The sequence below is a fragment of the Microtus oregoni genome, unplaced genomic scaffold, assembly GCF_018167655.1.
Source record: "Microtus oregoni isolate MIOR12 unplaced genomic scaffold, Mior012 000137F_ref0000512, whole genome shotgun sequence".
Taxonomy (NCBI): domain Eukaryota; kingdom Metazoa; phylum Chordata; class Mammalia; order Rodentia; family Cricetidae; genus Microtus; species Microtus oregoni.
Window position 1 is genome coordinate 597332 of NW_024544787.1, and position 144179 is coordinate 741510.

Here is a 144179-nt window from a genome sequence, read left to right on the forward strand (position 1 = left end):
ATGCTGAAGATTTCTTTTCAATTTCTACTGATAGTACTAAAACTACAGTTTACAGGGCCTTCCATTTAAATGTACCAGAACATACCTACCAGAATTGACCTCTTCCTTTTTACTCTTACTTTAATACCATTCTACTATTAGCATGTTGCTGAAAAGGAAGAGAGGAAGATTAGGGAGATAGGCCTTTGAGTCATTCCACATGCTTGAAGATATCAGAAATAAGATGCTTTAGAAGAAATCTAAGACCTTACAAATCAAGATGTCAAAATATGGATTTCATATCTACATCAAAATTTTCTATTGTCAATTACCTGGTACTGGTTTATAAACTTTAGAGATGTAGTCTATGTAGCTGAGAAGTCAAAGATGAAGACACCATTAATTTCAGTGTCTCTGAAGACTCATTCTCTTGAGATCACACCGTGCTACATGTTCATATGGTGGACGGGGCTAGTGATACCTTCATGTTTCTTTTCTAAGGATCTTAATCCTGTTCATGAGGATAGAGATAGACTAGAACATCATATGATTTTATGAAAATACCAATATTCAAACCATACCGTAGCACAAGTTAAGCAGTAGTACATATGAATCAGTAGTGCAAATGAACACATTGCAGAATACATGTTCCAAGGTGACAACAAAATATTCTGCAAAAGAAGCTACAACCAAAAGTTTATATATACTTTGATACCATTTTTGTAAGGAACATAAACACTTAAAAATCATTTACAATAAAAAGGAACCAGGCCAGTGGTTATGAGTACCTGAAAGTACTTTCCTCATACCTACTCCAAGAGGTGCCCTTGCTACTACAAAAAACAGTGCTGTCATCACTCCCAGAGTGTCTAGAAAGTGCCCTGTCACTTTTATTGGGGGGGGGACTTAAGGTCCAATGTATCTTTCCTCCATAATTGTTTTTCTTTAATATCTACCACTACTTCCCATAATTTAAAGTATTATATATTTTTTCTTATTTAAATAAATATATAGAAATAATTTTGGGCCATAAGGAATTGAGAAGAACGAAATTTACTTGTATAGTAGAGAAATATTTGGATTTAAACCTGTAGTAGTATTTCAGATTGTGGTAAAATAGCTTTTTAGGTATTTTGAGATATTTAAATTTGTGAAATTGAAGAGATAGGACAAGATTGAATATTAACATTTGTATTTTGTTGGATGTAAGTGTTAGTTGAAGTATTACTGTGACTAAAGTAACTTTCTCTTAGGAAATATAGTTGATATCATTAAGTGATTCATGGGCATCTAGACTGTTTGATATAGTATGCAAAGATTTCTTCTTCTTAACTAATATGTTTCAACTTGATTTAGTTAGATGGTTATGTCATTATTTTTAATATTTTATCATAAACTTGAAACTTAGGAACCACTGTCATGTAAAATTATCTCTCACTTAAAAGATATTGGAGAATTTTTAACTTGTTATTGATGTTTCTGTATCTTTATGTTCTAATAATACTTACATTGAGTAACCTTATACTTCTTTGGACTTGTTTTTGAATTTTCTGAATTAACCAGAGCTTAGCAAATAACAGCCTAGTGCCTAATTCTGTATAGTTAGGAGCTAGGATTTTAAATGATTAAAGAATATTTAAAAATTTGTGACACTTAACAATTATTCAAAATTCAAGTTTTAATGTCCTTGCATTATAAAATGCAAACTTTTTGAATTTTTATTTATCTGTCTGTATGTGGGTGTTGGGGAGGATACATACTGAAGCGCATATGTGGATGTCGGAGGACAACTTGCAGGGATAAGTTCTCTTCTTTAACTATATGGGTCCCAGGGAGTGTGGACTTGAGTTTTCAGGCTTGGTGACAAGTTTCTTAACCCACTGAACATTTTTACTGGCCCCATTAAACTATAACTACATACAAATCACTTCTGTGCCTGCTTTGTGGCTATAACAGAAGAATTATTCATTAACTGAGACCTTTGAAATGTAAATATTTACTCTTGGATGTGCTATAGAAAAAGTCTACTGACCACTGGCATATGGTGTATACCAACTGCTAAGCTGTAAGGCAACTAGTAAAAAACAAGTACCAGCAGATCAGAAGTGGGTCTGGCATGATGGTATACTTCTGTAATTCTCGTACTTGGAAGTTGAGGCAAGAGGATCATGAGTTCTATATCAGCCTTGGCTTTATAGTAAGACCCTGTCTCAAACGAACAAAAAAACATACAAATAAAACAATAAAAGTGTTGTAATAAGGAGCGATGGGGCTGCGTCCCCAGCTCCCCGTCCGCCTGCTAGCTTATGCCCCAAAATAATAACACACAAACTATATTCATTTAAACACTGCTTGTCCCATTAGCTCTACCCCTTACTGGCCAATTCTCGCACCTGGAGTAGCCCATTTCTCATAATGTGTAGCACCGAGGTGCGCTTACCGGGAAGATTCTAGCCTACGTCCATCCTGGGTCGGAGCTTCATCGCTGAGCTATGGCGTCTCTCTGAGGCGTCTGCCCCCGAGAGGAGAGCTGTCGAGTCTGAGCTTACTTCCTCTTCCTCCCAGCATTCTGTTCTGTTTACTCCTCCCACCTATGTTTTAACCTATGAGGGCCAAGCAGTTTCTTTATTCCTTAACCAATGAAATCAACAGATTGATATATGACACTCCCACATCATAACAGAAATGCTTATCTTACACAAGTACTATTTTAATAGTTCTGTTCTTCCCTCCATAATTGTTTTTCTTTAATATCTACCACTATTTCTCATAATTTAAAGTATTATATATTTTACTTATTTAAATAATCTGTCATAGAAATAATTTTGTTTTCCCCTCTAGGTTGTAACTTTCATAAGGTTATGAAAGATTTTTGTCTGTATTGTGTACTGTTTTACTCCCAGGGACCTAGGCCTGATAAAAGACACAGGATATATATATATATATATATATCTGAGTAGACTGTTGAATTGAAAAGGCAACTGTGCTGATTTTGCTGCACATTACTCTACCCTAATCTGAGGGAAAATGGAAAACAAGAGAAAGTACTCTTTGTTAAATTGCCTAACTTAGCTAGTATTGTGCTACAGATTCTACAGGGCATCTCAAAATTCAGCAGTATTTGATAAGATTTTGGTTCTTCTTTCTAGTGAGTAATTGCATACATTTATATATATGAATTATTTACTATGTATTAAATATAAAGTATCTATAGTGTTATGGTATTCTAATGTTATAGTTTATGATTTTTTAAAGTTGATAATACATAGTTTCACTAAAGACATAGTATTCATTTATGTATATATCTGAATCTCAATCTTTTATATCAGTTATTGCTTTTATGCATTATAAACAATAAAGCTGGTGAAATGAATAGGAAGCAGCTAAGGTTAGTTAGTGGAACTTACAAGAATTTATTAATCTCTCTGGGAGTAGGTTGTTTAATGGATGCAAAGAAATTGCTTAATGGTTTTCTCTGCAGTTAGAATAGATATCCCAATGCTGTACTAACTCAACTCATAAAGTGTTGTATAATTTGATCACTTATTTTTATCTTTAACCTTCTCTCATTTACCATGCTAAATCTGTAATAGACTTTGAGATTTTTCTTTAATTAAGTTCCTTTATTTACGCCTTAAAATATAATGAACAGAAAAAAGCAAATAAATGTAATGAACACACACACACACACATTTCCATAAAGTCTAAGCTTTACTCCTCAGTGAACATATCTGTTTTATTTACCACTAACTCTCTAATGTTCAGGAAAATTGCTGACTTATGATATTAAGTAAACATTTGGTTTTCGTTTTTCAGACAGGATCTCATGCAATCCAGATTGGTCTTGAATTTGCTATGTAAACAAGGATGACCCTGACCATCTGATTCTTTTGCCTGCACAGGCTAGTGCTGAAATTATAGGTATACACCACCATGACAAATTTTCCATGGAACTGGGAATCACACCCAGGGCCATGTCATGTTGGCAGGCACTCTACCAGGTAAGCAACAGCTCTAGCCTTAAAGTAAATAGCTTTTTAATGATTAAATATTTGACTGAAAGAATACCAGATTTGGTCTCAGAAATTCTATGTCAAGATCTTGAAATGTATTCTAAATCTTGATCTATATGTTAGTTCACGCTAGTGTTACATAAGTCAGCTTTCCTTCTGTGTGATGAAAACAGAAGACAATCACCAAATGGGGATGGATTTGTTTCGGTTTTAGTAGTATCAGTCCATGGCCACTTGATTCTCTTGTTTCTCTCCCTTTTGGAAAGGCAGTTCATTACAGCAGAAGGATGTGATGAAAGAATACTGCACTCTTATGGCTGCCAGGATGCAGAAAATAATAAAGGGAATAGGAACAAAATATGTTCTTTTGGAACATGCCTCCAGGGACCTATTTCTTTCCATATGGTTCCATGTCCTAAAGTTTTTGTAACCTTTTAGTAGTACCATTAGCTGCCGATGAAGCCTTTAACACATGGCCTTTGTGGTTCGTTTCCAGATCCAGACCATCACAAGTGTCTTTGTGAAGACTAACAATTATAATATTAGCATTTTAATACAAATGTTTTGAGATATTAACCAAATCCTGGAATGTTCTTACCTACCAGCTATGTGAACGTGAGGAATTTGATTGCTTCAAAATTTATCAATAGGTATTACTGTTTCTACCTCTTAGGATTCTTTTGGGCCCTAATAAGATGACCCAAGAGTAGTTGCCTTGTCACAGTGAACATACATGCAACAAATACTAGTTGAATATTTATTATTTGAAGTATGTGGTACCAAAAAGAATATGGAAATGAAGCTTCCAGAGGCCTAATAGAATAAACATTTCCAGGTGTTGTGGTACATGTCACACCACTAGGGGTGCAGGAGGATCTGTGTGGGTTCCAGGCTAACCAAGGCTATGCTGTATGACCCTGTGTCAAGACAAAGCAAAGAAGACAGGACAAGACATAGCTCTTATAGAAGAGCCTTCTGACAGCTGAAGGAGTCTAAAGCTTTAGGAGATACAATAAAACAGGAAAGGGTCCCCAGGGTCTACCTCATCTCTACAGTGCATTGTAATGCCTTTTAGCTTTTAAACCTTAAAATTAGAAAGGCCTTGAAATGTGGCAAAGAAACTAAACATTAGGACTAGCAAAGCTATAAGCATGGTGGCCAGAGGTTATTGTATATATTGTGTATCAACATGCAGGGAAGGGCTGAGAAACAGCTTCTCTAACTTGATATCCTTGTGGCTGAACAGTAAAGGCACTGTGGATCTCCGCAAATTAAAATGTAGCCTGCAATATTTTGAAGCTAAAAGCTAATTGTAATTGAATCTCACGGGAATTTTAGAGTAATAACTACAAAGAATAGGAGGCTGGGGAAAAGAAGGCAAGTATTTGTAGAAACGACAAAGGACGTGCTTAAAGAATTGCCATCTCAAGGTTTAATAGTATAGCTGTAGCAGAATCTTAAAAATTAAAGTTTAGTTTTCAAAATTCTGCTAATTAAATAAATATTACACTACCTTTCTGTCTTAAGTTGTAATTATTAATTTTTAATGCTTTGAACCAGATTGACCAACTGAGAAGAAAATTAGAAAAATCATATGGAACCAAGCCATTTGGTTGGGAGGTACCAAAACTTTGTTAACCCTTCATGATTTTACTTACTGATTCTAAGAACTACTATAGCTGTTTTCATTTAAACTTTCCTTAAGGCCCATAAAGTTAGAGATGCTATGGATAATACCAGTGTGTTGAAAGGCTTATAAGGTTAAATGAGTTGCCTAAGATCAGATAGTAATTGGCAGGCTAGGCCTAAATTCCAAAGTCTGTACTGTGTTTTTACTTTTTGTTAGAACTTTTATCAAATTCACTTATTTTTCTCTTTTGTAACTTAGAGCAGTTGGTTGAGGACCAGTGCACAGACATTTCATTTCATATACAATTCTTAACACATATACCAAAAATCTGAAGAGCCATGCATTGTGTTTCAATTTATTTTAGTTTTAGATATACAAATGTATTAATGTTATTTATATATTCATATATATATATATTACATTCATATACTAAATGTAATATATGATATTCATTTTACTTTATATATTTGGGTATTTTGCCTGCATGTATATATTTGTACCACATGCATTTATGGTTCCTATGAAAGTTAAAAAGAGGTCTTCAGATCCCTTGGGATTGAAGTCCCCGTGTAAATGTTGAGAATTCAATCCAGGTACGCTCTTTTTTTTTTTTTTTTGGTTTTTCGAGACAGGGTTTCTCTGTGGCTTTGGAGCCTGTCCTGGAACTAGCTCTGTAGACCAGGCTGGTCTCGAACTCACAGAGATCCGCCTACCTCTGCCTCCCTAGTGCTGGGATTAAAGGCGTGCACCACGATCGCCCAGCAAGAACAAGTGCTCTTAACTACTAAGCCAACTCTTCACCTTTTGTGTTTATTTTAAATAGTTTTTACATTAATGTTCCGGTTTCAAATTTGTCCACAAATTTTTCTTAAAGAAGATCTCACATAACTGGCATGCACATAATCTTTTCTATCCGTTGATTCATAGTTTTATATCACAGACAACATATCATCAATTTTTTTTTCTTCTATAACATTATCAAAATTGTTAGGAAAACTGACCACCATAACCAGAATAGAGGACATAAAGTTCTGACAGAGCAAGAACTTGTAAGTGTTTTTGTTTGCTTGTTTGTTTGTTTTTAAGTGGTTCTATTAAAAACATGAGACTAGAAGTAATGCAAAATAATCTAGACACAAATACATGATTAGACTCTGAATTGTTGTTTAGCATGTTTTGTATTGAAGAATATAAAACTAGTCCACTCTGTACTCACAGACAATGATAGTCTCCCTTGATTCAGTATCCTGCTATTGTCTGGTTATACCAAAAAAATAAACAACCAATGAATGATTTTACCTCTTAAAAATATTTACATTTGCCCGCTGTATGCTAGGACCAGTGCTCAACTACAGTCTTAAGCTCCTAAACTAAGGCGACCCACCCAGAGCGGTGAGTGCCTGCCAGCTGGGCAGGCCACAGGGTCCCCTGTAAGGGAGCCAGGCACCTTCCGCTCCGGCGCCAGGCTTCCTGCGCGCTCCTGGATACCACCCCCCCACCCCCCCCCACCCCCCACCCCCGCTCCATTCATCCTGTTGGCCCTGGATCATTGGGCTAACAGCGGCCCTGTTTAGTTGCTGAGGAATCCCATCAGGATGGTTGCAGAGGAATCCCATCTGGACGGGAACGGTTCCTGCTTCTACACTGAAGAGATATACCCTGAGAGTCAATCACAGCAAAGTCTGGACCAAGAGACCAGGCCTCTCCTGGCTCCATTTGAAGGAAGAGATGGGAAGGCGCCAATACAAGAATTCCTCCAACAATCTGAAAGGCAACATGACACCACCAGAAACCAGGGATCCCGAAATAAGAAGAATTGTACACCCTACTCCTGAAGAAATAGAAGTAATCGACTCAAAAGTGAACTATATGAAAATAATAGAGGACCTTAAACAGGAGGTGAAAAACTGCCATAAACAATTAGAGATTACAAACAAAAAGTTAGAGGAAATGAATGAATCGCTCAAAGACACGCAAGAAAACCAAGAGAAACAAGAAAAAGCAATCAAACAGGTTAGGGAAGCGGTTCAAGACATGAAGAATGAAATGGAAGCAATGAAGAAAGCACAAACCGAGGGAAGAATGGAGATGGAAAATCTGGGTAAACGAACAGGAATGACAGAAACAAGTACAAACAACAGATTACAAGAGATAGAAGAGAGAATATCAGACACTGAAGATACCATAGAAAAAATAAACACACTGATCAAAGAAAACAGCAAAACCAACAAATTATCATCACAAAACATTCAGGAAATTTGGGCCACAATAAAAAGACCAAACCTAAGAATAATAGGAGTAGAAGAAGGAGAAGAAGTGCAGGTCAACGGTACAGAAAATATACTTAATAAAATTATAGAAGAAAACTTTCCCAACCTGAAGAAAGAGGTACCTATGAAGGTTCAAGAAGCATACAGAACACCAAACAGGCTGGATCAAAAAAAAAAAAACATCCCCTCGCCATATAATAATCAAAACACAAAATACACAGAATAAAGAAAGGATATTAAGAGCCGCAAAGGAAAAGGCCAAGTTACTTAAAAGGTAAACCTATCAGACTTACACCTGACTTCTCTATGGAAACCATGAAAGCCAGAAGGTACTGGATAGATGTACTGCAAAAACTAAGAGATCATGGATGCAAGCCCAGACTACTATATCCAGCCAAGCTTTCGTTCACTATAAATGGAGAAAAAAAATTTTCCAGGATAAAAACAAATTCAAACAATACGTAGCCACAAATCCAGCCTTACAGAAAATTATAGAAGGAAAATCACTAACCAAGGAGTCCAACAATGCCCACAATAACGCAGTCATCTAGAGACCTTTCACCAGCGCAACTCAAAGAAGGGAAACACACAAACCCTACGACTAAAAAAGTGACCGTAGTTAACAACCACTGGTCATTAATATCACTTAATGTCAATGGGCTCAACTCACCTATAAAAAGGCACAGGCTAAGGGACTGGATACGAAAACAGGATCCAACGTTCTGCTGTCTACAAGAAACACACCTCAACCACAAAGACAGGCACCTACTCAGAGTAAAGGGCTGGGAAAAGGCTTATCAAGCAAATGGTCCTAAGAAACAAGCAGGTGTGGCCATACTAATTTCTAACAAAGTTTACTTCAAACTTAAATCAATCAGAAGAGATGGAGAGGGACATTTTATACTCATAACAGGAACAATTCATCAGGATGAAGTCTCAATCCTGAATATCTATGCCCCTAATATAAAAGCGCCCACGTATGTAAAAGAAACATTACTAAAACTCAAGGCAGCCATCAAACCACACACACTAATAGTAGGAGACTTCAACACTCCTCTCTCACCAATGGACAGGTCAATCAAACAGAAACCTAACAGAGAAATTAGAGAATTAATGGAGGTAATGAAGCAAATGGACTTAACAGACATCTATAGATTATTCCACCCAAATAGGAAAGAATATACCTTCTTCTCTGCAGCTCATGGAACCTTCTCAAAAATTGACCACATACTCGGTAACAAAGCTAACTTACACAGTTACAAAAAAAATATTAGTAACCACCTGTGTCTTATCAGATCACCATGGATTAAAGTTAGAATTCAACAACAATGCTACCCCCAGAAAGCCTACAAACTCATGGAAACTGAACAGTCAACTTCTGAACCATACCTGGATTAAGGAAGAAATAAAGAAAGAAATTAAAGTCTTCCTTGAATTCAATGAAAATAAAGAAACAACATACTCGAACTTATGGGACACTATGAAAGCAGTGCTAAGAGGAAAGTTCATCGCACTAAGTGCCCTCTTAAAGAAAACAGAGAAACCACATATTGAAGACTTAACCGCCCACCTGAAAGCTCTAGAAAAAAAAGAAGCAGACTCACCTAGGAGTAGTAGAAGATTGGAAATAATCAAACTGAGGGCTGAAATCAAAAAAATAGAAACACAGAAAACAATCCAAAGAATCAATGAAACAAAAAGCTGGTTCCTGGAGAAAATCAACAAGATTGATAAACCCCTATCGAAACTAATCAAACGGCAGAGAGAGAATACGCAAATTAATAAGATCAGAAATGAAAAGGGGGACATAACCACAGACACAGAGGAAATTCAGAGAATCATCAGATCATATTACAAAAGTCTGTATAACACAAAACTGGAAAATGTAAAAGAAATGGACACTTTTTTAGATAAATACCATATACCAAAGTTACACCAGGACCAGGTGAACAATCTAAACAGACCTGTTGATCGCGAAGAATTAGAAGCTGTTATCAAAAACCTCCCTACCAAAAAAAGCCCAGGACCAGATGGTTTCAATGCGGAATTCTACCAGAACTTCCAAGAAGAGCTAATACCCATACTCCTTAATGTATTCCACAATATAGAAACAGAAGGGTCATTACCTAATTCCTTTTATGAAGGTACAGTTACTCTGATACCAAAACCACACAACGACTCAACCAGGAAAGAGAATTACAGGCCAATCTCACTCATGAACATCGACGCAAAAATCCTCAACAAAATACTGGCAAACCGAATCCAAGAACACATTAGGAAAATTATCCATTATGATCAAATAGGCTTCATTCCTGAGATGCAGGGCTGGTTCAACATACGAAAATCTATCAATGTAATCCAGCATATAAATAAACTGAAGGAAAATAACCATATGATAATCTCATTAGATGCTGAAAAAGCATTCGACAAAATTCAGCATCCATTTATGTTAAAAGTCTTGGAGAGATTAGGGTTACAAGGGTCATACCTAAATATAATAAAAGCTATATACAGCAAGCCGACAGCTAACATCAAATTAAACAAAGAGAAACTCAAAGCCATCCCGCTTAACTCAGGAACACGACAAGGATGTCCACTCTCTCCATACCTCTTCAATATAGTACTTGAAGTTCTAGCAATAGCAATAAGACAACATAATGGGATCAAGGGGATTCGAATTGGAAAGGAAGAAGTTAAACTTTCGTTATTCGCAGATGATATGATAGTGTACTTAAGCGACCCCAAAAACTCCTCCAAAGAACTTTTACAGCTGATAAACAGCTTTAGTAATGTGGCAGGATACAAGATCAACTCCAAAAAATCAGTCGCCCTCTTATACACAAAGGATAGGGAAGCAGAGAGGGAAATCAGAGAAGCTTCACCATTCACGATAGCCACAAACAGCATTAAATATCTTGGGGTAAATCTAACCAAGGAAGTGAAAGATCTATTTGACAAGAACTTTAAGGCATTGAAGAAAGAAATTGAAGAGGATACCAAAAAATGGATGGATCTACCTTGCTCTTGGATTGGGAGGATCAACATAGTAAAAATGGCAATTCTACCTAAGGCAATTTATAGATTCAATGCAATCCCCATCAAGATCCCAATAAAATTCTTCACAGATCTGGAGAGGACAATAATCAACTTTATATGGAAAAACAAAAAACCCAGGATAGCCAAAACAATCCTATACAATAAAGGATCTTCTGGAGGCATTACCATCCCTGACTTCAAACTCTATTACAGAGCTACAGTAATGAAAACAGTGTGGTACTGGCATAAAAACAGAGAAGTCGACCAATGGAATCGTATAGAAGACCCCGATTTTAACCCACAAACCTATGAACACGTCATTTTTGATCAAGGAGCTAAAAGTATACAATGGAAGAAAGAAAGCATCTTCAACAAATGGTGCTGGCACAACTGGATGTCAACCTGTAGAAGAATGAAAATAGACCCACATCTTTCACCGTGCACAAAACTCAAGTCCAAATGGATTAAAGACCTCAATATCAGCCCGAACACACTGAAAAGGATAGAAGAGAAAGTGGGAAATACCCTACAACAGATGGGCACAGGAGATCGCTTCCTATGTATAACCCCAGAAGCACAGACATTAAGGGCAACATTGAATAAATGGGACCTACTAAAACTGAGAAGCTTCTGCAAAGCAAAGGACACTTTCACTAAGACAGAAAGGCAACCTACTGACTGGGAGAAGATCTTCACCAACCCCGCAACAGACAAAGGTCTGATCTCCAAAATATATAGAGAACTCAAGAAACTAGACTTTAAAATGCTAATTAACCCAATTAAAAAATGGGGCACTGATCTGAACAGAGAATTCTCAACAGAAGAAGTTCAAATGGCCAAAAGACACTTAAGGTCATGCTCAACTTCCTTAGGAATCAGGGAAATGCAAATCAAAACAACTTTGAGATATCATCTTACACCTGTGAGAATGGCTAAAGTCAAAAACACCAACGATAACCTTTGCTGGAGAGGCTGTGGAGGAACGGGTACCCTCATCCATTGCTGGTGGGAATGCAATCTTGTGCAACCACTATGGAAGTCAGTGTTTCGGTTTCTCAGGAAATTCGGGATCAACCTACCCCTGGACCCAGCAATACCACTCTTGGGAATATACCCAAGAAATGCCCTATCATATGACAAAAGCATTTGTTCAACTATGTTCATAGCAGTATTATTTGTAATAGTCAGAACCTGGAAACAACCTAGATGCCCTTCAATGGAAGAATGGATGAAGAAAGTATGGAATATCTACACATTAGAGTACTACTCAGCAGTAAAAAACAATGACTTCTCGAATTTTGCATGCAAATGGATGGAAATAGAAAACACTATCCTGAGTGAGGTATCCCAGACCCAAAAAGATGAACATGGGATATACTCACTCATAATTGGTTTCTAGCCATATATAAGGGTCACAGAGTCTACAATAGGTGAATCTAAAGAAGCTAAGTAAGAAGGGGAACCCAAGGAAAAACATATAGTTGTCCTCTTGGCTAAGGGAAGTAGACAAAATTGCCGGGGAGAAAATTGGGATCTTGGGGTGGGGTGGGTTGGGGGTAAGGGGAGATGGGGAGAGAAAAGTTAGAAGGGAAGGAGGTCGGGCCTTGGGAAAGCAGGAGGATTGGGATAAAGGAAGGTTGGACAGGGGAGCACGGAACCACAATTCTTAGTTAAGGGAACCACTTTAGGGTTGGCAAGAGACCTGACCCTAGATGGGCTCCCAGGTGCCCAAGCTGAGGTCCCCAGTTAGTTCCTTGGGCAGTTGAGAATAGGGAACCTGAAATGTCCCTATCCTTGAGCAATACTGACGAATATCTTGCATATCATTATAGAACCTTCATCTGGTGATGGATGGAGATAGAGACAGAGACCCACACTGGAGCACTGGACTGAGCTCCCAAAGTCCCAATGAGGAGCAGAAGGAGGGAGAACATGAGCAAAGAATTCGGGACCACGAGGGATGCACCGATGCACCCACCCACTGAGACAGTGGAGCTGATCTATTGAGAGCTCACCAAGACCAGCTGGACTGTGACTGAAAAAGCATGGGATAAAACTGGACTCTCTGAACATGGCGAACAATGAGGGCTGATGAGACGCAAAGGACAATGGCACGAGGGTTTGATCCTACGTAATGTGATGGCTTTGTGGGAGCCCAGCCAGTTTGGATGTTCACCTTCCTAGATATGGACGGAGGTGGGAGGTCCTAGGTCTTACCACAGGGCAGAAAACCCTGACTGCTCTTTGGGCTGGAGAGGGAGGGGGAAAGGAGTGGGGGGAGGGGAGAAGGGTGGGAGGAGGGTTCATAGGGGGGGAGGAGGGGGAGGGATTGGGAGGCTGGGAGGAGGTGGAAACTTGTTTTTTTTTCTTTTTTTTCTCCTTTTCTCAATAAAAAATATTTACATTTAAAAATTTGGATAAATTGGAATTTCTGCTTTTTAAAAAATATTTCTAGAGCTCCTAAGAAACTCACATCTACAAAATAGTTTATAAGAACATTTCTCTGGCTTTCAGAAAAGGGAAGACAGGGTATACTGAGACATGACACATGATCAGTTGGACTTGGCTTCTTTCTCTTCTGCTTGAGAGTCAGGGCTCTAGTTTTTAGTGTCTCCCTTTTATGCAGGTAAATCTTTTTTTTCTTGGTTAGTCAACCCAACCTGTTTACATTTTGCTTTCCTTTCCTCTTTTGTTTCCACTTTTTTTGTCTGATTATTTATTTTGAGAAACATACTCTGCTATAAGAACATGTTGACTATCCTGCTACAATTAATCCCTTGATTAATGTACAATGAATAGCTAAAGTTATCAATTTTGAGCATATCCTTTCATTTAGATGTTTGCAGAATATTTCCGATGCTACCTTGGCAGGAGTGACTTTGTCTTGACAGCCTTGCAGGGGGACCCTTAGGCTCTTCCTTGGCCCTTCCAAGCTGACCTTTCTCTTGGTCATCATGTGGATGGGAAGGCCACCTGTGCAGCTGGAGAACTATATGGAACTAGATTAGAGTCATATCCATGACCCTTAGTTTTCCTACCACACTGGCCAGATACCCCAGCCTTTGGCGAAAGTGGCCCTGAAGTTATTTAAAATGTCATGCTTTCCTTTAGTCATTACTTTATGCATGTACCTATCAAGAAATATATTATAACATTATGCTCTATATAGTTTAAAAACTATAATAAAAATTCAGAGATTGAAAAGTAAGCAGAAAATATAAAATAGTTATATATGATAGTTAAATATATATAACTATCTTCTGCTTACTTTTCATATATATGGAACATAATTATATATATATATATATATATATGTACATATAAAGCTAAAATTAGAGAAAATATGAGATAAGCTATGTAGACTACACTGGCCTCAAACTCAGAAAGATCTACCTGCCTCTGCCTCCTGAGTGCTGGGATTAAAGGTGTACACTGCCAATAATGGTTGATATATTAGTTTTCAGGAAGCTAGGATCTAGTTATAGAGCAGTGGTTCTCAACCTTCCTAATGCTGTGACCCTTTACTATAGTTCTTCGTGTTGTGGTGACCCCCAGACATATAATTATTTTTATTGTTACTTCATAACTGTAATTATGCAACTTTTATGAATTGTAATATAAGTTTGCCAAAGGGGTTGCAACTCACAGGTTACAGCCATTGTTATAGAGCTTAGTTAGTGCTATGCTAGGTAAATAAATGGAAAAGTTAGAAGTGCTACTTAGTTTAAGATAGGGACCTGACTAAGAAACAAGATTAAGGAGAACTCATTTTTAGAGAAGTATAAACCTTCTCTAAAGGTTTCCCACAACACAGACACACAAACATACACTACATACACTTATGTGTGCGTGCGTAAACACACACACACACACACACACACACACACACACACACCTCAGAATAAAGGAGACTAGAGAAGCAAGGATCCAAGTTAAGGAGACACACTGAATGTTGGTAGCAGAAGCAGCAGTAAGAGACAACATGAAATAGAAAACTTAGTTTGGGGTGATGTGTATAGTAGGCCATTTAGCCTGTATCTTTAAGGAAATCATTTTGCTTAAAATAAGATTCTGATCTTCAGATCGGTGACTATCCTAATTGTTATCAGAGAACTCTATCCAGTAACTGATGGAATCAGGTTCAGAGATCCATGGCCAGTCACTGGGCTGAGCTCAGAAAGTCTTGCTGAAGAAAGGGATGAGGGATTATATGAACCTGGGGGTCATGACATGGGGACCCAAAGATAGATGACCAAAGCTCATGGGAATTCATGGTCTCTAAATCAACAGTTAGGGAGCCTCCATGGGACCAACCTAGGCACCCTGCCTGTGTGTGACAGTTGTATAGCTTGGTTTCTTTGTAAGACTCCTTGCAATAGAATCAGGACCTGTCTCTGGCACTTAGCTGACTTCCCCATACTGCATTACCTTTCCCAGCCTTGATGCAAGAAAAGGGGTTTGGCCCTGCCTCCATTTTATAGGCCATGACATTGTTCAAGCCAGTGGGAGGCTTGCTTCTTTTTGAATGACAACAAAGGAGGAGTAAGTCAGGAGGGGAATCTGGAGAAGAGGAGGGAAGGTAAAGTGTGGTTGATATATAAAATAAAAGAAAAATAATATTATTTAAAAAAGATTCTGAGCCAGGAAGTAGTGGCTCACACCTTTAATCGCAGCACTCGGGGATGTAGGGACAGGCGGATCTCTGAGTTCGAGGACAACTTGGTCTACAAGAGCTAGTTCCAGGATAGGCTTCAAAGCTACAGAGAAGTCCTGTCTCGAAAAACCAAAATAAATAAATAAATAAATAAATAAATAAATGAATAAATAAATATTCTGATCTTTAGAGTTTTGCCCCTAGATGTCTAGGTGAAGTAGTTATTGACTAGGGTAAAATTAACCTTTGTTTCCTTGGTTTCATCTTTTCCAAGGAGAAGGCAATCCCAGATCCAGATGACATTTTTGACCTCTGGAGAGGCAGCTGCTGTTTGAAAATCCTAGCCCATGCCTCACAGTCCTTTCCTTTGTGGTTCTCACTAACAACAGAAATAGGCTTAATTCTTTCTAAAAAGATTGATTAAATATTAAAGAAGAACATGCAAGAAATTAAAAAAAAATGAAATCAAGAAGTCTTGCCAGATTTCTTTAGCATCTTTGATATCACTGTCTCTGCAGTCAAATTATCTTCACCCCTTAATTCTCCTTTCCTCATAGATGCCACTGATTTCCTCTTCAAATCAAAATTGAGTCATACCAGCACCATTCCACTTAACTCTTGCAAGTCATTATTTGTACATAAATGGATTACCCTTTGCTGTATTGCCTTTTTCCTAATGCCTTCCCAGAATAAGTTCACTGGAAAGGTGACTGCGACTTCAAATTCTTAGTTTCTGATAACAGCATATACTGATGACTTCAAGGAGAAATCCCAGTTAGACTAGGGTAGTTCTGTACCCTAATTTAGCTTGGAGAGTTAACCTATTTATTAACAAGGGTTTTTCATAAAAATATAACTTAAATTTTTATTGGCATATACTAATTATATAATAGTGGTTTATTATGAAATTTTCATATATGTATATAATACATTTTGATCATATTTATCCTCCATTACTCTATTTTGTTTCCCTCCCATTTTTCCAACCCCTTTGTCCTTCCCAACTATTCATTACTTATTCATTCACTCATTAATTGATTTATTTCTTGATCTGTTTTTGTTTGTGTGGTGTTTCTGTGAGGAGCTCACAAGAGCTGACCTTTCCCTGTCTAAGATTATTTTGAGGAACTCAGCTGATTTCAAAAGAAGATCAAACAATAAATATTCTAAAGAATCCAATCCTGAGAAATGTTGTTCATAATAAAATACTAAATAAGTTGATAAAGTTTTGCTACATTTTCTTTACCTGTTTTTAAAATTTTTATTATTTTATCTTATTGCATGAACGTGTGTGTGTATCATGTGCTTGTGAAAGTCAGAAGAGGGAGCCTGATCTCCAGAAACTAGAGTTGAGGATAGTTGTTAACTACTGTGTAGCTTCTGAGTACTGTTAGAGCAACAAAGTGCTTTGAAACATTATGCTGTCTCCCCAGTCCATCATTATCATTTTTAAGTATCTGAAATGTTTGGTGACAAGGAAACTTGTATAGGCTTATGCCAGCATTTTCTAGATTTAACAAAGAACATTTGCTTTTGAAGCACATAACTTTAACATCCTACAAGGTACACAGAGTGTGTTTTTTTAAAAAATTAAAATAGAAAGTGGTTTATCTGATGCCATACAACTAGTTATCAAGTTTCAGTTTGGTATTTATTCTTGATTTCCCCTACTGAACTTCTAGTAAGTTTCTTAATGGATTTATAGATCATATCTTTTCACTACACACACCCACAGTCACCGATACACACCTGAACTCAACTGCTTACCTACACATCAAGAGCTTGACAAGTGACTGGTAAATAGTAGCTTCATGCTTTATACCTGTAAGAAATTGAAGCATTAATTATATACATTGGTTTCTGCATATGTTGTGTTCATTCATGCTTTTTCCATTTATAAAACAGAATTTTTGTTTTTTGTATAACTTCCATTGCCATTGCAATTTATGGATTTCCTTTTGGTTCTCTTATGCTTTTGCTTTCAGGAATCCATGGTCCTTGATTCATGATGTTTATAGGAAATAATTGTGGGCTGCTTTGCCTCAAGGATAATTTGATTAGGGGCACTGCCGTTTGACACCATTCAGAAAAATGTTACAGGATAAAGGGAATTGTACTTGTCATAGAATGACATTGAAGGGAAAGAAGAGACAGGCAAGCTAATAATGTGCTAGCCCGGTTATTAACATCAAGTCTTTGGCATTTTTGCCTGTCATCTTTTGTTGATAAGGCTGTCCTCCAAAAAGATAAGCGTGTGGCCAATTTAATGAGTTTTATTTGGCAAGGGCAAAAACTAATACCAGAAAAAGAAGGTCATAGTTAAGTTGGTATAGACAGCCCATGCTTTCCAAAATTGTACTTCTGTCCTCTGAGGTTAGGTATCTGTGATCCATAAAACAGTTTTGTCAGGGAGTGAGATTAGAGTGCATTGAAATGAAATGCTCACACTGACTACATCAGCTATAATGGAGCTTATCTGATATAGTGACTCAGCCTTTGTGAATCTGACTCCATATATGCTCTGTTTTGTACAGAGAATCATCATCCAGGACCTGCCAGAAGCCACAAGAAAAAAATGGGGAGGGGTAAGTTTCTCTTCCCTTTTGAAATGATTTTTATTCGTAATAGTAATCTAGCATTCCAGGGAAATTGAGACTAGAAATATGTTTGTAGGTACTTAAGTTGTATTTTTTCTTGGTGATAGAAAATTTGGTCTGATTGAACACTGTGAATAAAAAGACCAACATACTATGTGTTACTCACTGGTTCTTTTATTTTTTTTTCTGATATTTGGTTTTCTTTTTTTTTAAGATTTATTTATTTATTATGTATACAACATTCTGCCTCTGCCTGCATGCCAGAGGAGGGCACCAGATGTCAGTATAGATGGTTGTGAGCCACTATGTGGTTGCTAGGAATTGAACTCAGGACCTCTGGAAGAGCAGCCAGTGCTCTTAACCTCTGAGCCATCTCTCCAGCCCGATATTTGGTTTTCTTGTTGCTAGTGGTGGTGGTGTGTGTATGTGTTTGTGCACGTACACATGGATATACATCTCCCAGGACAGAGAGAAATAGTTCAAGTTTGATATTATATAAATGTTCCAAATTCCAACTTCTTTATAACTCTTTCCAACGTTACCCACAGGCCTTGATGCTATGAGTTTTGCTAATAGTAACAGAAATTGACTCACTCAGTAATTAAAAACTCTTAATTTACTTGCTGCTCATTCAGGGACCTGGTTTTGTTCCCTGTACCAACACTTACAACTGACTATAACTCTGGTTTCAGGAGTTCCAATACCTGTTGCTTCTGTGGGCATTTATGTGCACATTGAACACAAACTAATTCAGGCACATGTATATACACATACATAAAAATAAATTAATAAATATTTTTATTTTTTTTCTTGAGAGAGGGTTTCTCTGTAGCTTTGGAACCTGTCATGGAACTAGCTCTTATAGACCAGGCTGACCTTGAACTCACAGAGATTTGCCTGCCTCAGCTTCTCCAGTGCTGGGATTAAAGACGTAAGCAAGCCCAGCTATATTTTTAAATTTTTTCTAAAATAAATTAGCACAAATAAAAAAGCTCTTTTTATGTAGCAGTGTTTTTTGTTTCTTTTAAAATGAAAATGTCAACAATAAAAACCATTACATGAATTCTTTGTGCTTGTTTTTGCTTTTACATGAAGTTATTAGAGTCAGACAATAGAGAAATTTAGGGTCATTTAATTTCTAATATGGACTATGCATATTAATGACTTTATAATAATTCTAGTACATTCATATCATTAAAGCAACATGCTAAGCTGTGTGGCGGTGGCACATGCCTTTAATCCCAGCACATGGGAGGCAGAGGCAGGCAGGCAGACAGATCTCCGAGTTTGAGGCCAACCTGGTCTACAAAATCAATTCCAGGACAGCCAGGGAAACTCTGTCTTGAATCCCTCTCCAAAAAAAAGCAACATGCTATAAAGGGTGTTAAGGAAATATGCTTTATAGAGTACTATACTAAGATACATAAGAACCCAGAGATTAAAAACCTGAAATCAAGTTCCATAGCCATTACTTTAGTTAAATCTTAAAGTTTCCTGATATGGGATTTTTTTTTCATCTCTGAGGTAGAATTAATGCATCCTGTATTTCCAGCCTCAAGAAGATGTGGTTAGCATACTGTGATAATATGTGCAAGTATATAAAACTGTAAAGTCTAATAACATAGGACAGTGGTATCAACTTATTGCAATGTTTATTGAATAAATATATCTTTATTGGTACTTTTAACAGTCAAACTGAAATTATTGGATCAGATGCTTTTGAAAGCAACAGATATTAGAGTGTGGTTGTGCAATTTACCTAGAGTTCTGCCTTAAGTTGCTTGCCCCATCATAATTTGTGTCTATATGCAGCTGCCACATCACAGATCACTCATAGGAATTCTTTCTGCACCTTGTTGCTTCTGCGTGCTCCAGAGCTTCCTTTGGAAGCTGTTTTGTTTTAGACATACTGGTTCTTTCTAAACCTTTAGATACCGATCTCCAACCATTTACATTTTTTTTAAAATAAGTAAACATTGTAAATAAATACATTAAGACGTATTCCTAGGATTAATCCATGTTTGTAGTATCCTAAATTCTGCTGTCAGTGGAAGCTTCCAGAGTATTTCATATTGCTTAGTCCTCGCCCCAACTACCAAGCTACAAGCAGGTTTAGAGAATGCCCTAGCTGTTGTCTTCCATTGTCACCATATGAAAGAGAGCTACACTGTCAAGGAACCTATTATTTCTTGTTTCTTCTTTTACTTTCAAACTGATCATCAGTCACTAACAAAGAGATTGTTAGGGGCCTCCTTTAAAAGATGCTGGAAAAATAGTGATTCAGTGCCCAGGCACTTAATAGAACAGGACTTAGTAATGCAGTCTGCAAAGATGGGCATATTTCCAACCTGGAGACTGAAAAAAGGAAGTGCATCACATAATGTTGTTTTTACAAATCCAGGAAGCTTGTGATAGCTGTTTTTTGACTTCTGGTGGCTACCACTTTGAAAACATTTATGTAAATGTAAACGAGACACCATCCTTTATTCTTTAAACTTTGCTGTGGTTTACTTGATTGTATTATATTTGCTTGATTAATTGCTGATTCTTTTAGTGGAAAGAAGAGAATGGTACGATATGTGCTTATGTTTTTCTTTTTTGAGTGTTGTATATTGAAATTTTTACTGCATTTGATAAACATTCTCACAAACAAAACTCAGTATGTCATACAAAAGGACACAATTGCAAAGATGGCATCATACTTGTATGAGAAATTTACATTGAAGTTAATTTATTTTGCTATTCTTTAATAAAGACAAATAAATATTTTACAAATATATGAAACTTTTATTAATGAACATGAAAGTTCACAAACTTTAAATCTTTAAAAGGAGGAACAGGCACTATGTGTAGTTCAGTTGCTAGAGCGCTTACCTAGCATGTACAAATCCTTGGATTTATTTGTTCCCTGGCATTACATGAGCCGTTGCTACATGTCCATATTCCTAGTACTTGGGAAAAGAAGGCTATGAACCAGGTATTCAGGATTAACCTTGAACATATAGCACGTATGAAGCCAGTCTGTACTTCATGAGACAGCAACACAATAAAATGGGAGAGCAGGTAAAGAAAAGGCATGCATATTTAATTTTTTATTTGATTATAATCAGTATTTACAGTGTTTATTTGTGTAGTACTGAAATTGCTTTTACTCTTTATGATGTCTTTAATCGAGACTTACTATTTAATATTCAAGAATTTGTAGTTATTTTTATATTAATAAATATTTACAGTACTTTGTAACTCACAGATGTTTCCTCTGACATTCCTTTTTATTTATCTTGTGCTATAAGAAAAACTCATGTTATAAAATAAGGATAACCGTTTCCATTAATATATTTATCTGTAAACTGAAACTGATTTAGAAAATATATATAATGAATAGCCTATAAACAGTTTATATATTAGAGTGCCAAGATGCAGAACTAGGTCTTATATTATCATAAGTTTTCATTTCTTCTGATAAACTCTGAATATCCTTTATTATTAATTATTAGTAATATGTGAAGTTGATTACATATAAGCCCTCTGTTGCTGAGAAAATTATTGATTAATTATTTTTTTCAGATCTATAGTGATGCTTTAATATCATGGAGAAATAGACGAATAGTCAAAGTGAAATAGCTAAGTGTCCTAATATTTTTGGTGACAGCAAAAATCACACAGGTGTTTCAGATAGCAAAGTATCACAAATATAAAGATACTATAATCAACAATGGCCTGAGCTTGCAGTAATTCACAGACCAGCAGCACAGCTTATCAAAGATCACAGCAGACATCAAGACATTTCACTTTGTAAACTTTGCTCTAAACATTCCACAAGGGAAGGGCCATAAAAGAAAAGACTCAGTCAGCACTATTTACCTATCCTATGTGAAAGTGATCCTTTTGACTAAAGACCTTTTACTCTTGTATCTTTTCTTGAAACAGACTATAATGTGTCATTTAACCTAAAATTTTATGACATGAAATGATGAGATGCTAGTTCAAAAAATGTGTGATTACATGTAAACTTCTGGTAGAAAATTAGCATTTTTACAAAGAAGAGAATGAGAAGACTTTACTTTTTCAAGTGAAACTTAAAGTTTTATTTTTATGATTCTTCCCCTAAGCAATTAGTACATTTCTAACAAAATTTTAGAAAACACAATCCTCTTAATAATGTCTTTATCCATAAAACAAATTCATTTTTTACTGTGATTTTTATGACAATCTGCATTCTATTTGTTAGATACATCTATTGATATGATTTTTTTTTCTGTGCTAGAACTTATTGCATCTATAAGTGCTTTTGCAGTAATTTGTTGTATCTATTTGTTACTCATGGCTAATTTCCATGTTTTCACCTTAAGAACAGAGGTGCTCTCCTACTAGGGCAGCACAATAGAGCCAACCTTGTTAGCACAGGTGTGGGGGAGCCATCCTCATTATCAATCTGCTTTATGCCAGCATGTGTGGGGTAGAGTTGACCACACCTCCCTACCCTGTTGCCATGAGGGCAGTTCATGACCCATTCCAGCTGGAGCACTCAGACCAGCCAGCCCTGCACCTTGCCAGAGCAGCACAATAGAGCCAATCCTGCTGGTGCAGGTGTGGTTGAGTCAGCTCCAAAATTGTGAGCATGGCAGAGCTGTCCCCATTACCCACCTGTCTTGTAGAAGCATGGCCGGGAGAGAGATAACCCCCTTACCCATCAATGACTGAGACTGATAGTAGAGGTGACCCTGTGGTTATAAATGTGGGAGAGCTGTTCCTAACCACCTCCTGCTACAGCACTCTGGAGAGCAGGCCTTTACTCCTCATCAGGGCAGCACAAGAGAGCCAACCCTGTCAGTGGAGGTGTAGGTGAACCAGCCCCAAAGTAGTGAATAAGAGAGAGTTATCTCCATTACTCATCTATCTTGAGGTGGCATGAATGTGAGAGGAGTTGCCACACCCATCAACACCTGTGGCAGATGGCAGAGCTGGCCCTCTGGTCATAGGAACAGGAGAGCTGTCCCTGACCCCCACCAGTTATACTAAGGAGAGCAAGCCCTTCACCTTGCCTTAGCAACACAATGACACGATTTCTGTTGGCACAAGTGTGGGTGAACCAGTCCCGAAGTAGTGAGCAAGGGAGAGCTGCCTCCATCACCCATTTGCCCTGTGGCAACATGGGCAGCAGAGAGTAGCCCTCCTTGCCACACCTATCAAAGCCTGAGGCAGGCTTGAGAACTGGCCCTTAGGTCACAAAGCTCAGGAAAGCTGTCCCTGCCCCCTACCAGCTGCAACACATGGGAAAGCAGGCCCTGCACCTCTCCTGCATGACACAATAGAGGCAACCTTGTTGGCTGAGGTGTGGGTGAGCCAGCCTGGAAGTTTTAAGTGTTGGGAAAGTTGTCTCCACTACTCATTTGTTATATGGCGTGTGTGAAGGATGAGAGATGACCCTCTCCCTTACCAATTGCAACACTCAGGGAATGGCCCCTGCCTCTCACCTAGGCTGCACAACAGAGTGCCTAGTGGTTGGAGGTGAGGGTGACCTAGCTCCAATGTGAGGAGCAGAGAACTGCCCTCATTACTCACCTGACTTGTATCATGGGCCAAAGAGAGAAGTCTTCCCCCCACCCCATGCCTGTCAATCCCTGAGATAGGTAGAGGAGCTGGCCCTAAGGCCATAAGAGCAAGAGGGCTGTCCCTTCCCCAAACCAGCTGCCCGAATACCTTGCCTGACAACATAATAGATCTGGTGTAGAAGAGCCAACCCTGAGGGCTTGAAAGCACTAGAACTGGGCCCACCCCTCACTTATTGCTACAAGATTTGAAATAACCAAGGCAATTTGGAGAGCTCACCATGGGAGTAAGAACACAGGAAAACTGGCTGGCAGACAACCCTAAGCCCAGATCCAGGGTTTTGAATTGGCCAACCCCAACATCCACCCAATATATCATCTGCTAGAGCATATGAAAGGACCTGACTCACATGCTCAAAACTACAGGATCTCCACAACACAGGACAACAACAGGATATCCAGGAAGAGTCCTAATGAGGGCCCAGCATCAATAGTGAAGTAGAAACTAGAGGCCTCAAACCAGACAAACACTGCATGACTTTGCAGTGAACACTTGCAAGTAATGATATATGGACAAAGGGGTTTATGGCATGACTCACTGTGTCTCACTGTAGCTTTCATGATGAAATTTTAAGTTCTTTTTAAAATTTTTCTCCTTTTTTGTAAATTTTGCTTTATTTGGGGGTGTGTGTAGGAGTGGAGGGTAGACGCCGAAGGGACTGGAAAATAGGATCAAGTTACATAGTATAAAAGACAAACAGAATAAATAAAAAGAAAAAAGAACAGAGATATTGAGGAGTCTCCTCATGTTGTTTCAATAATAGTAAGACACAGATGCCCTTGCCCATCCTTTACAAAAAAAAGGAAGTATGGCCAAGAAGCATTAAACACATTGAATTTTTGCTTTTGTTTATAAAAACTAACTTACATGGAAAGCAAGCAGGTATTATTTGGGAAGACAATGAGAAAAAAATGTGAAGGTAGTTTAACTTTTTCTCTTCCTTTTCCAGTATTGAGATTTTGAAACTCATTTAAATGCTGAGGCAAGAAGCAGAGTTCTAAGCTTAGAAGAGTGTTTTAGATCTATAAAATCTGGAGGTGAAAAGTCACTTTCTATCTTCATGTTGCATACGTAATGGTAAGATGCCCTTGTTGTTCTGCTATGATTGAATATAGAGTAGTTCTGTCAATTCTTAGGGCCAAGCATGTTGGCACAAACCTATAAACCAGGCCCTCAGAAGATGAACAGAGAACTGTTCAGATGTCAAGGTCATCTGAAGAGCTGAAGGCCAGATTGCCAAAGCAAACAACAAAAACAAACAGAAATCCTCCCATGATGATAATGTGATTAAAAACTCGTGAAAAAGATTTTAAAAAGAAAACTTTATAAAAATCTCTAAGGATTTTAATTAAAAGAAGAAATGATTTGGAAAATGAGCCTCAGAATTCAGCACAAGTTCAGAGCTCATAGTCTCTTTGTGACCTCTGATGTCATTTAAGACTTATTATTCCCAACTTTAGAAGGAAGAGTTAGATAAAAATGAAACACACAAAACAGTTAATGAATTCTGTTCCCCTTTTGATTGTGAGCTTTTAATGACTGAGTCATGTCTCCTACAAGTATTCTGATCTCTTGAGGGATATAGTGTAAAATTCTTAAACTCAGAAAAAATATGTAAAGCAACAAAAACAAAAGCAATCACTGGTTGTCCTGCATAGACTAAGACTCTGTCCTCATACTAAGTCTTGATAAGCTGGGGACATGGATGAGTTCTTTGGGGAAAGGACAAACATATGCAGTAAGCCAAGAATTATGCAGCAAGAAAGTATGAGGAAAGATGAATACATTCCATCTCAATTCTTTGCAATTCTTATCTTCAACTTTGGCATAAAGCTCCATATTTTCAAACAAGGAATGAGTCTTCAAATTGACAAGTTGTAAAATCTCATAGCACATGGCCTAATTTTATTTGGACGCTCCCTGCTCTGTGTAGTTCAAGTAGTGGCATTTATTTAATGGCAATTAATTATTTCATTTTCTTTCCTTTATTAGATCTTAGAACATCTTATTATGGTGACATTTGTGCTGCTACAGTTTAAATGATGTCACTAGTTTATTGTAAGCACTTATCGTCTTAATTTTATAACAGTAATACAAATCTGCTTGGGACTAACAGCTACCATTATTTATTCCTGGCAAATGTTTTCCATTAGAAAAACTGGGCTATTTAATGGAATGCTACTTCAATCCCACTAAAGAGAGCTTTTTTTCATTGATATAGTCTTTTTTGCCTTTTGTATAGATTTGAGAATATAATACTTGGTGTATAGTTGGGTTTTTAGTTTTTTTATTATTTAAATTTGTTTTTAGACAATTTTGCACTTGTACAAAATGCATAGTGATCATTCTAACTTTTCACCTCCTTGCCACCTCTGTTAACTCCCATCCTCCCTACAAATCTCTCTCATGCTTTTATCTATTCATTTTGCTTTTAGGGTTTCTACTGCTATGACAAGACACCATGACCATGACAACTCTTATAAAGGGAAACATTTAATTGTGGTGACATGCTTACAGTTCATATTTTCAGTTCATTGTCATCAAAGTGGGAAGCAAGCCAGCATGCAGGCAGACATGGTCCTGGAACTGAGAGTCCTTGACATCTTTATCTAAATGCAACAGAATGTGAACTGAGACAGTAGGTGTGACTTGAGCGTACAGGAGACCTCCAAGCCCACTTTCACAGTGAAACACTTCCTCCAACAATGCATACCTACTCCAACAAAACCAAACATCCTAACAGTGTCACTCCCTTTTAGGGGGGATCATTTTCTTTCAAACTATAGTAACCCACTGAGATTAACCAGGGCATCTGTCTGAAGAGGGGGTTGGAGGTAATGGCTGGAGCTTGGAGGATTCAGCAATAGGTATACACCTAAAGATGGTACTTTCATTTCCTAGAACTTGTCAAACCAATAGTTCAGAGGTAAAGTGAAGGGCCTCATGGTTCTTTCTCCCTTTACCTCCACGGACTCTTTATAGCACTGATCTTTTGAGGACCTAGGTCAAGTACTTATAGTTGTTATAAGTTACTGATTGCAGTGGTTGTGTCAAGTTCAGAGAATATTTCACAGCTCTGTATCATATTCTGGTTTTTACATATTTCTAATTCCCTCTGGCATAGTATTTTCTTAGCCTTAGAAGGTGTTGTATAATACTGAGCCCACAGCCATTGTTCATTCTCTACAATTTGGGCAAGACATGAGGCTCTGCATTCACCACCTTTTATTATCAGAGAAGGCTGCTCTGATTAAGGCTAGGAGTAGCTTTTGTCTGTGGGTATAAGCATTTCTATTTGTCAAGATATGTGTTTTTAAAGGTTTCTTAATCTCAAAATTAATTAACCTTTTAAAATTGAATCAAAAGTGACATAAGTTTGGCCATTTTAAAGTATGTAGGTTGGCCAACAATTTCCAAACCACTTTCATCAGTCACAAAGAAGACCCCATACCCAGTAATCTGTAACTTTATATTTCTTCTACCTTGAAACCCCTGGAAGTTTCTATTCTGCTTTCTATCTCTACAGATTCAATTTGTCTAGACACTGCATATAAGTGGAATCGTGTGGTATGTTACTTGAGTTTCCTAATGATTTATACAATAGAGCAGTCATTCTCAACTTATATCATGATTCCCTTAGGCTCAAAATCCCTTTTACAGGGGTCATATGTCAGATATCCTACATATCAGATATTTATATTACGATTAATAACAGTAACAAAATTACAGTTATGAAGTAGCACTAAAAATAATTTTAGACTAGGGCTTCACCACAGCATGAACTGTATTAAAATGCCACAGCATTAGGAAGATAGAGAACCACTGCTATAGAATATTTTTTGTAGATTCATTTGATATCTGTCTACTTTTCTTGGTGAGGTATTTGTTTAGGTCTTTGGTACATTTCTTAATCCATCTGATTGCTATTTTATTTTTAAGTTTTAACAGTTGTTTATCCATTTAGTGAAATTATTTTTTTTTCTTTTGGAAATTTTAACTCAAGGTCTGAGTACGTAGCCAGATTTAACCTTGAACTTGTAGTCCTCCTGCTTTTGCTTTGTGTAACAGTCTTTTATCACATATAATTTGTAAAAAATTTTTACCCTGCCTGTGGTTTGTCTTCCATCCTCATGGTATGATTATGTTTCTTATGAGTCAAAGAGAAAGCATCAGATGGTTCTAGAGACTGAGGCAAGTTCTAACCCTATAATCAAATATCTGTGATTTTGGTTTAGTCACTTAGCCTGTACTTTTCCATTTTCTTAGTCAGTTAAATAAAAGGATTGAAATGGATCAGTGGTTTCTATTACACTCAGTGAAGCATTTAGTTTTCTAAAGGAGTCCCAGAGGGAAGGGAGAAAAAGAAGAGCTTTAGACAGAATAACTCCAGTTTGGATTTTTTTCTGTCTTTTTTTCTTTCTATAGCTTTGATTTGAAGAGGATTTTTTTGGCTAGTTAACTTTAGCATGCCACCAGTTGATTAAATAAATCTCAAAAAGTGCTCTTCACATTTGAGATCCTGCGATTCATAAGCATTAATTTACACTCATTGAAGTTGTTTCAGTATGCAAAGAGGGAAAAATGCATCCACAATTCCATTATCAATTTGGTTTTAATGATTATTAGGTTGTTTATTAATAAATATTTGTAGTATCCTTTTGCTAATAATGGCTTATAAGACATAGGCCTCCTCACTATATACTAACCAGATCACAACTAAGGTCTTAAACCATATTTTGCTACACATACACTTTTAAAGTAAAAAGGCATATATCTAGACTTGAGAGGTGGCTTAGCAGTTGAGAGCACCACTTCATCTTCCAAAGGACCTGGGTTTGATTCTCAAAGTCTGTGTAGTTACTTATAAGCAGTAATTCTAGTACCAGGGGATCTGGCATCCTCTTCTGGCATCTTTGGCCACCATGCATATATGTAGCAAGAATGCCTGTACACATATAATAAAAATTAATCTTTTGACATATACTTTTTTATGTTCTACTCTATACACCCCTAAAATCTCATTTTTTTTACCCTTTTAGATAGCATCACAATGTGTTAGATAAAAAATTCTTCTAAGACATATGATAGAATTCTAGCAATGGTATTCCAACAAACCCTCTAGCTAGTTGAAAGTGATAACCTAGATTCAAGACAGCAGCTACACACAGGGACTTGTAAGCTTAATACGGACCAGCCTTCTTAAGAATACTGTGTTAAAATAACGAGGCTAGCTAAGGATAAAATAATCAAATTTTATTGATTATAAGGGAAAAACTCATGAAACAGGAAAAGAGAAATCCAAGCATAGCAATGTCTCAAGGGAAAAAGCACAGAGAGAGCACACATGGAGGTGCACACCTTTTTACCTGGGACTCAGCGAAGCCACACCTTAACTAAGACTCACCTCTTAAGGATTATTGATTAATTAGGCTTTCCATATCATATCCCCATTTTGTCTAAACAAGAGCAATCCAAACCCATACAAAATTATATACAATAGGAACAAGATATCAAGTATAAAATTACAAACAACATGAATAATGTTAAACAGACAGGAAGTACAATCAAGCACAGATTCTCTGTGTATTTTCCATCTTTGTGCAGCTTTGTTTTAACCTATATTTCTTTTATTTTTACTTTTCCTTTTTGAGACAGGTTCTCTGTATATCTTTGTCCTGGAATAACTCTGTAGACCAGGCTGTCCTTGAACTCTCAGAGATCCATCTGTCTCTGCTTCCCTGGCATTGGGATTAAAGGTGTGTTCTACCACACCTTGAAGTCACAGAGGTCAATCTATCTCTGCCCCTTGAAGTCTCAGAGGTCAATCTACCTCTGCCTCCCAAGTGTTGGGATTAAAGGTGTGTACCACCACACCCAACTACTGTCTTTCTTTCTTTACTTTAAGAACTTTAGCTTTTTTTTCAAGCCTGCACATATTTTAAACACACTGTAAACCATTTACAGTTTTTATTTTTTGCCATGGTTCATTGTCTTCCCATAACCTTTTAATTTTATCGGTAGTGAAAGGCACTATAATCTCTGCTGGGTCTATACCTGATAATTGACAAAGTCTCAATTTACCTTTTATAATTAATTCAGAGACTTTTTCCATATAAGTGTTTAGTTTTTTACTTGGTTTATGTGGTAAACCATCCATTCTAAGATAATATTTTCCCTCTGCATTAATATACCTGTAGGAGAAATTCTGGAAGGCAATATGACTAGAATACAATTAAGATTTGGATTCGTCCTATCCATGTGTGCCTCCTGTAATTTCTCCTCAACAATTGTCAATTCCTTTTCTGCTTCAGCTGTTAATTCTCTGGGACTATTCAAGTCTCTATCACCATCTAAGGTTTTGTTTAAATGAATCATTAAGTTGGGTGTTATCCCAACAGCCAGTTGTAGACTGGGAATGTTTCCTAATAATGTTTGAAAGTTATTAAGAGTCTGTAACTGTTCTCTCCTAATTTGTGCTTTTTGTGTCCTAATTTTCTGTATACCTATTCTGTATCCTAGGTAATTAACAAAATCTTCCCTTTGAATCTTTTCAGGAGCAATTTGTCATCCCCATTTAGGCAAAACTTTCTTTACTTCTTTAAACATCCTTTCTAAATTATCTACATTTGAATCAGATAACAAAATGTCATCCATGTAATGATAGATTATAGACTTAGGAAATTGCTTACGAAATATTTCCAATGGCTGACTTACAAAATATTGGCACAATGTGGGACTGTTGAGCATCCCCTGTGGGAGGATAGGCCATTGGTATCTCCTAGTAGTCTGAGAATTATTATAAGTAGGCATGGTGAAGGGGAATTTTTCTCTATCCTTTTCTTGTAAAGGTGTAGTGAAGAAACAATCCTTTAAATCAATAACTATGAGAGGCCATCCATTTGGTAACAAGAGAAGGCAGAGGAATTCCAGATTGTAGCAGGCACATGGGTTGAATAACCTTGTTGATAGCTCTAAGATCTGTCACCATTTTCCATTTTCCAGATTTCTTTTTAACAACAAATACAGGAGAATTCCAAGGGCTGGTAGATTCTTCAATATGTCAAGCATCTAGTTGCTCTTGTACAAGCTGTTTCAAAGCTTGCTGCTTTTCTTTAGCTAGAGGCCACTGTTTAACCCATATTGGTTTTTCAGTTAACTATTTTTAAGGCAGGACCATTAGTACCTCTGAACTTTTATCAATTGCTTTATGTTCTTGTACAACCTGAATCACTGGTGACCATCATCTTTGATATCTTTTAATATTTTCCCCAGAAACATAAGTTTTAAGGGCTACAGGAATGTTAATCTGGGTAGTTCTTTGCTGTAATAGGTCACAATCCCACAAATTTACTTCAGTCTTAGCCACATGCAGCCTCAGTCTTGCTTTCTGTCCTTCTGGCCCTAGGCATTCAACACATAACATGTTTTGTTTTACCTGAGATAGGGTTCCAATTTCTAGGAACTGAACATCTACCTCTTGAAGAGGCCAATTCAGATGCCAAGATTCTGGAGTAATGATACATACATACACACCATGTCTAGTAAGTCTTCAATAAAAATGCCATTTATACACACTTTTAGCTTTGGTCTTTGGTCATTTAAAGAAGTCTAACAGAATATATGTTTCCTATGTCCTGCTGGAGTTTTTCACTCATCCTCCACATTTATTCCATCATTCAGACCAGTATTGCCTTTTACATTAGGCAATGAATTTCTTTAATTTTCCTGGTGAGACACGTTCTCCACAGTAAATGGGAATGACTGACCAGCAAGAGGCCCCCCACGGCATTTCCCAATGGTATTGGGTGCCTTGACTGTCTTTTTTTGACCTACATTCATTGGTCCAATGTCGGCCTTTGCCACACCTACAACATATACCTGAAGGTTGAGTCCTCCTATTCTTGCTATTCCCAGAGGAGACATTATTTGAAAAATGTATATAATCCTTGTCCATAATCCCTTCTCAGATGTCCCATTCTACCACAATTAAAATATTAGAAATTTCTTCTCCAACCCAAGCTTCAGTACCATAATCAAACGTCTTGACATTCATTGTATGCAAGACCCATACATCCATGGGTGCTGAGCTGATCTTTCAAGGCCCAAAAATTCTTTTGCATTCTAATTTGGCATTCTTATAAACCAAGGATTTAATTATTATATGTCTAGTTTCTGGGTCAGTTACCCCTATATGTACAGTCTTCGTGAATCTTTTAAAAAGTCACTAAAAGGTTCTCACTGACCCTGTTTAACACAAGATATAACTGTATTTCCTGGTTCCTGACTTCTGTCCCGAGCATTTAAAGCTGCTGTGCTACATAGCGCCAAGGTGTGTTCATCATAATGAGCTTGACCCTGAGGATCACAGTAAAATCCTTCACCTAAAATTTGTTCTAGGGAAATCTCAAGTCCTTTCACTTTTTTCCCATGTTGCTCTAAAATTTTTACTTCTTCCTTAAACTACCACCTCCAAAGCAACTGTCGTCCACTTTCTATGACTGCTGAAATTAACTGATTCCTGTCTTGTGGCATGGCTTTGTTACTGGAAGCCCATGTTTTGACTATTTTCCTAATAAAATTTGAATGTAGTCCATAAGCTAAAATTGCTTGTTTAATTTCCTTTATATTAATCATATGTACAGGTTCCCATGTATATTCTTTGATAACCTCAGGGTATTTTGTGCCAGATGCTTTTTCTGATGCTATCACCAGAAAGGCAGTCAGAACTCTGGGTAAGCTTTCCTGGAGGTTTTTACGTACTGTTGAGGCTAAATATTGTCTTTGTACCTTTTGTCCCAGGTCATCAAATTTGATAAACTCCTCAATCTTTTCAAATCTTTTCACCATTGCCTTTTATAAAGTCTAAAATTCCTGTCCAGTATTCAGTTCTAATGCCTTCATTGAGGATTCCAAGTTGTGAAATCTGTCCAGTAGAGAAAATGTCTAATCCTTGGACATAAGTTTTATAACCTATATGTTACCTTGCTGGAGAGACATTCCATCAGTCAGTCTATCATAACCCTTCGAGAGAGTCCAATTAATATATTCAATAGTACAAATTCTCTGACAATGTCTCAACATTATCCTTCTGCATAGTAGTGAATTTGTCTTTTAAAAGAGTGGTATCAGTCTGTAAGTACTTTATTATTTCTAAGAGTGCCTCATTCTTGGCCCTATTATCAAATCATGTTTTTAAGGAAAGAATATAGTGGATGAAACTAATCCCTAGAATCAGATACAGTGGTATAGGAGGGAAATCATATGTGTCTTGCTAAACCTCATGCATGGTATAAGAAAAAAAAAGCCTATTGAAACCCTGTACAGTCAAATTTTCCATCATTTTGCCTTTTTAAATTATAAATTTTTAATTTATATTAAATTATGAGTCTTACCTGTGGTTGATTTTGAACTTGAGTAGGTGTCATAACCGTTACCTGCCAGTAGGTGTTGCAGTGCACTTGGAGCCACATGGCTTAACTGAACCTGATTTTAGAGTTAATTTCTAAAAGATTTGCTCAGATTAAAAACAGTTATTTAATATAAATCACAGACTGTGTGCTCTGCAGATGTCCCTGACTGGTCAGTGGTTACCCAAGCAGTACAATCTGAATTAGACTGACCTAAAGTTGAACCCATTCTGTGTGGTGGCAACTGCAGGGTGCAGCAGGTGGGTATGCGTAGCTGGTCATGCTCAGGGGCCCTAGGGAAAGCCTGTGTCCCATCTGAATTTCAGTGGTGTGCGATTGGGGGAGTAGAGGCTACCGTTCTTGCAGCATCAGTCACTCACACACTCCTGCATGCTACCTGTATCTTCACACAGGGGGATGCTCTCCTGGCACCCACACACCAAATGCTGGGATTCGATATCCAATACATTGGGTGCCACCTGTGGAAATAACCAGGCTAACTAAGGATAAAACAATTATATTGTATTTATTATAAGGGAAAATCTCACGAAACGGGAAATGAGAAATCCAAGCACAGCAATGTCCCATGGGAAAAGGCACAGAGAGAGTACACATGGAGATACACACTTTTTTACCTGGGTCCCAGTGAAGCCATGCCTTAACTAAGACCCACCTCTTAAATATTATTGGTTAACAAGACTTTCCCCATCAAATACTATGTTCAAGCTGAACTTCTATGCCCTCATTTCTATAAAAAATTAACATTTAAAAACTAATTTCACAACTGACATCATCCCTGAAATCATATTCTCAAAAAAATAAATAAATAAAAAGAACACATTCATTACTTGTTGCGGGAGCTCCTTCTGCTCCTTCAGTCAATAGCCACTGAGATACCAGCCCATTGGGGTGTGGTCTCTCTCCCTTTAAAAAAGCAGCCACTTCCCTCTGCTCTCTCTCTGGCTTCCGGCACCGATTCCAGCGACTAGGCTACTTTCCTGATTGTGCAGAGGGCTGTTGTCTGGGACAGTGATCTGTAAGTATTTCCCTTGAAATAAATAACCATTCTATTAATCATAATTCCAAACTGCTGTGGGATTGTTTGTGACTTATGCCTTCAGTTACTGAAACTTAACTTCCCTGATTTGTTTGGGCTCTATTTGTAGGCTAGAGAGAAGTATAGCTGAATATTTTTGTCATAGCTATGATATGTGACATTTTGATTAAATGTATAAGGTGTCTTACTAGGACAGTTATACACCCTTAGAGTCTATACTGCAGCTGTCAAATAGAATACATATTATACTGTCTATGAGATGGAATGCAATAACTGTTGCTTAAATCTATGTGTTAAGAACTGTAGCTCACATTTATTGAGTTATACGGCTGCCTTTTGCTCACTTAAGTAAAGATAAAAAGTTCTTCCATTAAGGACAGAAAAAACTATCAGTACAGACAAAACCCATAAATACAAAAAGAAGGATTTTTTTATCATAGTGTGTATAAGCACTAAGACTACTTTTATACCTTGTTGATATAATTGATACATTAGTTACAAGAGAAATAGTCATAATAGCATAGTCTTGTTTTGATGACTCCACTCCATTGTGTATTTAATTATGCCAAATTAGACCATTGAATTATTACATTTGATTTCTTTAGACAAGCCATTCTCCCTAGTATAGAAATATCATGTGTTAGCAATTTCTCTGTATTTGTATTTCATTTTTTCTTTATGCAGCATAAAATTAATTAGACAAGAGACATCTGAATATCTGATCTAAAATTTAGCTTTTGTGAAAACCGTATTGAAGTAGTTTGTGTCAATGTCAATGAACCATGTTTATTTACATTTAAAGAATATTGACCTTATAGATATCCATTGCTTCATTTGCCTTCTTTGTTACACAATCCATTCCTGGCATGTTCTCTAGACTTATTCCAGGAAATTTGCATGTTATCTGGAATTTTATTGTATGCCTTCTACATAATAATTTTTGAAGTCTTAGGTGGTCATCATTTCCAGTATATCCTTAGGAACCAGGTTTGGGACATTAAAATTTTTTATAACAATTATTTTTCTCTCGAGTATTTTTAAACTTTCTGAGCCTATGAACTCTGGTCTTTAACTTCAAGTTTGTTTTTAAATCTGTGAATTCTTGAATAAGTTTATGACAACATGATTGGTTATAAGAAATTTTGAATTATAAGTATACCAGTCATATAAGTAAACATCTGTAGTTTCCATAAACAGGTCATTGATTTAAAATAATATTGAAAAATATTGTTTTCCTACAATTCTAAGTCAAACACCACTGCTGGCTGCTTTATAGATTCAAAACAAATGTAAACACAAACATAGATAGGGGTGATACTTGTTGATTATTCTTCTGTGTACATGTTTTCTTTGGGGGATGGTGAAGCCTAGGCTGAAAAATAGTATGTAGATATCCTCAAAGAATTGGATATGATGTAGTATCCCAATCTTTCAATGTCCTTCCTGCTGTGAGCCATATGGCATTATACAGTAAAAGGAGCCCTGAGCAGGTGGCACTGGACAGGAGAGAAAGTAGGTCTGCTCTTGCTTATAAACAGGTCTAAGTGGCCCTGAATTCTCAAACACCAGACTCAAGAAGGTGTAATTCACTGGCCTTTGCTCTACCCTAATGAGCTATTAATACTATGCACTTATCTTCACTTTTCATTTGACACAAGTTCTTAGTCTAGGCAATTAACTATACCTTTACCCCTAAAATATATAGGAAAAAAAAAGCTTGGGTCGCTAAATCAGCCCCAGAGAAAGAAATATCTTCTCACTTGGGTGCCAGCAGATATAGCACCCTGATGCTTAGCCTGGGGTCCATGATCCATCGTAATTTTCCCCATACTTGCTGGGAAGCTTCACGGCCATGCTTCTTCTGAGCCATAAGGCACCTGCCTTGTCAGTCTTTTATTCATCTTATTAGCATTAAGAAATGCACACTTGGTAGCATTGTTAACTATGTCTGTGAGGGTATATTAACTGGAAACTTTGTGGAATGGAAAGAACAATGAGGAACATCAAAAGAGGAACATTGAAAGGGGAAAATCAAGAGAGCATTAGAGAGAGCATAGGAAGAATAAATGGGACATGATAAAAAGATTTATGTCAGTTAATTTGTTTCATATTAGGATTTTGCCTGCTATAGTGGTCCTTTTGAATTGGAAATGTTTAGGGGGTTTACCTTGAGACTCTCCAGTGGTGGACCTCTCTACTGTCACGCTTTACGAAATCATAACCAACACTTTCACTTCAATAAATAAGAAAACTGTGATTAGTTAAGAAACAGACATTAGAATCACGCAGTCAGATTAGTACCAAAGCAGGAAGAGGAATGCATGTCTTTTTTTTTATTATTACATTATTAATACTAGGAATCAAACTTTCCACTTCCTCCCCCACCTCTCACTTCCTTCCCGCTCCACCACTCAACCTTCCCCTCTCCCCCTCCAGTCCAAAGAGGGCAGGGTACTCTGCCCTGTGGGAAGTCCAAGGCCCTCCCCCCTCCATCCAGGCTTAGGAAGGTATGCATCAAAATAGACTAGGATCCCAAAAAGCCAGTACATGCCTTAGAGACAAATCCTAGTGCTGTTATCATTGGCTTCTCAGTCTGCCCCAATTGTCAGCCACATTCAGAGAGTCCAGTTTGATATTGTGCTCATTCAGTCCCAGCTGGCCTTGGTGAGCTCCCATTAAATCAGTCCCACTGTCTCCGTGAGTGGACGCGACCCTCGTGGTCCTGACTTTTTTGCTCATGTTCTCCCTCCTTCTGCTCTTAATCTGGGCCTTGGGAGCTCAGTCCAGTGCTCCGATGTGGGTCTCTGTCTCTATCTCCATCTGTTACCGGATGAAGGTTCTATACCATCTTACACCTGTCAGAATGGCTAAAATCAAAAACACCAATGATAACCTATGCTGGAGAGGATGTGGAGTAAGGGGAACACTCATCCTTTGCTGGTGGGAATGCAAACTTGTACAACCACTTTGGAGATCAGTGTTATGGTTTCTCAGGAAGTTGAGAATCAACCTACCTCAGGATCCAGGAATACCACTGTTGGGAATATACCCAAGAGATGCCCAATCATACTACAAAACCATTTGTTCAACTATGTTAATAGCAGCATTATTTCTAATATCTAGAACCTGGAAACAACTTAGATGCCCCTCAATGGAAGAATGGATAAAGAAAATGTGGCACATCTACACATTAGAGTACTACTCAGTGGTAAAAAACAATGACATCATGAATTTTGCATGCAAATGGATGTAAATAGGAAACACTAGCCTGAGTGAGATAATCCAGACCCAAAAATATGAATATGGTATGTACTCACTCATTAGTGGATTCTAGCCATAAACAAAGAACTTTGAGCCTATGGTTCGTGATCCTAGAGAACCTAAGTAATAAGTTGAACCCGAACAAAAACATACATAGATCCTTCTGGAAATTGGATGCAGACAAGATTTCCAGGCAAAAGTTGGGAGTATGGTGGTAGGGGAAGGGGAAGGTGGGGGAGAGAGAAGGGAGAAGAGGAGGATTGGGGAGAGCTTTTGGGAGTGGGATGGTTGAGATGGAGGAATGACAGATATGGGAGCAGGGAAGAAGGTATCTTAATTAAGGGGGGCATTGTGGGGTTGACAAGAGGCTTGACTCTAGAGTGGGTCCCAGATGTTCACAGGGATGTCCCCAGCTAGGACCCTGAGCAGTGGAGGAGAGGGTGCCTTGTCCCGTAGTCAGACTGATTAATTATCTTGAGACATGCATATCTTACTTACAAATGCAGAACCTTTCTACCATAGCACTGTTCTCATTCCTTGCTTTCACTTGCCTTAAAATGTTGGTTAAGATGGAGTTCTTAAATTCTAACCATGCCATCACTAAATGCATCTCTCATGTGACAATCAGAAAACTTGAATAAGCAGATACCTTTGCATGTTGTGCAGTCTTCCATGAGAAATTCACAACTAAATCAGACATCAGAGATTTATTTGAGAAAAAATAATTAACTTTTTAAATATTTTGTGAACTGTTTATAGATTTGCTTTCTGGTATACCAACATTTACACATTATGTGGGAACAGATTTTTCATTTGAATGGCTGGTATAGATTGAGGATTGCTTGAAAACCTGGCCTGAAAGTAAAGCTCAGTAGTAGAGAGCTTTCCTAGCATGTAGTATAGAACAAAGTTTAAGGCCTAGTAGTACAACAAAAATGTTTAAAAAGTGAATTAAAATTTCAAAAACAGTACTTTTAAGCTGGGTTCAGAGCTCAGAGGCAGGACACTGTCCTACCATGCACAAAACACTGCACTTAATTTTTTGTGCCAACAGTTTATAAACACTATCCTGAACATGATATGGATCTTTTTATTGGTAACTCATACTCACCATGCAAAAAATAGTGATGGCTACTTCTTTGGGACATGACAGTGTGAGAGAAGTTAGATGCTTCTCTATGTAACCCCTGAAGGGCTTTCTTTTATTCTCCTTTTCCCCTGCATTAAGATTAATTGATTTTGTCTTCTTTTTCCTATCATCATATTGATCTATTTCAGTTTACTTCTTCCTGCTGTACTTTTCAGTGTTAATGTCCAATGCATCTTTCAAGTCTCATAGTCTGCCTTGAGGTTATGGGTAGAATAAAGTAACTCTTTATTTGTCTAAAGGAATGGGGCTTCACTGTAAGATAAGCACAAAATATAGCACAGTTGTGTATGACCTCTCATTTAACTTCTTGAGATTAGATTTATTTGACAACTACTAAATAAATGAAATATTACTATTAATGCCCTCTATTAGTACATAAAATATTTGAATACACATGTGCATTACTCATCTAAATTCAATGAAACATAATTAATCCAAAGTTATTTTTCTTGTAACTATGCATGATTTTCAAAACCTATATAACTGCTGCATATTTTTTCCTTTTATAGCAGCTACTTTGTGTGGCCTGTTGTTAAAATTCCAAAGATGAGTCTATCAACAAACAGCTAAAAAAATTAAATTGAAAATAAGCACATAATTATTTTAAAGGATATTTCTTCATGACTTTGTTACAAACACATAGCATTTATAAAACTAGTCCTCAATTACATTCAGAATAATTTCTGAAACTTTTTATCCTGATTATGTCACCACAAATATTTATGACTCATCACAGCATATGGTAGCATGCATGCAACAATGGATTTTTGAATGGAAATAAGACAGACTTATTGTGAGTGAACCCTATCTGTGTTTATTCCATATTTTCACAGTAAATTTTATTATCAGTTGAGTAAATGTTGTTTTATTTACAAGAAATAACTGTTATAAGTCATATTACTACTTACTGCCCATCTAGTTTTTGCTAAGCCTTGAATTTAGCAAAACTTTATCTATGCATACTATCTCATTAATAGTTGTGAGATTGATAATATAATTCCAAATTTACTGAAGAACCAATGGTTAGGATTTTGCTTTTTTTCCAAACAGAGTTGCAATTTTTCAACAAACAGGATTGTTTGCTTAGACACTTTGTCTTATTCTCTACCTTGTTCAACACTTAACAACTCTGAGATATTGTTTAAGTCATATTTGTTATCCAAACAACTATAAGCTTTCCATAATGAAAAAAATGAATTCTTTTTCTCTTTCCATTTCAACAGTAGCCCCATTAAGTCTAGATTACACATTAGGTATATAGGAGAAGACCTTCTGCTTTTCAATAGTTCATTTTTAGAAAGTTCCCTTTCTCGGTTAATCTGTATGTATTTTCCTGTTGACAGTGTAGGTAAGAGTCTTACAGCAAAGCATTTGATGCAGATGTGGAGGCACATGCCTGTAATGTGGGCACTTGGGGGGTTGAGCCCGGAAGAGCCTAGCCTGAGCTATATCGAACAAGTCCATTTTTTCTTTAAATAAAATATGATAGCAGAAAGAAAAGTAACAGAGCATGCAAACCAATCTTTCTGGTACTCAGAATAATTCCAGTGTCACTAAAAGAGCAGTACAATTTCTGAATCATAGGTTGTTCCCCTTGAATGATAGTAATTTACAGTGATGCTAGGATGACACCATTCTACTTAAAATTTTATGTCCTATGCTTACCTATAGCACAATAGTAATGATCCTTACCTTTCAATTTCCATACCCCTGACTAGTGCCTGTTTTGTAGTACTGTAATGAAATGACTGAGGTATAATAACTTTATAAAGAAAATTGGTTTTGTTAATTCACAGTTTAAAACTTCTATTAGCTGAGTCACTTCAGGGTGAACTGCTCTAATAGAAACAAATCATATTTTCAAATTGGAAGCTATAAAGGGATAATGGGTTTCCACAAGCCCTTCTGAGAATACTCTACCAGAGACCTAAGGATTTCTTGCTTTTCTTCACCACTTGAAGGACTACTACCTCCTTCTATCCTACTGAGACCCAAGCCTTCAACACATAAATCTTTGGACAGACAAGCAGCATACAAACCATAATGCCTAGCTTATTCTCCAGGCAAGGCTGTGAACTAAAGTAGCTGAGGAAATTCTGGGTGAAAATACTCTATAACTGAGTGATAGGAGTGGAATATACAGCTAACTAAACTTCATTCTTCTGCTGCTGGTTACAACTCTTATCAAAGCCACAATAATGGGGTGGGAGAGGTAGTTCAACAGTTACATGAACCTGCAACTATTCCAGAATCCTGGAGATTCCCAGTTCCTATTTGAAGAGGCTTGAGTGTATCTCAAGGAACAGCAAGATACTTTAGAATTTGACAAGAAGTAGTATCCTGGTTCCCAAAGTGTGTGGCAAAGGACACTGCTTCATGTGCTGTAGCATACTCTGAGGTTGTGTAGGGTGTTTTATGATTTTTATTGAGTTCAGTGATTTGTGAAGGAAAGCAGTAGTACCTGATATGTTTCAGACACCACACATGCCACCACTAGAGATGCTTTTAAATTTTATTAGATTATTTGACATTCCTCTTCTTTGCAAAGCTGTATTTTCAGCTGGTGGCAAGATTATAGAGAAGTTGAGTTGGGTCCTACAGACACACAGCTTTGGTGTGATTGCTTGTTTTTTAAGGTTGTTGCTTGTTTTCAAATTATGCATATTGTTTTTTAAATAGATAATATATATTGCCAAGAAATAAATACCTTAAAGTTCTGTAGGCCAAATTACTTAATAAACTACACCATCTGATACTTCTTTTGACATGTAAGTGCTGTTAAAAAACTGACACAAACTGATAAACGTTTTGGAGCCTCTAACCAAGAGGCTCTAAAGCACAGGTTCTCAACCTGGGATTCAAACAGTCTTGTCACAGGGGTTGCATATCAGATATTTATGTTTCAATTCATAATAGTAGTACAATTACAGTTGTGAAGTAGCAACAAAATAATTTTATGATTAGGGTCATCTCAACATGAGGGAATGAATATATTAAAGGCTTGCAGTATTTGGAAGGTTGAGAACTACTGCACTAGAGGTAATCAGATCATTCTTCCAAACAAGAAAATGCATTCTCTCAGGAATGAATGAAGAGAAACATTCAATAAACTTGGAAGAGTGATTTTCTTTGGCTGAAAACCAGAAAGACATATGGAAGAAATTTGAGTGCAGATGTGTTATATAGCATGTAGACATAAAAATTGAGGAACATCATAATTAGAATCATGGTACATAACCTATGCATTTATTTTTATTTGATCTCCAATTTCTCCCATTCTTCCTACCATTTTATCTTCATTTACTGCATCAGGTTCTGTTCTGAGTTATTTAGTAGATGTTACAAGAGACAAATATTAGATGAAAATAGTAATAATGCATGGTTCTTATAATCTCTTAAGGCTTAAACAGTGTCATGCCAAAACTTTTAAGTATCATTGCTTTTTCCAGTCAAAATGAATATATACTTAGATTCCATAGTAAATCTGTCTAATAAGTTATAGTGGAGTAAGACCTTAGAAAATGTTACATTGCAGTAGTAATTCACCAACCAAGGAAGTATCAGGTGAAGAAAAAATGTGGAGAACAAAAAGAACCAATTTGTAGAAAGATGATATTTTGGAATTTCATTGTTGTTTTGTTTCATTGTTTTTGAGACAGGGTCTCACCATATAGCTTTGACTGCCCTGAATTCACAGAGATCCTCCTGCTTCTGCCTTTGGAGTGCTGGGATCAAAAGTGTACTCTATTAACCATGCTGATGAGATTTAGTTTGATTGGTAAAAGTTCCCTGGCAGAATTCTGGGGCCTTTATGTGTACTATCATATCATCTACAAAGCAAAACGATGATTTCTTCCTTTCCAATTTGTATGTGGTTGATCTCCTTTTGTTATCTTATTGCTCTAGCTAGAACTTTGAGTACTATATTGAATAGATATGTAGCTAGTGGACAGCCTTGTCTTGTTCCTGATTTAAATGGAATTGCTTTTAGTTCCTCTCCATTTGATGTTGCCTGTTGGTTTGCTGTATATTGCCTGTAATATGTTTAGGTATGTCCCTTGTAACCCTTATCTCTCCAACACTTTTATTATGAAGGAGTGCTGATTTTTTGTTAAAAAATTTCAACATCTAATGAGAAGGTCATGTGTTTTTTTTTTCTTTCAATATTTTTATATAGTGGATTACATTAACAGATCTTTGCATGTTGGACCGTAACTGCATCTCTAGGATAAAACCTACTTGATCGTGGCAAATGATATTTTTTATTGTTCTTATTATTATATTTTTTCTCTTTGCTCCTCTCCCTTCCTCCCCTATCCCTTTTTACCCTCTTCCACAATCCCCACTCTCCCAATTTACTCAGTAGATCTTGTCTTTTTCTACTTCTCATATAGATTAGATCCATTTATGTCTCTCTTAGGGTCCTCATTGTTGTTTAGGTTCTCTGGGATTGTGATTTGTAGGCTGATTTTTTTTTCTTTGCTTTACGTTTAAAAGCCACATATGAGTGAGTACATATGATAATTGTCTTTCTGTGTCTGGGTTATCTCACTCAATATGATGTTTTCTAGATCCATACATTTGCCTGCAAATTTCAAGATGTCATAACTTTTGTTTTCCACTGTGTTAAGTACTACATTGTGTAAATGTACCAATTTTCTTTATCCATTCTTCTGCTGAGGGGATTTTAGGTTCTTTCCAGGTTGTGGCTATGACAAATAATGCTGCTATGAACATCTTTGAGCACATGTCCTTGTGGCATGATTGAGCATCCTTTGGGTATATACCCAAAAGTGATATTGCTGAGTCTTGAGGTAGGTTGTTTCCTAATTTTCTGATAAAGCATCATACTGATTTTCAAAGCACCTGTACCAGTTTGTACTCCCACCATCAATGCAGGAGTGTTACTCTACATCCTCTCAAGCATAAGTTGTCATCAGTGTTTTTGATCTTGGTCATTCTTACAGGTGTAAGATGAAATCTCGGTGTTGTTTTGATTTTCATTTCTCTCATGGCTAAGGATGTTAAGCATTTCCTTAAGTGTCTTGTAGCCATTTTAAATTCTTCTGTTGAGAGTTCTGTGTTTAGGTCTGTACCCCATTTTCAATTGGATATGTGTTCTTTTGATGACCAATTTCTTAAGTTCTTTGTATATTTTGGAGATCAGCCCTTGGTCTGATATAGGGTTGGTGAACATCTTTTCTTATTCTTTAGGCAGCTGTTTTTTTCTTTATGACAATGTTCTTTGCTTTACAGAATCTTTTCACTTTTAGGAGGTTCCATTTATTAATTGTTGCTCCCAATGTCTGTGCTGTTAGTGTTATATTTAGGAAGTGGTCTCCTGCGCCAATGCTTTAAAGTGAACTTCCTACTTTTCTTCTATCAGGTTTAGTGTGGTTGGTTTTATGTTGAAGTCTTTGATCCGTTTGGACTTGTGTTTTACGCATAATGATAAATATGGATCCATTTTCAATTTTGTACATGTTGATATCCAGTTATGCCAGCACCATTTGTTGAATATGCTTTCTTTTTTCATTTTATATTTCTGCTTCTTTGATTTTTCTGATGTGTTTTTGAATGTGATTTTCATGTATTTTTGAGTATATTTGCATTAATGTCCATGAGGTAATTTGGTCTGTAATTTTGTGGGGTTTTTTTTTTTTGAGTCTTTGTGTGGTTTGGGTATGAGAGTAACTCAAGAAAAGTATTTGACAATGTTCCTTTTATCCTATTTTGCGAAATAACTTGATGAATATTGATATTGGCTCTTCTTTGAATGTCTGGTATAACTCTATTCTAAAATTTTCTGGTCCTGGGCTTACTTTTGATGACTGCTGCTTCTATTTCTTAGAGTTTATGGGTCTATTTAAATTATTAATCTCATCCTGATTTAACTTTTGTAAGTGTTATCTGTTAAGAAATTTGTCCATTTCTTTTATATATTTTAGTTTTGGGAATTCTTTTGATTCTTTGGATTTCCTCAATTTTTCTTTTTTTTATATTGATTTTTTTTTATTAAGAAAAGAAGAAAAAAAAAACATAAACAAAAAACAAGTTTCCACTTCCTCCCAGCCTCCCATTTCCCTCCCCCTCCTCCCACCCACTCCCCCTCCTCCCACCCTTCTCCCCCTGCTCCCACCCTTCTCCCCCTCCCCCCACTCCTCTCCCCCTCCCTCTCCAGTCCACAGAGCAGTCCGGGTTCCCTGCCCTGTGGTAAGTCCTAGGTCCTCCCCCCTCCGTCCATATCTAGGAAGGTGAACATCCAAACTGGCTAGGCTTCCACAAAGCCAGCTCATTAAGTAGGATCAAAACCCCATGCCATTGTCCTTGGCGTCTCATCAGCCCTCATTGTTCGCCATGTTCAGAGAGTCCGGTTTTATCCCATGCTTTTTCGGTCACAGTCCAGCTGGCCTTGGTGAGCTCCCAGTAGATCAGCTCCACTGTCTCAGTGGGTGGGTGCACGCCTCGTGGTCCCCACTTCTTTGCTCATGTTCTCCCTCCTTCTGCTCCTCATTGGGACCTTGGGAGTTCAGTCCAGTGCTCCAGTGTGGGTCTCTGTCTCTATCTCCATCCATCACCAGATGAAGGTTCTATGATGATATGCAAGATATTCGTCAGTATTGCTCTAGGATAGGGTCATTTCAGGTTCCCAATCCTCAGCTGCCCAAGGAACTAACTGGGAACCTCATCTTGGGCACTTGGGAGCCCCTCTAGGGTCAAATCTCTTGCCCACCCTAAAGTGGCTCTCTTAACTAAGAATTGTGGTTCCGTGCTCCCCTATCCACCTTTCCTTTATCCCAATTCTCCTGATTCCCCAAGTCCCCCCTCCTTCCCTTCTACCTTTTCTCTCCCCATCTCCCCTTACCCCCATCCCACCCCACCCCCAAGATCCCAATTTTCTCCCCGGCAATTTTGTCTACTTCCCATAGGCAAGAGGATAACTATATGTTTTTCCTTGGGTTCACCTTCTTACTTAGCTTCTTTAGGTTCACCTATTGTTGACTCCGTGGCCCTTATTTATGGCTAGAAACCAATTATGAGCAAGTACATCCCATGTTCATCTTTTTGGGTCTGGGACACCTCACTCAGGATAGTGTTTTCTGTTTCCATCCATTTGCATGCAAAATTCGAGAAGTCATTGTTTTTTACCGCAGCATAGTACTCTCACGTGTATATATTCCGTACTTTCTTCATCCATTCTTCCATTGAAGGGCATCTAGGTTGTTTCCAGGTTCTGGCTATTACAAATAATACTGCTATGAACATAGTTGAACAAATGCTTTTGTCATTTGATAGAGCATCTCTTGGGTATATTCCCAGGAGTGGTATTGCTGGGTCCAGGGGTAAGTTGATCCCGAATTTCCTGAGAAACCGAAACACTGACTTCCACAGTGGTTGCACAAGATTGCATTCCCACCAGCAATGGATGAGGGTACCCGTTCCTCCACAGCCTCTCCAGCAAAGGTTATCCTTGGTGTTTTTGACTTTAGCCATTCTCACAGGTGTAAGATGATATCTCAAAGTTGTTTTGATTTGCATTTCCCTGATTGGAAGGAAGTTGAGCACGACTTTAAGTGTCTTTTGGCCATTTGAACTTCCTCTGCTGAGAATTCTCTGTTCAGTCCAGTGCCCCATTTTTTAATTGGGTTAATTAGCATTTTAAAGTCTAGTTTCTTGAGTTCTCTATATATTTTGGAGATCAGACCTTTGCCTGTTGTGGGGTTGGTGAAGATCTTCTCCCAGTCAGTAGGTTGCCTTTGTGTCTTAGTGACTATGTCCTTTGCTTTACAGAAGCTTCTCAGTTTAAGTAGGTCCCATTTATTCAATGTTGCCCTTAATGTCTGTGCTTCTGGGGTTATACATAGGAAGCGATCTTCTGTGCCCATCTGTTGTAGGGTAATTCCCACTTTCTCTTCTATCCTTTTCAGTGTGTTCGGGCTGATATTGAGGTCTTTAATCCATTTGGACTTGAGTTTTGTGCACGGTGAAAGATGTGGGTCTATTTTCATTCTTCTACAGGTTGACATCCAGTTGTGCCAGCACCATTTGTTGAAGATGCTTTCTTTCTTCCATTGTATACTTTTAGCTCCTTGATCAAAAATGAGGTGTTCATAGGTTTGTGTGTTAAAATCCGGGTCTTCTATACGATTCTATTGGTCGACTTCTCTGTTTTTATGCCAGTACCACACTGTTTTCATTACTGTAGCTCTGTAATAGAGTTTGAAGTCAGGGATGGTAATGCCTCCAGAAGATCCTTTATTGTATAGGATTGTTTTGGCTATCCTGGGTTTTTTGTTTTTCCATATAAAGTTGATTATTGTCCTCTCCAGATCTGTGAAGAATTTTGATGGGATCTTGATGGGGATTGCATTGAATCTATAAATTGCCTTAGGTAGAATTGCCATTTTTACTATGTTGATCCTCCCAATCCAAGAGCAAGGTAGATCCATCCATTTTTTGGTATCCTCTTCAATTTCTTTCTTCAATGCCTTAAAGTTCTTGTCAAATAGATCTTTCACTTCCTTGGTTAGATTTACCCCAAGATATTTTATGCTGTTTTTGGCTATTGTGAATGGTGGAGCTTCTCTGATTTCCCTCTCTGCTTCCATATCCTTTGTGTATAAGAGGGCGACTGATTTTTTTGGAGTTGATCTTGAATCCTGCCACATTACTAAAGCTGTTTATCAGCTGTAAAAGTTCTTTGGTAGAGTTTTTGGGGTCGCTTATGTACACTATCATATCATCTGCAAATAACGAAAATTTAACTTCTTCCTTTCCAATTCGAATCCCCTTGATTCCATTATGTTGTCTTATTGCTATTGCTAGAACTTCAAGCACTATATTGAAGAGGTATGGCGATAGTGGACATCCTTGTCGTGTTCCTGAGTTAAGCGGGATGGCTTTGAGTTTCTCTCCGTTTAATTTGATGTTAGCTGTCGGCTTGCTGTATATAGCTTTTATTATATTTAGGTATGACCCTTGTATCCCTAATCTCTCCAAGACTTTTAACATAAATGGATGTTGAATGTTGTCAAATGCTTTTTCAGCATCTAATGAAATGATCATATGGTTTTTTTCTCTCAGTTTATTTATATGCTGGATTACATTGATAGATTTTTGTATGTTAAACCAGCCCTGGATCTCAGGAATGAAGCCTACTTGATCATAATTGATAATTTTTCGGATGTGTTCTTGGATTCGATTTGTCAGTATTTTGTTGAGGATTTTTGCGTCGATATTCATGAGTGAGATTGGCCTGTAGTTCTCTTTCCTGGTTGAGTCTTTGAGTGGTTTTTGTATCAGAGTAATTGTGGCTTCATAAAAGGAGTTTGGTAATGACCCTTCTGTTTCTATATTGTGGAATACATTAAGGAGTATAGGTATTAGATCTTCTTGGAAGTTCTGGTAGAATTCCGCATTGAAACCATCTGGTCCTGGCCTTTTTTTGGTAGGGAGGTTTTTGATAACCTCTTCTAATTCTTCGCGACTAACAGGTCTATTTAGATTGTTCACCACGTCCTGATTTAACTTTGGTATATGATATTTATCTAAAAAAGTATCCATTTCCTTTACATTTTCCAATTTTGTGGCATATAGGCTTTTGTAGTAAGATCTAATGATTCTCTGAATTTCCTCTGTGTCTGTGGTTATGTCCCCCTTTTCATTTCTGATTTTATTAATTTGCAAATTCTCTCTCTGCCGTTTGATTAGCTTGGATAGTGTTTTGTCAATCCTGTTGATTTTCTCCAGGAACCAGCTTTTTGTTTCATTGATTCTTTGTATTGTTTTCTGTGTTTCTATTTTGTTGATTTCAGCCCTCAGTTTGATTATTTTCAGTCTTCTACTCCTCCTAGGTGAGTCTGCTTCTTTTTTTCTAGAGCTTTCAGGTGGGCTGTTAAGTCTCCAATGTGAGCTTTCTCTGTTTTCTTTAAGTGGGCACTTAGTGCTCTGAACTTTCCTCTTAGGACTGCTTTCATAGTGTCCCATAAGTTTGAGTATGTTGTTTCTTTATTTTCATTGAATTCCAGGAAGACTTTAATTTCTTTCTTAATTTCTTCCTTAATCCAGGTATGGTTCAGTAGTTGACTGTTCAGTTTCCATGACTTTGTATGCTTTCTGTGGGTAGCATTATTGTTGAATTCTAACTTTAATCCATGGTGATCTGATAAGACACAGGTGGTTACTAATATTTTTTTGTAACTGTGGATGTTTGCTTTGTTACCGACTATGTGGTCGATTTTCGAGAAGGTTCCATGAGCTGCAGAGAAGAAGGTATATTCTTTCCTATTTGGATGGAATGTTCTATAGATGTCTGTTAAGTCCATTTGATTCATTACCTCCATTAATTCTCTTTTTTCTCTGTTAGGTTTCTGTCTGATTGACCTGTCCATTGGTGAGAGAGGAGTGTTGAAGTCTCCTACTATTAGTGTGTGCGGTTTGATGGCTGCCTTGAATTTTAGCAATGTTTCTTTTATGTACGTGGGTGCTTTTATATTAGGGGCATAGATGTTCATGATTGAGACTTCATCCTGATGAACTGTTCCTGTTATGAGTATAAAATGCCCCGCTCCATCTCTTCTGATTGATTTAAGTTTGAAGTCAACTTTGTTAGAGATTAGTATGGCCACACCTGCCTGTTTCTTAGGTCCATTTGCTTGATAGGCCTTTTCCCAGCCCTTTACTCTGAGTAGGTGCCTGTCTTTGTGGTTGAGGTGTGTTTCTTGTAAACAGCAGAATGTTGGATCCTGTTTTCTTATCCAATCTCTTAGCCTGTGCCTTTTTATAGGTGAGTTGAGTCCATTGACATTAAGTGATATTAATGACCAGTGGTTGTTAACTCCGGTCATTTTTTTTTAGTCGTAGAGTTTGTGTGTTTCCCTTCTTTGTTTTGTGTTGGTGAAGGGTCTCTAGATGTCTGAGTTATTGTGGTCATTGTTGGACTCCTTGGTTAGTGATTTTCCTTCAGTTACTTTCTGTAAGGCTGGATTTGTGGCTGCGTATTGTTTAATTTTTTTTTTATCCTGGAAAATTTTATTTTCTCCATTTATAGTGAATGAAAGCTTGGCTGGGTATGGTAATCTGGGCTTGCACCCATGGTCTCTCAGTTTCTGCAGTACATCTATCCAGGACCTTCTGGCTTTCATGGTTTCCATGGAGAAGTCAGGTGTAAGTCTGATAGGTTTACCTTTTTAAGTAACTTGGCCTTTTTCCTTTGCAGCTCTTAATATTCTTTCCTTATTCTGTATGCTTTGTGTTTTGATAATTATATGGCGAGGGGATGTTTTTTTTTTTTTTTGATCCAGCCTATTCGGTGTTCTGTATGCTTCTTGCACCTTCATAGGTATATCTTTCTTTAGGTTGGGAAAGTTTTCTTCTATAATTTTATTAAATATATTTTCTGGACCATTGAGCTGCCCTTCTTCTCCTTCTTCTACTCCTATTATTCTTAGGTTTGGTCTTTTTATTGTGTCCCTTATTACCTGAATGTTTTGTGATGAGAGTTTGTTGGACTTGCTGTTTTCTTTGATCAGTGTGTTTATTTTCTCTATGGTATCTTCAGAATCCGAGAATCTTTCTTCTATCTCTTGTATTCTGCTGGTTATGCTTGTTTCTGTAGTCTCTATTCGTTTACCTAGATTTTCCATGTCCAGCCGGCCCTCTGTTTGTGTTTTCTTCTTTGCCTCCATTTCAGTTTTCAGGTCTTGAACTGTTTCCATTATCTGTTTGATTGTTTTTCCTTGGTTTTCTAGGGTATCATTCACTGATTTATTCAATTCTTCAAACTTTCTGTTATATTTCTCATCCATTTCTATAAGGGCGTTTTTTACATGCTGTTTAAGGGTGTCAATCACTTTCATGAAGTCAATCTTTTCTCCTTCTTCTTGATTAAGGGGTTCTTGTCCTCCCGTTGTGAGGTCGCTTGTTTCTGGTGGCTTCATGTTGCATTTCAGCTTGTTGGGCGAATTCTTGCCTTGATGTCGGCCCATCTCTTCTTCCAAATGCTCCCTATGGGTCTTCTTTTACCGGATCAGGTCTCCTTGCCTACCAAACGCTGGCTCTCCCCAATGTTGGCTCTCCTGGCGCCGAGAGATCATGCCTCTGTGCTGGTTGGGCAGCTCGCAAACAAAGCACCTACCCCGCTTGGTGCAGGCAGGCCACAGAAACAAAGGAACTGCTGCCCGCCCGGGAGCCCTGAGTACTCGGACCCAGCGCCCAGATAGCCTGGGCTGGGCGATGCCACGCGCGCCAAAAGAGGGTGGTGGGGCCGAAGTTGGGAGGGCTCTGGATGGAAGCTGGGTTGGCCAGGAAGAAAGAGGCAGCACCCAGGGAGTAGAGGCCCTGCAGAGAGCCCAAGAAGGACAGGGGGCCAAGGAACCCCCCGAGCTCCCCGTCCCAGGCTGGCGCCGTGGGCGCGAAACTCACCCCAATTCTGGGTCTCCTGGCGCCGAGAGATCAGGCCTCCGTGCTGGTTGGGCAGCTCGCAAACAAAGCACCTACCCCGCTTGGTGCAGGCAGGCCACAGAAACAAAGGAACTGCTGCCCGCCTGGGAGCCCCGAGTACTCGCACCCAGCCTCCTCAATTTTTCTTATGTACCCTTTTTCATTTCTGACTTTCTTAATTTTAGTTTTCTCTCTCTTCAAGTCCCTCCAACCTCATTGCCAGACACAAGGACATGCCCTGTCCTGCCCTGCCCTTAGGGACTCTCGCTACTCAAGTGGAGACCACACTAGTCAGAAGAACATGTGCAGGCTATACTAGTCAGAAGAACAGTGACCCCTACTGCACCAAAGGTCAAGTTAACCTCCAGAAGGCAAACTCCCAACTTGGACAGAAGTTGGAGGGGCAGATGGAGGAATGGGTCTTGGGGAACAAAATCTGGTGAGTGTGACAGTTCAGCTGGCAGGCGTATCACTCACATGTTCTTCTGACTGGTGTGGCCTGCACCTTAGCAATGGAAGTCTAGCAGCATTTCAGGAAAGGCCCAGGAGTGGTGTGGGTTATCTTGATTTATTTTTAAACTGAAGATTGATCACCGAGCCTTACATATACTTAGCATTAACACCATGCTATATCTTTAGCTTCTAAGTTTGAATTTTAAATTCCTAATTCAAGTATATCCAGTCAGGAAAAGTCCTGAGGTAAGCCTTGTTGCCTCAATATTGTGCAGTGTTTGACCTGTACAGGTTCAAGCCAGACAGAGTCCCAGCATTGAGAACAGAAAATGTACATTCCCTAACCAAGAAGATATCTAAATTTTACATTGCTTGCAACAGAAAAATTAGTTTCCTCCAATGGAGTTTCACTACACTTACGAGTAGGCCCCATGTGCAGCAGTAGACAGTCAACTCAAATGAACTCAATGGTATTTTAGTAAATGTTCTGTCTCATTGCTTTGTTTGGGCATTTATTGTCTTACTGATCTTTTGCTTGTATATTATAGTTTCCAATTTTGTATTTCTATGGTGTTTGCTGGTGTGGATGTGTTTCTTGTGCTTTTTCTTTGTTTCACAAGTTGGTTTTTGTTGTATACTTATTTATTTTTTTCAAGACAGGGTTTCTCTGTGTAACAGTCCTAGTTGTCCTGGAACTAGCTCTTGTAGATCAGGCTGACCTGAACTCACAGAGTTCTGTCTACCTCTGCCTTCTGGGTGCTGGAATTAAAGGCATGCACCACAACTGCCCTACTCACCTATTTGTTTTCTAAAGAGAAAGAAAGAAAACATGAAGTTTGGCATCTAGGAAGGATCTGGGAGGCTTTGAGGAATGGGAAACTGTATTATATAATATATTAATATTTAATATATATATATATGAAGAAACGAACTACATAAAGAGATAATGTAACTTCATCCTGTAAGTTATAGCTGCCATATTCTACTCTATTAAAAATAAAAATAAAAAGTAATTTTTTATGTGTGTGTGCACACACATGGTCCATGGAGAATAGATGTAAAGTTTCTAACCTTCCACTGTGGATTTCAGGAATCAGAATCAGGTTTATAGGCTTGCTGGCAAGCACCTGATTAACTGTCTCATAAGCTCCCCATTCTTTTATTATTTTGCAGAGTCCATTAGATTTCCAAACCACTTTTTAAAATACTGTCAAATGTTCTTTTCTTATTTCTTATTCCCTGATATATGGCAGATACAACTTATCTATGATACTATTTTTTACTACTGGTCAAACTTTTACTTCACATAATATCTTCCATTTAAGTAGATTTGGCAAGGAGATAAGTTTTCTTGCCAACATCTAGAGTTCTTAGTATTATGTTACCTTGCTTCTTGGTAGAAGAAATACATAAGAGATGTTTATGTGGAATGCTTCTGGTAATTTGATTAGTCTGGAATTAGAAGTTTGTGTCCTGATATATCACCTTTCAGTTAGCTTGCTTTCTACTTTTAGGAGTGAGCTACTTTCCGTAACACTTATTTCCCATTTAGCTAGCATATGAGAAGATAATTTCCTCTTCATGGTATTTTGCTTTTTCTTGTTGAAAATTCAAAATCTCTTGTTGTGTATTATTTGATTTATGCTCAGGAAATGTGATATAAAAGCTGGTGATATTTTAAAATGAATTAACATATGTATTGTGTTCGAAATATGGATGATGAAAATTGGATCAAATTCTGATTCTTACTGAGAACTATATTCAGCACAGAACACTAGATTATTAGAGAGGGTGGGTGTGGGTCCAGAAAATCATATCCCCTTACATAAGAAACAGATGAAGAAGGGAAAAAAGATTGTCTTGGAAAAAAGAAGTCTTGATATAAATATGACCTGGGGCTAAAATGTTATCATTTTGTGAAATATGTCTTGGAAAGAATTCCATAGTCAAACCAAAACCAGACACACTCGTTTTTAAGATAATTGCAATGTACATATTAAATATATTTCAATATATACAAGTCACACAATAAAATATGTCTAAATCTGATTTAAAAAATGTTTTCCATAAACACTCAGAACCATCTTCAGAGGAACCGATCTTAGGATATTGGTTCTTAAACTGTGGTAATAGGAGGACTGCCTGGGAATTTATTACAAATACAACTTTTAAAAATGCGTTAAAAGGAGTAAAGCTAGGGAGAGGGAGAAAGGGAGGGGAGAGTAGGTAAGTTTGTTTAGCGTAAAGTGATGTGATTTTAAAATTACCATGTTTGCTTCAATGAAATCAATTATCCTGAAAATGATGACACATTTCGTCAATAGAACTGCACCTGTTGAAGATTATTTTATGACTAAGTTCAGGTTTGGAAACCTTTTCGTCTGGCCATGTAACTATACGTTGAAGATTGCGTTTTATGAAATTCAAATACAGATTAAGCTTTGTTAATTAAAATTTATCATCTAAATTGAAATGAATCATGTATATAAAATGTAAACCAAATCATGATGACCTCGTGCAGAAAAGAAGAAAATGGAACTTAATAAAAAGGATGCTGCATCTGTGTTTGCATGTGTTTACATGTGCACACATGCTAACAGTTGTTCATGAAAAATAATTTTCTTTAAATATGTTGAAATGAGATTAAATACCTTGAAGTACAGCTATACTATATTTAGAATGAAATTATTGCTACTGCTTTTTGAACTGAGATGTAGATAAATTTATTTTATATTTCATTTTTTCCAGAAAGTCCTATGGATTATATTATTTATCTTTTACAAGCTTCGAAGATCTGTAATGAGACTCTCACCATGTTAAGTCTTTTCTTTAAGTAACGGTTCTCTAAGTTTATATTATTAGGTCAATTGGATTTGTGTTTATTTTTAGGTAGGCAGAAACTGACCTTTGGTTTGCTTGCTGTATGCCTTGGAGTATCCACTTACAGTAATGAATATAAGTAACACTATCATTATTGCTATTTTTAAACACCCATGGTGCTCAAGAATCTGCTTAAGTCTGAATATAACATGGGTCATTATGTTACTGTTCCTTCCCAGAGCCATATGTACTAAAAGCATATATTCCCATTATGAAAAGCTATCAAATGCTTTCATTTGAAGTTAAACATTTTTTCATTCCTGGTTTACTGAAAGATGTTTAGAATATTGTCTGTGTTTTCTGAGGACAAACAGTTTTCTTCTTGTATATCAGTTTCCCACATGAGTTTCTTACTGTTGTTTTATGCTTATTATTATATCTCTTTTTAGTTTTCCTCACGGGAGAAAAGGCCAACTCAGTATTAAAACGCTACCCAAGAGCCAATGGGCTTTTTGAAGAAATAAGACAAGGCAACATTGAGCGTGAGTGCAAAGAAGAAGTCTGCACATACGAAGAAGCCAGAGAGGCTTTTGAAAATCACGAAAAAACTGTAAGTATACTGGTAACTCAAAACATGTTCACAGAATTGCTTACATTTTGATGTAGTTTTGAACTCTACATTTCTGAAGTACATGCACTGCTTTCAACTAAAAGTTGATTTACTGAAGAAATCTCCATGTAACATCTAATGAATAGTGTTCTGTATAGGAGAGAACTAGTTTACTCCCGTCTTTGTTGTTCTGTGTTTGAGGGCCATGTTTCCACAGTGCTCTGCTTGCTAGCAATTATTATAGTGGCAAGGCATCAAGTTCACCCAAGGCTTTGATCCAAAAGTAGATGTTCTCATTACGTTTTTATATCTAATGAGAGAGAGGGGATGGAGAAAAGTATGGGACACTGTTAGTGTTTTGATATTTTATTTATCCTGGACTGGAGGTATATAGCTCAGTGATAGGATGCTTCCCTTGCATACTTGAGACTCCTGGTTTCAACTATTGTACCAGAGAAAATCTGTTTTAGTTCTGTATACTTTTAGACTCTTCTTCTACATTTAACAAGACTACTTTACCTCACTTTACTCTGACAGCAAGCTATTCAGAGAACAGGGTTGGGAAAGCAAAAATAAGGATGTAAATTGTTAAGGTCTGTTCTACAGTTGGGAATTATAAAACCAGAGTTAGCTGGTTTGTAAAGATCCATGCCTGTGCATCAAGAAAATAATACCATATGCTAAATAAGTGTCATACAATGTGCTATAAGGACATCAAATAAGCTACAGTAACAGTGAGTACATACATGTTTCAAAGAAGGAGGATTTAATGTTTTGTTTAGTGAAGGAGGCTCTAGAGATGAAAGAAAAAAGGGTCTTGGAAATTTCGAGATTCTAGTGCCCAACACAAAAGCAAAATACGTTCATAAATTAATAAACTATGATCTTCATCAGTTTTACTGGCTTTACTTGTAGTTGTTGTTATATATATAGTGAATTATGAGTATGATTTTTGATGACTGTCCAGTTTTCCAAGCCCCATTCAACAAACAAGCCCTCCTCACTATATTCATTTTAGGTATTCTTATTTATATATTTCCTTTAGTCATATTTACTTATCCTGATTTCCATATGTACTTCATCTATTTCTAGGTTTTCTATTCTGTAGTAATATGAGCGGCAGGGCTGCATCCCCAGCACCCCGGCAGCCTGGCTAGCTTATGCTCCGAAATAACAACACACAAACTGTATTCATTTAATCACTGCTTGGCCCTTTAGCTCTAGCCCTTACTGGCTAATTCTGATATCCCGATCAACCCATCTCTAATAATCTGTGAGCACCGGTCTTACCAGGATGCTTCATTGCATGTGTCTGCCCAGGAGCCGGGAGCATGGCGTCTCTCTCTCTCTGAGGCGTCTGCTCCCGAGAGAAGAGCTGTGGAGTCTGAGCTCACTTCCTCTTCTTCCCAGCGTTCTGTTCTGTTTACTCCTCCCACCTATCTTCTAACCAATGAGGGCCAAGCAGTTTCTTTTTATTTAACCAATGACCTTCCTCCATCACTATTCTATTTATCTTTCTCCTTTCAGAAGATATGTTGTGTGTTCTAATATAAATTAGAAGTAGTTCTACTTTGATATGGTATTCTACAGTAATTTGTAAATTCTTACCTACCCAAGAGATAATGGGCTACATTTTTCATGTAAATTTTAATATTAAATTGTCTAGCATAAGAAAAATCAGTGTTTTTATTGGGATTTTTTTTCAGTTTACACTCTCAAAATAATCTGCTCTTGCCATTGTTAGTAGTACATGTTGCCTCTTTACAACAAAACTATTTGTTATGGTTTGAATACTAAGTGATCCCACAGGCTCATGTGTTGAAAGTTTAGTTTCATCTACTGGAAGCTTTAGAAGGTATGGCCTCAGTGGAAGAAATAAGCCACTGTGGGTGTGTTTTTGAAGAGTAGCTTCTTTCTGACCCCTCCTGTCTCTCTCTCTGCTGCCTGACTAACATAACATGAATAACCTCTGCCACATGTTCCTGTTACCATGATATTCTGCCTTGACTCAGACTCAGAACAATATATTCAACCAGCCATGCATGGATAACCTCCTAAGTATAGGATACCATAAGCAAAATTTAATCACCTTCCTTTAAACTGTTTTTCTCAAGTATTTGTCACAGCGTCAGAATGTATGATTAATGCATCATCACTACCATCTCAAGTATATTTTTATACTTTCCACATAATTAAAATTTTTACATTTATTTTTTTCACCAGTTCTTTGAGAATTTTGTACAATGTCGTCATATTCCCTACCTTCTCCAGCTTTACCAAGATCCTCCCCTTCCCTGCCCACTCAACTTTTTTTCCTCTTCGTTGATTTATTTTCTAGGAAGAGGGAGGGGCACATGCCAGTAGATCAGAGGACAATTGAACAAGTCAGTACTCTTGTGAGTTCTAAGGCTTGTACTTGGGTCATCAAGCTTAGTAGCGAGTACTTTTATCCACTTAGACATCTCTGACAAATACCTATTTTTTTTAAATAGCAAGATAGAATGACACTTTAAATTTTCTTTACTATGCATGATAGTTTATAGCTATAGAAGCAATACTCAGGAGGTAAGGAAGATTGTGAATTATACCTATGCTGTGTAATGAGTTCCAGACTAGGCTAGTCTATATTATTAAGAGCCAGCCTGAAAAAAAAAAGAACAATATATTATCTTCTCTGCAGTGGCTTCATATCTCCCTTAGTAAAAGCCAAAGAATTCAGAATCATCTATAAGGTACAACTGTTTCAATCCTCCACTGTCATTTCCCTGCAGAAGAAATCTTCCCTGCATCTCCTGTTACTCTACTCATTGATTTGTTGTGGCCTCCTGCTTCCTTACAGAGCACTTGCCCTGTCCTTTATTATGCTCATTTCTGAGCTAGTGCAGGACTATTTTATCACAATCCTCTACACTGGGGCTTCAACTCTTGTGCTCTTCCCTTCCAAATGTATCTGTCTGTGTTTGATGATTGCAGTCATGTCATTGTGCAGCTTCACTTTCTCAATAAGGAAATATTCTATTTTCTGTGATTCCTCCCACACCATTTATCACCATCTGACACTGATTTGTTGTATTTATTAGCTGTCTGCTTTCTGCCCAAGACTGTTATCCCTGTGACAGCACTATTTCTCATTTGTTTGGTTCCTAGCTACGACCTTATGGCACATAATAGGGGCTATATAAAAATTTGATAGAGGAAAGAAGTAATGAATTTTATTCATGAGTTAGATGAGAGATGTAGACATTAAAATGGATTTTTTTTACTATATTGATTTGTTGCCTTTTCTATGGCTTCAAAGTCTGCCATCCAAATTTGCTTTTATGATTAAAACTATAGTATTTATAATAGGGTGTGTTAGAAAGCATTTCAATCAAAGTTGTGCTGTCTTCCTTTACCTGCTTCATTGTAACTGTTTCAGAATCATGTTTGTTACATGCTAAGAAGATGTTAGAGAGAGAAAAAGATTAGCTTTTGAGATTTGTTTTCTCCTAAATGTCTTATCTTTTTATATATTAAAATTTCTTCCTTGAAACAGAGTTTATAACATCTTCAATATCCTAAAATGTAAACTACATGAATTTAATAGATAGCATTCAGTGGAATATTTATTTGTAACACTTTACCTAATTTAGTGCACAAGTCTAATAAGGGATTTGGAGAAAAGACATTATGTTTAGTAGTCCTCACTTTCAGCATGTACGTGAGTCAGACTGATTCAGATTTTACCTGCTAAGTAGCTACTGTGGATCAGATACAGAAAATTTTAAAAAATTGTATTATGGTTGAGGTCTATCAGAAGTAACTGACTTTCACATGAAAGTTTGTATAAACATTTAGTCCATCTTTTTTCGAGGCAGAGGGGTATTGTGAGTCTAATCCAGAGACTTTCACATGCTAGGCAAGCAGTTTACCACTAACTTACATTCCAGCCTGAAATTCACAGCTCCGTGTGTCTGTGGTGCTAAGGATTAAATCTAGTGGCTTCATGCTTGTCAGGTGCTCTACTAAGCTATATCCCATTTATATCTTAAATTTGTAGACTTTTTTTTGTCATCCATACTTCAATAAAATGGAAGTCGAAAAGGGTTTCTGCATGTCATTCTCAAACCTTAGAGAATCAGATTGATCTTATTTGGTGTCTCAACTCTGCCATCTACTGACTGTATTGATTTCAAATAAACGTTTCACCTTTATATATTTTAATTTTACAAATATCTTTGGGTGTGAAATTATACACTCTATACTGCCTAAAACAGACAAAGTCTTCAGTAAATATATTTCATTCAAGTTTTAGATGCTGTATTATAGCTATTTTATTTAGGATTCATGTTTCTGCCAGGTAATTTTTCCTTTCTTTTTCTAAAATAATATATATGTGTATACACACATATTTGTTTTTTTTTTTAACAGAACTTGCCTCAAGTGTATTTGTAAAAACAGCATAAGGTCCTGAACATCTGCAAATACTGTGTAGGTGTTCACACCAGTCCATCTGTCTTCACACTGGCAGACTGCGACCTTTTTTATGGGGCCTTCACAGGGGCCTGGGCACCTTTGGGAGCCTGAGCTGCAGCTGAGGCCTCTGCCTTGGCTTGAACCTTGGGCTTTGTTTTTTGGAGCCTACGACCCCTGGCCATGTAGCTTCTAATCTTCTTCCCAAGCTTGGGGTGAGCAATTAAAGCCAGACGGGTGAGTTTGCGGGTGGGGCCCTTTGGCACCTTGGGCTTCACCACCTGGGGCTTCACCAGGGCCTTGATGGCCTCCGCTCGTGCGCTCATGGCCTTTGCATTATTTGCCTGCATCTTCTTCAGGCCTTTCTTGTTGTGCTTCTTGGCAAAGCGCATGTTCCTCAGGAACTTGGGGTCAACCCCCTTGAGAGATTCGTATCTTTGTGACCGGGGTTTCTTGATGCCGTTTCTGTGCCATTTCCGGGACTGGTTGTGTGTGGTGTGGTTCTTGGACTTGGCCATGGCTGGACGGTAATTGGCGACTCCCGAAGCGCCTGCGACCGGAAGAGAAAGAGCTATACACACATATTTGTGTGTGTGCTTGTGTGTGTGTGTATGTATGTATGTAGAGCTAAGATGACAAATTTTGTAAAGTCACATCTCATCACCTTGTTTTTTTTTTTCTGTCACTGTGCTGCAGGCTAGCTTTTGGCCACCATCCTCTTCAATCTCCCAGATCACAATAGGAATACTGGCATACAGATGTGTACCATCACATTTGACTTTTTATGTGGGTAGTATCTTAGGGTTGAGCTTGGTCTACAGGCTTCTGCTAATGCTTATACCCATTGAGTCATCACTCCAGCCTCTACTGGGTTTTGGGGACATAAAGAATCTCTATGTGCTGAACATGTTAATATTGAGTGACTATGAAGAAAATTGTAGTAATTATTTCAGAACTTTTCTTCACAAATTTCAGCCTTTCTTTGCTTGACTCTAAGATAGTTGTCCTCACACTTCAAAGAATACAAGAATAGTCTATATGTTTATCAAACTTGTACAGTCCTATCTTGTCCTTAGTTCTATGATCCTTTCTTTCCTATGCATGGAGCTGAGGATTGAGTCAATGATCTTGCACAAGATAGGCAAGTACTCTACACTGAATGCTTATTCATCTCCGGTCTTGAAAAAGAAGCCAGAACTCTTTGAAGAAATGACTTATTTTAAGGCTGGCATTTATTGTAGTATCAGAAAATAAGGATGTGCCAAAAGAGAAAAACAAAAGTAAAAGAAAGAAGAAAAACATGATAAGTGGACATAGCACTTAGCTTTAAGGAGCCCCTAGTGCTTAAACGTAAGCACTTGAAGATACAGGATCAATACTATAGTACTGGATTATTATCCAAAGCATAAATTAAATAAAGACTCTCAGAATCTGCTCCCAATGACATGCTTCCTTCAGCAAGACTGTACCATCTCCCAAAACAATGCCACACAATGGGGTCCAAGTGTTCAAGTACATGAGCCTGTGGGAGAAATTTCTCATTTCAAACAAAGAAAATTCAGATTTGAATTCTGACATTTCTTATTTCAAAGCACATCAAACCAAAAACTTCAATGTCATGTTTTTATTCCCAGGTCCATTCCCAGTCCACTCTTCATAAGCAACATACCACATAGATGACACACTCAGAGCATAAGGAAGTATTTCTGGAAGAAAAAGAAACCTAATAAAACCAATGCAAAAGGAATATAGAAATTGAAATCTTAGACACTTAATAAATGTGATGGTAAAATCACTTTTAGGAGAGCTATTTTTAAATTATGTAAATTATGAACTTTTGTTATAAATCTAGAATATTGTTTAAAGTAGAAAAAATGATGAAGAAGCACTTCTATCTAGTTATTGAACATCCTTAAAGCTACAGAAATTCCTTTTTTTTTTACTCTAAAAGATTATATTATAAAAATCCAAGCTGGGCATGATGGTGAAAACATTTAATCTCAGCACTCAAGAGGCAGAGGCAGGCAGATTTCTGTGAGTTCAAGGACAACGTGGTCTACATACCAAGTCTCAGGACAGCCAGAGCTACATAGTAATACCCATTCTCAAAAATACAAACAAACAAACAATTTTGTACTAATAATTAAAATGAGATTAACAAATAAAAGTTAAATTTCTCCATTACCATAGATTTTTAGTAATAAAAATAGTAGTATTAAATGCTTGACTGTAATATTAAATACTTAGCATATGTGATTGTGGGCATGGAATCCAGGGCCTTGGACGTACTAGCCACGTTGTATACCACAAACTATCTTTGCCCATCCATATGCATTAGTTTTTATGTTTCAACTATTCTATTCTCTTTTAAGGGATTTTATTTTTAAATATTTAAACTTGCCACAAATTGTATTCAGAATACAGTTCATCATCTTAAAGAGAGCTTAGCATCTCAGACCATTAACAGTGCTTTTGCAATCACTTACAACTTTGCCATCTGGATTCTGCCATCTACTGTGCTGCTTATTTACATTATCATAGAAATTCTGTGCTCAATGTAATTTGATCATTGATTGCTCTACCAACATCAACCCTGGGGAGAAAAGACAGCAGTTAGCTGAATTAACACATTCTGTGTCACTGATGAAGAAAACAGGCAAATTTGATCATTGATCTGAAAATTAGTTTATCACTTACTTATTGCTGAGAGAACATCATTTTTAGAAGTGAAAAATATATCTAATTAGCAATATAAATCATAACTCAGTCAGGGTCTATTACTTTTTTATATCTGTATTGATGCCTTCTCTCTTATGCCTGATATTGGTAATTTGTATTTACTACCTTTTCCCTAATCATGCTGTCCAAAGAACAAATGCTAAAATGCATAAAAAACCGGAAAGATTGCTGATGCAGCACAGTTGGTAGTGAGCTTGCCTAGGATAAAGAAAGCCCTAGTTCAGTTTCCAGCATCTCATAAGCCAGGCATGATGGAATATGTCCATGATCCTCCATTTCTTCCTTTCGGTGCCTCAGACTTGCCTCAGACAAGCCAGGAATCCGCATTCTTAGGTTACCCAATAACCCAAAAATGGGTTTGCCATGATGTTCTTGTCAGTGCTGACACCACACTGCCCTCTGTGCACCCTGAGTGCAACAGAACTACCATCCTGACTGTGAGGCTGCCATCACCAGCTACATCCAGTTGCAGCTCTACGTTTCCTATGTTTACTTCTCCATGGCCTAGTTTTGTGACCATGGAGATCTGGATCAGAAGAACTTCACTGGCTTCTTCTTCGCGTGATTAGTCCACACTCCCGGAGATGTTCCTGACACTTTAGAATGAGGGTGGAGGCCGCATCTGCTTTCTTAAAAGCCATGATGATTGGGTTAATGGCCTCACATTCATGGAATGTGCCTTCCACCTGGAGAAAACAATCAGTGAGAGCTTCCTCAATGGCTTTTAACAAAGGTGTTGCCCATCTTTTGCAACCACTGTCTGCAACCTCATTTCAGAATCATCCAGGAGATGTTTGTCTTTCTGTCCAACTTACACCAGCTAGGAAAGATGACATGATCGAGTATTTTCAGTGAGCTGTACCTGGATGACAGAAGTTCAAAGATTTGAGCTGTGATTGTCCCTGAGTCCCCAGACTAAGCAGGCATATTGCCCTTAGTGCAAGTTCTCTAGTTTGACAGCTGCTTTCTATAAAGTTATTTTGTTCTCACCAAAATAAGTGTCAACTTGACTCATTTATGAAAAATTCTCACCTTTAGTGAATGAGGTCAGATTCTCTTATCAGGTGTCTAAGAGGCTCCGCATTCTCACGCCCCCATTTTTGTATAGCCCATATTTTTATTTTTTAATTTTAAGTTATTTTTAAAAATATTTTTTTTCTCATTTTACATGCCAAATCCAGTTTCCACTCCCTCACTTCCTCCTGCTCCCTCCACTTTGCCCCCTCCCACTTCCCACTCCATCCTCCATCCACACTTCAGAGAGGGTAAGGCTTCCCATGGAGAGTCAACAAAGTCTCGTACATTGCTCTGAGGAAGGACCAAGCCCCTTCCCACTATATCTAGGCTGAGATATAGGTTTGCAAAAAAGGCAGTACAAGCACTAGGGATAAATCCTGGTGCCACTGCCAGTGGCCCTTCAGTCTGCCCCAGCCATGCAAACGGTCAACCACATTCAGAAGGACTAGTTTGGTCCTATACTGGTTCCCTTGTTGTCAGGCTGGAGTTGGTAGGCTTCCATTAGCTCAGACAAGCTGGTTCAATGGGTATTCCCATCATGGTTCTCTTTATCTGCTTCCATCAGGTGCTGGATGTAGGTTCTATGATGACATTTAAGATATTCATCAATCTGACTTCAGCCCAAGGCAAGTTCAGGCACCCTCTCTACTGTTGCTTAGGATCTTAGCTGGGGTCATCCTTGTGAATTCCTTGGAATTTCTCCAGATTTCTTGCTTGCTCCATAGTGGCTCCTTCAGTCAAGATATCTCTTTCTTTTTTTTTCTGTCTCTGTCCTTGCCCCATATCGACCATCCCATTCCCTCTAGTTCTCCTTCTCCTCTACTTCTCCCCGCCTCCTCCCCTTCTACCTTCCTTCCCCCCCAACCCCCATGCTCCCAGTTTTCTCAGGAAATCTTGTCTATTTTTCCTTCCCATGGGGAATCTATGTATGTTTTTCTTAGCGTTTTCTTTGTTACTTAGCTTCTCTGGGGACATGGACTCCTTATCCTTTGCTTTACAGCTAGTATTTAATACCTATGAATGGGTACATACAATGCACATCTTTCTGAGTCTGTGTTACCTCACTCAGGAGGGGTTTTTTCCTAGTTCCATCCATTTGCATGCAAATTTTAAGATGTCTTTTTTTTTAACTGCTAAGTAATACTCCATTTTGTAAATGTACCACATTTTCTTTACCCATTCTTGAGTTGAGGGGCATCTAGGTTGTTTTCAGGTTCTGGCTATTACAAATAATGCTGCTATGAACATAGTTGAGCAAACGTCCTTGCAGTATGGTTGAGCATCCTTTGGGTATATTCCCATTGTATGTGCATGAGCATTTGTCTGCACATATGTCTGTGCTAATAGACAGTACTTATCATATTAAAATAACTCCATTCTTACCTTGTTTGCTTATCTTCTTGCCAATCATTCTCACAGATACAACCTGAAGTATTCTTTACCAATTTTGTAGCCTTGCCTCTAGCCAGTCCAGTTGATAGCCATCAGTCATTGTGTTCAGTCCAGGTGAAAAAATAGTATGGCTTGAACTACTGTGCTAACTGGGGGGTTGTAGAATAATAGGCATATTCCAAATGGGACAAGTCACAACATGATTTGTCCATAAATTGATAGTAATGAATGGGAGATGGTACAATTACATTAACTTTGTGATGATGCTATCATTAACTTGGAGATGCTTGCAGTGGGCACACCCAGGCTAGAGGAACGAAGAAAGTATGTTATACTATATAAAATTTGTTAATTTTTTTGTACATGAAAGTAGGAATGTCATGGTAGAGTTGGAAACAATAAGCATGCACTCTCTTCCCATAGGAGTCCAGGTGGATTGTCAGGTTTTTAAATAGACACTTGGGAAACATCATTCTATATGCAGTTCTGATGTCATTTACCTAGACAAGCTTGGCAGAACAAAAACAGAACATTGCAAGTACAGTCATAGCACCTGATTATTTAGAGACGGCACCAAGAAGAGCTCCTGTTCTCACCTTGACTGTTACCTTATTCAAGATATTGCACTTGTATTCACTCTCAATATATATGCGTTGTTTTGATTTTAATATAATCATTGGATGTGTAGAGAAGAATTTACATTATATCTGTCTCTTAGCCATGTGTATAAAAACCTATTTCCTACTGCAAAGTTTTTGGATTTGAATAGATAAATATTTTTAATATCCTTTTATTACCTGTATCCTGGCATACTTTATTCTTTACTTAGCCAGGTGACATCAGTATGTAAATTCTAAGATAGAATGTATGGAAAAAATGATCAAACCATGTAAGGCAAAAATGAAAGAATATTAATTCAAAGTTACAGTGGTAGCTTGAGGTTATTTTTGCCCCAGCTAACTAACTGGTTTAAATATTAGATAAACTGTGAGCATGTTTAGATACTCAGTAGCGTACACATTTTATGGCTGTACTTTTTTAGTTTTTTAATAAATTAATAGTCAATGTGGGACCAACAGCTCTTCTGGATGCCTCTAAATGTGAAGGTACCCTGAATGTACTTACAATATTCTGTTTTCTTTGAGTGAGTTTATCCAGGTACATGACACCAGTACCATCTACAGAATAATGTTTCTCAAATGTCCACTTTAAAACCTGACGATCTACCTGGACTCCTAGGAGGCTAAGAAAATGGACTTCATGGTTTTGTATGTTTGAATGCTTTGTCTGTAGTTGGTAGAACTGTTGAGAAGGAATAGGAAGTATGGCCTTGTTGAGAAGGGATAGGAAGTGTGACCTTGTTGGAGCAAATGTGTCACTCAAGGTAGGCTTTGAAGTTTTAAATGCCCATGCTACTCCCAGTTAGCTTGCTCCCCCTCCTCCCAAACTGCCTCATGATTGTGTCATGATGTGTAAGTTCTAAGCTACTGTTCCAAAGCCATACCTGCTTGCCTTGTGCCATACTCTCTACTATAATGCTCATGGACTCACCCTCTGAAATTGTAAGCCCCAATAAACCCCTTTTCTGTAAGTTGATTATATTATCTTAGCACAACAATACAAATGTAGGTAAGACAATAAGTATGGTGAGTCTTTTAAAAATAATTGATTAAATTAATTCTTTAATATTTTCATGTATATTCCAATTAACCAATTGATTACTATCACCCTAGTGATCTTATGTCCCTCCCATTCATTTTACCTATCCCTTCTGGGAAGTCCATTTCCCACATTCATGTCATTTTTTCAGATTAGTATACAAAGTGGTAAATAGCATTAAGACATTTTAACAAAGTTTGTTTTCAGTGTGTGGGTGTACCCCTCGCAGTCCTGAGTTCCTTGCCTAGAAACCAAATATGTGTGAGTACATCCCATGTTCCTCTTTTTGGGTCTGGCTTACCTCGCTCAGTATAGTGTTTTCTATTTCCATCCATTTGTACGCAAAATTCAAGAAGTCCTTGTTTTTTTTACTGCTGAGTAATACTCTAATATGCAAGGGGTACACCCACACACTGAGACAATGGGGATGTTCTATCGGGAATTCACCAAGGCCAGCTGGCCTGGGTCTGAAAAAGCATGGGATAAAACCAGACTTGCTGAACATAGCGGACAATGAGGACTACTGAGAACTCAAGAACAACGGCACTGGGTTTTTGATCCTACTGCACGTACTGGCTTTGGGGGAGCCTAGGCAGTTTGGATGCTCACCTTACTAAACCTAGATGGAGGTGGGCGGTCCTTGGACTTCCCACTCGTCAGGGAACCCTGATTGCTCTTTGAGCTGATGAGGGAGAGGGACTTGATGGGGGAGGGGGAGGGAAATGGGAGGCGGTGGCGGGGAGGAGGCAGAAATCCTTAATAAATAAATAAATTTAAAAAAATAAAATAAAGTAAAAAACAAAGTTTGTTTTCATGACTTACCTCACCCCACACCCTCTGCCACTCTGCTACTGTTGGTTCCCTTGTAGCTTCATGTTAGTCTGTTTTCCTCTTTCTTGTTCTATGCATCCTTTTGCCTACCCCCATCTTTCCTCATTTGCTATTATTATTCTCTAGGTCTTCTTTTTGTTTGTTTCCTCTTTTTGTTCTGGGGGATTTTTGTTTGGTTGGTTTTGGTTTTTGTTCATCTGTTGTTTTTGCTTTACCCACACTTAGATCTACTTATATGTATACATGTACACATTATAGGGTTAACAGTCACAGATGAGGTACAGCATGCATGTTTTGTTTTTCTTTATTTCTGAGTTTGTCTCGTTGTGGGAGGTCCTCCCACTCCTCCAGCCTATAGACGCTGAGATACCAGCCCATTGGGGCATGGTCTCTTGCCATTTAAAAAAGCGGCCACTTTCCTCTCCTCTCTCTCTTCACTTCCTGCTCTGCAGGCGACTAGACTCCCTTCCTGGTTGCATAGAGGGCTGTTGTCTGGGACGGCGATCTGTAAGTTTTTTCCCCTTTAAATAAATACCACCCTTTTAATCATAATTCCAAACTGGTGTGGCATTGTTTGTGACTTACGCCTTCATCTCATCTTGCTTAATGTTGTACTTTCCAGGCCCATCCATTTTCCTGAACATTTCATGATTTCTGTATAGAAGAATACCATTTTTATATGTACCACATTTTCATCATTCATTCATCTATTGATGGACATCTTGGTTGGTGCAGTGATTTTTGTTTTTGTCAGGATTTATGTGTATAGATATTTTGGCTGCACATATCTCCATGTACTATGTGCATGTGGTGCCTGAGGAAGCAAAGAAAGGGTGTAGAATACTCAGAAACTAGAGTTAAAGACGTTTGTAAGCTGCTGTAAGGTTGGGTGGTGGGAATTAAATCAGAGTCCTGTAGAAAATCAGTCAGTTCTTTTAACTGCAGAGCCATCCGGCCTGCCATAGTAATCAAGTTTCCAGAAAGTATTCTTTCTCCTTTGCCACTCTTTGTCTAACTTGTTCTTTTTTTTTAGTTGATTGTTTTGAGAACTGCTGACTTTGATTTGACCTTTCAATGTCATGATCAAATAATGAGCAGAACCATTTCAAGGAGAAAGAATTTTTTTGCCTTGCATTTTTAGTTCATGTTCAGGTATCTACACAGTTCTGGGACTAAGGGAAGCAGAATGTCATAGTGGAAGGGCATAGCAACTATCTGCTTACATTATGGCTGCATGGAGGCCCGAGAGAAAAAGAAATGGGAGCAACCTAAATCTTTCAAAATTATATCACTAGTAACATATTTTCCACAGCTAGGCCTGACCTTTTGCCCCTTCCCAATAATATCATTATATTTTCAAACAAAGGATTGGGACAGAGCCCTCAGGATCCAACCACTTCTTAGAAGCTGTCAACCAACCTCCAATATGAGACTAGGATTAACATTTCATATTCTTATTTACATGCACTCTCCCTCTCTCCCTCCATATGCATTATGCATATGTCAATACATTGCTCTTTTGTACATACTCAGAAAAACAGTAATCTATTTATATTTTAAAAAAACCAAAGTCACTGTGGGTCCTTCTTGTTCATGGGTTTTAGAAGAGCAGTTTGCTTTGGTAATCTTTTATCCACATATTGCTGGATGAGAGGCTCACTTTAGCTACTTGTCTTCAGGAATCTTAGGTATACTTTTTAGTCTCTGCCTCCATTTTTTTCCTATGGTAGACAGGATAACAAAAATATTAATCCCTTTTCATTATGGCGATTGTGTATGTAAATCACCTAGTTCGCAGCACACTGTATTTCATGTATTATCCATCACCATGGCAACCAGTGTCATTTTACACTCACTTCTAGCTTTCTTTCATGTACTTAGGCTTTAGGGAATAGAGTACACATCCAGTATTTTACCACTGGAGGTCTCTCTTGTGTTAAAACAAAAAAAAAAAACAAACAAAAAAAAAAAACACATTTGAAAGGGAAAACCCTTAGCTGTTGCATTACTTGTCAGGAAGATAAATTGTTGCCTTTGTTCCCGAGTTGAAAAAGAGCAAAAAGTTTCAGTGCTAATCCTGATCTCCTGGATTTAAAGCAGATACAAGTGGATGTTCAGGTTGGGAAGTAAATGAACAAAAGGGACATTAGAGCTACTAATATCATCATAAATGAAACAGATAGTGCACTTTAGCATAGAGGTTTTCAAGTTGTTCTGTACATGTGAGTCACCTAAAGAGTTTTGTAAATATCATCACCTAGGTCCCTATCAGACTGAATGTCTTAGCTTCTGGGGGACAACTTGGTTGGGAGGCTTTAAAAGCTAGTGTTTGCATCATATGACTCAGAGAATGATCTGTGGCCTAGAATCAAACATTTGGCCTCACAGCTTGGTTGTAATGCCAACTCTAAAACCCCATATTCCTTAATTAGAATCTGCATATTAACTAATTACTTTTGAAAAGTTCTCTTTAGCACCCTGATTGTCAAACATGGATATACCTTGAGATAGCTTTAGGATGCTGAAAAATAGCAGTGCTCAAATGACTTACACAGTCAGGGCCTTATGCAACCACTGAACCAAACACTGAAAATGTACTATAATTCAGTAATCATATTAGCAAATTCCCTAGAAAACTATAAAATGTCTGATTTTCATTTATGTTTTATATATACATATTGCAAGCACAAAAATGCATACTATTAATCATTCTGTTATAAACAGTTTGACAACTTGTTTGTTTTATCATGAACATGAGATGAAAAAATATGACCTAGAAGCCAACGAAATCCAGCCCATCTGTTCTTGTAAATGTCATCAGAAGAGATTCATAGCCATTTGTTAACATAGTGTATGCTACTATGTTTCTACAATAAGCATAAAGTCAATAGGCAAGATGAAGATATTATATCCCACAAAGTCTAGAGCATTGACTTTATCAGTGTGAAATGTTTGCTGATACTGGCTTTAAGATTTACTTTTTATGTGCACTGTATGGGTATTTGACCTGCATGTATATCTGTTCATCATGTGTGTATATGCCAGTGCCTTTGCAGGTCAGAAGAAGATGCCAAATCCTCTGGACCTGTAATTTCAGACAGTTGTTAACTGCCATGTGGGTACTGGAAGCCTAAGCTGAATCCTCTTCAAGAGCAGCAAGTAGTTTTAACTGCTGAGCTATCTTTTTAGTCCCTTGCTGATACTCTTTTATAGTAAGATGTAACAGTATTTAAAGTTACCTGGTGCTGCCAAATAATTCTCATAACTGTTTATCATTCAGATGTGCTCAGATTTATTTGTTTGGTGATTTCTATAGCATAAGTATTATATAACAGAAAGAAAAGCAATGTATTGCATGCTGAATTTCATGTCTCCATCCATTAGAAGTATGGTAGACACCTATATTAGTTACTTTTCCATGGAAATGCCAAAAATTTACCACATTTAATTTTCCTCTTTTAAATTATTTCTTTTCCTTATTCATCCATTTGGCTTATGAGTTCCTATTTCAGCTTGTCATGTCAAGAACTAAGTAGTAGAAGAGTTCAGTGTGAATTTTATAGTGGAGACTTCTCACAACACAGCATATCAGGAAGTGGAACCTGATATAACTTTCAAAGGCTCATTCCTAAAGACTAATGAATCCCAGTTAAGTGCCACTTCCTGAAATGTTCCATCTTTTAAACATACCATTGGCTGGTATAATAGTTACTTTCTTATCACTGCATCATAAGAGTCTTGACAGAAATCGCACATACCTTTCATTCCACCACTCAGGAGTCAGAAGCAGGTGAATCTTTGAGTTTGAGGCCAGCCTGGTCTACAGAGTAAGTTTACAGTGCAGCCAGAGCAACGTACTGAGGCCCTGTGTCAAAAACAAAACAAAGCAATAAGAACAACAACAACAACACCAAAATACCTAACAGGAAAAATAAGTTAAGGAAGTGTTTATTTTGTTTCACACATTGATGATAGAGAAAGCATGGTAGTGGAAGCATGAGAAATCTGAACATATTGCCTCCACGGTCAGGAAGCAGATATATGAATAGTTAACTTGATTATATTTTTTTCCTCTTTTTATTCAGTCCTGGATCCCAGCCCATGAAATGATAAACTCCCACATTTGGGGGTGGTTCTTTCCATCCCAGTGAAATCTCTCTGGAAGAGACCTTATAGACATACCCAAAGGTTGTGTCTTCTAGGTGATTATAATAATAGTCAAGTTGATAATTGAAATTAACTACCATGGGGCCTAGAAAGTTGGTTTGATGGATAAGAGCTCTTATTTTTCTTGCATAGGGCCTGGGTTTGGTTCCTAGCACCCATGTGGTGGTTCACAACCTTTACAACTCCAGTTTTAATGGAACCAATGCCCTGTTCGACCTTTGTGGGCAACAGGCATGCATGTGGTACATATATATGCATGCAGGTAAAGAACTTATATACATAATATTAAGTAAATAATCTTTTTAGATAATTACTACAACTCTACCCATTGTTAACTTGGTTGCTATACATATCACTTTAAAGTGTAATATTCCACCCCTCTCAAAGACTTATGGCTAGCTTGTTATACAAAATTCCAATTTCAGAAAGTTCCATAGCCTTTTCAGTTTAAATGTTCAAAAGTCTCACTTTGAAGTTTAAGCATAGTTCAAGACAATCTCTGAACCTGGGGAAATATATCCATAGGTGGATATTTTAAAGCAGAGAACAACCCTTGAAGTAACATTATGTGTCTGGCTCTCTCTCCAAGTAAATTTGCATTTAAGATGGGTCTCTCTATGTATGCCTGGTCTAGAACTCAGTGTGTAGACCAGGCTAGCCTTGAACTTAACAGAGACCCACCTGCCTCTACCTCCCACGTGCTTGGATCAAAGATGTGTCACAATACACCTGGCTAAATTTGTATTTTATAAACTGTCAATTCTGATGGGTGGGGTCGTTCCTTAAGGGTATGTTTTCTATGGTTCCAGTGCTGAGCAGTGAGGTTTCTCTTTAGCTGCCTTCTGTACACCCTATATCTGTAATTTGGTTCTAAGTTCATATACCTTGCTCATACTCTGATTTTTTTCTTTCTTCACCAAAGTACATATTTTTCAGTTCCCTTTCACTGGAAATCTGAATAAGAACAATGAGTAGCAACTATGTCATAGCTTGAATGTTAGATTCTCCCTTGAAATTTCTTCCACTAAATCACTTAGTCTATTACTTTTACATTCAGCCTCACTCAGATTTTCATGACACTGGTCAAGTGCTACTGGACTCTGCCTGAGTGTAATACAAGTAGCCAGAATAACTTCCCAGTGGCATCCTTGTTCCCCTCTGAAACCTATGTGCTGGGCCTCCCCGGCCTTACTTATTATTATTTTGCTGTATAATTTTATAGACTTCAGATTCATGGTCCATTAATCTCTCCTCATAGCATGGTACGGTTTATCTGTCTAGCCCACAACTGTACACTTTTCCACATTCTTCCCATAAACTTTTTCCCATAAACGTATCACATGGTCAAATTTATGTCAGCAGTTGGCATTCCTTTTGGTATCATTTTTCTGTCTTAGTTACTACCTTCGTGCTGCTATCAAACACCTGACCAAAAAAAAAAAATAAGTGGTTTATTTTAACTTACAATTTGTATGGAGAAGGCATGGTGACCACAGTATTGTATCTGTCATGGCAGGATCATTAGGAAGTTGGTCTTATTGCATAGCCAGGAAAAAGGGTAAGATATGTGATGCTGGTGCCCAGCTGACTTCCTCCTTTTGTCCTCAGGGTTAGGGACATCAATTAGGGGTTGATTATAACTGGTATAGGGTTGGCGTTTGCAGTAGAAATTATGTAGGCTCAGGAATCTCTTTGGAAAAATAAAAGTGGGGGGGAAATTGGATGGGATAATAGGTAGATTAGTGTGAGCTTACTCACACTAATAATGGTGAGTAATAGAGTGGATAGTCGTAAGTAATTATTTATAGACAGTCTATATTGGTATAGATTCTTGTATACTGATACAAATTCAAATTATATTTGGTACATTGAACATGCTCCTATTTCTGCTTACAATATTTGTACACCTATACAAAGTTAATTTATCATATTGTATCTCTACCTCTGCTTAAACCATTTTGTATATTGATATAATTTTAAGATATATTTATCATATTATACTATACATTTCTACCACTGATCAAGATAGTTATATGTTATTTACATATTGAGGTTGTTGTCCTCATTTGCTGCACAGTTGTTTAAAGATTGTTTAATATTTTTTCCATCGGTTACTAGATATAAAAAAAGATTGTTTAATATTTTAATATGAGGCCTTACTCTTTAAAGTATATCGGTATGAAGAATTATAGGTCAATAGTCATCCATGTTTGTCATAGTTAGATTGATCAGGTTCCTTAGATACATAGAGATTGTATTCTGCATAGATAAGGTATAAGGTAATCTTCAGCCACTTAAAAGAACTGTAGAATATGACATTTAAATAACTTATAATTTTGTTGACCTGAGACACTATTGCTCCTGGCAGCACCGATCTATCCCTGAGGGTATGTTGAGCACTGAAGACACTCCCCTGGGAGTTTTTTTTTTTTTCTTGGCAAAACTGGCCTTTGGGCAGAGAATTGCTAACCACTGACAAAATGCTTGGTGTCCTGACTGGGCAAGCAGGATACAAGAAAAAAGACTGCCAAATCTTGCCAAGACATGGTAAGATGGTTTTGAAAATTTTCCTGCCGCTGAAAACGGTGTCAGTTACTCTAGGTTTAGCCAAAGTTGACTGCTCCAATGTTGCAAATGAGACTTTGGGTGATTGCTCAGGTAGCCAGTTGTCTCTGTCGTTTATTTCACATTTTGCAAGCTGCTTGATTGCACTTCCTGTTTACTCAAATAATATTACTTTCCTTCTCAGGTCTTTAATGGGGTTGAAGACTAGATAGTTGTAGTTACTTTCTTCTCATGACTTAGACAAGCCATTTCTAATACAAGATTTAGACTCACCAAGATAGGATAGATTATAGAGTATGTTCCTAATTTGCCAAATATAAATGGACTAAATATTGTAACGATAATTCTTGCTTAATAACTGTTTTTTGTTATATGTAATTTTATTATTTTGAAGTTAAAACCGTTCTTTTTAATTAGATAGAAAAGGGGAGGTGAGGTGGGATTCTCCTCTGTATTCTGTGAATTAGTTTTATTGCCATTGGTTAATAAAGAATCTGCTTTCAACCAATGGCTTAACTGAGTAAAGTCAGGCTGAAAATCTGAACAGAGATGTAGAGAGAAGCTAGGCAGAGTCAGAGAGACACCATACAGCTGCTGAAGGAGACAGATGCCCCAGAACCTTACTAGTAAACCACAAGCTTCATGGTAAAATACAAAATAATTGGAATGGGTTAATTTAAGATGTAAGAGTTAGTTAATAAGAAGCCTAAGCTAATAGGACAACCAGTTTATAGTTAATAAAGGCCTCTATGTGTTTCTTTGGGAATGAATGTCTGCGGGACTGGGCAGGACAGAAACTTCTGTCAACATCCTCCAATTTTCATTTCATTTTGTTACCCTAGCCAATGGAATAGTGCTTTCTATATTCAAGGTAGGCCTTTCTTTCATTACTGAACCTCCTTGAAAATAGCCTCAGACACGCCCAGAAGCATACATCCTGGTGATTCTAAATCTAAAGGTCTAAACCATAACAGTTATGCAGCAAGCATTCAAAGTATTAGCCATTGTGAAATAGTTAAGATTAAGCTGTCGCATTATCAAATAGCCATTTTATTCCTTCTTTGTTAAATCAACAGTGATTTTGATATAGTGACAGTATTCCAGTTTCAAGCAATAAATCGCAATCTGTCTATGTCCGGCCTGAGAAGCATGTCCCTTCGAGATACTTGCTTTATTCATTTGCCCTGTTTCTAAGGGAACGATGCATAAAGAAAACATTCTTAACTACTGAGTGATATCTCTAGCCTCCTTACATGTGCTACTTTTTCAAGAAAGGATTGTAGTAAATGCTTCTAAGCCATCCTCAGCAGTTCAGATCAACTGGAAAATTATCCACTTCTCCGCTTTCCCAGATGGGTTCTGAACTAAATAATCAAAGACAGTAAAACCTTAACATTTATGTACCTGGCAGTTGTTCAGTTAAATTTCCTGTCACTCCATCTCCATGGATTCCAACATGATCCCTAGTCTCCACATATGCCATACATTCACACGTATACATAAATATTTTTTAATCTTAAAAAACATGAACAGCTCTTCTCTTTCTTTCCAAATATTTATAGAGTTGTTAAGGCCTTGCTTGAATCACTGAGATTCTACTCATAAGTGGCAGTGGGGAAATTAAAATAAAAAAGTCACATATTTAAAGAGACTCAGATATACTTTCAAAGAATCCTTAACTTGATGAATTCTCTTCTATAATTTTCCTTCCATAACAGAATGAATGCTTCCCCCATAATCCCTTTCTCTCAGAAATGATTTTCCAATCTCTCTGCTAGCTTTATAATGTATTTACTATTTGGATAATTTTAGCCTGCCTTAAAATTATGAATTTCCCTGGCTGGGGTTATAGTTCAGTGTTATAGTACTTGCCTAATATGTACAAGGCCCTGAATTCAGTCTCTAGAAACGCAAAACAAAACAAACAGAAAAATACAAATTCCCTTTAGTAATTCTTTCTTCCTCTGAACTCCTGGTCTCAAGGGCAAAATAATTCCATGTTCCAGAGAAATAATTTGCCAGTACCCTTTTATTTAGATCATTGTTACATTAGGCTTACTTTTAATTATACATTAAATATAAAGGAAACATTTAATTTTCCAAGAGATTGCCAAATTGGGTTAGAATACCTTACATGTTAATACAGAGTGCTTCTTAATTTGTTCTGGCTCCAAACCTTCTGGTTGAAATTCCAGCTCAAATTTACAAAATAAAGGTTTATTGTTATGTATCCATTATGGTTCTCCATTTCCTCATGTGCATTATGAATATGATAATAATGCCTACAGTATTGGTTGTATGGTATAATATTACTATGTATAAAATAAAAAAATAAGCTTGCCAAATCTGCTTTTGCCTAAAAGCTTCTTTTCTTTTCAAAAATAAAAGTTTGATTGTTTTTCTTTAACATTTCTACATCAAACAAGAATATTAGTGCCTGAATATTTATGCTCCCATCATATCAAAGAAATGAGAAATTGATTAATGCAAGCTGCATATGCTTACTTTTTATCCATGTGTATTTTATATGTATAGATTTTTTTCTTATGTGTATTTATTGTTTACATGGAGGCTAGAAGAGGGAATTGAATTTTCTGGAAATGGAGTTACAGATGGTTGTGAGCTTCTGTATGGATATTGAGAACTGAACCCAGACCTGCTACAATAGTAACAAATGCTTTTAACCACTTGGCTATATCTCCAACTCATTTTAATATACATTGATAATATAGTAACTATTCCAAAGTAATCTGGATCATGTTTTAGAAGCACATTTTCTTGTTTTTATCTAAAGTGACAGATAATTTCTCAAATCATTTGCATATTTGTATTCATTAATAAGATAAAACAGAAATAGGATGTGATATTGTAAGGGACTAGGAAGTTGGTAAATTTTGTATGAAGATACAAAAAAACTTACTCTGAATAGATTGAAATGCTTTTAAATGATATATACCAAAATTTTGATAATGCTTAAGTCTTTGTGATAAAATTGCAAGTGAATTGTTTCTTTTAGCAGTTTATGCACTAGTGACACTTTATATAATTCTAATCTGTATTCTAAATGTCATTTTATATAATGAAAATTAGCAATTGTAAAATTGACCATTGTACAAAATGTATACAGTATTAAAAGCATAGGGTGTTTGTTTCTTTAAAAAAGAATCTGTGAGAATGTAGCTTGTCTGGCTTGTGAGAGAGGGCTCTGAGAGCCAGCCCTAGCACCAAAACCCCAAACTTCTTATACACATTTCATGAGCATTCACTTATGATTTATAATATTAATATGAGTGAAGTAAGAATCAGTTGATGATATTAGGATTTTTTACTATCCTAAAATAAAATAAATACCTTATCTAGATCATCTGAATATCTGGGGGCTTACCTTTGTTTTCTTTTCTCTTCTTTCCTTCCTTCTTTCCTTTCTTCTTTCCTTCCTTGCTTCCTTGCTTCCTTCCTTCCATCCTTCTTTCCTTTTTTCAGAGAGAGAGAGAGGGTCTATATATGTTACCCTATCTGTCCTGGAAGTCACTATGTAGACCAGGCTGGCCTTAAATTTGCAGAAAATTTCCTCTCTCTGTCTCCGGAGTGCTGGGACTAAAGGTATATATCACCATGCCCAGCTGGCATACTTTTTCTAATCTTGTTTCTTTAAACCTTGTGGAGTCCCTCCTTATTTTCTGCTATTATTTTTTATTTATTTGTGTTTTACGTGTCTTAACTGTCTTGCCTGTGTGTCTGTCTGAGAACTACAGTATGCACTACAGAAGGAGGCCAGTAAAAGGTGTTGGGATCTCCTGGAATTGGAGGTATAGATTACTGTGAGCTGTCATGGGTTTGCTGGGAACAGAATTCAAGTCCTCTGGAAGAGCATCAACGCTCTTAACTGCTGAAACTTGTCTTTGCAGTTTGAATGTATTTGGCCCCCATAAGTTCATAGGAAGTGACACTTTTGGTAGGTGTGGCCTTGTTGAAGGAACTGTGTCACTGTGGGGGTAGGTTTTGAGGTCTCATTTGCTTAAGCTTCACTCATGCGACAGTCACCTTCATGTTGCCTACAAGATGGAAGACTCTCAGCTGCTTCTCTAGCCCCATTTCTGCCTGTGTACTGCCATACTTCCCTACCATGATGATAATGGACTAAACTTCTGAAACCATAAGCAAGACATCTCAATTAAACATTATCATTTAGAAGAGTTGCCATGAATATGGTGTCTCTTCATAGCAATAAAAACCTGGAGAGCCCTTCTAATTTTATATTATTTATTTATTATTCATTTTCATTTTATGTGTCTTAACTGTCTTACCTCTATGTATATCTGGGAACAACTTGTGTAAAGTACTCAAGGAGGCCGGAAGAAGGTGATAAATCTCCTGGAATTGGAGTTTTGGATTACTGTGAGCTGTTATGGGTTGCTAGGAACTAAATTCAGGTCCTCAGGAAAGGCATCAAGTGCTCTAAACTCCTGAACCTTGTTTCCAGCTTTCTGAATTTTTTTAAAATATTTTTATTGATTCTTAAGAAATTTCACTTTACATAGCCTGATCACACTCATTTTCCAGTCTTTTCATGTCCACACCCACTCTCTTGTGACATATCCCCCAAAATAAAAAGTAAAAATTTAAAAAGTAAAACAAGTCCAATTTGTGTTATCCATACACTCACTGGAGTGTGGTTAAACTCTCAGTGGCCTGCCACTTCAATAGACTGAGTCATTATCCTCTCGTACCCCTGCCAGAAGCTATCAATTGTGGAGAACCAACCTCAGCATCCTCATTACACTTCCTAACAGTTCTCTTCAATGGCTTCCTATTTAGGGTGTTACCCTCCTTTGGGTAAGGGTTTGTAACAGAAGCCTTCCAGGTCCATCCCTCTCAACTGTGCTTCTGCAATCATCTATATCACTCCAAAAGTGCTCTTTACAGCCAGTGGGAGCATGGGTCATGGGCTTCCACATGTTTTCTGATGACAGCACAGACCCCAGCTGCAGTAGGACCATGAACCCAGACATGGCCCTCAGAGACAACAACATCAACTTGGCCTCAGGTGACAGTACAGGTCACCCAGATTAGTATGGCCCCTGGATGTAGTAGGACCCACAGATGTCAACATAGCCTCAGGCTACAGTACAGACCACAAACACTGTATGGCCTTTAGTGGTAACACAGGCCTAGAGCATCAACACAGTAGGACATCAGGTGCAGACATGGTCCTTGGCAGCAGCATGGATCTGGATGTCACCAGGACCTCAGATGGCGGTGCAGGCCTCTCACATATGACCACTAGTGGCAACACCAGCCTCATGATTTAAAAAAAAAAACTGTCTTAGATTCATGTATTTTATTTTATGTGTATGAATGTTTTCCCCTTATGCATGTGTGCACTCCATGTATATGCCTGATGCCCTCAGAGTTCAGAAGAAAGTACAGGTACCCTGAAACTGGAGTCAGGGTTGGTTTTAAACCACCATATGAATACCAGTAGCCAAGCCCACATCCTCTGTAAGATCAACAAATACTCCTAAACACTGAACTGTCTTTCCACTCTTTCCCTTCTGATTTTTAAGAGTGCAATTATGAATATTTACACATTTAACAAATATATCATATTTTCATAATGCATTCAAGTTAGTCTTAGGAACACAAATGTTTGCAATAACCTCGCACCTTAGAGAAGTTATTATTTTGAATCATTATTATGTACACAAGTACTTTTTTGTTGACTTTTATTGAGCTCTACATTTTTTTTCTGCTCCCCTCCTCTTCAACCCTCCCCCAAGATCCCCATGCTCCCAATTTGACTCAAGAGATCTTGTCTTTTTCTACATCCCATGTAGATTAGATCTATGTATGTCTCCCATAGTGTCCTCATTGTTGTTTAACTTCTCTGGGATTGTGATTTGTGGGCTGGTTTTCTTTGCTTTATGTTTAAAAACCACTTACGAGTGAGTACATGTGATACTTGTCTTTCTGTGTATGGGTTACCTCAGTCAAAATGATGTTTTCTAGCTCCATTCATTTTCCTGCAAATATCAAGATGTCATTTCTGTGTCTGCTATGTAGTACTCCATTGTGTAAATGTACCACATTTTCCTTATCCATTCTTCAGTCGAGAGGCATTTAGGTTGTTTCCAGGTTCTGGCTATGACAAACAAAGCTGCTATGAACATAGTTGAGCACATGTCCTTGTGGAACGATTGAGCATCCTTTATCTATATCTGTCACCATGCACAAAACTCAAGTCCAAGTGGATCAAAGACCTCAACATAAAGCCAGCCACACTGAACCTTATAGAAGAGAAAGAGGGAAGTACACTTGAACACATTGGCACAAGAGACTACTTCCTAAATGTAACTCCAGCAGCACAGACACTAAGAGAAACAATAAATGGGACCTCCTGAAACTGAAAAGCTTCTGTAAAGCAAAGGACACAATCAACAAGACAAAATGTTTACAAGTACTTTAAAAGCTATATTGATATAAAATTAACCATCCAGTTTTAGAGCCCAGGAACTTTTTTTTTGGAACATTTGTTATTTTATGTAAATGCAATAAACCCATGGTATACCTGAGTTTGAAATCCCAGATATGTGTAGCATACTGAACATGTCAGAACAAAAAATACCCTTACAGTTTGGATATGAAGTATCTCTCAGAAGGTCCATATGTTGAACACTTAATCCTCAGCTGATAGAGCCAATCATAAAGACATAAAGAATAAGTGAGGCAAAGAATGATGATAAGTGCTATGGAATATTATCTCCTGTGTATCACCATCATGGTCTCACAGCAAGTATGGTTAGCTGCACAAGACCCTATACAAGATCAAGTCAGCCCAAACCACACCATAGGTGGGGTAGATTATATCCAGGCCCTGGCACTTATTGGTGAGCATTTGGAAGTATATGGTTGCTAAAGGAGACAAAAAATCTATTGATGATGTGCCAACTACAGGGTACAGTGGATGATCTACTGTCCATATACCTATGGGAAGTAGTAACCAGACTTACTGAGTAATTTAATAAAAGAAAATTAAGTTGAGAAAGGCATGATAGGCAAACAAGGGAGGGATTAGAGGGAGAAGTTGTGGGCAGATATTATTGTATTTCATTGTATAGATGAATGAAACCCTCAAAAATAAGAGTTCATAAAGACTACATAGACTTCGTTTTTATTAGATAGAAAAGCTTTCCTAGGCATCAAGAAAAAATGAAGTATTAATTTATTGAGTGAGTATGCAAACGTGTGTGTGTGGAAGTCAGAAGAAAATTTTCAGGAGGCAGTTCTCACCACCATGTGGGTCTCATCTATCTAACTCAATCTATCAGGCTTAAGAACAAGTAACCTTATCTAATAAACCATTTTGACAATCTTAATTGATGGTTTTAATTATGCAAGCATGCCAGTCCAGAGTGGACCAAGTGGGGTAGACACTGCTTGCACCAATTGGAGGAAGAGATGGGTAGATGCCAATGCCAGAATTCATTCAACACCCTAAAAGCAACATGGTAACACCAGGATCCATGGGTCATACAACAGGAAAACTTGATCATCCTAAACCCGAAGAAGCAGAAGAAAATGATTTTAAATGTAACTTTATGATGATAATGGAGACATTTAAAGAGGAAATGAAAAATTCCTTTAAAGAAATGGAGGAAAAGACAAACAAAAATTGGAAGTAATCAATAAATCTCTCAAACAAACCCAAGAAAACAAAGAAAAAACAATCAAACAGGTGAAACAAATGGTTCAAACAGTTCAAGACTTGAAGGCTAAAATATAGGTAATAAACAAAACACAAACCAAAGGAATTCTGGATATGGAAAACTTGGGTAAAAGATTGGGAACTACAGATGCAAACATAACCACCAAAATACAAGAGATGGAAGAGAGAATCTACGGTGTTGAAGATATTATAGAGGAAATAGATTCATCAGTCAAAAAAAAAACATTAAATTCAACAAATTCTTAACACAAAGCATCCAGAAAATCTGGGACACTATGAAAAGACCAAATCTTAGAAGATAAGAAGAATAGAAGAAGAACTCCAGATCAAAGGCCCAGAAAATATATTTAACAAAATCAAAGAAGAAAACTTTCCCAACCTAAGAAAGGATATCCCTATGAAGGCACAAGAAGCTTACAGAACACCAAATAGATTACAGACACAAAAAATTCCCCTTGCCATATAATAATCAAAGCACAAAACATACAAAATAAACATATAATATTAAGAGCTGCAAAGAAAAAAAGGTCAAGTAAAATATAAAGGCAGACCTATCAGAATTACACCTGACTTTTCATTGGAAACACCAAAAGCTAGAAGGTCCTGGGCAGGTGTGCTGCAGACACTAAGAGACCACAGATGCAAGCCCAGACTACTATACCCAGAAAAGCCTTCAATCACCGTCAATGGAGAAAACAAGATATTCTATGAAAAAAACAGATTTAAACAATACCTATCCACAAATCCAGCCGTACAGAAAGTGCTAGAAGGAAAACTCCAACCCAAGGAAGTTAACTACACCCAGAAAAACAAAGGCAAAATATAACCTCATGCCAGCAAACCTTAAAGAAGATGAATACACAAACACTACCACCAAAAAACAACAGGAGTTAATAATTACTGTTCATTAATACCTCTTAATATTAATGGACTCAATCTACCTATAAAAAGACACAGAGTAAAAGAATGAATACAAAAGAATGAATCCAATCTTCTGCTGTGAAAAAGAAACACACCTCAACCTCAAAGACAGATATTGCCTCAGAGTGAAAATTGGGAAAAGATTTGCCAATCAAATGGACCTAATTAAACAAGCAGTTATAGCTATTCTAGTATCTAACAAAATAGACTTTAAACTAAAATTAATCGGAAGAGATGGAGAAAAACATTTCATACTCATTACAGGAACAATCCATCAAGATGAAGTCTCAATCCTGAACATCTATACCCCAAAGACAAGAGCACCCCATATGTAAAAGACAGGGCTATCAGACAGAAACTTAATAATAAGAGAACTAAACAGATGTCCTGACTCAAATGTGTAGTGTTAAGGGTGGCGGGGCTGCGTCCCCAACACCTCAGCCGCCTGCCCTGCTAGCTTATGCCCGAAATAACAACACACAAACTGTATTCATTTAAACACTGCTTTGCCCATTCTCTTCTAGGCTAATTCTCACATATTAATTTAGCCCATTTCTAATCATCTGTATATAGCACCCCAAGGTGCGCTTACCGGGAAGATTCTAGCCTATGTCCATCCTGGGTCAGAGCTTCATAGCGTGCGTCTGCCCAGGAGCCAGGAGCATGGCGTCTCTCTCAGGCGTCTGCTCCCGAGAGGACAGCTGTCGAGACTCTGAGCTCACTTCCTCTTCCTCCCAGCGTTCTGTTCTGTTTACTCCTCCCACATATCCTCTAACCAATAAAATGGGCCAAGGCAGTTCCTTTATTAGCCAATGACCTTCCTCCATCATATATATATATATATATATATATATATATATATATATATATATTCACAGTTAGCATCTGTGTATAAAGCATTGCATTTGGTAAGGGAGATGAGGAGGAATGTCCATTATGTTTCCCAAACAGAACCATTAGGAAACAAAGTGTTTTGTCCGCTGAATGCTTGGGTACTAAAAGCCTACAATAGCCTTAGCCATCACATATTATTAATCATGATGGGGCTTGTATAATGAGAATCACAGAATTGAACATGGAGAGTGACAGGTCATAATCACATGTATGTACGTCCTTACATTTATATGCATATCTATATTGCAAATACTACCCCCAACGCTTGGCTTGTTATTATCTGAAAAAGAGAAAAACTCAGTTCTTAATTGTCTTTTACTTTGTATATGTATATACTGCGGTCTGTGTACATATTCTTTGTTTATAGGTGTGCTAGGGTTTGAACTCAGGTCCTCATCCTTGCACAAGCACTTTATTTACTGAACCCTCTCCCTACTCTTTAAATTTTCACTCTAAAACACCACAGCTATTCCCTGACTCTCTTCCAATTGTATGACTATTTTTAAAATGCTATAGTTAAAAATGTAAATAACTCTTAAATTTATTAAAGAGATTTGTGTTATGGCTCTTTTAGACAGCATCCAGAGTGAATATGATGATCTATATATAGATAATTCCTGACCAATGATGGTTTTGCTTAAAAAATTTTCAAGCTTTACAGTGCTGAGAAAGTGATAACGCATTCAGTAGTACTGTATTTAAGCTTTTGAATTTTGAGATTTTTCTGGTCAGTGCATAACTCTTTGCAGATGGTTTTCAGCTCAAAGGAGCAGCAGGTCTCCATTACCTTTGTCAGCCATGCAACCATAAAAGACCTGAAACTTCGGTGTACTGATCTTTAAGCTATGATGCTTGGTAGTCAAGTTTATTAAATGCAGTAAATGAATGAGGTTTTCAACTGATAATCAATTTCTTTGGGACTATCTCCATTCTAATGAGGGACTTCTATATTTGTTGTTTGCTGGCATGGAAAATAAGGCTATGCCACTTGAAGCAACACATCTGATTTTAGGTTTTTGTCATTATCAGAATAAATATTTGTTCATATTTACCATCTTATGACCATACTGATTTTTTCCTATTATTTTGTTTTGTATTTTCAGAAAGAATTTTGGAGCACCTACACAAAAGCACAACAAGGAGAGACCAATAGAGGAAGTGACTGGTTTCAATTTTATCTTACTTTCCCATTAATCTTTGGCCTCTTCATTATTCTCCTTGTCATCTTTTTAATCTGGAGATGTTTTCTAAGAAACAAAACTCGGAGACAGACAGTAACTGAAAGTCACATTCCTTTCCCTCAACATCTTAACATTATTACACCACCTCCTCCACCAGATGAAGTCTTTGATAACAGTGGATTGTCTCCAGGCTTTTTGGAATACGTTGTTGGGCGCTCCGATTCTGTCTCCACTCGCCTTTCCAACTGTGATCCCCCACCAACCTATGAGGAAGCCACTGGCCAGGTGAACTTGAGAAGGAGTGAAACAGAACCTCATTTAGACCCACCACCAGAATATGAGGACATAGTAAACTCCAGCTCAGCTAGTGCCATTGCTATGGTGCCTGTGGTCACCACCATCAAATGAAGCTGCAAACATCTTTTTACTCAAATCATTTCTAAAATACTAATGGAAGAACTTTCTAGCACTTTACCACTACATAAATGTGCATTGACTTATTTTATTGGATTCTTACAGCATACCACTTTACATTAACTGGTTGATTTATCTTTAGTTTTGTTTCTTATTATAAAAGCATTATCTATGTTCATTTTTACAAGAAGAAACATGAAGGAAAGACATGCCTACAGTGAAGATCTGTAAGTGCTGTGATACCATATGCATGTCTTTACAAATGCACAAATATGTATATGTATGTATTGCACACACACACACACACACACACACACACAGACATATATAGCCACATATGCATCATCCAGTTTGTGGATAACTCTTGTAAAATTAACTAATTTCCATTATACCACCTGTAAAGACAGCATTACTTACCAAAATTGAAAAGGCAAGTGGAACCAACAGTTTATGTGATAGTTAGCAACATGCAATGTTTTCTAACCATTATAGATGTTGGTTAAACTCCCAATTCTTTCTTGAAAGGAAAAAAATGTACATGGATTAATTCTCATTTTAGAGACATCTCACAGAGGGAGAGGGAGACAGAGATTATAGTATATAACAAGGAAATCATTGACCATTATTGGCATTTAGCTCATATTGTACCAGGATTTTTCTTCTTGGCTGATTACCACACACTATCCCATTAAAATTTGCTACCATCTTTGAATGCTTCATGCCATTCATATTATTATCTTGTTTGCAAGAATTTCTAGGTAATGAAATAATGTATGTGTTAAAACAGGGAGTAGATACTGACCACTCCTTTGCTCATCGTATGATGGGATAATATTTTTCTTTTACACTAATTTTTATTTTCTCATTTCTACAATAAACTCTTCATCTACTTGAAAGATTAGCTAGAACCAATTTTTGAATTATATTCTTAATGTTTTATACAGGCTGAAATCTTATTCTCAAAATTATTAGTATACAATTTTCCATTCAATTATAAGCTGTGATTTTTGTGTTGATATTCTGTTGATAAAATATGATTACACAGTATCTGCTATAGTAGATGCACACTAAATCTAGTTTCGTCCCACAAAGATCTCATTATTGTTGCTGTTTATTTTATATTCTATTAAGTTTTTTTTAGATGCAGTAGTTTTATGTCTTTCCCTTGGAGTGGGGGGAGCAGGTTGTGAATGAACTGCCAAAATAAACTATTTCAGAAGAATTTTAGAAAAGGTCAAGTGACATGATGTATGTACCAGTAATTCGTAAAATGTGAAGAACTATTCAAATCTAAGACTATAACATTAGTATTGCACTCCAGGGGGACATTTCTTCCTGTTTCCCTAGAACTGACTAGAACTTTCACATAATGACACATAGAGCACTCTGCTCCATAAATAACTAATATTTTCCTCTGAATGTACAGGGTATTATTACCTTTTGATATAATCTGGACTATATAAAAGCTGTGCCAATTTAAGTACATTTGCCAATGCAGCATAAGATGAAGAAATGCTGGAAATTATACCAAAGTACATAAATTAGTTAATAGGTCTGATAGATGGAAAAATATGGTCTCACCACAAAAATATTGCTTTGAATTTTTCTGACTATATGATCTTTACATTCTAATTAAGTCTGTAGTTATAGATGTTTGATTCAGTGTGCAAGATGATTTATAGGTTGTTTATAATTGAAAATTGAGACTATTTTTGTGGGGATTTGTGTTTGTGTTTGTGCAGCACTAATATTAGGCTTTAGATGAGACCAGTAATTTTCAAATGTGGTCACAGACCCTTAGAGTTCCTGACAGCCTTCCAGTGGATCGGTTCAACCAAAATATTTTCATCCTATCTGAAGACATTATTTATTTCTTTACTCTATGTCTCTCAAAACAGAATTGAAAATGGAAAAAAATAGTCTTCCCACACATGTTTTTAAAAATGAAAATATAGCTATTTTTCATAAAAATTATACACCTGTATTGGCATATATTTTTTTTAAGTTTTAGATGAGCTAGGGTTTTAATTTTTCAGTTCATTTCTAACATGCTAAGTATTGATAGATATAAATCTCAAAAAACAAAAGTTCTTTAGAATCTAGATTTCCCAAAAAATGTAAAGGGGGATCCAGAAACCAAAATTTTAAATTAGACAAAAACACAAGACATATGGTCATTAAGTTAGGTTTTTGTTCTTGTAACATGATTTTACATTTTGAAGTCTGAATATTAGATTTAACATTTCCCGCACTGAAGTATAAGAATGAGTGATGGTTCTTGGAACAAAAACCAAATGTTTAGACAACTATTTAGATTATTGATCAGAAAAAAACACTACTTCATAGTAAATAATAGTTGCACTAACCATAAATTTCATGGTAACTTTTCCATGATAATGATAGAATAAACAAAATACTTTCTTCAAGAAATTTGATTTTACATTTTTTTGTTGTGTTTGAGTACACTTTAGGTTTCATACTTTTAAAATACCCTTTGCTAGACCTTCTGGTTTTATAAATTGAGTTTCTTAACATTTATTATAATTAAGGGGCTTATCTGGAATAATGTATATTTTTATGCTTTGCCTTTCCTACTTGATTGATACTGCATTTGCCTTGATCATTTTTAATAAAGATTTATTTTTGCAGAATATACTTTATATCTTTCTAAACAGTGAGTAAATGGAATTAAATGGTTTATATTAAATAAAAGGATCTGCTCATGGTTCCTCAAGTAGAAAGATTTTCAAACCTCAACCTGCATTGCTTGTGTCTGGAATCCTTGAACTGGCAATTTAGGCTTGCTGCTCTAAATGTCCCAGTAAATTCTATATGATTTAAATAAACAAAATGATTGCTTCTTTTCATATTGACCAATTAAAATGGCGATGTTATATTTGTTGATTGCTAATGATAACTTCTTCAGGACTGATGATCTGATCCAGTAACTACAGAGTTAGTTTTAACTCAGTTCTATGTAAATAGCATGTATTTTATTACAATACTTCACATTTTCAAATGTTTGGTTTACATTAAATTATGGTATTTAACTTTTTATGTTTATACTAGATCCAATTTTCTTATGTTTCTGTGTTTTAGTATGCTAAATAAAGCCATTTTTAACCCAGGAGATTATTTTTCTATCATTTATTTATCATGTGATTAACTGGTAAAAAGTACTGCATGAGCTATTATAAATTACACTTTTAATTAGGTCAGATTATTGTATTTTCATATGAATTTGCAAAATATCAATACACAGAAATCAGGAATAATCTAGTGAAAAAAACGGAGTTTTTCTTTAGCATCAAAATCTTTCTAAATGAACGAAAGAAATGGAAACAAGTGCTTCATGTAAATAAAATCCCTGCTATTATATACTTCGTCAGTTCATGAGAATAGGAATGGATGTCTTCAGATACCAAAAAGCTGCCTTTTTCCTACTTAACCTGCTTTTGACATTTGCCATGTGAAAAAATAGCACATTAAAGTGTTGTGAACACATGACATTTCCCCAAGTGTCATTTCCCCAACTTAAGATAGCAAAAACTGATACCAATAGCATTATGGAAGCATTGTATATATCATTTGATTTTTCTGCTATCAAATTTTAAGTTATATTTGGGGTGAAATTTTAATTATAAATCCCAAGTGTATATTTCTGGAAAAAAAATCTTTCAGCTTGATTATGGCAAGCATGAATCATGTTTTCATACCCCAGAAGACTTCCTCGTATTAACAGCACGAGGATCTTCCTGCACACATTTGTCACTTGAGCACATCTTAAGACCCCTTCTTAGACTTGCATCTGCAGGTTTGGCTTTGGGATAGTTACCTTGTGAATTTTGTTCCTGATAGTCTTTGCTACTCACCCTTCCTCCTTTTGCTTCTCAGTCTCAACAATTTCAAAATAGTTATCTTTTTTTAACCTCCCATAGAATTGTTTTTGCCAGCTTCTTTACTAATCTATTCTGACACTATCCACCAGTTTTACTCTGACACACACACATATATACAATTTTAACTTGTTTTTTCTGTTTTATAATAGTGTACATACTATCACTTGTTTTACTTTAAAAATATATGTTGATGTGCCAGCATAACTGCTCTAGCCTTTTGGGTACCATAGTACTACACAGTTTCACTTTAGGACTTATGATATCAGCAGAGTTTAGCACATTTTACTAAAGAGAGGTACTGATATACTACTTTTGTTTACCCCAACAATTTTGGAAATAAATCTTGGTTCATTTTTCCCCAGAACTGAAGTCCAAACCCAGGAACCCTGAGCTAAATCCTCAACCCCTAAAGCTAGGTTCTTAAGGGGGAGTTGTTGTTTTTTTTTTTTTAAACAGTAACACTACTTATACATCTATAATAAAGTTATATTTTTTTCTGAGCCCTTTTACATCACTAATGCTGTTTTGAGGCAAGAGTTGTGTTTAATCAATTTAATTTCTCCAAATTCTTGAAATGTTTAAAAGCAAAGCCTGTTTAAAAGCCTCCCTTTTTATGTTATCAATTCATCAAACTCACCAGTTTTCCAGCTGATGTTCTTTTTTTTAATTGTGCATTTTTTATTGAAAAAAATTTCCGCCTCCTCTCAGCCTCCCATTTCCCTCCCCCTCCTCCCACTCCTCTCCCCCTTCCCCCACTCCTCTCCCCCTCCCCCCACTCCTCTCCCCCTCCATCTCCAGTCCGAAGAGCAGCCAGGGTTCCCTGCCCCGTGGAAAGTCCAAGGTCCTCCCCTGTCCATCCAGGTCTAGTAAGGTGAACATCCAAACTGGCTAGGCTCCCACAAAGCCAGAACATGAAGTAGAATCAAAACCCAGTGCCATTGTCCTTGGCTTCTCATCAGCCCTCATTGTTCGCCATGTTCAGAGAGTCCGCTTTTATCCCTTGCTTTTTCAACAGTGGGGCTGATCTGTTGGGAGCTTACTAAGGCCAGCTGGAATGGGACTGAAAAAGCATGGGATAAAACCAGCTGATGTTCTTAATGTTTATATTTAGCTATAATTATTATGGTTCATTGATTGATTATTTTGTGATGGGTATAGAACCGTGGACTTTATGTATCCTCTACTACTAAGTTAGACATGACAAACAAACTTCTACAAATGTTAAGACAAGAGTAAACAGCTGTTGGGGGAAACGTCTTAGATTGCAGAGCAAATGAAACACAAAAGCTTGTGCAGAAGATGTAGCACACAAAACAGCCCTGTTTCCATTGGTCCTAGTCTGGGTGAACAGCACAAAACCACATCAAGGATCAATGGATGGATCTGGGAGAACAGTCTCAGCATTGTCCCAGAACAACTGGATTATATACAGTTAAGTAATGCCTTTCTTATACATCATTCCACCCAATATTGCTGGGTTCTAAAATGTTTCTTATTAGCCAGTGTGTTGCCTAATCTTGGCTATCAACTTGACTACATCTGAAATCAACTAAAACTAAAGCAGCTGGCACACCTGTGAAGAACTTTTCTTGATAGATCATTTGAGGTCAGAAGACTTACCCTAATCCTTAGCTACACCTTTTATTGACAGCCTACATAGAACATACAAGGACATAGAAGAAGGAAGATTTTTTTGACTGCTTACTGTCTTCCTGGCAACTTTATCTATCCTGCTGCTGAGGCATTAATTTGCTGGAATTAGAACTACATCTTCAGTATTCCAACACAGACTGAAGACTATGATGCCCAGCCTCATGAACTGAAAGACTACTGGATTCTTGGCCTTTCTGTCAGGAGACAGCTGTTGTTGGACTAGCCAGTCCACATCCCTCAAGACTCTCTAGTAAATCCCCCTTATATATTCATTCTATCAACACTGCTCTTCTAGAGAACTCTAGCTAACCTACACAACGGATTCAACTGGAACTTATTTGTAATTGAAGATGACCTTGAATTCCTGCCATTATCTCTCAAATCCTGGAACTTAGAGGCTTGTACAGCTGTGCCCATTTTTTCAACACTGTTATACTGACTGAATGAATTGAAACAAATGATTGGATGTGTCTGTTGCATGAGTACGTGAACAGAAGATTCCCCTTTAGAAATCCTAATAACTCTGTATAAGTTTTAATTACATAATACTGACTCGAGTGTTTGCACACTTAAATTAGCATCTGAAAAAGTATGCATGTCAGACAGAGTGACAGTGTAAGAGTCAGGCTCAGCACTTAAACTTTCAGAAGTTTTCTGGTTGGGTTAGGTACAGATAATATTACACAAGCTGTTTAAAACAATTTAACAACAACTTATTCCAGTAAATGTACTTAGAGCAATGAAGACATTTAAATGCAGAAGGCATATTGTATGTGTGCTAAAAATCAAGCCTAGAAGATATAAAGTCATAGAGGGACAATTCCAGTGCTAAGGGTATTTATTTTCCTCATATGTTTGAATATTTAGAATGTTCTGACAAACAAGGAGATGTCTTAGAATCAAACAACCACTAAATTTAATTCGTACTCTGGGCCTGAATTTAGGGTCACAGCCTAGGTGATCTGTCTAGGATTTGATTATTTCAATTTTATTTTGAGGAGCCTGGACTCATGTCTCTTCTGATTCTGTCTGTTCCTATGCCAAGAAGCATCTACAGGCCCTTTTGATTTTTGTCCATTTAACAATATTTGCTACTGAACTAAAATATCATTCATATTTATTAAATGCTGTTTGCAAAATTATGATATATTTTTAGAGATAATTAACAAATGGAACTCAATGTATTCATTATAGAATAATTCATGTCATCCATATTACTGAGAGAATTTATGTCAGAAAAGAAGGCAGATAGGTGAAAAGACCATTACGAATGTTTCATCATAATCCAATAGTACATGTGTACAAAATAAATTTTCAGAAATTATTTTCTTAATTTTCTTTATGTAGAAGTTAGATGGCCCTTGAACTTTCACATATTGTTCTTTATTGTGCCAAGTCAGATTTCTGCCTTCTCACATTGAGATTTGATGACATTTTTTTTTTGCAAATCACAAGAAACACATGGATCTTCAGTAAGCAAGGAGACAACATCATTCTGTGATTCCTGCAGTTGTATGTGCAGAGAACTATAGGTGTTCCTTCTAGAGCTGTCTGTAATCATTACTGAAATATTTTTCTCTTTATTGGTGCCACAGTTCCTAAACTGAAGCAATGAACAGTTTGTTTGTTTGAATATTACATTCCAGAATGATTCTCTTATATCTTACACACATCATTTCTATCACTTTCTTGGTTTCCACTTCCCCCTCCCACCAGGCACAAAACAACTCTCTCCAAAGAAATGTTTTTTCATCTCGGAATCTCAGGCGTTCTCACTGCATGCATAGAAAATCTTGATGATGCTTCTGTAAAATGTAAAATGTTAGAAAATGTGGGCACTGTCTCTTTACAATTCTACTTTTTTTATGTTATTTGTAGGTTTATTTTTTCTGTGAAACCTTGGAAATTTAACTATGTTACAATTGATTTGTAATTCAGAGATGCATTAACCATTAATGGGCTATTCTGCCAGACCGCTATGTCTTTTTATGTTAATCAAATAAACTTTATATTGGCATAAAAACAAACAGGAGGACCAACGGAACTGAATTGAAGACCCAGATATCTATCCACACACCTACGAACACCTGATTTTTGACAAAGAAGTAAAAAATACAAAATAGAAAAAAGAGATCATGTTCAACAAATGGTCCTGGTGTAACAGGATATCAACATGTAGAAAAATGAACATAAATCCATAACTAACTGCCATGCACAAAACTCAAATCCAAATGGATCAAAGACCTCAACATAAAACAAACCACATTGGACCTAATAGAAGAGAAAATGGGAAGTACACTTGAACACATTGGCACAGGAGACTACATCCTAAATATAACCCCAGCAGTAGTGCAGACACTGAGAGAAACAATTAGTAAATGGGATCTCCTGAAACTGAGAAGCTTCTATAAAGCAAAAGACACAGTCAAAAAGACAAAACAGCAGCCTACAGAATGGGAAAAGATCTTCACCAACCCCATATCAGAGAGAGGGCTAATCTCCAAAATATACAAAGAACTCAAGTCTTTTTGGTCATCAAAAGAACAAATAATCCAATAAAACATGGGGTACACATCTAAACAGAGAACTCTCAATAGATGAATCTAAAATGGCTGAAAGACACTTAAGGAAATGCTCAATATCCTTAGCCATCAGAGAAATGCAAATCAAAACAACTCTGAGATTCCTTCTTACACCTGTCATAATCACCAAGATCAGAAACACTGATGTCAACTTATGCTGGAGAGGATGTGGGGTAGAGGGAACACTCCTGCATTGCTTGTTGGAGTCCAAAATGGTACAGCCACTTTGAAAATTAGTATCATGATTTTAAGAAATTTAGAAAACAACCTACCTCAAGACCCAGCAATATCACTTTTGGGTGTATACCCAAAGGACACTCAATCTTGTCACAAGGACATGTGCTCAACTATGTTCATAGCAGCATTGTTTGCCATAGCCAGAACCTGGAAACAACCTAAATGCCCCTCTACTGAAGAATGAATGGAGATGATGTGGTATATTTACACAATGGAATACTACACCGTGGAAAAAAATAATGCCATCTTGAAATTTGCAGGCAAAGGAATGAATCTAGAAAACATCATATTGAGTGATGTAACCCAGACCCAGAAAGACAAATATATTTATTCACTCATAAGTGGCTTTTAGACCTAAAACAAAGTAAAACTGGCCTACAATTCACAATCCCAGAGAACCTAGACAATGAAGGGGACCCTAGGAGAGGCATACATGGATCTACTCTACATGGGAAGTAGAAAAAGACAAGATCTGAGCAAATTGGGAGAGTGAGGATTATGGGACAGGGTAGAATATGAGGGGGGAAGAAGGGAGATGAGCAAAGAAAACTATATAACTAAAAATATTTAAATAAATAAAAGCTGTATTAAAAATAAATAGGCACTGTGAAGGCAAAAAAAGTCAAATAAAATTTAGTCTGATTCAGTAAATGAGTTGACAGTTTTATAGGCCTGAACACAGTAAATTCATATTTCTTTTATAAAAGATCTTTTGGTTGAGTCTCTGTGGATTTCATATCATGCATCCTGATCCCATTCATCTCCCCAGTTGTTCAAATCTGCCCTTGCAATCTCTCCCAAACAAAACAAAGTTCAAAAGAAAAACAAAACAACCAAACTAACATACAACAACAACAGAAAAGTCTTGGTGTGAAAGCTGTAGTGTGACAGAGTGAGTCGCCAAGTATATCCTTTAGTCGATACATCTTGTAAGTGTTCATGGCAATAAGACGTTGGTCTGGTTCTACACCTCTGGCTTCTGCTGCATTATTGATACTGGACCCTCACTGGAACTTCTTTTGGGTATTCTATTGTTGTGTTGTGTCATGGAGATTCTTCAGCTCTGGATCTGCAGAGCTGATCCCTTCATATGCTCCAGCAGTTTACAGATGAGGTAGATGCTCAGGTAGCCCAACTCATAGCCCTGGTTCTGGGCCCAAGGAATAGATAACTGGGTTGGTCAGTCTATAGGCTTTACCCTCATTGACACAACCAGTACAAGCTCTCCAGCATTGCCCTGGCTAGCCACTCACTGCAGCAGGCAATAAGGAGCAGAGCGAGTTCTGCTCTCATGCTCTTGAGGCTCACTCGGCTGTACCCACACCATCAGGGCCAGTTGTAGTATTTTGCACAGGCAAGATACAGGACTCACTCTCCTGAATGCTGCAGTTGGTGAGGGGCAGTGCCTCCTGCTTTCATGCCTCTGAGGTCAGGTCTTATGCCTGCCACAGGTGGCAAAGGGGGAACATCTTTCATTCACCTGCATCACTACATGGCAGATGAAGAGAAGGCAAGGTCAGCTCTCCTGCTCTCACACCTTCAGGGATGGATCACCCCATCAAGAGTGTCAGTGTTGCCCAAGTGAAGTGCAGGGCCCACTCTTCCAAGTGCTGCACCCGGAGAGAGTCAGGGCCAGCTCTCCCACCCACAACCGATGATGAGGGAAAAAGGATGGGAGAGGGCATCTCCCCCTTACTCCACCAAACAGCAGATGAGGAGTGGGGCCACATCTCCCATGCAGATTCACAAGGGACCAGATCACCTGCACCCTGATCAACAAAGTCAGATCTGCTGTGTTGCCCAGGTGAGATGCAGGACCTGCTCTCCCAAGTGGTGCAGCCAGTGAGGTATAGGGTCAGCTCTCCCACTGTCTTGACCCTGAGACCAGATTTTGTACCTGCAGTCAGTGGTGAGGGGTCAGGGGGAAGGCATCTCTCCCTTGCCTATGACACCATGTGGCAGACAGATAGTGGGACTAATTCTCCTGTAGCAGTGTAAACGAATGCAGACAGATTGTAAAAATATATATATAGTTTTAATGTAGAAATAGACTTACAGAACCACCGTTCCAGCGGAGACCAGGAAAGCAGAAGCGAGCGCTTGGAGCTTGCTCGCCAAATTTATAGGCAGACATTAGCCCGAGGCGAACACACCCCCTAAGGGGCGGGACTTATCCCTACATTCTCCCACTCTCATGCCTTCAGGGCCAGTTCACTCACACCCCCACTAACCAGGTCAGCTCTTTTATGCTGCCCAGGCAAGATGCGGGGCCTGCTCTTCTGAGTGCTGCATTTGATGGGGGACAGGACCAGTTCTCCCTAGTGAAGCAGACACTAGGGGCAGAGTCAATTCTGTGCAGCCCTATCCTTACTTTCTTTAGTGGTTATAGGAGCCACAGACCTCAATACAGACTGAGGCTACAGCAGGGCTATGGACCTAGATATGGCCCAGGGCAGCAACCCAGACTCAGAAGACACCAGAACCCCAAGGTGACAGCACAGGCTGCTCAGATCTGTATACCTCTGGTAGGGGCATGGCCCTTGGGCACTAACATGGCCCAGAATCCGGTCATCCATGTGGCCCTTGGTGGCACTATGGACCATAGATATAAACATAAACCATGAGTACAGCTGGATCATGGATTCAGATATGGTCCATGTCAGCAGCTCAGGCAATATGTCACCATGGCTCCAGCTGGCAGTGCAGGTCATTCAAATCAGCTTGGACCCAGCAGCTGCATGGCCCTGGAAAACCAACATGGCCTTTGGTAATGTCCCAGATCCCTGGAATCCGCATGGTCCTTGGTGGCAAAAGGAACCTCACATCCTGGCCATTGCTGGGTCACAGACAAGTCCCTGGCCACAGCTTAACTCCTACAATACCATGACCCTGGTTGGCTGAAAATGTTACTCAGGTCTGTCTGGCCCCAGTAGTGGCATAGCCCTTGGACAGCAATCTGGCCACAGGTAGAGACCCAGATCCTGGTCATTCATGTGGCCTCTGGTGGCAACACAGACCCAGGCTGCAAAAGGACCATAGACCCTGATATGTTCTTTTGCAGCAGCCCAGGCCTGGATGTCATTGTCGCCATAACTGATATCACAGGTTCCCCAGATTAGCCTGGCCCCACTGGCAGAATGGCACTTGGGCACCAGCATGTCCCCAGGTGGCAGCCCAACTTTTGGCATCTGCTCAGCCTTCCATGATAACAGGAACCACTGACATCAATGCAGACCCCGGTTATAGTAGGTTCATGGTAAATTGATATTTCTAACATAGTTCAACTGTGAATTCTTAGTCTACTTATTCTTAAACATAGTTCAACTGTGAATTCTTAGTCTACTTATTCTTAAACTGACACGTGAAGCAAAAGTTAAACCTGCCAGGGTTTAAGGCAGATTATTACAGAAGAGACTGCTTTTCTTTACCTTCTGAACCAGTTACATAAAGTACTTTACTTTTTATTAAAGAATACATGGTATGGTCTCCTCGTGGTTACACACGAGAGAGAGAGAGAGAGAGAGAGAGAGAGAGAGAGAGAGAAAGAGAGAGAGAGAAGGGAGGGAGGGAGAGAGAGAGAGAGATTTCAAGTCCCTCTCCTGCATTTAAATTCATTTAAAAATAGAATCTATTTAGATCATATTAGAAGACTTTAAGGATGATTGAGTTGATTGAGTAGTTTCCATGATACAAAATTCTTGTGAATTTCCCAGGGCACGGCAATAATAACCTGGCAGGAAATTATTTTGTTAATATCTCATGTTTTACTCTGTAAGAGAAGGTTTACACCCCAGATAGAGCAGGTTTTGTGGGGTACTTTAACCAAAATAAAGTATGGACAAAGTACTCCAGCACTGTGGCCTAAACAGCTTTGGACTTGATTTGACTAGGACTGTTAGGTAATGAAGAAAGGACAGACACACTGATAAACATACAGAATATTTGAGATCTGGTCAGCCATGCACTCTGATGGATATGTACAAGCAGCACCCAAACTCAGCATATATGTGTATGTGTATTATATCTATTGTATAAATAATACACACATATAGGTTATTATATGCAGCGGAACTAAGAGACGGGTTAACTAATATACACAGTGGGTCTCTGTAGGGAGCAGTCTCAGGCTGCAGTCAACCAGGAAGAGATAGCTGTTGTTGATAATTTCTGCACACACTGTCAACATCCTTACTCCCTCTAGGAGAAGTCCTTGCCATTCCCCTGGGGCCTCACCCGGGGAAGACCTTGCTATTCTCATGGGTTTGAGGCATTTGGGTTCTTGACATGGCCAGACTTGTGTCATAAATAAAGGAATATACTTAGCCCCCACACTCCACACCCTCTTTTCTCAACCAGGAATACTAGAGCTTTTACCACCTCTTTCCTTACAGACCACCAAGAAGGAAAAGAAAAAAAAGTAAGATGTAGAATTTTCCAACAGGCAAAAACTTTAATGATGTTAGCTAACAATGGAAAATCACAAAAATAACCCCAAATTTTTATCTATGATCTAGAAAGCTCTAGGCTTATGTATGTGTTAATGAAAAGTAATAATGAGGTTCTGTAACAAGAGAAAAATAGGGTGACTTTTGTTTGATTAATGTTAATTTTTGTTTTATTTTGTTTTTGAGATAAAATCTCACTATGTAGTCCAAGCTATACAAAACTCTATGTGTTTTAGGATAGCTTTGAACTAGCAATTCTCCTGCTCTAGCCTCTTAAATACTATAATTATGAGTCATTTCACATGTCCAACTCAGAATAACTTTAAAAGCATTATTTTTTCATCAAATTATCTTTAAGTGATATAAACATGACTATGATTTATTTAGAAGTGTTCACTCATTCATTTACCCCACAAAGCACACACCACAATGAGATACCTTCTGAAGTTTCAATAAACTTCTTACTTTATTTTTTTTTATTTATTTTTATTTTTTATTTTTTTTTTAAATTTATTTATTTATTAAGGATTTCTGCCTCGTCCCCACATCCGCTTCCCATTTCCCTCCCCCTCCCCCGATCAATTCCCCCTCCCTCATCTGCTCGAAGAGCAATCAGGGTTCCCTGACCTGTGGGAAGCCCAAGGACTGCCCACCTCTATCCAGGTCTCGTAAGGTGAGCATCCAAACTGCCTAGGCTCCCACAAAGCCAGTACGTGCAGTAGGATCAAAAACCCACTGCAATTGTTCTTGAATTCTCAGTATTCCTCATTGTCCGCTATGTTCAGCTAGTCCGGATTTATCCCATGTTTTTTCAGAGCTAGGCCAGCTGGCCTTGGTGAGATCCCAATAGAACATCCCCATTGTCTTAGTGTGTGGGTGCACCCCTCGTGGTCCTGAGTTCCTTGCTCGTGCTCCGTCTCCTTCTGCTCCTGATTTGGACCTTGAGATTTCTGTCTGGTAAAAAAGAGAGCATCTTCAACAAATGGTGCTGGCAAAACTGGATGTCAATCTGTAGAAGAATGAAAATAGATCCATATCTATCACCATGCACAAAACTCAAATCCAAATGGATTAAAGACCTCAATATCAGTCCGAACACACTGAACCTGATAGAAGAGAAAGTGGGAAGTACTCTACAGCACATGGGCACAGGAGACCACTGCCTATGTATAACCCCAGCAGCACAGACACTAAGGGCATCATTGAATAAATGGGACTTCCTGAGGCTGAGAAGCTTCTGTAAAACTTCTTACTTTAGACAAATATTTTGACCAAAATATTTTCATCAATCCAAATGTTTTGGTCATACCATAGACTTACAGAGGTTCTTGCAGACTTTCTGTGGCTGGGTAATCAGCTCAGTCAGAAAGACTGTCCACTGATTTTTAAACCAATCTAGAATGTGATTAGCTTGTGACAGAAGTTTTCAATTTCTGCGTTTACGAAGTTTTAAAACAGGTTGAAGATGGCAGTAATGAGGGAAGTGGTATTCTCCCAATGCCACTCAAAGTTCCTAAATCTTTCCACAGTGTAGTTGTTTGGTATAGGGTTTCTTCCTCTTCCAACACAGCATATACATTGCACAGAGATTTCCTGGCTATACAGTTAATCCTCTCCCCTTTCCATTAGGAAGAAATTATGTTATGCTCCCACAATATTAAGAGTGTGAAAATAATATATTTAAATCATGTGATGAAGAGACATAATAATAATAATATTCTGCCACCTTATTTTTTGCTGTCATGATGATTTATTCTACTAAATAAGGTGTAATTTATTCTTTTTGCACCATTTTTGATGGTGGGTGAAGAACCCTGTGGTCCATGGATTTTTACAAAGCTGACTATCTTGAAGCAAACTAAAGAATTAATTCATTCCAGAAAACCTATTTCTGTTGAGAGGCTCACATTTCTAATCAATCAATAGATGAGCACGTCTGCAAATCATTATGCAAATCCAGTCCTGTGGCAACATCATGGCTCAGTCTTTAAAATTCAAGCATCCTGGATCCGTTTTTCTCTACTATTATATTTGAATATTCATTTATATTTCATTCTGTCATATTTTTTAAACTGGTGGAATTAGAGCGTATAAATCAGTCAATTTGACTTCAAACCAAAGTCTATCCTTTAGATAGCTGAATTCTTTTTTTATTCATAGGTTTGGAATTGAGAGAAACACAAGGGCTGTTTTGAGAACAGACTAACTATGAGTGCTCAAAATAAGGAAAGAAAGTCTTTATACTGATGTTGAAGATACAAGCCTGCAAAACTGTAAGAAATCACATTCTTGACTGTATTGAAGAATCTTGCACACAGAAAGAGACCTTTAAATATATAATTGCTACTGAAACTGAAGTTTCTATACTTAGAGAAAGCTGGTACTACTTTGAAATGAAATCTTCTGCCATACATTCAGCAGAATAAATTGAAAATGTCAGCTGACAAATTAATGTTGCTAAAGAAATAAGTAGAAAAATTTATCCAACAAGATTTCACTCCAATTTACCTAATTTAGTAAATATGACAGTCTTAAGTGTTCATATTTATATTGGATATAGATTAAGTATTCTGAGTGTGTTTTGTTTGATTTTGGGTACTGGGGATTGAACCTTGTGCCTGGAGCATGCTATACAAGTGCTCTCTATCACATCTCCACCTCTCTGACTAGTTTTAAAAGTTCCACTAATTAATAGTTTCTATCAATCACCACGTGTCCTTGTGTGCATTCTCTTGTATGATAAACACTCTAACCAAAAATAACTTGGAGAGGAAAGGGTTTATTTGGATTACACTTCCTAGATAACTATCCATTACCAAAGGAAGTCAGGACAGGAACTCAAGCAGGAAACTGAAACAAAGAACATAGATGAGTGTTGATTAGTGGCTTGCTTAGCTTTCTTTATTATTATTTTTTATTGTTTTATGTGAATGAGTGTTTTGTTTGCATGTGTGTCTGGGCATCATGTATATAGAGGTGGTGGAGACCAGAAGAGGGAGTGGGTTTTCCTAGAACCAGAGGAGTTAAAGATGGTTGTCATCTACCTTGTGTGAGCTGGGAAATGAACCCAGGTCCTCTGGAAGACCAGCCAATACTCTTAAGCACTGCATCACATTAACCTTCTCTAAGAGATACATGAACATAGGGTGTGTGATATGGTGGGTTATGATGTGGTGGGTGGTCTGGAGTACTGTTGTCTGTTCATAGTTTGTAAGCACGTGGTGACTCTGGAAGAGAAGTGGAGGAATTGAAGTGGGTCAGGGTTCAAAATCGAAGGAATTCAGGCTCTGTGTTTTATTCACTGAAAGACTACTTGTCTAGCTTATGACTTCCTCATTTCCCCAAGTCAAATTATACAAAGAGACTTTAACAGCTACCTAAGATTTTTATTTTAATAAATATTGAAACGTTAATTCTTTATCCAGACACCAAGAGAGCCTGGAAGGTGGCATGGCAGAGAATCTCTTTCACCAGGTCATCCTGGATCACACCAATAGTGAAAGTGAGCATTTACTTGCTCTCCTTATACTCACAGAGTGACTTACTGTGGACCCTGGAAATGTCATAGATATTGCCTTTACAATACTTGAATTTCTACTTCTTTCCAAAAGTAAGCATATGTCAAATAAGCATATACTTCCATTAAGCATATACCCAAATCCTACATTACATCTTTTTAAGGTCTGAAAAACATGAGTGAAATTTATATATATAATATTGAACATAAAATTCAAGTTCTTTCTGAATATTAAGCCAATTATATGTTTTCTTTTAATACTACAAAGGTTTTGGGAATGCTAAAGGGAACCATATGATAATCACAGGGGGTTCATGAGATTTGCTCACAGAATCAGAGGCAGGATATTGCTACAGAGGAAATAGGTAGACTGGAAAGCTGGGAATTTCAATGACTCTTAGTCCAGGAAGCTGAGAATTTGAAAAGATGGTCCAAAAATCAGTCCTGCCTAAGGCTGGCCTGGTAGGATCTCTGTTGCAAGCCACAATTCAAAGATAGAAAACTCAGGAGCCAGAAACCCACAGACCCATGGCAGTAGAACAAAGTGCTCCCTCTCAGGAAGACTCCAATTTGTGCACAGATGTGAGCTGTATTCTCCGGGTATTCATTTCACCTAAAATCCCAGCCTATTAGAAAGAATTGTTTTTATTTAGAGTAGGTCTTCCTCACCCAGTTTGTCGAGACTCACCACATTAATTTTCCCAGACACATCCACAAGTGTGTTACCAATTTTCTAGAAGTTTCTTCATCCATTCATGTTGACAACCAAAATTGACTACCAAAGAATCACTATATCCCATCCAAGGAAGAAACAAGTATGGCTTGAATAGTAGTGATGACTGAGGAAATGTAGAAGAGGCATTGTCTCAGTGGATTTTTGACAAATCAGTAATATTTGCTCTTGGGTAATAATAACCTGAAACAAAGGGACTAATCTAGATTCTAGGAATTGAACTTAAACACTTGATTTGATCATACTGGTGTAATTAATGTAAGGGCACAGTAATGGAGGCCTAATGTTGGGATCAAGAGGAAGCCATGCTATGCCAAATTTGATAGCACAGAGAGCATGAAATGTAGTACAGGAGGTCGGAGCAATTAGTTAACCCTATGGACAGAAAACCAGTGAAATTATCAGGCTTCTCGCACAGATGCTACAGAAGTAATGGGTCTGGAAAACTCACCAGAAATAGAACATAGAGAATACAGACAATTCAGTCCAAAGGCAAGGGCATCTGACATTTCCAAGAGTGCTCATATGCTGGAACACCCAGAGAGCTGCTCGTCCCAGTATGCCTTCTTGCATACTGGAGCAGCAGTGACTGCAACAAGGTCATTTTGAAATCAGTTTGTTACTGTCAATCTCAAAGCAGCCACCTTTTTTCCTCCTTTGAATATGGAGTTTTATTCTAAGTTTCAGTAATTAGAAATTATTTCACATTATTAAAGTTTCCACAAATAAGTCATACCTGTATCTCCATATACATTCATTTCTCTTTAAAATCATTCAATATTCTCAATCCACTCTGACTGTATGTACATGAAATTCCATGGAATATAATCCCTAATGAGTGCAACAGAAAATCTGAAGTATTTTCTTACTTTTGTGCCATGTGTGAGTTTCAAAAATGAAACTAATGTTTGCAGAGTGGGAGAGATTGCTCAGTGGTCAAGGACACTGATTGCTATTTCAGAGAATCTACGTTTGATGCCCTGCACCCACATATATGCTAACAATTACCTGTAAAAGATGTTTCAGGGTAAATGACACCCTCTTCTGGCCTCTGTTGGTACTGTATGCACATGGTCCTCAGACACACATTCAGGTACAATGCCTTCAAAAAAAAAATCTCAAAAATAAAGTTTTGCCCATAAAATTTGCAAAGATGTATAAATTGTGTTCATCTTAAAGGTAGGAGACTGCTTTAAACTCTTATTAAAATATAAATCTCTTTAGATCTGCTACAACCATCTTTTATATGTTACCATGACTACCTTGACATTTTTTTTATTAATTAAAACTATAATACTATTGCTTCAATTTCAACAAAACGCTATTATTTCCTTACACTTCTCAACCGTACTTAATTTCCCCCCTGTTGCGGGAGGTCCTCCCATTCCTCCAGCCTATAGCTGCTGAGATTCCAGCCCATTGGGGCGTGGTCTCTCTCTCTTTAAAAAAGCAGCCACTTCCCTCTCCTCTCTCTCTTCACTTCCTGCTCAGCTGGTGACTAGACTCCCTTCCTGGTTGCACAAAGGGCTGACGGTGATCTGTAAATTTTTTCCCCTTTAAATCAATACCACCCTATTAATCAAAATTCCAAACTGGTGTGGCATTGTTTATGACTTACGCCTTCAACCCCCTGTATCTCCTTCTCTGCCTGTTTTGTGAGCCTCTGGCTGTATGTTGGAGCATCCCTCTAGAATCACAGGTCCTTTATCTACATAAAAGAAAACAAGAGCACACACCAGCTGTACAAAAAAAAATCACATGACTGTATTTGCCAAGAAAGAAGCAAATGAGGAGAATATTCTGATGGTGTTTGAAAGTCTTGAATGAGGCAGGAAGAAACAGGAAGGAAACAAAGTGACTGCACTGTCTGGTTTAATTCTCTTGCCATCTGAGAATCAAATTAACAATATTTGCTTAAGGCCTTTCTCCATTCCCAGCAGTGAACCTGTGATTTTCTTAAATCTCACCAGAAATTCCCTTTACGGTAAAAGTGATAAAAATAAAGACCTTTGAGTTTGTTAGGACCTTTCTTTCTTGCCTCAGGAGAGCTTTAACTGAGGAGTCAGGTGGCAGTAAGCAGACCATCACACAAAGCTTCCACTGATTCAGTCAGTTGGTGGCTCTGGGTTCTTTTGCTCATGATTCAAAGAGTGAAATTCACAGACCACAAAGTGGCAGTTTTAGAAAGAAATTTTATTGCAGTTTCATAGGTGTATGTTTATAAAAAAGAAAGAAGATAGAGCTGCTGTATGGCAAGAGCAATTACAGAAAAAGGTAAAACATTGCTTTTGTAGAACTGATAAATTATTTAAATGGCTACAACTTAGTGGATGATTTTTTTTTTCTTGAACTTTTCGAGACAGGGTTTCTCCGTAGCTTTTGGTTCCGGTCCTGGAACTAGCTCTGAGACCAGGCTGGCCTCAAACTCACAGAGATCTGCCTGCCTCTGCCTCCCGAGTGCTGGGATTAAAGGCGTGCACCACCACTGCCCGGCTTGTGGATGATTAAACAGAAAATCTGAAAAGCAATGTTTGGAAAGTGGGATGCCAAATAATTTCCTCTCTACAGCTTTTGAAGTCTTATGTGTCTAAAGAAATTGGCATGACCAGAGCCATTTTGGACGTTATACTTAAATTATGTTTCATATTGTTACTCAACAGTTTGGGGAAAACAACAATATGTGTTTTATACATTAAATCAAAATACTAATTTTCCCTATTTTTTCAAATCTGCATGTTAGTATATTTTTGTATGCAATAAAAATTCGTGTCATTGTTTTTGTGAACTATGGAAAAATTTCTTACTAAGTTTAGGCTATCTAACAAAGGTGATGTTTAAACATTGGGAAATGTTGCCACAGAATATTTGAAAATATACTATAATGAATATATAAATATTGAAATCTTTGACAAGATCTCCTGAGTAAATTGGGAGTGGGGCAAAGGGGGTTAAGAGGAGGAGAGAAATGGAAGAAAAAAAGGGGGTGAGAATACGAGGGAATAGGATGGTCGAGTTGGGGGAAGGAGAGAGAGGAAGAGCAAGGAAAGAGATATCTTGATAGAAGGAGCCATTACAGGGTTAGTGAGAAACCTTGGACTAGGGAAATTCTCAGAATGACTCCACAAGGATGACTCCAGCAAAGACTCTAAGCAAGAGTGGAGAGGATGCCTAAACTGGCCTTCGCTTGTAGTCTTAATTTTCATCATAGAACCTTCATCCAGTGACTGGTGGAAGCAGATGCAGCAATCCACAGATAAGCACTGGACTGAGCTCCTAGAGTCTGGTCACAGAGAGGAAGGAGGGATAGTATAAGCAAAGAAGTCAAGACCATGATTGAAAAACCAACAGAAACAGCAGACTTGAGCTAGTGGGCGCTTACTGACTTTGGATTGATAGCAGGGGAAACTGTATAGGACCAAATGAGTCCCTCTGAATATGAGTAACAGCTGTGTGACTTGGGAAGTTTATGGGACTACTGGTAGTGAGATCAGGATTTATCCTTAGTCTATGAACTGGCTTTTTGTAGCCCATTACCTATGGAGTGATACCTTGCTCAGCCCAGACACAGGGGAAGGGCCTTGGTCCTGTCTCAAATGTGTCAGACATTGTTGACTCCCCATGGGAAGCCTTACCCTCTCTGAGGAGTGGGTGGAGTGTTGTGGTTGGGGGATGGTGGGAACAGTGGAAGGAGGGGAGAGTGGGGGGGACACTGGGGTATGTAAAATAAAAACAGATTTGTGTGGCAAGCGAGAATTCTCCCACTGAACCACCAGAAAGACTAATATGATATGTACTTACTCATAAGTGGCTTTTAGACATAAAGCAAAGAAAAACCATCCTACAAACCACAACCTAGACAACAAAGAGAACCCTAAGAGAGATATACATGGATCTAAATAGAAAGGAAAAAAGACAAGATCTTTTTTGGGAGATTGGGCATCATGGGAGAACGGTGAAAGGGACAGGGGAGAAAGGGGAGGGAGCAAAGAAAAATGTATAACTTATTGCCAAACTCTTTTTATGAGGCTACAATTACCCTGATACCCAAACCACACAAAGACATTACTAAGAAAGAGAATTACAGACAAATCTCACTCATGAATATTGATGTAAAAATACTCAATAAAATACTGGCAAACCGAATCCAAAAACACATCAGAAAAATCATCCACCATGACCAAGCATGAGCAGTTTCACTTCATTTCTCTTTAATCCTTATCCAAGATTCATTAACATTTACCGAACATTTTAGTTCCTTTCCCTCTTCCCACTCCCTTATTGTCATTAATTACCCTTTACCTCATACCTAAACATGAATTAACCATTACCTCATATCTATGTATGGTTTTAATATTGCAAGCCAAACGATTATATCTAGCTAGGCACATTCTATTCATATGTTTTCAGGCTGGCAGCAGACACATGGGTACAAAAGGGAAAGATGTTCCAGCCCTAGTTAGCCTTTGATAGTTTGTTGCACTTATATTTTTGTAGTCAGCAGAGGGTATGATACCATACGTAGAATAATATTTTCCTGGTATAAGTCCAATTATAAGTCTAAGTATAAGTTCATTATGATGCCTGAATCATTAATACACTTCAAAGAGGACTTAATTCCCCTGGAGAAATTTTAGGAAAATTACAACTTATCTGAGGGACTTTGTTCATACTAAACTCAATCATGACTGACAAACGGAAACTAAAAGTTACCATAAAGGTAAACAGCAAAATCTTGGAGGGCTTGAAGCAATATCCTCCCTAGGAGCTGTGCAGGATCTGCAGAATCCACAGGTTCTTGTTGAGTGGGGGAGGGGGATCTTCAAAGTTCTTGTCATGAGGAGCTTCCATTGCAAAACTCTGGTAGGGGAGGTTACAGCATGGCTTCCACCATAATACTGAATTGCAAAGGTGTTCAAGTTCTAACATTTCTGGGAGAGACGGGAGAGCCCAGAGGACTTTCGTATCTATAGTCTACCTTGGTGAAGATTTGCCTTCAGGGGCTTCCCAAGATGAAAATGTTCTCGCTAGGCACTGTCATGAATTAAACTATGAGATGTTAATGACTTGAATTTATATAAGATTGATACTGCCATTATGCCTAATAACTCATATATTCAATCACAGTAGCCAATTTTACCACATAGGTTATTAATACATATGACATCAGGTTGGTGCAAAAAACTGTAATTTTAGAATATGAATTTTTGAACTTTTTTATTGTTTGAGAATCTCAGATATACATAAAATGTGTTTTGACAAAACTCACCTTTTATTTCCAACCTTCCAATTACTGCTCTATCTCTTCCACACTACTCCTTCCCAACTCTCTTTTTAAACACACTGAATTCACTTAGAGCATGAATTCACTTAGGTTGTAGGATCATCTACTAGAGCACGTACAGCTCTAGCCCTCTCAGAAACTACATCCCTGAAAAAGAAACCTGACTCTCCCCATCTCCCAGAAATCATCAATTGCCAATAATGCCTCGAGTTATTTGACTATGAATTTTTAATCATAATACCCAGAGTCAAATATCGTATCAATCAAAAGAGGGTCCAATAAAATCAACATATTTTTTCAATGCAAAACAAATTCATTTATTCCTATGGGACAAGAATCCATGCTTTGGAATTTTATGGATCCTTGGAAAGTATTTTTTTTGTATTCTGTTATTTTTCGAGCTGTTTTCTCTGCAAAGGGCTCTGCATATACTTGAATAAGTGATAGTCATTTGGTAATACTACAGGTAAAATAAGGGAAAGTGTAAAACTTTATTGAATAATACATTCAAGTTTTTAAAAATTACTTTTATTTGTGTATAGGCATGGGGAAGGTGCATGGGTACTACAGACTCTTGGTGTAGTATATAGGCCAGTGCATAGGCCAGAGGGCAACTTGTGGGAGTAGGTTTTTTCCTTCCACCCTGTGGATCCTGGAATAAGAATTAGAACTCAGGTCATCAGAGCAAAATATTCACTACCTATCCCTACTCTACTCCCAGAAATAACTAATATTAACAACTCAGTAAGTATTTTGCAGGATGTTTGCTTTTGGGTTGTTACTGTTTGAGTTTGGTTTTTCATTTTCAATTTTCTGTTTTTTTTTTTAAATTTACTGAGTTCATTCAGTTTTAATTATTTCTTCCAAAGCTGATTTTAAAACATTAGTTTCCTTCTCTATACTGACATTGTTATAAACTGAAAATAAAATGTGATTTGATTATTATTTTTAAAAATTATTTATTTATTTGTTTATTTTATATCCCGGCCACTGTTTTTCCTGTCTTCCCTCTACCAAATCCCTCTCCCTTCCTCTCTGTCAGTCCTCCAATCCACTTCTCCTCCTTTTCTAGTCAGAAACGGGCAGTCCTCCTGTGGATATTAACAAAACATGACATATCAATTTGCAGTATGACTAAGCACCTCTCCATGTATTAAGGCTAGACAAAGCAATTCAACATGAGAAATAGGGTACCAAAAACTATCAAAAAGAGCCAAAGCAGCCATACTCACACTGTTAGGAGTCTTACAAATAGAATCAACTACATAATACATAGAGGGCATAGGTCAGGCCCATGTAGGCTCCCAGGGAGATCTGAGTGTCTCCACTTAAGCCTTCCTTATTACTTAGCCTATCTGGGTCTGTTGATTGTAGCAAGGTTATTGTTTACTTTATACCTACTATGTACTCTATAAGTGAGTACATATTATGTTTGTTTTTCTGGGTCTAGGTGACCTCACTCAAGATAATTTTTTCTAGTTCCCTCTTTTTGCCTGCAAATTTCATTATGCCATTGTTTTTAACAGCTGAGTAATTCTCCATTGTGTGAATGTACTACATTTTATTTATTCATTCTTTGGTTAAAGGACATCTAGGTTGTTTGAACATAATTGTTCAAGCAGCTTTCTCTCATGATCGATCATCCTTTCAGTATATGCCCAGGAGTGGGATAGCTGGGTCTTGAAGTATATAGATTGCCAATTTTCTGAGAAACTACCATATTGCTTTCCAAATTGTTGCTCAAGTATACATTCCCATCACCAGTGGAGGAGTGTTCCCCTTGCTCCACTTCCTTGCCAGCATGAGCTGTCCCTTGTGTTTTTGATTTAGCTATTTTCCATGTGTATGATAGAATTTCAGAGTTGTTTTGATTTACATTTCCATGATTGCTAAGGATGTTGAACATTTCTTTGGTTTTTTTTTTGGCTATTTGAGAATTTTCTGTTTAGATATGTACCCTATTTTTAAAATTGGATTATTTGGGGGTTTTTTTGATGTCTGATTTATTGAGTTCTTCTTCTTCTTCTTCTTCTTCTTCTTCTTCTTCTTCTTCTTCTTCTTCTTCTTCTTCTTCTTCTTCTTAACAAATTAGCCCTCTGTCAGATATGGGGTTGGCGAGAATCTTTTCCAATTCTGTAGGCTACCATTTTTGTCTTGTTGATAGTGTTCTTTACCTTGCTTCTATTTCCATTTTCAGGTTTTGAAGATTTTTATTCATTTCCATCACTATTTGTTTTTTCTTGGTATTCTGGATATTCTTTAAGAGATTTATTGATTTACTCCAATTTTTTGATTGTCCGTTTCTTGATTTTTTAAGGGAATTTTTTATTTCCTCTTTAAGGACCTCTATTATCACCATAAAATTGGTTTTAAGACTATTTTATTGTGCTCCAGCGGTCTTGGAATATTTAGAGCTTGCTGTAGTGGTATGGTTGCACTCTGGTGGTGACATATTGCCCTGGCTGCTGTTGTTTGTGTTCTTACACTTATGTTTAGGTTTCTGGATTTGGGGTGATTATAGGTCTACGTACCGATTTCTAGATTTGTCTTTGTTGGATGGGTGTTTTCTTCCTTGGTTTCTGTGTCCTCTCTGCTCTTCTGGTGGCTATGGTCTGTGGATGAGTAGAGTGTTTCTACCCACATTGGGGGCTGGACTCCTGATGGCCTAGATAGCATCTAGTCAAATAGTACGTTGCTGCCCAAGCTTGTGCCTCCAGTTCTGGCTGTGTGTGTGGCCTCTGATATGGCAGTGGGTCCCCTCTGGGGTTTGGGATTCAGGCCTGACTTCTGGTGGGGTGGGAAGCTTCTGTCTAATTTTCAAGGCATTGTCTTGGTCTCTGGGATTCAGGAAGCTGCCCTGATCTCTGTTGGTGTGGAAGTCTTTTGTCAGAGGTGTGAGACAGAATATGGTTTTGAGGAAAGGGGGTGGGGGGAATTGAAGTTGTGATGTGTGAGAGCCAGCAAGGTGGGGGGCAGTTTTACCTGGGGTTCAGGATGCTGGCCTGACATCTCCTCAAATAGAAGACTTCTGCCTGAGGTGTGTGCCTGGATATGGAGGCAAGGAGAGGAAAGGCACTTGGAGTAAGCTGAGGAGGCACAGGCAGGCCACAGGGTAGAGTTGGGACTGGCTTAACTGGTTTTAAGGGAGCTGAACTGATCTCTGGCAGAGGTTTGGGCAAGAATATGGTGATGAGGAGAGGATGGATGAGTACAGGTGAGTGGCAGGTAGTCTTATTTGGGGTTCAAAATGCTGGATTGGCCTCTGTTGCAATAGGAGGCTTCTGTCAGTCATGTGGGCCAGGATAGAGTGACAAGGAGAGGAGAGGAATGTGGGGTTTCAATTTTGTTCATTTAAAAAATGTATTTAAAATTATCTATTATTTTTAATGTGTTGGTGGATGGACATGGAAATCAGAGGACAACTATCTTGAGTCAGGTCTCTCCTTCCATCTTTACTTGTGTTCCAGGGATTGAACTCAGCTTGCCTGGCTTGCAAAGCAAATGCTTTCACCTAGAGACGTTTTACCAACTTAGTCAAGTTTTGAAGGTTTTGTATGACTTATGGTTGTGTGTTGAATTGGAACCTTAGTGTTGGCCAATACAAGCTGCAGCCTTGACAGTTTTCAGTTTATTTTAACAATTTTTCTGAGTATCCTTAGATGTAATCAGATTCAGAAAACTCTGCTGGCTCAGATTGGCAACACACCACAAAAGAATGACCATTGCCTGCTTTTGGTGCAAACTAGAGCTGTGGAGTTTCTCCTGCCTAACAAGTGTCGGTTTCAGGTTGCCACGTACAACATATTTTCATTGCACATCACAAAATGTTGGAGAAATGGCTCTTTGTTTTGAAGTAAAAACCTGTCTAACTCTTTGTGTAACCAGATAGTAAGTTCTAAGAGAAGAGGACTCATATTTGTTTCTGTGATTAAATGAGATTATCTGTATTCAGAATGGTATGGCCATAAGCAGAGGAGGCATATTTGTATGATACTTAATGGAGTCCACAACAATTAATTTATTACCAGTATAGAGCAGAATTTCTCTAAGTATATTTTGTAGTAAGCACTTTGCAAGTAGGACTTGAGTGCAAATTTGTCTAAGAAAATTTGTGAAGATCAAAATTTGAAATGAAGATTATTTTAAGATACTCATATTATCACCCTGTTACACTTTATGAAATGCAAAGACACAAAATAAAAGGTTAAGTTTTGGTAAATATACCAACAAAAAAGAAAAAAACCTTCATCACTTAAAAAAAGGACAGTATAGCCCAGCAGTGGTGGTGCATGCCTTTAATTCCAGCATTGAGGAGGCAAAGGGAGTATGATCTCTTTGAGTCTGAGAGGCCAGCCTGGTCAACAAAATGAGTTCCATGACAGTCGGGGCTACCTACACAGAGAAACCTTGCTTTGAAAGAAAAAGAAAAAAGGCATTCTTTTCTTTCCTTGCTTGGGTGTAAGAGTATAGCATGAACAACCAGCAGATGTCAGTGTAGTACAGGACTTCAGGTAATTCAAGCCATCAACTAAATGGCAAGGCTGCTGCTGAGTATAAATTTTTATGTATTCAGTTGGTATTACTTCTCAGTATTCTGTAGTAAAGTTCAGCAGACCTGAAGGTGATGCTTCTAATTTGTATCAAAATACTGATACCATGATTGCTGTCAGTATATGAAAATCCAGTGGATTTACTTTTTTTTCTTTTCCCTGTATTTACATTATATTTCAATAGGAAGTCAGAAGCTAAAAAACAGTTTTCATCTGTTGGGATAGCTGTAACAAGATACCAAAAAATGAGGAATGTTCCACATCGGAGTGAACTTTCTGTGACTCCTCATGGTGTAGTGACTCCAGAGCATTTGAGATCAACTTACATAAAGACCAAATCTTCACTGGTATATGCCGCACTCTCTACGAGGTTTCCTTAAAGCTCTAAACACTTGCTTCCATGCTATAAGTTTTAAATGAACAGGAAGAGTTGCCTGAAACCAATAGTAATGCCAGTTAACTAATACCAAAAGCTCTGTAAACTCCTTTTCTCTCAAATGCACTCCATTTCCTTTTAGTAAACACTTCAGCAACATCACATAATGCTGCTCATGAGATGGGGAATTCCCCATATCCATGCCCTATCCTGGAGTCTCACCTATACTTTAGAGTACTTTTTTGATAGTCAAGTAGTAATGTTGTCCTGGAGTGTCCAAACATTTTTTGGGAATATGGGCACAGTTATTTCTCTCCAAACTGCTTCCTGCTGAATGGGGGCGTCGTTAATTAGGTCTTTCATGGTATGACCTGTGTGCTAGTTTCATCTCAGTTGGCAGTTGAGCGAAGCAATTTTCTGAAGGTGTTCACACCAACCCTTCAGGAGGGCGTGGTCCATCATACCAAATCGGAATAGAAGAAATGAACAGCGTCTCATCCTCTGTGAAAACAAAATAAGAAACTCCTTTCCAAAGCATCATGTCCTTAGATCCCAATTTCAAAGTCAAGGCATCAAAATATCTATGTTGGATTAGTTCAGCAGCATTTATAACTAAATATCTTTTAGCAGCTGTTGCTCCTTCCTCAGCAGTCAAACAATTCAAAGAGAGCATAATAGCATACAGTATCAAGATTCTCTGTGTATTTTCCATCTTTGTTCGTTTTATTTTAACCTCTATTTTGTTTATTTTTACTTTTAACGTTTTGCTTTTTGAGATAGGTTCTCTGTATCTTTGACCTGAAGTAACTCTGTAGACCAGGCTGTCTTTGAACTCTCAGAGATCTGCCTGTCTCTGCCTCCCAGGCATTGGGATTAAAGGTGTAAGCTACTACACCTTGAACTCACAGAGATCTGTTTGTCTCTGTCTTCTAGGCACTGGGATTAAGGCGTGTGCTACCACACACAACAACTCTCTTCCTTTTTTTATGTTTTTTACTTTAAGAACTTCAACTTTTAGTCTGCATATATTTTTAACACACTTTAAACCATTCAGAAATTTTCTCTGTCTTTGAATCTCTCTTTACTGTATATCTCTCTTTTTCTGACCACATGAATCTTTAATTTACCAAGCAATCTCAGTAGGACTAAAGGCGTGGCTTTGCCAGCTAGATCCAGTCCTTTGCTTAGCTTTCCAGCCTCATGGTGGATATACAGGCTGTAGCCATGTTTACTGCAACAACTGTATGGCATTTCAAGGTCCCTGCCAGCAAGTGAGCTACAACAGACAACACTCAAGTCCTCTTGGTAGCCGGCCCTCCTGCCTCAAACAGTCAGAGTTTGCCCTGGCAGGATGGCCCAGAAAGCCGGCATTTTTAAACGGCGCAGCTTTTTTCCTGCTACGGCTGAAAACCGAAAAGCATGCGTTCAGCTTTTTGTCAACACCATTTAAGTGTTTCGTGGCAGGACCTCTTAATGAGCTGCAGGCTTTGCAGCTAAAGCTGAGTCAGGAAGCTTCTCTTAGAAGAAAGCACATGCTTGCCTCTAGCAAGCAGAGCAGACCGGAGAACACAGTGAGTCTAGTTGCCATCAAACAAATCGTAGCACTTTACTCCAAATGCTCTATTCAAAAGCTCTGTCTCCCGCAGGAGCCAGACAGAGATCGCAATGGCGGCACAGCCCCAGGAAGTCGCGCTTTAAAATGACACAGCGTTTTTTCTGCTACTGTTGCCGAATCAGGAAATCTCTCTATAGCACTCCACCAACAAACAGCAAAAATCTGTGTTAAATTCTCTCTCCCTTATTTTTAAGCCTTCTCAGGTTTTTAAAATGGGTTTAGTCCATCACGTTGGGCGCCAAATGTAGTAATAAGGGCGGCGGGGCTGCGTTCCCAGCACCCCAGCCGCCTGCTCGGCTAGCTTATGCCCGAAATAGCAACACACAAACTGTATTCATTTAATTACTGCTTGGCCCATTTCTATCTAGCCTCTTCTAAGCTAATTCTCACATATTAATTTAGCCCATTTCTAATCATCTGTGTTGCACCCCTAGGTGCGCTTACCGGGAAGATTCTAGGCTATGTCCGTCCTGGGTCAGAGCTTCATCCCGTTAGCGGGGCATGGCGTCTCTCTGAGGCGTCTGCTCCCGAGAGGAGAGCTGTCGAGTCTCTCTGAGCTCACTTCCTCTTCCTCCCAGTATCCTGTTCTGTTTACTCCTCCCACCTATCTTCTAACCAATAAAATGGGCCAAGGCAGTTCCTTTATTAGCCAATGACCTTCCTCCATCACAAGTGGAGTATATGATTTCAGCAATTGTAATTTTGTGAGGTCATTTAATACTGATGAAGTAATGGAATTCCATAGGATTCATATGTAATATATTCATATTTATCATTATGAAAATAGCTATCTCTTACATAGATTATAGAATTGTTTTATTTTTTCTTTTATTGAAAATATTTTTTTCTCAAATAATATATCCTGATCACGGTCTCTGTAGTGTGATATTTTGTGATCTGACAAATAGAGTTTGCTTGGAGTCAGGGCAGAGCTAGCCACTAGTTAACCATAGCATTCTGGAAGACTGTACAGAGAGGAAACAGAATTTGGTAAGGTAGGGCTGAGACAGAATCTCAACCCTTTTGAAGCAAGAGGCAGGTAGTAACTGACCACTGATGCTCTGCTTCTCTGATCCTTCAGGTTTTTACTCTGATATCTTACTCCTGTGTTTTATTGTTAAGATTTATTAGATTTATGTGTCATCTGGCATCACCTTGGGGAACAAAAGGACTGATAGTCTCTTGCCCCTAGCTTTGCAGCCAACACTGGTGGCCACAGCTGTAGACAGCAGAGGGTATGATACCATACGTAGAATAATATTTTCCAGGTATAAGTCCAATTATAAGTCTAAGTATAAGTTCATTATGATGCCTGAATCATTAATAAACTTCAAAGAGGACTTAATTCCCCTGGAGAAATTTTAGGAAAATTACAACTTATCTGAGGGACTTTGTTCATACTAAACTCAATCATGACTGATTAAAGTTGACTGGCTTTTCTTCTCTTACCTCAAGCCCTCTGAGCAAGTGTGGGATTTTTCTGTTGCAGCTTCTCTGAAACAATGTTCACAGGCACTTGGAATCCACATCCCGCCTGAGTTAGCCCCTCACCACTAGCCAGCTCTGCCTTCAGGCAGCTCCTGTGACATGTGCTGCTTCTGCGCATGTTCTCTTATGTATTAAGGGATCTGAAAACCACTGGACAAATGAGACATATGATGAAAAGGGAAGAGAAATCATGCAGAAAAATGTCTCAAGAAAAAGAGTAAATTGGCCTATCAGTATATCACATTCTGTACAGAATAAAATTTCTTAAGTGTAGTAAGGAGGTGTGGGCCGCATCCCACCACCCGACTAGCTTAACCCCCAAAATAACCACACAAAAATTGTATTAATTTAATTACTGCCTGTCCCATTGTTTCTAGCCTCTTATTGGCTAACTCTCACATCCTGATCTAACCCATTTTCACCAATCTGTGTATTACCATGAGGTTGTGGCTTACCGGGAAAGATTCTAACTGGCGTCCATCCCAGGCAGGAGAAACATGGTGTCTGCCACACTTCCTTTCTTCCCAGTATTCTGTTCTGTCTACTCTGCCCACCTAAGGGCTGCCCTATCAAAAGGCCAAGGCAGTCTCTTTATTCAACCAATGAAAGCAACATACAAACTGAAGAACCTCCTACATCACATAAGTCTTTCCAAATGTTTGTATCTGTTATTCTCTACAGACATAATGCAAATAGTCTTTTGGTAGTCCCAATTCAACTAGAAATTAAAGCTAGCTTTGGAGTTGGAGTGCGGCTCTCTCCTTCTCTAAATCCAAGCAAGCTAGTTAATGGAAAATTCAAAATCTCTGTCTCATGTCAGAAGAGCCACCTTAATGGGACAGAACAACCAAAATTAAGGGACAATTCTATTGCCACTAACCTCATAATCCTTCAGTTTTATTTTTACTCTAACACTTTTCTTACGGTATATGTTCTCAAAATGTGTAAAAATTAATATAAAATATTAAATTTTGTCATAATATAATGGTCATTAAGAGTACTAACTAGTTCTACAAAAAGGCTTCATTTACCTTCCTGTTCGTGATTTTGGGTTTGAGTCTCTATCAGTTAACAAGAAATTAAGTTTTCGTACTCTGAATATACATAGCAAATTATGGTCCATTAGCCTCTTTGAAATCTGCTGCATATGATATTTAAACTGCTTAAGTTTTCTGCAGTGAATTATGTCCATGCTTAACAACAACCTTTGATATCTCCAAAAGGAGGATGTGACCTATGGTAATGTTACTAAGCTGAAAAACAACATCTAAAATCTGCTTTGGACTAAAAATTGCTCAGAACAATTTTGAGGTGGCTAGTTGAGGTGGTCCAGCCTTACAGACTACTCTAGCCGGAATGTGAGATAAGTCCTGCACTTTCTCATTACACACAGACGAGAAAACTAATGGTACAGTAACTGAGGACTTGACAATTATTCCAGTTTTTTTCTTTTCAGTTTCCCATGAATATTTCAACACACCCAGACAGCAGGAAGTAATTTTAAGAGCATGATACCTCCATTCCAAATAGGTGGGTGTGGGCAGATTTTGGTCATTTAGTGGATTATGAATATTTGTCTTCATTTAGGGTGGTTGGTTACTAGTTGTTATTGGTAATGGCCAGGAAAAAAGCTTAACAATGGAGATTAAATTCAGGATTTTTGTTCTTAAAAGAAAAGGGGGATATAGAAATAATAGGCTAAAAGGGTAAATTATTGAATATAATTTTAAATGAAATGATAGGATAATAGGAGTGTTAAATTTAAAACATTCCATTTTAATTAGACAAAGGGGGCAATAATGTAAAATAATCCTCTTGTACATTGTGAAGTTTTGTCACTGGGATTGGTTTAATAAGACACTGATTGACCAATAGTTAGGCAGGAAGTACAGGTGGGGTGACCAACCTAATGATGGGAAGGAGAAGGGTAGATACAGAGAGACAGCAGCCAGCCAACAAGAAAGTAAGAGATATCAGAGAACAGGTAAAGTCATGAGCCATTTGACAATATGTATAGTAAAAGAAACAGGTTAGTTTAAATGTAAGAGATACTAAAAAGCCAGAGCTATCAGCACTTATAAGTAATATTAAGTCTTTAAGTGGTTATTTAGGAACTGGCAGGCGGGATAAGAATATCCATTTACAGTCTCCCCTCCCTTTACTACTTTTAGTTCTTCTCCACCTACCCTCCCATTCATATCCACCCCCTTATTGCCTTTACTTAGAAAAAACACAGGTTTCTAAGGTACAACAATAAAATAAAATATAATATAATATGGTAAAACAAAAATCAAACACATCAAAATAGGACAAAACAAATAATGGGAAAAGACCTCAAGAAAAAGGCACAAGAAACAAACATAGACAAAGACTGTTATTCTTAAAATGCCGGATTCCCCAACCCCCGTGGGCTCAGGGAGCAGCAGCGAGCGCCAGCGGATCCCCAGCAGATCCCCAAGTCCTGCACCAAGTGGCAGAGTTCCCATCAGCGGGAAGCCACGGGGCAGAATTCCGCAGACCCATGGACACAGAAAGTAGCCATAAAACATTTATTGAGGGAGAGAGGGAGAGAGAGAGAGAGAGAGAGAGAGAGAGAGAGAGAGAGAGAGGAGAGCTAAAAAGAGAGAGAGACAGAGAGACACATGCACACGCCAAGGAAACAGAAAAGAAACAAGGCCGAGATGGTGGCTGGAAGGTCAGAAGTAATGGGAGTGGGCGTGGCTTGTCCCTTAAAGAGCCGGAAAGCACAACAAAGATACCCACTCATTTGCACACAAGAATACCATAAAAAACACAAAAATATAAAGCCATAATATATGCCCAAAGGACATGTAGGGTAAAAAAAAGAAGAGGAAAAGATGAAATAATTGTTGGTGATCAGCCTCGACAAAATTACCTCTCGCCAAGGTTAAGTGCATGGGAATTAGAAATATAGTAAAGAATATGAAGACGTAAATGAAAATAATAAAATGGAGAAACATATAGGATAGCATTAGGAGGGAATTCCAGTAAGTACTGAAAATTCACCCACATTTAATTTCCAACTACTTAAAACACCCCTGACCCCAAAAGATAGGAGTAGGACAAAAGTTTGATCCTACTGCATGCACTGGCTTTGTGGGAGCCTAGGCAGTTTGGATGCTCACCTAACTAGACCTGGAAGGAGGTGGGCGGTCCTTGGACTTCCCACAGGGCAGGGAACCCTGATTGCTCTTCAGGCTGATGAGGGAGGGGACTTGATTGGGGGACTGGGAGGGAAATGGGAGGTGGTGGCAGGGAAGAGGCAGAAATCTTTAATAAATAAATAAATTAATTAATTAAAAACAAAGACTGTATTAAGATGATACAAGGAAATGAATATACCAATTGAAAGTCACAGGCTACATTCATAGTTAAATATTCTGTTGCTAGAACAAAACAAGTCACCAAGTCACGCTCACATCCTAGAACAAAACAAGTCACCAAGTCACGCTCACATCCTAGACCAAAACAATGTAGGCAAACCATTCCCTGAGTGGAATCCCAAGTTATTTCCATAAAGGGAACTGAAACTAAGTTGGATCCTTAGACTTTTATTTGAGGTAGGAACAGATATACTTCCTTATTCCAGGACCACAAGATCTGGCAATTAGCCACACCTGTTGACAATAACCTTGAGAAAGCAGAACTCTGGGATTTACAACTAGGTGGGACTTTGTCTGAGGTAGAAGAACTAGAAAGAACTAGAAAGTCCCAACTCTTTGAGGCTATTGCTTTAGGTTAAAAGGTATAAACATTTTAGAAGATAATTAAAGGGAATTGAGATTGCTGGACTTTTAAGATACACCTGAAACCTGTTAGTCCTGGACTAAAGAGCCTTTTAAAGAGGCATACCTGTTATGGTTTTGGTCCCTTAAAGGAACAAGCCACGCCCACTCCCTCCCCCATTTGCTGAGGCAGGCTGATCTTCAGCTTCCGGCCTGAACTCGTTCTCTTTTCCATCTTCCTCTCGGAGAGGCAGCTTTGCTTCTGCCTCTCTCCCTACTTCTCTGCTTCCCCCCTTCTCTGTCTCTTTCTTCTCTTCTCTCTCTCTCTCTCTCTCTCTCTCCCCCCTTCACCCTTCCTCCTCCATAACCCCCTGAATAAACGTTCAACCTCACCCTGTATGTCGTGTCTATCCATGTTTCTGTCTTCTGCCCGCCCACCATGTGTCTCCCTGCCTGGAACCAGCCATTGCTCAGGGACCAGCAGCCGTCTCTGCCTGGGGCCCACTGCCTGCTGCCACATGGCCTGCCACCACTGCTCTGGGACCAGCAGCTGTCTCTGCCTGGGACTGGCTGCTCCCAGGGCCACGCTGTCTGCTCCCACATGGTCCGGGCCAATGCCCAGGCCACTGCTCTGGGACCGGCAGCCATTTCTGCCTGGGACTGGCTGCTCCCAGAGCCTGCTGCCTGCCACCACATGGCCCGCTACCACCATTTGGGACCTACAGCATTTCTGCTGCCTACTGCCGTGGGGATCTTGCAGCATTTTTTTTTAAAAAAACAACAATACTTGTCTGTATTTTAGCAGGAAACTTAACAAAGTAATGAGTTACCAGTACCTTAAGTCATCAAATGCCATTAGAAATACAATTAAAGCGAAGTGGAAACTCTGGATTTTTAAGATACAACTAAAACCTGATAATCTTGAACTATGAAGCCTGTGAAAGTAGCCTACCTGTTTGTATTTTTAGCAGGAAACTTAACAAATAAAATAATGACATACCAGTACCTTAAGGTATCAAATGTCATTAGACAGATCTGGGAGGGATAAATGAACAAAAATGAGACTTTTTTTAAGTTATGCAAGCAATCCCAAATTTCTCCTTAGTCCTTGGAGAACATCAGCCTAGAAGCAGCACTTATAATTAGCTGCTGAGTACAAGAGGCCCACAGATTTTCCTTTTGGGGGGGACTTAGTCTACCTGTCTTGGCAGGATGAGAAGACCCATTCCGCAGGTGGCATCCAGGAAGCTAAAGAGGTGGAAGGCAGCTTTTTGCTGTGTGGGTGGCCTTGCCAAACCCAAACGAAAGCCTGGAGGCAGAAGGTCTTCTATAACCACGCATCTTCTTGAGGAGCTATAGGATGCTGCAGGAGCTGGCATTTCTTTATGGTAGAAGTTATTTTGTTAAATGCCATACTCTCAGATCTGTAAAGGCACTCAAGAATTGGGTACCATTATCTGTTATTTTAAACTGGGCATATAAACTAAATTTAGACATGTATTTTATCCAATTAGTTACAGTTTACCAATGATAGTAAATGTAAGAAGGTAAAAGGAATATTTTAATAAGTCAAAGAATACTAGCACACATTGGTACTCTTATCCAAAATGGCAGAGAGGTCAAAATGGAGGTTATCCACATGTTTGTATTTTTTTGAGAGCTGTTTTAGTCTGGAATTATTTTAAATTGAGCACACATACACACAGAAAGATAAATTCACATACTTAGACAGACATACTATGGCCACATTATCCTAGCAGACAGACAAATAAAACATTTTAGAAACCTGTATCAGCTGACCAACTTAAAATTCCAGTGTAGTTAGGTGGCAGAAGCCAGAAGAGTGGAAGGAGAGGGGGAAACAGATTTGTTTTAGAGAATCTCAGAATGAGACAAACAACTAGAGAAGCAGAAAAGGGGAGCAGAGAAGGGGAGTGGGGAAGCTCCCACATGGCTGGGAAAAACAGACACCCCCTGGTGAAGACCTCCATATATTAGGTATATTTCATAAGACAAGCCTCTCTGCCAATGCAAATAATTCCAATTAGACCAAATTAGATGCCGGTGTTTAATGCAATGCTCCTGGGTGGCCGGGAAAAGCATGGCAAGGGGAAGAGAGCAGGGAAGATCACATAAAAGCTGGAGACCACATTTTCCTTTTCTGGGCAGTAGCCTAAATAGCATGTGGGAGTGGGCCACTGCTTGGCAGGCTTTTTGACTATCCCTGGGGAGGGGGTCACTGCTTGGCAGGCTTTCATGGAGGTGGAGTCTGAACCAAGGCAACTCCCAAGAAGAGGGGGCTTCCAAAGGTGGATGCCAAGTATTGCTTTTGTTCCTGTTGTTGGCCATCTACTGTAGGCCATGCAGCCTACCGTTAAGAGTAGTTTGTTTCCCCACTGAAATTCCCTTGGAAAAATGCAAGTTTCCATTTGTAAATGATTATTAACTAGTGATAGCTTCTGGGTTCGGAATAGGCTGTATGTTTACTTCTTTCAATTTAAAAAAATTATTTTCAAACAGGTTATTTTATTGTCATGTTTTAAGAGTAAACAAAAGATTTCTCCAGAAAACTTTCAAGTCTTTGTCCATCAACAAGTAACTGTTATCTTAGGTTGTTTATTTCTCTTTTTGGTGTCCTGGATATAATATCACCTGTCTTCATTTAATCATAGTTCTAATTTTCATATAACATTTTGCCAGTTGGAAATTGCCTTCACATCTTCTTTAATGAAAAAGAACAATAGCACATTATCAGGGCCCATTTAAAAGATAGACTAGTGTTTCATAAGACAAACTGCTAAAACTGTAATACTATGTGTACATGTCAATGTGATATGTTTCTAGATCCCTTTAAATATCTGCAAATTGTGTAATGCTGAAGTGGCAGTGAATTTTTGCTGTGTCCAGTAGTTATGTCAAGGTAAGTGTTTTAGAATGGAGCCACCAGTATTTTCCAGATCCCCATGTATTCATGCTCTCTATTCTCTTACAGTCATAACAAAACACCATTGATTCAGTAGTAGAAACAACAGAAATTTATTTCTAATTGCTCTCACACAGCGGAAAACTAGAATCCATGGTAGCATCATGGTTCAATTCTAGTAGGGTTTTTGGACATGACTTGTACATATGGGAGTGTGGGGAGAGAAAGAGACCAAAATACAGACAGGTATCTTGATATCTTTAAAACATAAGTATAATGTGAAGAAATTTCATGGGAGAAAAATAAATGTTCATATTATAATGCAATGCAATACTATTAAAATTTTTCTTGTATTCTGAGACTGGAATTTTGCTTGACTTCACAGGTACAGTTAATAATTCTTGGATTTTCCACAAAGCAAAGTGCCTTACCCTCTCTTAGGATAAGAGGGAGGTGGGGTGGAAGGGTGTGTGGAGGGAAGGGGAGAAGGGGAGGGAGTAGGAATTTAGATTGGTATTTTTTTAAAAAATTTTCCAAAAAAAAGAGATATCAATGGAATATTCTCCCTCAAGGAATGTTAAACATCCCCTCCCTGTGCCAATATTTTGTGCAACAGTTGTGGCAAATAATTCACGTACAGTTTCCTTAATCTATAGCTTACCATTACATGGATAATATCTTATTAGGTGATTCAAATGTAGATACTTAAGGAAGAGAGTTTAAAGAAGTAAAGAAAGTTTTACTTTGCTGGGATTACATATTACTCCTTAAAAAATACAAAGAGGATATTCCATTAATTACTTAGGGTATAAAATAGGTCTGCAAAAAATCAACCATAAAAGGTACAAACATGAGAGATCAATTGAGGATTCTTAGTGACCTTCAAAAATTGCTAGGAGACATTACTCTTCTATGGCCCACTATTGGAGCAACAACTCAAGAACTCACTAATTTGTTTCAAACCTTAAAGTGTGGCAAGGACATAAATAGTCCAAGAGAAATATTAGCTGAAGATGAGAGATAATTGACTTTCGTGGAAAAGAAATTACAGGAGGCACATGTGGATCATTTGGATCTGGAGCTTGATTGCATTCAAGTTATTTTACCTTCTATAAATTCCCCTACAGGGATTTTAATGGGGGAAAGAAGACATTATCTTAAAATGGATATTTTTACCAAATAAATAGAGTAAAAAATTGAGATTTTGACAATTGACAGGAATGGACCCAACAGGGATTATGGTACCTTTTACTAACTGAAATCTCCGTTTGTGTGCAGAAAATGAATATTTGCAAAGAGCTTGTAGTAACTTTTTGAGAGGGGTTAACAACGGATATCCCAAATAATTAGATGAGATCTCCTGGGTAAACTGAGGTCAATGTGGGTGGTAGAGGAGAGGGAATGGGGGATAAGAGCATGAAGTAATGGGGTGATTGAACTGGGAGGGACAGAGTGAGAGCAATGAAAGAGATATTTTAATAGAGGGAACCATTATGGAGTTAGGGAGAAACCTGGTGCTAGAGAAATTCTCAGATCATCACAAGGATGACCCCAGCTAAAACTCCTAAAAATAGTGCAGAGGGTGCCCTAACTGGCCTTCCTCTGTAATCAGATTGGTGAATGTTCCAACTGTCATCATAGAGCTGTGACTGATGGAACCAGATAAAAAGATCCACAACCAAGAAATAGGCCAAGATCCAGGAATCCAGTCAAAGAGAGGGAGGAGGGAATTTATGAGCAAGGGAAGTCAAGATCATGAAGGGGAAATCTACAGAGCTAGCTGAACCAAGTTCATGGAAACTCATGAACTCTAGACCAACAACTGTAGAGCCTCCATGAGACAAATCTAGACCCTCTGCATTAGGGAGTCTGTTCTGCAGCTTGGCCTACCCGAGCGGCCCTTGGCAGTGGAACCAGGGTCTATCTTTGGTGCATGACCTAGCATTTTGAAGGCCACACCTTATGATAAGATGCTTTGCCTATCCTTAATGCAGGGAGAGGGGCTTGGTCCTGCCACAACTTAATGTGCCAGACTTTGTTGACTTCCCATGGGAGGCCTTATCCTTTAGTAGGATTGGGTGGGTGATGGGCATGTGACCAGAAGAATGATGGGGGTGGGCAGGAGGAGGAATGGGAGGGAGAACCGTGTTTGGAATGTAAAATGAAATTTAAAAAATAAATTAAAAGAAAAAGGATATTTCCATCACTTGGCAACAAACCAAAGAAGCTGAAAAAAAATATAAGGAACACAAAGTAATGAAATTTGGCAAATGGATGTGTTTCATTTTGTAGAATTTGGGAAATTGAAATATGTACACCATACCATAGCTATGTATTCAGGATTTCAGTGGGTAACTGCTTTGAGTTCTGAAAAGGCTGATTCTGTAATTACATATCTATTAGAAGTCAAGGTCATCATGGCAATACCTGTATAAATTAAAACTGACAATGTTCCAGTATATATCTCTAATAAAATGAAGTTATTTTTGCATATTACAATATAAAGCATACTACAGGTATACTACACAATCCAACAGGACAAGTTCTTGTAGAAAGATTTAATCATGATTTAAGAGAAATGCTTAGTAAAGACAAAGGGGTAATAAAGATCACCTGAAATAGATTACATAGTGCTTATTAACTTTACATTTTCCAAATGCTAATGAAAAAGGAACAACAGCTGTGGAAAGCCATTGGACAATAGAAAAAAAAACTACTGAACTAAATCAGCCTGCATACTTTAAAGATGTGTTGACCCCAGAATGGAGACTGGGATATGTCTTACATTGGGGAAGGGGTTTTGTTTTTGTTTCCACATGAGAGGAAAAGCTACAGATACCATCAAAATTAATAATGATTTGATTTGAACTGGAGAGGGTTCTTAATAAGGAGAAATGATAGTTCATCAACTGATGTGGCAATTCAACGTGGCAAAAGGAAAACTCACCAAGTAAGGGTCAGGGCAGGGTTTTGGTTTTGTCTTTACAGGAAACTAGAAATACCCATCTTAAAGAAGTCAAACATTTGGAGATATAGACATCAAAATAAGAAGGAGAAAATATCCAAAAAATTTCCAAGTAAAGAAATATCTGGCCTAATATTACAGTTATTCTCTACAGGGTAAAATCTCGCAAAGTAAAAGGTAAAAACTCTTTACCTCTCAAAATATGAATAGTCCTGACTCAATTAAAACCTAAAGTTGGCTTTGGAGTGTGACTCTCTCCTTCTTTAAATCCAAACATGTTGTTAAAAGAAAAATTTAGAATCTCTGTCTCATATCAGAAGAGCCACCTGGTATGGAACAGAAGAAAACCAAAATCTAGAGACTGTTGTCACAAATCTCTTTCCCCTCATACTTACTTCTGACTCTTTAGAACCTTTATTTAGATATAATGCGATCATAAAATTTAAACTTTCCGTTTTGATATTAATAAGTTTTCCATAGTGAATAATAAATTTTCCTAACAGTGATCTCTGAAGTTTCTAAAAGATGATGAGGCCCCACAAGAATGATTCTACCTGGATCATAATAAGACCATTGAGCCAGTAAACATCACTCAGAGATCAGCTTTGGACTATGAACTGCTCAGGACAATTCCAAGGTGACTAACTGAGATGGTCTACCTTCTTACACTTATCCCTTCATTACTCAGAGACTGACTACAAATATTACAGCTAGGCCTCATAAGACTTAACCATAGTTTTAGTTTTACAGGGTTCCATAGAGATACTGTTGCCCTTCAGACACAGGAAGTAATTCTAAGAACATGATGCCCCTTTCCCAATAGGTGGGGTGGATGGTTTTTAGTTTTTCTCAAGGTTATGGATAATAGTCATATGTATGTGGTTGGTAATTAGTTGCTATAGGGTTGGAGGAAGAATAACAGAGATTAAACTCAGGAATCTCATTTGGAATAGAAAAAGGGGAATAGATAAGATATGATAATAGGGTAGATTACTGTATCTACTTGTAAACTAAAAAAAAACAATTATCATTTTTAGATAATTTGCATTGACATGGATTCATATATATCAATACAAATTCAACGTTTTTCTTTTTTTATTCCTGTGTAAGATACTTTCTATGGATTTTCAAGACAGGGTTTCTGTGTAGCTTTGGAGCCTATCCTGGAACTAGCTCTTGTAGACCAGGATGTCTTCAGACTCACAGAGATCCACCTACCTCTGCCTCCCGAGTGCTGGGATTAAAGTTGTGTGCTGCCACTGCCTGGCTATGTTTAAAATATTTTATATATTGATACAAATTCAAAATTATTTTGCTATATTTTATATATATTTCTACTTCTGTTTAAAACACTCTTGTATATTGATACACATGTGAAATTATTTTTGTCATACTCTATATGTGTTTATACTTCTGTTTAGGATATTATGTATTTTGATGCAAATTAGGATTATTTTTGTCACATTGTATTATAAATTTCTAACTCTAAGTAAGATATTTTTGTATATTGTCACAATTTTGAGGTCATTGTCCTTATACTGGACATCTGTTTTTATTTTGCATATTATCTCTTTAGCTTGTTTATTTTTTTTAATGTGAAGCTTTAGTCTTTAAGCTATATAGGTTTATAGTCATCCATGCTTGTCAAACTTATAGTCATGTTAGTTAGGTTTCTAGGTGCCCAGAGATACATTTCACAAAGGTAGGTAATTTTCAAAGACCTACAGAATATGGTATTTAAATGTGTTAATAACTTAGAATTCCTTTGATGTGAGACCCCACTGTTCCTGGCAGCATTGATCTACTCACGAGATGATGATGGGCACCAAAGACACTCCATATGGAGTTGGCTTTCTTCTTGGCAAAACTTGCCTATTTGCCAAAAAACAGCCCTTGCCTCGACTGCTGACAGTAAGTACTCTGTCCAATTTTGACACACCAGACAAAGGAAAGTCACTGCTGAATTTTACTGAGACAGGGTAGAACAGTCTTCAGAATTTTCTGCTTCTGAAAATGGTCTGTCAGATATTCTAGATCTATAAGCAAATGTTAGATGCCTCAACCTCACAGAGAAACCTTGGTGACTGTCCAGGCAGCCAGCTGTTTCTGCCATTTTTTTTTGCACAATTTTGGAAGTCACTTGTTTGCACTTCCTGCTTACTCAGGCAATATTATTTTCCTTCTCAGGCCTTTGATAGGGTTGAAGACTAGAGAGTTAAAGTTTCAATCCTCCTGAATCTTAGCTAAGGACTTATCTTATACAAGCCTAGATTCTACAGGAAATGACAGCTAATAGAGTAATCTCTATACTTTGCCAATTACCTATGGTCTGGACATCTAGCATGTGTTTCTTAATATTGTTCTTGTTTGTAGTTTCATTTTTTATGTTATTATATTTTCTTTATTCCAGACAATAAATGATAATTATTAAGAATGATTTTCTTTTTGTATATATATTTTATTATGTTAGGATTAGAACCTTTTTTATTTAGGCATAAAGGGGAGAAATGTGAGAATTTGATTTGACAGTCAATGATATTGGGGAATCTTGCCCAATGGGAGTGGTTTTCTCTTGTGGTACGTGAATGAAGACCTCCAAATAAAAGTCCAGGGCAGGGTGAGACTCTCTCTTTCTCTCTCTCTCTCTCTCTCTCTCTCTCTCTCTCTCTCTCTCTCTTGGAATGTGGAGGGTTCACCAGCAACAGTGGCTTGATGACTTTCCCTGGACCTCCCTGATCTCCCTTGGGAAAGAGAGGATCAACAGCCGGCTGAAGGTGTATCTACTTTCTTTGACTAGAGAGTGGGGAAGGTATTTGAAGAGGAGCAGAACAAAAAAAAAAATGGAGAAAGAGCGCTCTCTATTTACTGGGAAATTATCTCTTCCTACCCACTGTCATTAAGATAAAACATTCCCCACACATTGTAAAAGGGTGCCAAACGCCACCCTGAGCCTAACAGGAACAGGTGATTTTGAGATAATCTTAGGGAAGAAACTAGATCCTCAGTAGAAAGGTAATGACTAAGGTTGGGGCAGAAGCTCTCACAGTATACCAAGATATAAACCTGCTAAATGTCACTAGTCCTGGGTTTTGACACTTTCTCACTGTGATCTTTCTGGTTAGTTTGTCCAAGTAGATGACTTCAGTAGTATCTATTTCAAATGTTCATACTCTATTTCAAAACCTAACAATCTACCTGGACTTCGGCAAAAAGTTGTTGTTTGTTTATTCCAAGCCTCTGCACTACATTTCCACTTTAATGGTTTAACAACATCAAATTTATAGGGAATGATCTTCTCACAATCCTGAACTTAGGACACAATTACAAAAATTCCCAACTTCAAGAACAATAGCCTCACTACCAAGCCATATACAGATGAACTCCCAGAAACTATATTAACTTCCCATGCCAAGACACGGTTCATTATTGGCCTAACAAAGCCAATCCTTTTGTTCTTGTATGAAATGTACCTAGAATATATCATCTTACCTCTATTTCTATGGTTTCCATTATATTTCAAACCACTCTCATATCCCATGTCTCATATCTCATAGGGTCCAGTGGCTCTCTGACAGGTAAAGTTGGCTATCAATGTCATTGATTAGGACACATCTGCAGAATTTGTAAGCATATTTTTAGTATATGAATAGGCTGTTTCACAGAAGGTTAGCATGAGGGCCAGAGAACATAGTGGGAATGAACTGCCTTTAATATAAATAGTACCATCAAATAGACTGTGACTTTAGATTAAACAAAACCCTGAGGACTGTAACTAACATCTACACACTTTGGAGACTGCTTAAGAAGGTGATCTTTCTGTAGCTGTCTTTCTGATGGCCCTTTGACTCTATATTCTCTTGTTACCTTTGAATTCCTACTTACAGTACAGACTCTTTCAGGCCTTCATCCTTGAGCTAAGGTTACTTTGTAGGTTTTTTCTTTTTTTCTGTTTCCCACTTGCTTTTACTGAAAAGTTATGATATTCCCAGCTGTTCAACCTACAGGTGATCTCTGTAGCAATATTTTCCCTTTGATCCTATAAACAAACCAAGTATTTCACATTTTGTAACTATATGACTTCTAATTGGTCTTTAATTTTCAACCCTGCCCACATCTGCTTTATTCAAAGTATTTAACTCATGGTCTTTTAAAACTCTAAGCTTTTTAAGCTTTATGTTCAATATCTATCTCAAATGTAACTTATATCCATGGCCTCATGTTTTATCATTCTTAGTACATAATTGATGTATTTATTTTAGTATTAAGTCACTTCAGTGGCTGAAATATCATATTTGGTAAAATTAGAAATGTATATGTTATGAAGGTGATGTAGGTCTCTCCCTGGTCTTCAGTGACAGTGGTCCCTGTGTGACTATGGGGAAGCCAAGCTGAAGACCCATTTCATTATCATTGCAAGCCAGAGTGACCCAATCAAGTAGGTTCTCTGTCATCAAGTTATCTCTTCTACAAACTTTTTTTTGATACAGGGACTCAAGAAACAGTAACTTTTATGTTACTAAGTTTTTTGATAAATCTGAGATATTTTCCTTTTTAGTTCTGGGGAAAGGTTTAGATATAAAGTACTCTGTCAGTAAGTAACCTGAACACAACCTGAGACCTTTTATTATTTAAAAATTAAAATTTAAAAATTTCCCTTTAGGTCACAAAGCAGTCCACCCACCACATGGCAGTGCTTCTCTAGAATCACGAATTATAGGCTCATTGGCCTTTATTTATGGCTAGAATCCACTTATGAGTGAGTACATACCATATTCATCTTTTTGGGTCTGGGTTACCTCACTCAGGATATTGTTTTCTATTTTCATCCATTTGAGTGCAAAAATTCGTGATTCTAGAGAAGCTAAAGAAGAAGGTGAACGCAAAGAATAACATATAGTTATCCTTCTGGATATTGGAAGTGGACAAGATTGCAGGGCAGGGGTTGGGAGCACGGGGTTGGGGGTGGGGTCGGGATAAGGGGAGATGGGGAGAGAGAAGGGAGAAAGGGAGAATGAGGAGAGCTTGAGAGAATGGGATGATTGGGATGGAGGAGGGGTGGATGAGGGAGCAGGGAATTAGATAATTAAGGGAGCCATTTTAAGTTTGGTAAGAGACTTGACACTGGAGGGGTTCCCAGGTGTCCAAGGAGTTGTCCCCAGCTTGTTCCTTGGGCAGCAGAGGAGAGGGTGCCTGAACTGGCCTTATCCTATAGCCACACTGACATATCACCATAAAACCTTCATCTGGCGATGAATGGAGATAGAGACAGCGACCCACATTGGAGCACTAGACTGAGCTCCCAAGGTCCATATGAAGAGCAGAAGGAGGGAGAACATGAGCAAGGAAGTCAGGACCTTGAGGGGTGCGTCCCCCCACTGAGACATGGGATTTATCTAATGGGAGATCACCAATGCCAGTTGGACTGGGACTGACGGAGCATGTGATCAAACCAGACTCAGTGAATGTGGCTGACGGTGGAGGCTGACTGAGAAGCCAAGGACAATGGTGCTGGGTTTTGATCCTACTGCATGGACGGGCTTTGTGTGAGCCTAGTCTGTTTGGATGCTCACCTTCCTGGACCTGGGGGGAGCAGGGAGGACTTTGGACTTCCCATAGGGTAGGGAACCCTGACTGCTCCTTGGACAGGAGAGGGAGGGGGAGGGAGGAGGGAAGGGAAGTGTGAGGAGGGGAGGAGGTGGAAATTTTCAATAACATATAAATAAAAAAAGAGTTGTTGTGACTATTAATGTTTAAGCCCCTACCCCACTCCCTTCCACACATACCTACCTTGGTAATTGATAGTTTCTAGGGGAGAAAGAATGGTCCCATTTTTAAACATGTTATCAGGTAAAGAATTTTCATATGTTGTAACTATCATCCGAGTTAAGCAGCACCATTCTACAGTGGATGGAATCATGGATATATCAGCATCACTAAATGAACTTAGTGTGCTATAAAACGAGAAGAGACATAAAGTTAGAATGTTTTGTTGGAGGTCATATGAGGTAAATTGAATCAGTAAAAATGGGTTATGTGACTATACTTTTCTGTATACATGTATGAAGCCCTCAAGGTTAAAAAACTAATAAAGCTTGCCTGTTTTACTTTCGGAGAAATGAGGACCATGATTGTTGTTGCTCTGCTATGAGCAATTCTTCCAAAGCCACAAGAGACTTCTTTTTAAATTTTGTTTATTTATTTATTACCTACCAGTCCCAGTTACTCACCTCCTCTCTTCAGTTTCCTCCTCCCCTCACCATCTTCCATCTGCTCCTCAGAGAAGTTAAGGTTAAGGTCTCTCCCAGGAATTCAATTAAGTCTGTCCTATCACCTCATTGAGGCAGGTCCAAGGCCCTCCCCACCATGCCTAGTGTGTGCAAGGTATCTCTCCATAGATAACGGGCTCCACAAAGTCAGTTCATGCATTAGAGTTAGATCCTTGGCCCACTTCCAGTTGCCCCATGTACTGCTCAAGTCAAACCTTGTATTCAGGGACCTAGTTTGGTCCTATTCAGGTTACCCAATTATCAGTCTGGAGTCAGTGATCTTCCACTAGTTTGGGTTAATTGGTTCTGTTTCCCCATCATGGTCTTGACCCCTTTGTTCATATTATCACTTATTCCACTCTTTGTCTAGAGCTTGACCCAGTATATAGCTGTTATCTCTGCATTGGCTACCTTCTGTTTCTGGAAGAGGGTTCTAGCTTCTCTGTGGTTGTGGACTGTAAGCTGGTTATCATTTGTTTAATGTCTGGTATCCACTCATGACTGAGTACATACTATATTTGTAATTCTGTGTCTGGGTTACATCACTCAGGATGTTTTTATCTAGTTTCACCAATTTGTCTGCAAATTTAAAGATGCCATTGTTTTTTTTCCCACTGAATAGTACACCATTGTGCAAATGTACCACATTTTCTTTATCCATTTTTTAATTGGGGGACATTTAGGTTGTTTCTAGGTTCTGGCTATTATGCATAATGCTACTATAAACATAGTTGAGCAAATGTTATTATGGTGTGATTGTGCCCCTCTTTTGGCTACATGCCCAAAAATGGTATTGCTGGGTTTTGAAGTCGATTGATTCCCAATTTTCTGTGAAATCGCCATACTGACTTTCACAATGACTGTACAAGTTTGCATTCCCACCAGCAATGGAGGAGTGTTCCCCTTCCTCCATATCCTTTTCAGCATATGCTGTCATCAGTGTTTTTGATGCTAGCCATTCTGATTCGGTGTAAGATGGTATCTCAAAGTTGTATTGATTGCATTGATGACTAAGGATGTTGAGCATTTCCTTAAGTGTTTCTCGGCCATTTGAGATTCTTCTGTTGAGAATTCTGTTTAGATCCATACCCCATTTTCAATTGAATTATTTGGTAGTTTGATGTCTAGTTTCTTGAGTTCTTTGCATATTTTGGAGATCAGTCTTCTGTCTGATGTGGGGTTAGTGAAGATCTTTTCCCAATCAGTAGGCTGCCATTTGGTCTTGTTGGCCACATTCTTTGCTTTACAGAAGCTTTTCAGTTTCAGGAGATCCCATTTTTTTAAATTGTTGCTCTACTCTGAGTGTCTGTACTACTGGTGTTAGATTAGAAAGTGCTTTCCTGTGCTAATGCCTTTGGAGGGTAATTACCAGTTTCTCTCTGTCTCTCTGTCTCTCACTCTCTGCCTCTCCCTCCCTCTCTCTCTCTCTCTCTCTCTCTCTCTCTCTCTCTCTCTCTCTCTTCCTAGACAGAGTTTCTCTGTAGCTTTGGAGCCTGTCCGGGAATTAGCTCTTATTGACCAGACTGACCTTGAACTCATAGAGATCCACCTGCCGCTGCCTCCTGAGTGCTTCGATTAAAGACATGCGGCACCACCATCCAGCTCCATTTTTTTCTTCTATGAGATTCAGTGTAGATGGATTTATATTGAGGTCTTTGATCCATTTGTACTTGAGTTTTGTGCATGGTGATAGATATTAATCTATTTGCATTTTTCTACGTGTTGACTTTCAGTTATATCAGCACCAGTTGTTGAAGATGCTTTCTTTTTTCCATTTTATATTTTTAGCTACTTTGTCAAAAATAAGGTGTTCATAGATGTGTGGGTAATATCAGGATCTTCAATTCAATTCCATTGGTACTCTTGTTTGTTTTTATACCAATACTAAGCTGTTTTCATTACCGTAGCTCTACAATAGAGGTTGCAGTCAGGGATGGTGATACCTCTACATATTTCTTCATTGAATAGGGTTGTTTTGTAGGGTGGCCATTTGGTTGTTCTGGCCACTCGGAAGCTCAGACCAAAAATAATCACACAAAACTATATTATTTAAATCACTGCTTGGCTGATCAATTAAATGTATTGCTAGCTAGCTCTTACATCTAGAATTAACCCATTTCCAGTGTTTTATATTTTACTATGATGCTTCTGGCCTACCAGTAAGGTTTCAGCTTATCTGTCTCTGGCAGCAGCTTCATGGCTTTTTTTCTTGACTCCTTCTTTCGCCTGGCATTCAGTTCAGTTTTCCCCACCTCTCTCTGTTCTACCCTATCAGGCCAAGCCAATTTTTTTTATTTATTAATTTATTTATTTTATTATTTTATTTATTTATTGTAATTATAGCATATATAGGGAAAATCCCACATTACCTCCTCTTTTCTGTTTAAATAAAAAGGAAGTTTTTAACTTTAACATAGTAAAATTACATATTACAAAACAGTCATCAAGCAAGAATTATAGTTACAATATTTATATCTATTTTATCTTTTATCATGACTACAGAATATGACATTTAAAATGTTTAAAAATTTAGAACTTTTCATGACAATGAGACACATCTGCACCTGGCAGCACCAATAACTTCAAGAGGAAGATGGGCACCGAAGAAGCTTTTTATGGAGTTTATTGACCATTTGGACAGGAGACTGCTCTTGCCTGGACTTCTTGATGAACTGGACATGCAGGACCTGCAGAGAAATAACTACTGAACTTACCTAAAGGTAAGATGGTCCTTAGGGGTTCCTGCTTCATGAAAGAGTCTGCCAGACATTCTACAGGACACAGCAGAAGTGACTGACCAACTACCAATATCGGCTGAACTGTCTTTGAAATTCCCTGCCTCATGAAAAAGCCTGCTGGATACTATAGGCCTGTAAGCTGAAGATGGATGCCCCAAATGTACAGAAGAACTTTGAGTGACTGTCCAGGCTGCAAGAAGTCTCTGTCAATTCTAGAATTTTGGAAGTTGTTTACATTGCACTTGCTGTTTACTTAGGTATTACTATATCTTTCTGCATTCTATGATGGAGTTGAAGAATACCCATCTAACTGAAATATAACACTATCTAGAAAACCTAACATGACTAAAAGCTTAAATATTATAGATAACTATCTATTTACCTATATTTCTTAATTACACATTACATTTTTAAATGAGCTACCACAATCACAATACCTTAATCAAGAGCAGAAATACATATACACAGTATAACAAAATTGATCTTAAATTTGTATCAATAAACCAAGATCCATACCCATGCAAATCTCTATAGCAGGTTTGTGTTGGCTATCCTGGGTTTTTTGTTTCTCCATATGAAATTTAGTACTACTGTTCTTTCAAGGTCTGTGAAGAATTGTGCTTGGATTTTGATGGCGACTGCACTGAATCTGTAGACTGCTTTTGATAAGATTTTCATTTTTATTATGTTAATCCTGCCTATCCATCTGCATGGGAGATCTTTTCCAATTTCTGATATCTTCTTTAAATTCCTCTGACTTTCCATCCTGGTTACCCCAGGTGACTAAACCATGACTTTCAAATTCATTAAGGTTCAGTATTTCCAATAGGAAGTTCTATGAACTGGACACATCAATCTTACCATGTATCATAATAGCATCATGCAAAATAGGATCACCGTCCTAGAGTCCTATTGTGTTTTACCTGTTCAACCTACTCCATCACCACATCCCACAGCACTGGCAGCCATAGATCTGTTTAGTGTCTTATTAGTTTGTCTATTCCAAATACCACAGATATAGAATTGTATCATTCCTTCTGTGGGCTGGACCAGTCTTTGACTTGAAGTGTATGTTTAAGGGTCACATATGTTTTTGTAAACTTGATAGCTCATTTCTTTTATTACTAAATAGTATTCCATATTGTGAAGGTTTCACTATTTAGCCATGAACAGACAGACTGAAGGACATGTTAGTCGCTTAAAGTTTGGTGTGGTTACAAATAAAACCACCATAAATATTTGCACATAGTTTTTCATATATATATATATACATATACATATATATACACAAACATACACACATATATACATACACACACACACATATATATATATACATATATATATATATATATATATATAATCATTTGGTAAGAATCTTGACACACAACTGTTGTTTGGTATGGTAAACTGTGTTAGTCTTGTAAGAAACAGTCAGGCCATCTCCAAAGTGGCTGCATATTTTGAATTTCCATCAGCAATGGATGAGGATGCATCAGCTTTGATGGTCATTGGTACCCTTAATGTTTTGTATTTTGATCACTTAGCTATAGGTGTAGCTATAGTGGTATCGTTTGTTGTTTTAATTTATATTTTCCCAAATGCAAATGATGTTGGGTATCTTTCAAAAAAATACCCCATCTCCCAGCTACTCAGGGTCAAACTCTTCTACGCCAGTGCACTGGTTCCTGTCAATAAACCTCCTGTGATTGCAGCAAGGATGGTCTCTTGTGGGTTCCTGGGGGGGTCGTGTTATCCCAAGATTGGTGTGAGAGTCTCCCCACTCCAGGGGTCTTTCAACTCCAGAGAAAATTGGTTCCAAAAAGCCAGAAAGAGATTTGGGGATAAATCCTGGTCTCTCTGCCAGTGTTCCCTCAGTCTGCACCAGCCATACAACTGTCACCCACACTCAGAGGGCCTAGTTTGTTCCTATGCTGGTTCCCTCGCTGTCAGACCTGAGTTTGTGGGCTTCATTAGCTCAGGAAGCTGTTTCAGTGGGTATCCCCATCATGGTCTTGACCTCTCTTTGACTAGACTTTGGGGGCTCAGCCCAGTGCTCGGCTGTGGATCTCTGTATTTGCTTCTGTCAGTTACTGGATGAAGGTTCTATAATGACATTTAAAATAGTCATCAATCTGACTATATGAGCCCATTCTTAAAATATCATGTTGTATGCGTCTCCTCATGCTACTTACTTTGGTGTTTGCTTACTCATGTCTGTAATAGTGACTTGTCCCAGTGATGTTTGGCTGTCAGGACATTATCAAGTATAACAAGAGTGCTTCTGATTTGAAAGTTATCTCACTGTTTTAGGAGTGCAGCTGCCCTGTGTTGACACAGAAATGTCAGCTGAAGAACAATATGCCACATGGATCTCATTCATTTCCCAGTGAGCTGTTAGATAGCCAACTACCAAAATCCTACAATAGATTATACACAAACAAGAAATTTCTTTCTGCAGCACCAGAGAGGCTGGAAATTTCTTATATCACAGTGCACTTCAAAACCATCACCCATAGAATTGGGAATTCAAAACAGTTCACTGAGAGCTACAGTTAATTGTTGTACATTAGAATTGACAGCATCTCCTTTACAAGCTATGATTTAAACGGTGTTTCTTTAGGGAAGTATTTTTGAAATACAGATATAGAATTTGGATCAGTGATTATTTTCTTTCAGACTGACACATTGGTTATATTGTCTTACTTATTGCTTTATTGTTTTCCTCCCAAGATAGACTGAAATCTCAGTTAGTGTTGGACTACAGCTGGCATCTTTACCACGAGTTCTTTAGATCTCCATGTATAGTTATTGCACATGTAATCCATGTACCAAACAGTTTTTCTAAGCATTTTGAATGCGTGGCAATGGTTGGATTATGACTACCAAACATGGTTACTATGTGCTAGCAGATGGACAGTAATCTGATACTTTGTGAAGGGCTGCAGGGCACTGGTGAACTTGGTCCAGGTAGGTGAGCACAAAAACTGCTTAACTTGGCCTGTCTTTGCATTTTGAGCCAAGTAGTGTCTCCTTCAAGTCAGCACTCAGCATTTCCATTCAGAGGATGTGCCATATATGAAGGATGAAGGTAGAAATACACAATTCCCTAAGTGAATTTATAGGTAAGGAAGGGCAAAGCTCTCCTGTTGCCTCCGAGAAGGATTTGGCATGTTATTTATGCAACACGAGTTTGTCTGCAAATAATAGCTTTTTTTTCTGATAAGTTCTATAACAACTGCATTTATGATGCCTCAATTATAAATGCACACCTACTGTTAACTCTGAGACAGCAAAGTGTGTGCTGAATGTCCTGATTGGCTGTGTGTTTGACTTTGTTATTCTGGAGCTGAGCCATCATCAAAATAAAACCTGTCCCTAAAAGGAATTCCTAGTCTATCTTTGTTACATCCTTTCTAACTTCTATACCAGAATTCTTCAATTTGATGCTTAGCATAAATTAATGGGTCTCTATAGCACCTAATATATCATAATCAGGACGTTTTAGAGAATGGAAGGTAAAATCACAGTTTACTGAATAAATTGTCAGAAGTATTCTTTGTATCACTTTTAAATTTTATTTCTACACAGTTGTGAGTACCCCTTTCCTCAGCATAGAAAATGTACTATAAATACATATCCTACCAAAAAGGTTTTGAACACTGATGATTCCTCAACTTTTGTTCAAGTCTCATTGGGACATAAAGGAAAACCTCACATTTCTGTCAGAGGATAAAACATCTTTAATAGTTTAAAATTGCATGATATTATAGTGGTTTTCAATAATAGAAGAGAACACAGGTATTGTGATATAATTTATACCAATATTCCAAAGGCAGAATTAAACTGCATCACTCAGTTATGCCTCCATATATGGGACAATTAAAAGGAAGTTGATAACTACATGCAGTCAGGGAAATTACAAACCTGAGAGGGCAGGGATACAGTGATTAGCATGGAATGTGCCACTTGCTAGATTTGAGAGTACTTTCATTTTTCTGTTCTTCGACAACAAGGTGGGGTTTATTTGGGTGTTGAAATTATAAGAATTTGTTACATTGTACTGATCTGTTATAATCATGACTATGCATGACTGATAGCCATAAATCCAAGAATCTTGAAGGAACTGTTTGTTTTATACAAGAATTCAACGTACAGCAGCTATATTTGAAGATCTAAGGATACCATGATGAAGATATTCGATGTGGTCCAACACTAACTAAACATTCAGTCTATCTTGGGAGAAAAGTAGTGAAGAAATAAGCAAGAAAATACAAGCAATTTGATTATATTATATACACTACATCCAGTATATATGTGGTGGTTTTAGTGAGAATGGCCCAATATGCTTATATATTTTAAGACATGGTCGCTAGTTAGAATTGTTTAAGTATTAGGAAGGTGTCGCCTTTTGGATGGGCTGTGTCACTAGGCATAAACTTTGAGGTTTCAGAAAGCCCATGCCATTACAAATTTGCTCATTTCTTCTCTGCCTTGTGATTGTGAAGCTCTAAGCTACGTCTCCAGTATTATATCTGTCTATATATTGCCACAATGCTTAACATCGCTGTCATAGTCTGTAAATTTTTGGAACCATAGATCCCAAATTATATGCTTTTGTTGCATGTTGCCTTGGTCATGGTATTTAAGGCAATAGAAAAGCAATTAAGAGAGCCGGGCGATGGTGGCGCACGCCTTAAATCCCAGCACTCGGGAGGCAGAGGCAGGCGGATCTCTGTGAGTTTGAGACCAGCCTGGACTACAGAGCTAGTTCCAGGACAGGCTCCAAAGCCACCGAGAAACCCTGACTCGAAAAACCAAAAAAAAAAAAAAGAAGAAGAAGAAAGAAAGAAAGTAACTAAGACAGTATACTGCAGATCAATGAAAGGGACCCAACTGTAATATTGAAAATTGCAATCATATCAAGAAAGCATGAACATTCAGTTGTCTCTGAGTTTAAAAGTTCAGTGGGGTAAGACCTATCTAATATTTTGATGAGAGGAATATGTGAGTGCAGGTTGCTATAAGTTTAATGACACGTAACACACCTAAAAAATTTCAAAAATATATTTTTAATATCAGTTTCTGTGAAACATCTTGCTTATGAAAGAGGAAGATTAGATTATGCTCAGTTTGAAGTTGTTTCACCTGAGGGCCCCAAACCAGGCTAGACCAGTCCAATGACAGCGTCAGCTGTCTTCCTCGCAGATCATCAAGTTACTCACATTCCTGTATTCTATATTCAACACAAGAAGACTGAGAATGTTAGATAAATTTGGCAACAAGCAAGCATATGACACTGAAGGGTCCAAATACTGTACAATTTCATGAAGTTTCTTTAAAATTGGAAAGCAGTATGAGAAGGTGTTTGGGTGCTCACCTGCATGGGAAAACTGAAAATGATTACACATGGTTAATCTGAAAAAAAAAGTAAGCCAGACACCATCAAAATACAGTGTTGATTCTGGGGAGATGGCTCCATGTAAAAAAAAAAAAAAGTGCCTGGGTAAAGACGAGGGCTTAGGATCAGAACACACACCCACATAAATTGCGTGGTGTGGTGTCACATGCTTTTCAACCCTACTATTTCAGGCTAACAGGGTGATTCAAGGGACTTGATGGTTATTCAGTTTTGGTAAGTCAGCAAGCTACAGTCTAAGAGACAAAACCTATCTCAGAAATTAAAATAGTGATGGAAGAAGAAATCTAACACTAAACTCTGGCTTCCTGCGCTCAGACACAAAAATACATGTGGCCACACACAAATACTTGGAAGTCTATGCAACAAACACACACATAGACACACACACACACACACACACACACACAGAGAGAGAGAGAGAGAGAGAGAGAGAGAGAGAGAGAGAGAGAGAAAGAGAGAGAGAGATCCCCATGCAATCATAGAATATAAACAAAAACATTGGTTCTTCAAAAGTGAGGAAGAGAGAATATATAGCAGTTCAACACTGTTGTAGATTCTCACATGGCTATGCAAAGAGGAATGGAGGTTTCCTTTGCCTAAGATCCTCATTGACATTAATAGACAACCTTGTCCCACACACACATCAATCTCTGTGCCTCTTGATAATCTCTTTATAATGAAAGCCACAAGGTATTCCCTTCATGGAACTCTCATTTAGTTTGAAAGTCTTCTAATGACTTCTAAGTTGGTTTCCTGAGAAGTCACATACTATGATTCATGCCCTTTCTCCAGCCTGCTTTGTGAGTGCTTTCAAAGGATTGAACACTCTTATTTGCCTTTTTCTCTTACTTATATTACTTAAGACAACTAGTATTTTAGGGTACTTTGTACAACTTTGGCTGTGCTTGTTAGTTTTCTTCTCTTACTTTTCAACAACATGGCACAAACTTGGGTCATCTGTGAAGAGTGTACATTAGTGAAAAAAGATTTCTATCAGATTGGGCAGTATGCAAGCCTGTAGGACATTTTTCCTGATAAATGATTGATGTGGCAGGGCCCAGCACATTGTATGTGGCGTTGTTCCTTTCTAGGTGGTCCTGAACTGTTTAATGAAAGCAAGTTGAGTTAGTCATAAAAAGCAATCAAGAAAATACATTCCTTTCTGATCTCTGCTTCAGTTCCTGGCTCCAGGTTTCTGCCTTGAGTTCCTTCTTTAGCTTCCCTCAATGACGAGAAAAAAAAAAGAGATATAAAATAGTAGATAAATAAGTAATCCTTTTCCTTCCTCTCTCTGGCTAGTTCAATTCCATATCTGTACCTTTCCCAGGCAGACATCCCATGGCTCTAGCATCTCTAACATGTTGGGGTCTCACACACAATTCATGATTCACTTTCCTGGTTCATGCAATGGGTAGTGATGGCCTCCAAGCAGGGACTTCTTTATCATATTCCTGGTTCAATGACTTTCCTTAACCCCTTCATTATTCTAACTCTAGAACTACATAGCTGAATATGCCTGGTTCTGATACCTGCTTGAGATGAAACCTGGCCCTCTCCTTAAGTTATATTTACAAAAGCTTTTTTTTGATGCTTTCTTTCCTTTGTTGTTTGTTTTACTTCAGGAGCAGAAGTTTTCTTAGGCATTTCCATTTCACAAGTTGGAAACATAGCTGGGGTCTTATGCTAAAAGCTCAACTCACTTTATTTCTTTTACATGAGGACTTCCTCAAAGCTTTTCATCTACTGAAGCACAAGATTTGTTGCCAACACTACATTCACTGGTGTTTTTTTTTCTCCTCACTTTGTACATTTGTATTACATTTTACCTCAATTACTGATTTTATTTGTATGTCTGCATAAAAGTGATTACTAATAATACTATTAGGTCTCAAACCCGAAAAAAAAAACAGCTAATTGAGGTGCCTGCTTAACATATCAAAGTAGACCTGACTGCGAAGTTTTCCCAGCAGCCTTCAGTTCCCACCTGCTGCAGGATATGGGCTGTATATCTCTCCCTTTACCCAAAATTACTCCAGCCCTGTTCTGGGCTACCCTTCCTGCAGTTAATCTTCCCTATACAATCCAGCTGTTTTGGTTACCTGGCTGTAAAGTTTTCTTTTTGAGTCAGGGTTTCTCTATGTAGCCCTGGGTTTCCTGGAACTAACTTTGTAGACCAGGCTGGCCTCAAACTCACAGAGATCTGCCTGCATCTGCAACTGAGTGCTAAGATGGCATGCTCGACCACTGCCTAGCAAACCTGGCCCTTTTGTCTTTCCTTTAGATGCCCCTCTGCCCTCCCCAATCTCCTCACATGGCTCACCTCATAGTCATGTGCACTCTGGGCTTTCTCAGATATCACTACCTCTGGCTATGCTCTACATTTTATGAAGAACAAACCTTCTCCTCCACCACCTAGGAACAGTCATATTCCTCATTTTTGTTTCTCTTTTCATGAGGATGGCCCATTAAGCTCTGCTTAGAGCAGTAAACTACTTTACTAGATGAAATTCCAAAAGTTTTTCTGAGGGTAAAGAAAGCCTGATAAGGCCTGTCATAGCAATATGTGGTTCCCTGGTACTAACTTCTGTCATAGTTATATTTCAATTGGTGTAAAAAGAAACATTACCAAGAAAACCTATAAAATAAATCGTTTAATTGGTGTCTTGAATAGATTTACGGGATAAGTTCATGGTCATCATGGCAGGGAATATGGCAACAAGGTGGAAAGCATGGTGCTAGAGAAATAACTGAGAGCTAATATCTGATCTACACTGGGAGTGGTGTGAGTTTCTGAGACCTCCAAGCATACTTTCAGTGACAAACTCCTCTAAAAGACCATATTGCCTGATCTATCCCAAATATGTCTCCCAGCTGATGATCGAATGTTCAAATATGAGCCAATGGGGACAGTTCTCATTCAAACCACTATACTCCTCAAGTTATTTTGGTTCATGGTACTTATCACAACAACAGGAGTCAAGCTAGTACAGAAATTAGTTATAAGTTTGTGGGGTATTGTTGTAATAGAACTGGCATGGTGTTTTAGGGCAACATTTTGTGAGGAACCTAGAACTTTGATCTTGAGTACTCAGAGATTAATAGGCGATTGTGGGAGTTCAGAGGCTAGGAATGCTAAAAGAGATGTAGATGATTAAAGTCTGCATCTCAGAGAATCAACAACCATATACAAGCTATTTGTATGGTGTTTTGAACTAGATGTATGTGGATTCTGCTCTTCTGGGCATGAAGAACCAGTTCTGAATAACAAGAGAGTAGAACCACTGATGTGAATCATTTACTCTACTGAGACAATTAAAATTGATTATCAGTGAATGAAAAATCAACTATGATGAAGTAGACATTATTCCCAACACTTGGGAGGTAGAGGCAGGCAGATCTCTGTGAGTTTGAGGAGTTTGAGGCCAGCCTGCTCTACAGGAGCTAATTCCAGGGCAGGCTCCAAAGCTACAGAGAATCCCTGTCTCAAAGAAAAAAAAATTAAATACTGAGGGAAAGTCTTCTGAGAGGGGTATCCTCAGGGTCAGTAAAAGCAGTAGGAAGAACCAGTTGCAGAAAGGAATGTCCATATTGGAGTGAGACCATGGAAGCCATAGTTTGTAAGCCAGTTCAATTAAACTTTTGTTCTCTGTGCCATTTGGCTATGCTGGTTGCATAGTAGTAACACTGTTAATTAAGGAAGAGGCAAGTGCCTCCATTTTGGTGATCAGCAAGTTAGTTTGAGAACCCTCTGGTTTTGTAGGGCCACTGAGCCTATTGGGGGTGAGCTGGTTTTGTAGCAGTTGTAGGGACAAAGTTGACTCCTAGATAGTATCTGCTAGCTGGGTGGATATCTTCTGGGAAAGATATATACTATGACCCAGTTCCATTACAGTCAGGCCTAGCACCACTACTGAAACTGTCAGATAAATTTTAATCATGTCAGGAAGAAGCACAGGCCACTGTAGTCTGTGTATTACCTGGAAAAAAGCAAACTATCTTCCCTCAGTGTAGAGTAAGACTCAGAAACGATAGAATCGTGAATCACAGGGCATTGGTTGACATATATATTCTCCAAAAGAACATGAAGTGACACCAGAAGAGGGTGCCTTCTGAGGTTAGTAAGAATTTTGAGATTGATGCATTGACAACAATTGAGAAAGGGCAGGGTAGAGAGTGGTTATTGAAAAGGTAATGGCTGTGTATTACTCCATTCTTGAATTTTGCAGGCACATGGATAGAATTAGAAAACATCATTTTGAGTGAGGTAACCCAGACCCAGACAGACAATTATCACCTGTACTCACTCATGAGTGGGTTTTAAACACAAAGCAAAGAAAACCAGCCCACAAATCACAATCCCTGAGAACCTAGACAACAATGAGGACCCTAAGAGTCCTCATACATAGATCTCATCTACATAAGAAGTAGAAAACCACAAGATCTCCTGAGAAAATTGGGAGCATGGGTATCTTGGGAGAGAGTTGAAGGGAGGAAATAGGCAAGGAAGGAGCAGAAAAATATGTAAAGCTCAATAAAAATCAATAAAAAAGGAAAAAAAGAGAAAAGGTAGTGGTCTGGTGTTTTTAGAGGAGAGATATCATCAGAGGTGAAGAGGGGGTGTGGGGAAATGGTCACAGGTCTGCAGAGTGTGAAGTTTAGAGTTATGTTTGTGAGGAAGGTTGCTGCCACAAGGGATTGGTGCAAATTATCACAAAGGAATCACAGATTTGTACTGAGGTACTCATCAGTGTAGTACTGTCGATGTGGGAAGTCTCATGGCGTTATGTAGGATGG

General features: G+C 38.0%; 1 protein-coding gene across 1 annotated transcript; it reads left to right on the top strand.

The window, feature by feature from the left end:
- The first annotated feature begins 18122 nt into the window (after nucleotides 1-18122).
- Nucleotides 18123-84995, top strand: LOC121444684 (transmembrane gamma-carboxyglutamic acid protein 1). The gene is made up of 3 exons (XM_041646586.1): nucleotides 18123-18167; nucleotides 54831-54991; nucleotides 84458-84995. The coding sequence occupies exons 1-3, from the start codon at nucleotides 18158-18160 to the stop codon at nucleotides 84941-84943; spliced, it is 657 nt and encodes a 218-aa protein (XP_041502520.1). The 5' UTR covers nucleotides 18123-18157; the 3' UTR covers nucleotides 84944-84995.
- The last annotated feature ends 59184 nt before the right edge of the window (nucleotides 84996-144179 follow it).

What these genes read in the sequence shown, in the direction of transcription:
- LOC121444684 (XM_041646586.1), top strand. An exon ending in TTGAAAATCACGAAAAAACT is followed by an intron (nt 54,992 to 84,457) that starts GTAAGTATACTG and finishes TTGTATTTTCAG; the next exon opens with AAAGAATTTTGGAGCACCTA.